Source organism: Desmodus rotundus, chromosome 1 (genome assembly GCF_022682495.2).
Source record: "Desmodus rotundus isolate HL8 chromosome 1, HLdesRot8A.1, whole genome shotgun sequence".
In the NCBI taxonomy this organism is placed as follows: domain Eukaryota; kingdom Metazoa; phylum Chordata; class Mammalia; order Chiroptera; family Phyllostomidae; genus Desmodus; species Desmodus rotundus.
In genome coordinates this window covers 59850040-59994218 of record NC_071387.1, presented here as the reverse complement: position 1 = coordinate 59994218, position 144179 = coordinate 59850040, and positions in this window count along the sequence as shown.

The window sequence follows — 144179 nt, the reverse complement described above, 5'->3', positions numbered from 1 at the left end:
TAGAAATAAATGGAAGTATAATATGTGTTTATGGATAGGAAGAATTAACAACATTAAAATGTGCATACTTCCCAAAGCAATCTATAGATTCAATGCAATTCCTATCAAGATAACAGTAGCATACTTCACAGATTTAGAACAAACATTCCAGAAATTTATATGGAACCAAAAAAGCCTCAACTATCCTGAGAAGGAAGAACAAAGTTAGAAGGATCACATACCTGATATTAAACTGTACTAAAAGGCCACTGTAATCAAAACAGTCTGGTATTGGCATAAGAACAGACACATAGATCAATAGAAGAGAATAGAGAGCTCAGAAATAAACCCATGTCTCTATGGTCAATTAATATTTGACAAAGTGGGCAGGAGCATACAATGGAGTAAAAACAATCTCTTCAATAAATGGTATTGGGAGGACTGGACTGGTATGTGCAAAAAAAATGCAACTAGACCATCAACTTACACAATAAACCAGAATAAACCCAAAATGGATAAAGGACTTATTAAGTCATGATACTATAAAAGTCCTAGTGCAAAACAGGCAGTAAAATTTCAGACATCCCATGTAGCAATATTTTTGCCGCTATATCTCCAAGGCAAGGGAAATAAAGGAAAAAATAAACAAATGGGACTGCATCAAATTAAAAAGTTCTTTATGGTTAAAGAAACTATCATCAAAATGAAAAGGAAACCGACTGTATGGAAGAACATATTTGCCAGTGATAGATCAGACAAGAGTTTAGTTTCCAAAATGTATAAAGAACTCATACAAGTAAACATGAGGAAGACAAATAATCCAATTAAAAAATGGGCAAAGGACCTGAACAGACACTTCTCCAAAGAGGACATACAGAGGGTCCAGAGACATATGAAAGGATGCTCAGCATCACTAGCCATCAGAGAGATGAAAATTAGAACCACAATGAGATATCACCTCACGCCTGTCAGAATGGCTGTCATTAATAAATCAATAAACAACAAGTGCTGGTTTGGATGTGGAGAAAGGGAACCCTAGTGCACTGTTGGTGGGAATGCAAACTGGTGCAGCCACTGCGGAAGACAGTATGGAATTTCCTCAAATGAAAAATGGAACTGCCTTATGACCTAGCAACTCCACAGCTGGGAGTATATCCTAAGAATCCTGAATCACCAATTCAAAAGAACTTATGCACCCCGATGTTCATAGCAGCACTATTTACAATAGCTAAGTGTTGGAAATAGCCTAAGTATCCAACAGTAGATGAGTGGATCAAAAAACTGTGGTACATTTACACAAAGGAATATTACACAGCAGAAATAAAGAAGGAAGCTCTACCTTTTTTGAAGGCATTGGTGGAACTGGAGACTATTATGTTAGGTGAAATAAGCCATTCAGTGACAGACAAATGTCATATGACTTCATTTATAACTAGAATCTAATGAATCAAAAAATAACTAATGAATAAAATAGAACCAGAGACATGGAAATATGGAAAAGACTAATAGTTATAGGAGGAGAGTAGGGAGGGGGGAATGGTGGAAGGAAGGAGAAGGGACTAGTAAAAGAATATGAATGAATGACATATGGACATGGACAATGGAGAAGGGACTGACTGTGGAAGGGGGGAAAATGGGAAAAAATTCGGGACAACTATAATAGAATAAATAATTAAAAAAGAACCCACATCAAAACAAAAGAGACAAAACTCAAATGCATCAAATCCTTTAAAACAACTTTTTATTAAAGTATCTAACCACTACCTTTTTATTACTTATTTAGAAAGTTATTTTTAAACTTTCTAAACTGATAATACAGAAATGAAGATTTAATATCTATAAATTTTATTTTCATGAACTACTTACAGATACAGAAAATTAAGTTGAATACATCTTCATCTGCTAATAAGAATTATCACTGTAAGAGGTTTATTTTATAAAATCTATTGAGTTATCTGTTTGCTTATGTTCTGTCAGCTCTTTGGATACCGCCAGTAGAATGTGCTAGATGTGATGCTGCCTGAGCTCTGAGGCAAGGTCATAAGATGCCTTGTAGCTTTTCACTAGGTCTCATGGAATGAGTGCTCTGGGAGAAGTCAGCCACCAACATGCTGTGAGCAAATGTCCAAGGTAGCCAAGCAGTGAGGCCACATGGAGAGACAGAGATGCATGGATGTTCTCCAGCTATTTTAGCCAACCCAGCTGACATGAAGACAACATGTGTAAATATGTTTTCTTGGATTTCTAGGCCTGTTAAGCCTCAAGTTAGCTCCAGCCTGATTGCTATTTAACTGAATCCAGTGAGAGACCCCAAGTGAAAACCACTGTGTTCAATACTATCAATACATGGAACCATTGAGAGAATACTAAAATGCTGGTTTAAACCACTAAGTTTTGGGGTGTTTCGTTACAGCAATAGGTAACCAAAACAGAGATATAGGCTATTTGCCTTTTGGTTTCCTTTTTAATCATAACATTTCCTTGATTCTTAGTGAAATTTGCACTTCAGTTTTGTGAGTTTATTGATATTCCTGCTGTCTTTGTTTTGTGTATACAATTCTCTGCTTAGAAAACCTGAATGAAGGTGTTTGTGTGTGTTTGACCCTATTATAAAAATTAGTCTTGAAGAGCAACTAGATTCACTTTCTAAAAGAGGGGGGAATACTTCTGAATATTTTAAGTAAATACTTTGATCTGCAAAAAAAAAAAAAAAAAGACTGAGCAAGTAGAGCAATGAATCTGCATCAAGTTTTGTGTTAAGCTTGAACACTCCTCTGTGGAAACCATTCGGATGATTCAGGGGGCTGCAGCTATGGGCAGCTGGTGATTGGCAGCTTCATTGCAAAACACAGCTGCTCACATCTTATGCAGAGTTTCTGGTGAAACATCAAATCACCCAGGTGACTCACTAGAGCCCAGATTTGTTGATCCACAACTTCTGGCTTTTCCCAAAGCTACAGTCACCTTTGAAAGGGAAGAGGTTTCAGATAGTTAATGAGATTCAGAAAAATAGAATGGGGCAGCTGATGGTGATTCCAACAAAGGATTTTGCAGAGTGTTTTGAACAGCGGAAGAGACTCTGGGAGAACTGTGTTAAGTCCCAAGGTGACTACTTTGAAGGGGAATTGTACTGCAATGTATAACATTTCTTGTATTTTCTTTGATAAATGTCTCTATTTTTCATATTACATGGCTGGATACCTTCTGGACAGAACTCATATTTAACAAAAATACTCTTGCTATTGAATTCCACACGATAGCAGAGGGGAATGGGGAGGGGGAACTCATTTAAAGCACCAAGATGAATTTCAGTACACTTCAGGGTTTTTTTTTTTTTTTTTAATCAGCTACTGAAAATAGTTCATTATGTCTGACCTTAGAATATAAGTCTCTATATGAGTTACAAACATATGATATTTCCAGCAAGTATGTAGACCTGTATAACAAGGACAGTTGTAGAAGTTTCTCATGAATGAGAGACTATAAGTAGTACAACTTCTGGCACTTTTAGGTTCATGGATGGCTTTTTGTCCTTTGAACCAAGGCACACAAAGAATGGCTTTACCATGTTGGAACCATTCAGAAAAGTTACAGTCGCCATACTTTGGAACGGGTGCTAATTTCTTTGATAATTTCTTCCTGGCTTTTCTTTTTTTGAGGATATTCCATTGAATCCATTGCGTCAGAACCAACTATGAGTTGCTTGCCATCCAGTCAGTAAGTCAAAAGGGAATGCTCACAGATCTGCTAATTTACTAAAATAGCAACATCAAATTCAAAACAGGAATAGCAGCAATGTAGACAGTGTAATCAACTCAAATGTTTTTGTACTCAAGTATTTTTTATAAAATCCAGTAGCTATGTGTCTGCCATTTGCGCTGAAGTTTTTCAGTGACAACTGGAAATCCCAATCAGAGTCAGCCTTTGCTTTCCTCAGGATCCAGGCCTGTGAGGGATCTATCTCCCTGCCTCAGAAGCCTCTGTTTCAAACTTCTTCATGATTACATGTTTATTTTCTTCACATTTGTTGGTCAGACAGCTGGTTGTGGTAGGCTTTTCACAGTATATCTGCTCAGTCACTCTAAAACTGAACTGGGTCTTTTGCTTTCACATTTTTACATTGGTTTTAATGTTGGGTTTTTTGTTTGTTTGTTTGGTGAAATCTGTGTCTAGTGCTAAATTTGTTGAAAGAAATTTATATCCACTTTGATGTATACATTTTTTTAATTTATTGATCTTTTTAAGAGAGAAGAAGGAAGAGAGAGGGAGAAATGTCGACTTGTTGTTTCAATTATTTATGCGTTCATTGGTAGCTTCCTGTATGTGTCCTGACTGAGGATCAAACCCACAACTTTGGTGTATTGGGACGACGACTCTCTAAAGAACAGAGCTACCCCACCAGGACTCCACTTTGATGTTTTTAGTGCAGGTAATTAAGTCTGTCGTGTTCCATTTGACAAGGCTCTTTGACTTACCTCACTAACCTTACATGCGCAAAACCTGCCTCAGAAATGGTGCCTGTGAAATTCACCTGTGCTACCCTCTGCTGCTTTTCACTTCAAGAGATAAAATACTTAGTTTACCAAATTACGTATTGATTTGCGTTATGAGGCATTGGTTTAGATTTACTTGCATTTATCTGTATTTCCAGAGATGCCATTTTGCTTTCTGAAAACTTATGTTGCCCTTGGTTAGCTATATAGCATTCCCTGTTGCTCATCATCTAATTTCCTACTATATAATTCCTATAAGACTGATCTGCAAGATGACTATAAGGAGATGCTTTTCTGTTTCACTATATCCTTATAAGGTATTTTTTGTCTATTTACCTTTCAATTTCTGTTTTAGGTCCTTAAAGTACTTTAGCAAGTCAAATGCAGTAACAAATAGTCCAGACTGGTTTGCTTCCACCTTAAATACATGATTGTTGGGCTCGCCATATCTTCAGAATCATTTGGCCTCTAGTGATAGAAGATACCTTAATAAAAACATGTGGTGTCCGCAGTCTGACTTTAATACTTTGCTTACTCTGTTTGTATAGGGAAGAGGAAGGAAGAGAACTTTTAAAGAAAGATTTAGACTTCTGTATCTATTAGGCACTTGATGTACATTTCCTCATAAAATTCTCATAATAATCCTAAAAAGAAGTTATCACTCTCTCCACGTTCTAGGTGAGTTAATTAAAAATTGGAGAACTTAAATATCAGCCCCACGGTCTTACAGCTAATAAGAGGATTTAAATATAAGTCTCCAGACTCCACAGTCTGCATCTTCCATAGTAATCAGATTCTTTTCCTTTTATAGTTTTACATTTTACCTTACCTTGTATTTTCATTATTTATAGGGATATTAATTCTCTCTTTTAGATCAGTGATTCTCAAAGCATGGCTTGTGGAGAATGAGTATCAAATTTACCCAGGCTAGCTGTTGGAGCACTGATTCTTGGTTGCTGTCCTAGATCTACTGAATTGTAGAAACAATTCCGCCCTTAGCAGAGGGCAGAATCTGCCTTACCAATATGAGTCGTTGGTAAATCTGATGCACGGCATAATCTGAAACCTCCTTTCCTTCTAAAGAGTCATGTTCAATATATCTATTCATGTTCTACATTTCCCAATTTGGTGTCAGACAGATGGTTGCTCAACAAATGCTTATTATATCAGGTTCTGAAAATAATTTTAGAATCCTGAGAGAGAAGCTCTTCTTTTACCCCTTAAATCAACCAATTAATTGTCTGTGATGTTGACTACCAGAAATCTCCTAAAACTCCTTCGCTGACTAGTCCTTTGCATTCTAGGTGGCAATGCAGAGAACACAAGAGTGGGTCACAGAAATTTAGACAGCATGTAGACCAGTAAAAACATTTGGCAATGCAACACCTCAACTCTCATCAATGAGTTAGTTTGCAAGAATTTATATGTGAGGTAGGCCCCTTCAACAGTTTCTAACTCAGTCATTTTCTGTTGTTTTTTCTTTCACCGTACAAAATTATAATCCATGAGCTATTAATGGAGATGTGAACAGGTGGCATTTTGTTAGAAGAAATGGAAAGGATAAGCCTAAACATGAAACATTTGACTTCAACATAAAAATATTTTTATTCAGGAATCTTGACTGAATATCTTTAAACCTGCAGAATATTTTTTAAAACTGCCAATGGACACTAATAACTTTCTACTAGTTTCTTACTCCCTAGATTTCTTGAGACCACAGAACTCATTTGGATCTCACCTCATTTACTTAATTAGTTAATTAAATGACTGACAAATTGTAGATATCTTAAATATCTGCTTGGAAAACTCTGAAGGTTGAAAGGCATGCTAATTTTTCACTCAGGTTTGGTTTAATAGGTGAGGTTCATAGTGCCTAAACGTAGAGATCAAACATACTATTATGTTAGGCCTTACTCTCAACTCTCCTAAACCTTATACAGAGAATCCAATAAGCTCCTCTAATTCCAAATAATCATTTATTCCATATTAAGGCATTCTCAATATTCGTGTGTGAATAGATGAAGTTATTTTCTGTAATTCTTTGAACAATATAATGAAATCAGTTGTTTTTCCTACACATTCCTTTGCTGTTATATTACATTAGAAAATAGCAAAACCTTCCTATGTCATTACCATATCTTATAGATAGATTCATTTTAGTGCTTACCACAGAGTCTTCTAATAATTTATCATTTCTTCTAAACATTTGAAACATATATTAAATGCTTAGAGAATGTGTTGAATGGTGAATAAATTTATGAAATGAAAGTATGAAACTAAACAATCTTTAAGTTTTCTTCCATTTTTAAATTTTCTGAATATTGTGGAGGTTTTATGTACACAATTCAATTACCATCGTACTCTGAAAACACAGGAGAATTTTCTCGGCTTCTGCTTTCCATTATACGAGGTATATCCAGAAGGTATTCAGCCATGTAATATGAAAAATAGAGACATTTATTGAAGAAGATACAAGATGCAAGAAACATTGTATGTAGGACAATGACACCTCAGTCCTCTTCAAAGTAGTCACCTTGGGACCTCACACAGTTCTACCAATCACCATCATCTGCCCCATTGTATTTTCCTAAATCTCACTGATGATGTGAAATCTCTTCCCTTCCAGAGGTGATTTTAGTTTGGGGAAAAGCCAGAAGCTATAGGACACCAAATCTGGGCTGTAGGGAGGGCTGAGTCCCCTGGGTGATTTGATGTTTTGCCAAAAAGTCTCTGCACAAGGCATGATGCATGAGTGAGCATGTTGTCATCATGAAGCTGCCAATCACCAGTTGCCCATAGCTGCAGAATTCTGAATCATCTGAATAGTTTTGCAGAGGAATGTTCAAGCTTAACACAAAATTTGATGCAGATTTATTGCTGTACTTGCTCAGTCATTTTGACTGGATGGCCACATAGTATACATCCTTGCTCAATGGTGTCTACCGGCCCCACTGACTAGTACAATGAAGTCATCATTGTCCATGTATGTGCGTTCCAGTCCACTGTCCTTGGCTGCCAGGTTACATCGATGTCACATAAACCATTCTTGTTATATTAACTTTTTCCAGACAGACCTCATAAGCTTAGTATGTTACCCACTTTTATTCTTGCTTGAGTTTAGTTATCATGGTGGGATCTTCAGAAACTACCTTGTATGGAAGAGAAGCTCAGGAGAATTCTCCTGGAAGAAATTTGGGCATCTGGAGCAGATATGTATTCAAAGATGAACAATTATGATAAATCAATAAAATGGATGCTTTCTTTCCCACTCAGAGATACCGAGATAAGTGACACAGAAACTGCTTTTCCAATAATAGGCTAGCCACAAAGAGATAGAGACAGCCTGCTCTCAGCCAGTCATCATTACTCATGATGACAGCTAGGCAGGCTCATCTACCTGTTCCATTTTTGTTGGGTGCTTCCTGGCACAACGACACATATGTGCATGAGTGTTTGTGGTGTGATGGAAGAGCCCATGGATTAAAGCCTACTGGCGGGGGTGCCCAACCTTTTGGTGCCTCTGGGCCACACTGGAAGAAGAGTTGTCTTGAACCAGACATTATATACACAAACACTAATGAAAACTGATGAGCAAAAAAACCCAGGTTTTGGGGTTGTTTTTTAAGATTTTATTTATTTATTTTTAGATAGAAGGGAATTGAGGGAGAAGGAAAGGGTGAGAAATGTCAATGTGTGGTTACCTCTTGTGTGCCCCTACTGGGTCCTGGCCTGCATCCCAGGCATGTGCCCTGACTGGATATCAAACCAGCAACCTTTTGTTTTACAGGCCGGCACTCAATCCACTGAGCCACACCAGCCAGGGCAAAAATATAAAACCAAAAAACATTTTAAGTAAACTTATGATTTTGTGCTGGGCCACATTCATAGCCATCCTGGGCCACATGTGGCCCATGGGCCACAGGTTGGACACCCCTGGGCCCTACAAGGTAGTTTTGAGTAGACTGGACTGAATGTATATAATCAATTCGAATTTACTTCAGATGGTCTAGATGATATTTTTTACTATCAGAAAAATTGGGTAAAAATCATTAAAATAGTCAATTATAAAAATATATTTTAAACAATTCTGACGTTGAAGACTGGCAGTATTTCAAATCAATGCCAAATTCATATGTGATTATATGTGAAGTTCCATCTATCTCATCCTGGCTTTTAAGGTTTCTAAAGGTAAAAGCAAATTTATTTAACGTGATTTGGTTATGTTTAGGGAGTATTTGGTCTAGTATATGAACAGATGGATAGTCATGAAAATATCTGAGGAAAGCAAGTCCTGAAAAAAAATCCTTTAGAAATACCTGCTGAAGAATGGTATTGGAGCTCTTTGACCTGGGGTGTATCAATAATATGACGATGACTCCGCTTATCCCAATGTGAGTGACTTTTAAATCTGTTACACTTTTTTTAATTAATGAATTTCTTTATTATGGCTGACAAACTTGGCTAGCTAATCCAATAGTCATTTCCTACAGGGGTTTCTTTGCTTGCCTACACTATGGGAGAAAGAAAAGCACAACACTTTATTTTTTAGTCTCCTCTGCAAGGTAGGGTGGCCAAAAGATCTTTTGATTAACGGGCTGTAAGTGGAACTCTGTTGGCAGCCTGTAGAAAAGTTCCTACTTCCTGATATAAGCAGAGTATATGACCCTCTTCTATTAATTATCATGGTAGGATCTTTAGCAGCTACCTTGTATAAAAGAAGTACAAGAGAAGGAATGGCCAAGAGACATATTAGCCCTAATATTATTGGTGAACTGATGCCAGAGTTCTATAACTATAGACTTGTTTCTGAGGAAGGGAAGGGAGGAGAAAAATTAATTCCTATCTGTATAAGCCACTACACTTGGATATTCTGTTTCCTATAGCCAAATGTGTTACAAGTGATACCTTTAACCCTTACTTGCAGATAGGGGATCTGTTTGGATATCATTATAGATTTTGCTTCTAAAACTTTGAAATTTCATAGGCTTGTGAGACTTTTTCTTATATTCAGAATTTACATAAATTGTGAAGAACATATTCATCCAGGATAGGAAAAGAGAATGACTTAGGAAAAGATTAGCTATTTTGGGTAATTTTGCATTTCATTTTATTTTTTATTTTTTGCAAAAAAATGGAGATACCAATAACTAACAGCAGCAGGAATAGCATATATATTAAAAATATATATATAATGTACCACTTTAAGAGACAACTTGAATGTGGACTTACATGTATTATTATCAAAATAATTATTAAAAAGTATGTATACTAATTGCAATGTGGTATCCAGCACTGGACACTGAAGCAGTAAAATGACTTTTTTATGAAAAATTAGTGAAATTCAAATATTCTTCAGTGTAGTTAATGCTGCTACAGTGATATTAATTTCTTACTCTGACAGATGTATCTTGGTTATGTAAGAAGTTAGCATTAAGGGAAACTGGAGGAAGGACATATACGGAATCTTTGTAAACACTTCTGTAAACTAAATTGTTTTAAAATTAAAAAAGTATTAAATTTATGTACATGTGTAAAAATGTGTACATTTTTTCTTGTGGATAATGCAAAAGTGCAAGCTACTTACAAAACCCCATTACAACTAATGTGTATTTCAGGCACAAAGGTACACAGTAGTCCCTCTTGTCCACAGAAGATAAAGACCCTCACTGGATCCGAAAATCATATCGTGAACAGTACAGAATTCCATGTATACAATGTTTTTTCTTAGGCATTCATTCACTTTACAGTTTTTCTTTGGCATATCCAAATTGCCAGCATCACTACTCTTGTGCTTTAAGGCCATTATTAAGTAAAATAAGAGTTTCAGAACCTAAGCCCTCGATACTGCAATAGTTGACCTGATAACTGCAATGGTAAACTAATGACTGAGTGGGGAATATATACAGTGTGGACATGGACAAAGGGATGACTCGTGTCCCAGGTGGTATGGAGCAGAACACAGAGATTTCATCACATATTCAGAATAGTGCACAATTTAAAACTTATGAATTATTTATTTCTGGAATTTTCAATTTAATATTTTAAGACCATGGTTGACTACAGGCAACTGAAACTGGAAAAGTGAAACCATGGACAAGGGAGAATGACTGTATAAACAATGTTTTAAAATAGACACATCTGTTTTATGGGCAGAAGCCTTGAGTATTCATGTGACCTTTGTCCCTAAACCACAGTTACAGGTCCTGTGGGTGCCACGAGTTAGTCCTCACTGGTGCTTAGGTGTTGGAATAGCAAGACTGTTATGCAATCTCTTTTAACCACAGCTTATTATCCATCTTTAATCTGGCAAGAACAACCTTTAGTTTCCACACAGCCTGCAAATGGAAATGTTCACACGACTACTCTTTGGAAAGTAGAGTTGTTCCCCTGTGCACACTGCCTACCGCTACTTGTATTGAGGGTTATGTGTGGAAGCAGTTTTCAAGAAAATAACCTTCTCAAATATTGAATATACTCAATTTGTGTTCCTGCTGTTAGAAGTCTATTCATTCCCCTTGCTCCTCAGTGACTGCTCTTGATTTAGGTATCATCGGGAGTGGCTTACCGAGGTTTCTCCTCTTAAGTTAGGTTCTCTTCCAGGAAAAACATGTTCCATGGTTTACCACAATCACTCCTTTTTCAGTATTTACATAACTTTTAAATAAACATTATAAAGGAAATTCTAACAATTCACCCCTAATTTTTTTCCTTAACCCTTTAAATATATATATATATATATATATATTTTCACAATTCCTTTCAATCATTTATCACATATAGGCAACTTCCACAATTTTAATAGTAATGCAAAAGTAGTGTTATTTAATTTCATTTTGTGAGACCATCATTTTTACAATTTTAATAGCTAGAGGATACTTTATTAATTTGACATATCAACATTTAAATATATACAGCATTCAGTTTATATACTTTCAAGCAATCTTTAAAAAAAAGATTTCATTTATTTATTTTTAGAAGGATGGGGAGGGAAAGAGAAAGAAGGGAGAGAAACATCAATGTGTGGTTGCCTCTTGTGCGCCCCCATCCAGGGACCTGGCCCACAACCCAGGCATATGCCCTGACTAGGAATTGAACTGGCGACACTTTGGTTCTCAGGCCAGCGCTCAATCAACTGAGCCACACCAGCCAAGGCTCAAGTAATCTTAATATGTAATAAGAACCAGTAGTTCGAGACCTTCTCTGAATTTTCCTGCCCCATGAAGTGGATCATCCCCCTGCTTTCCAGGGAAGAAATCTAGTAGAGAGAGAAACTTGAGCACAAGTTGTATTCATTAGTGTTGTTGGTAAATACTAGTGTTGCTGCAATTGTTGGTACAGTTTTACTAATAAAGATAAAAAATATTTATGTGGTTATTAGGCTCATGTGTATTTTTCTATTTAACAGGTTTCTGAATACTATTTCAGTCTTTCACTTGAAGTGTCATAGGCTATTGAACATTTGATGACATTTAAGGTGAGAGGATAAAGTAGGCAGCTGTGTACAAAATGGATGGTAGAAAATATCCTACAGAGGTGCATCTATTATGATTCTAACATAAGAAAAGGCAATTTATTGAAAAAATCTCAGATTAGTGCACAGAATTGACAGAAAGCCTGACTGAACCATACCCAAGAACTCCCAGAACCACAGGAGCATCATAAAGCAGATGGAAATAACTTCTTGACCATCACAAGCACGTCCCTTTGCTATGGGAAGAGATTCTTCACATGTAATCTTCCTAAAAATGCCCACACAGGGTGCAATAGGGTGCTGAGTAATAGAAGTATTAAAAGGTGGATGGGCACCAAATGTATACCTACTGCAGGGACAAAGAGCCATTTGGGATTATGCAAACAGCCTCCCTGCAAAAGGAACTTTATCAAAGATGAGGATAATGGACAGAGAGGAAAGGTGATGAGCAAAAGAAATCGGAGCTATTTGACTCTACTGGGAACACCTTTAAGAAACTATGAGAAAAAATTACATTCTCAAACATGGTATATTGGACCAAGTTTTTCTTATTTTTCTCCTCTATAAAACTAGGTGATGGATCAGCAAAGACATCACTCTACCATTAATAGAAAAACAGATGATGAAAAGTACATGGTCAAAGTATGTTGTATATTATATTTTATATTATACAATGACTTGAGAGTTATATGCGTGATAACCCTGGGTGATTTTCAGGTGACTGAAAACAGTGCACAGCAGATCGAGGTGGAGTTTTGTGACTGACTTTTATTCTAGTCACATTTAAAATAATGCATTTGGATAAGATTATTAAGAGGGAATGTTCAGTCAGTGAAGGAATAATGATTCTTGTATCTAGTAGGAAGAAAGAGAAAATAGTAAATGTGGGAGAGAAGGATAATACTTTCCCCCTAAGGACAAAAAAAAATCTCTTTAAAAGAGAATCAATACAGTCTCTAATGTTATACTCATAGTACATATCATTTATAGGGACATTAACTTTAAAAAAATTTTATTGTTGTTCAATTACAGTTGTCTGCCTTTTCTCCCCACCCCAGCCAAACCCACCTCCCTCCCTCGATTCCCCCCTCCCCCTTGGTTTTGTCCATGTGTCCTTTATAGTAGCTCCTGAAAACCCCTCTCCCACCATCCCCTCACCACTCCCCTCTGGCTATTGTTAGATTGCTCTTAACTTCAGTGTCTCTGGACATTAACGTTTTAACAGTTTGTGATCTAAGATCAAGAACAAAAGAAATAGGAATGTTCTAGGAAACACGATGATGTATTAAGGCTGTGAAGTTAGTAATTAGAAAGTCCTAGGATGAAACCTGGTTTCATTATTTATGGACTTGAGCTAGTTGCTGATATTTTGTAAGCCTCATTTTTTCTCATCTATAAATTTGGAATACTAAAACTCATGTCCTAGAGTTATTTTCAGATTTGTATAAATCACACATGAGAATCATCTAGTATACTGACACAGTATGCTTTCAGTAATATTTTTTTAAAGAACAGAATAACTTTAAAGAGCAATTTTCTAATGCTTTCTTTTATCTGACATACTGGCTAGATCACCTTAACACCCACATTTATCAGGTAATTTATACTTGGGTATGATAGAAATAGATCTGACTGATATTTCAAAAATTACCTCTAAAGAGTCCTCCTGGTGCAGTTGTTACATAAAGTAGACTGTGTGTTGTCTGATACACAGACATTTTCATTCCCAGTCCTTCCCTTTGAACGTGCAATATTTCCACAGCCCAGACCTGCAGTTTAAAACATGACTAAGGAAGCAACAATCAAACTCTGGGTAGGGATAAAATCCACAGGCCTGAGAACACGGAAATCAACTCCATCATTTACTCATGGCTTTCAAGGAGTGCTGGGGTTATTGGGAACTTGAAATGTCTTTGCTTTCATCAAATGAATGCTTTCTTTAAGTTTAGTGCAATGGGGAAAGGAAGGAAGCAAAAATGACTTGGAGTGCCAGGAAATGAGAGACAATAAAAGTCCATTGTGTGTGTTTGTGTGTATAGGGGCACGCACGTGCTTGCTAGGGGAGACAAGAAGCTGTGGGAAGTAATTTTGAAAAATATTTTAATTTCTTAAAGGAAGCTTTAGTGTTTCCAATTTAAGCTATGCGTTGTACGCAGGGTTTTTCAAGTATCAACCAGTGGGAATAGACTTTTAGAATCAGAATTAGTATGGAAATTGAAGTTTGCCAAATTTTTTCAAAGGTTTGTTTTATAAGTCATAACTTCCTTTTGTGACATCTGTATAAATTGTCATCGCCTCATTCCACCCAGTTTTCAGTCTGCAGTGGACCTCTTTCATTTTGCTAATGCTTCCCAATGTCTCTGTTTCAGAGCTGATGCACATTCTGAAAGACCTCTTTCCCACTCCATCAGGATGCATCATTAATTCCTACATATTCTTTATATCCCAGTTTAAATGTCTCTTCCTTGGGAAAATCTTCCCAACCCATGTAGATTAGATCAGTGCTCTTTGTTATTGATTTTTCTAACTGTGTCCTTTTTACTTATAAATTTATCATGGGGCTTGGGTGCTTTGCACATAGCAAGCACTTAATGATTACTTGCTCAATGAACGAATGAAGACAGACATATATCAGTTGGCCTTGTGACCACAGATGACTTTTGGTTTTGCTGGACCACATGCATCTCATGAAATAATGTTGTTCTCTTCTTACATGAACTTTTGGTTTTTACATTTCACCCTGAATTTATAATGCCACATCCATTCTTTTCTAATTGCTTTCTAATTTTATATTTGCAGTTATAGGAAGTAGGCTTCCTATAATTTTGTTAAATTTATAATTATCAGTGGGTCAGCTCCAAGGTTAGAGACCATCAATATTAAAAGCCAATATTTAACTTCCATGAAAGTGTATAAGAGAATATATCTGGTTTCCAGAATTCAACATGTTTTTTAAAAGAAAGAAAAACTTTTCTGGCTCTACTTTTTTCCTGAAGTGTACAGTCAGCTATTTTCTTCTTTTTCACAGCATCTCATCTATTTTTACAACTACTTGATGAACAAAAAAACATATCACCTTCTTTTCCAATTTACTAAAAATGGCTAAGAATGGAATTATTAACAGTAAAATGATGTAATTTCTTAGTCACTCAATTTGCTTACCTTTTAAAAGAAATGCTACTTTAAGACCTAAGCACCTGTAAGAGGGAAAAATTATATTAGAGACTGCTATTTTTTCCATAGAAAGGGAAAGGTGTTATATGTCTATTCTCTCAAATATTTTAGGATTTACTTTTAATAATATGCATCACAGGAACAAGCTAAATAGAACAAAATAATCAAAACAAGCTAATCTTATAAGCAAGCCACTTATGTGATCATGTAAATTTTAAGGAAAAGAGCTACTCAGATTCAATATACTCTCACGCATAGGCAAAAAGTTAAGGTTATAAAGATGGAAAGACAGATAGTATTCCACTACTTACTATTGACCTTGAACTTATGTGCACTAAGTTTCATGTCAGTTTGAGACTTGAAAAGTCTTGTTTTTATTGTACTTTGAAATTTCCATTGATCCTCACTTAAAGACACAATACCCAAAAACACCCAAGGAAAAATAAAATCTACGCAACATTAAACAAAATTTCAGATTCAATTATGAGCCTCGGATTCAAAGAAAAGTGACAATAAGATATTGTCAAACACCCCCACAAAAACAAAACGAGCACAACAAGAACAGAAACTCCCAAATTAGATCTGAAAAGATGAAGCAAATTGTAAGTGATCTGGCTGAGGTCATACTAGAAATCTCTGTTGTTTTCATGTCTATCCAAAGATTCTTCTATGTTGCTTATTTTCTATTCCTCCCATTCTTTTTCTCCTTTAAAAAATCAAGCTGGAAATTCCTTTTTAATTGAACATTACTGTTTCTATTTTGAAGTATACATTCATAATTTCCTCATCACCTTGAATTAAAGAAAGAGAAGAAAGCACAGAATGTACATAATTTAAACCTCATTTCACATTATGGGCAATGGGCAGTAATTGTTAAATGCTTATATTCCAGAGATATCTCTAAGGAAGTTTTTAACTCTACCATACGTGCATTATATTCTTTGGGGCAGGATGGATGCCAATGTGCTTATTATTCAATGATAGAACAACAGTGATCAACACTATAGAATTGTAAGAAGAAAGGCACTAAGTTTTATTGATTTTATATCTGTGTAACATTTTAATCAATGAAGTGTCTACATTTTTATCTGAAGATGATCTGTACATGATTTTGGCACCAAAAGGTGAAATGTACATGAAGTATAATTATACACTTATGTTGATGATTTAATATACTACATTTAATGTGCAACAACGTCATAGCTTATAGCCTATCACTTCTCACATTGCTCTGAAGTTCCCATTTGCACAGATGGAGAGCAACACCTACTTTAAACTTGCTCCTTCAAAGTCTGATATTTTGCATTGAAACATTTCATGTATTCAAAGTTCATCTCTCCTCTTTTTTCTTTTCTTATGATTGACTCTCCCCTCCTCCCTTAAGATAATGCCCTAGCCCAGAGGAAAGCTTATTTATACTCATGGGATGAGGGAAAAGAGGTGGCAAAAGTAGACTCATAGAAACAGGGACCAAAGGGATGGTTGCCAAAGGGAGGGGCCAGGGGATGGGTGAAAAGAGAAAGGGGGACATAGTCAATAATATTGTGTTAAGTTTCACTGTGACAGATGATTACTAGAATTAGTGGGGTAACTACATTGTATGATATAAAAAAAATGTTGAGTGATTATATTGTACACCTGAAACTAATATAACCAATATAAGGTTATATACCAGTTGTACTTAAATACAATAAATGAATTTTAAAAAAGAGGTGGCTGCTTGCCAGTCCTTTTGCAAGCCCGTGAGGGGCAGTCCCATTTGCTAGGCACCTACCCTACCACTTCCCCTGTCTACTGGTGATAGCAGGTTACGACTGGTCTTTTGGAGTACCAGAATCCACTCCATGGACTGCCAATATTCCCAACTTTGCATCTCCTCAGGTGGGAAAGAACTTTAAGAGTAATTGTTAGTATGTGGACATGACTGAAATCAAATGGATCCTGTGCTTAAAATGTTTTTGAGGAACTTTACTGGAAAAAAAGCCTAGAATATCCTTTGATTGTTTGAGCTATAAAGCAATCCTCGTACCACAAGTACATGAGACACTGTGCTCCATCAAAATTTGTATTGTTATCATTTTATCTTCAATGTTGAGCCTTTTAAAAACTATATTTTATTGATTATGATATTACAGTTGTACCATTTCCCCCCTTTATTCCCCTCCACCTTGTATACCCTCTCCCACCCACATTCCCTACCCCCCTTACTTCATGTCCATGGGTCATACATATAAGTACTTTGGCTTCTCCCATACTATTCTTAACATAACCCTGTCTATTTTGTACCCACCATTTATGCTACTTATTCCCTGTACCTTTTCCCCCATTCCACCCTCCCCCCTGATAACCCTCCATGTGATCTCCATTTCTGTGATTCTGTTCCTGTTCTAGTTTGCTTAGTTCATTTTTTTTTTTTTTTGGTTTGGTTGTTGATAGTTGTGAGCTTTTTGTCATTTTACTCTTCATATTTTCGATCATCTTTTTTTTAGATAAGTCCCTTTAACATTTCATATAATAAGGGCTTGATGATGACAAAAACTCCTTTAACTTGTCCTTATCTGGGAAACACAGAATCTGCCCTTCCATTCTAAATTATAGCTTTGCTGGATACAGTAATCTTGGATGTAGGTCCTTGCCTTTCATGACTTGGAATACTTCTTTCCAGCCCCTTCTTGCCTATAAGGTTTCTTTTGAGAAATCAGCTGATAGTCTTATGGGAACTCCTTTGTAGGTAACTGTCACCTTTTCTCTTGCTGCTTCTAAGATTCTCTCCTTCTGTGTAACCTTAGGTAATGTAATTATGATGTGCCTTGTTGTGTGCTTCCCTGGGTCCAACTCCTTTGGGACTCTCTGAGCTTCCTGGACTTCCTGGAAGTGTATTTCCTTTGCCAGATTTGTGAAGTTCTCCTTCATTATGTTTTCAAATAAGTGTTCAATTTCTTTTTCTTCCTTTTCTCCTTCTGGAACCCCTATGATTTGGATGTCAGAAAATTTAAAGATGTCCTGGAGGTTCCTAAGCCTCTCCTCATTTTTTTGAATTTTTGTTTCTTCATTCTGTTCTGGTTGAATGTTTATTTCTTCCTTCTTCTCCAAACCATTGATTTGAGTCCCAGTTTCCTTTCTGTCACTGTTGGTTTCCTGTACTTTTTCCTTTATTTCACTTTTCATAGCCTTCACCTTTTCCCTCTATTTTGCGACCATACTCAACAATTTCTGTGAGCATCCTGATTGCCAGTGTTTTGAACTGTGCATCTGATAGGTTGGCTCTTTGTCACTTAGTTGTATTTTTTCTGGAGTTTGATGTGTTATTTCATTTGAGCCATATTTTTTTTGTCTTGGCGCACCTGTTACATAGTAAGGGGTGGAGCCTTAAAGGTATTCTCAAGGGCGGGGCAACCCACGCCACTGCATTGTGGTGGGGGAGGGGTCTGAGAGGGAACAATGTTCCTTGCTCAGCTCTCTGATGGCTTTCAGTCATTTCCTCCACTACCCACAAGCAAATTGGGCCCTTCTGGTGCTGATTTCAGTGGGGGGCAGTTTTGTGTATGTTCTAGGACCCTGTGGGTCTCTTCAATGAACTCTCCTGTGAGTCTGGGTGTTTCTACCACCACCACAACCCCCACAAGTTTTTTCAGTCAGAGGTTTTGAGGATTTATTTCTCCGTGTTGGAACCCTAGGCTGCGTGGTTTGTCTTGCTCCCAAGTTGTTCCTCCTGGTTTATCTTCATGCAGTTGTGGGACTGCCCACTCTGCCAGCCACTGCCTCACCCACCCCAGTCCTCCAGCCACTGCCTTGCTGCAAGTACTCTCTGCCCAGCTGCCCATCTCCAGTCCTTCTAACAGTCTGGATGAATGTTTCTTCTTTAACTCATTGGTTGTTGGACTTCCATACAGTTAGATATTCTGTCTGTTCTGGTTGTTTTTTGTTTTTAAATTTGTTGCTGTCCTTCTTTTGTTTGTGTGAGGAGGCACCTATACCTCCATCTTGGCTGGAAGTGCAATGTTGAACTTTTAAATGGAATTTTAAAAGCATTCATGAGGTTTTGGGAAGCTTTACTTTGTTTCCATATTAGATGAAAAAATACCAAATCATTGTTCAGTTAAGTAAACCTACTTCCAGACTTTCCTAAAATCTTTCACACAAGCAGTATCTGAACTTGGTGAGCCATATACCTCTCACTAAGTGGCCCCTGGCTTGGCATCAGTGGTAGCTGGCCTTGGTTTACAGCTTAGCCTCACCTGAGCACCTCCAAGCCCAGTACAAGTAGCAGCCATTTGCAGATCATTTTGTAGTTCATGCTGGGTAGCCCTGGGTAGGGCACAGGTGGTGGCTGACCTTGGCGTGCACCTCCTGGGAGCCTGCACACACCCAGTGGACAGCTTCAGACCATGTCTGAGAACCACCCAAGCACTTCCACAAACAACACACTCAATGGCAGACTCAGCTTGCACCAGAGCCCTGCTGAAGTAAGTCCTGCTCAATAGGATGGGCTCCTGTACAGATGATCCTCCCCGGTGATTGCATCCAGTCCTGATAGCTGATCTGCCTGGGAGTAAATCCCTCCCATTGGCATACCAATAACTATCAAGGCTCAAGTATAACAGGTGTCTGTACATGGGAGGCACACCTGGAGTGCCTAGCTTGGGTGATAGGGGAGGCACTCCACTGGACCCTACAAAACACTAACTACGTAAGGCCATTCTACCAAGCCCAGAAGGCATAGCAGCTTTACCTGGTACGTAGAAACAAGTAGAAGGAGGCTTCCAAAATGAGGAGGCAAAGAAACATGTCTGAAAGGAAAGAACAAAAAACTCCAGAAAAAGAAGTAAACAAAATGGAGACAAGCAATCTACCAGATGCAGAGTTCAAAAAACAGGTTATAAGGATTCTCAATGAACTTAGGGGAAAAGTAGATCAAGTCTGTGAGAACTTCAACAAAGTGATAGGAAACATAAAAATGGACTAGAAAACATAAAAAGAACCAGTCAGAAATGAAGAATACATTAACTAAAATAAATAATACATTACAGGGAATCAATAATAGAGTAGAGCAGCAGATAAGGAATCAGAAAACACCCAGCAGAACATCAAAAAGAGAAAAGAATCCTAAACATTGAGGATAGTAAAAGAGCCTCATGGACAATTTCAAGCATACCAACATTCTCATTATGAGGGATGCCAGAGTGAGAAGAGAGAGAGCAATGAATTGAAAACCTATTTGAAAAAAAAGAATGATGGCAAACTCCCCTAACCTGATGAAGAAACAGACATACAAGTCCAGGAAGCACAGAGAGTCCCAAACAAGATGAACCCAAAGAGGCCCACACCAAGACACATCACATTTAAAATGCAAAAGGTTAAAGGCAAATAGAGAATCTTAAAAGCAGCAAGAGAAAAGCAGTTAATTACCTACAAGGGAGCTCCCATAGACTTTCAGCTGATTTTTCACCAGAAACTTTGCAAGCCAGAGAAGATTGTTAAGAAATATTCCAAGTGATGGAAATCAAGGACCTGTAACAAAGAATCCTCTACCCATCAAAGTTATCATTTAGAATCAAAGGACAGACAAGAAAAAGCTTCACAGACAAGAAAAAGCTAAAGGAATTCACAGACAAGAAAAAGCTAAAGGAATTCATCACTACCAAACCCATATTACATGAAATGTTAAAGGGTCTTCTTTAAGAAGAAAAAGAGGAAAGATTAAAAATATGAATAATAAAATGGCAATAAATACATTTCTTAGCAACTGAATCTAAAAATCAAATGAATTAACCAGTAGAACAGAAACTGAGAAACATTAAAAGAAACTTAAAGTTATATGCACAAAACCTCTGTGAATGATTTGATGGAACCCATCAAGCAACTTTTCTTGCTTAAAATTTGAATAGTAATTTTTAGAAAATACATATAAGTGAAGAGTAGAAAAATCATCAATACTGTTTCATCCATTCATAAGCACTGTTAGTGATTTCATGTTAGTAATTTCATATATGTATTTGTAATAATACACAAATGTATATTATCAAATGGGATATGCAATTATTTGCCTTTCATGCTAAGTGATATATCTTGAACATCTTTCATAACTCATCAACAGAATTGTTTTAAAAGACTGCAACTCTTATGTGTCTGCTATAAATTTATTAACTAACCCTTTGACTTTATCATTTAGATTATTTGCAATTTTCCCCTCATATGCACGGCTATAATAACATCTTGCATTAAACTTTTGTACAAGCCTTGATTTCTTTAGAATGAATTCCTAAAGTGTTTATACATGTATATACATGTATGGGATACATAGTGTATACTGCAAAGTTTGTATCAGGCATCATGTGTCAGTTTCTATGTCCCTGAGTGTTGTATGAGATTGCATTTTTTAATAACCTGGTTAACAATGGGCAGGAATTATCCTTTTTCTCTTTCTTCCCATCTTATATTTTTCTTTCTCCCTCTTTCCCTTTTCCTCCTCTCCCTCTTTCACTTTCTTATTTTCTCTCCACTCTCTTCCTTTTCTACTTTCCTTTATTTTTTCCATTTTTTTCAATTCAATAATGAAAATATTGTACATACCTGTTTTCACTTTCAACTTAAATTACTAGAGAGTTTGAATACCTTCATTTACAATCATTATTTGTATTTTTCTTTTGTGAACTGTTTGACCAATTACTGATAAATCTGTTTTCATAAAAGTCTTTAAAGTTAAAGATGGTAACCCTTTGCCTAACAAGAATTTAAAATGTTTAGACATCTTTAATAATTTTGAATATATTAATGTCTACTCACTCATTAAAATATTTTGGAGGCATTTATCTGTATTCCTTTCAGTATCTTTTGTTTGTGTTACTTTCATTTGTCTATATTTTCCCCAATGATTTGACATGTTACCCTTTCTCAGACTTTTAATTATTACATTATCTGGGTATATTTTCAGGCTCTCCTGCTCTCACTTTCTCCCCTTTTGGTTTATCTGCCTACCTTTGCCTGTACTTATACCACATTTTTAAGTAAAATGTCTTTATAATATGTTTTAATGTTTTTATAGTTAATTATACATTATTATTTTATCTTTTCTATTCATACGCATTTACATAATACAAAATTTAAAAATTATAAGTCAATATCAAGAATGCAAAGGTCAAAATTTAGATGAATTCAAATTGTCACAGAACTGGAATTTTAATACTTTATGTTCATAGACAAATAAGAAAAGGGACTTAAAGATCTTTTGTATTTTCTTATACTTTAAGAATCCTGAAACACCAATTCAAAAGAACCTATGCACCCCAATATTCATAGCCAAATGCAGGAAATAGCCTAAGTACCCATCAGTAAAGGTGTGGATTAAAAAACTAGGGTACATTTACACAATGAAATACTACACAGCAGAAAGAAAGAAGGAGCTCCTTCCCTATGCAACAGCATGGATGGAACTGGAGAGCATTATGCTAAGTGAAATAAGTCAGGTGGTAAAAGTCAAAAACCATATCATCTCACCTATAAGTGGAACCAAATCAACAAAACAAGTGAGCAAAATATAACCTGAGACATGGAAATAAAGAACAAACTGACAGTAACCAGAGGGGAGGAGGAAGGGGGAAAACAGGGTAAAGAAGGGGATGGGTCCATTCAAAGAACGTGTACTCAAGGACAAAAACAATAGGGGAGAGGATTGAATGTGGGAGGTGGTGGTGGGTAGAGCTGGGGAGAGTAATGAGGGGAAAATGGGAACAACTGTAAATGAACAACAATATGTAAAGAAATTTGTAAAAACAATTAAACTGTTAAATATTCTGTGTATTCTAAAGGGCTCTAGAATCTCCTGTATGTTCTAAGCTTACACAGGCATTATGATAATGAAAGCAGACAATTTATACTGGACATTGAAATTTGTCTATTACTAGAATATAGATTACTATGCCAAGGATTATTTGTTACTTATTTTAGGTGGTTTTTAATAATAATTTATGATGTTACTAGAGCATAAAAAGTAAATGAATCGTTACACTCAGTGTATGTCACAAAATGTTGTCAGCTGTAGTGCAACCATTTGAATAAATGGGACTAAATTAAAGTTAGCAGCCAGCATTTTGGTAAATTAAATTATTTATTGCTCTAACTTTCAAAAAAAGGCCATCATTTTTTTGTAGCACAATATCTAACACCGAAAGGAAAGCCCTATGTTAAATATATAAGAAAAAACTCTCTGGAAATTTAAAACAAACACAAAAACGAAAACCCTTCCTATAATAGCAAACAGATTTTTCCTCTAATAATTACCATATTTAAATCAGAAAGTGCCTTTTTAGCACTCTTTATTTTAGTACTTTTCAGTGTTTAAAATAATCATGCTATTTAAATAAATGGTTGAAATCCTTTCAAAACTGAAGATTTAAGAGAAATATTATGGCTACCACAAGAACTAAAAGTTTTTGTGAATTAAAGAATAATATTAAAGCTAATTTCTTTGCATTATATTCCAGTTTGATGACTATAAATAACAATCACTGATGACAATTTATATGTAATATATTGATGTTTTGTATAGACCATAATACTTTTGTTCAATTTGAGGAAATTAGAATCACAAACATTTATAACAAGAAAGAGTAAACAAGAAAAAAAAAACAGTGACAAGTAGAGGAAATAAAAGAAAAAAATGAAAAAATAACAGTGATGCAGATTAGTTTCAAAAGATAAGAAAATGATTGAAAATGAATCTATAACAAAACTATTATGTCATGTTAGATACATTCAGTCCAGGTCCTAGTGCTGACTGAGAAAACACTTCTCTCTGCACACATGCACACACCAATACATATGTTTTATCCCTTTCTAGTTAGATTGGTTAGAAACAGCCGTGGAGGGTTTCAGTCCGGCACTCATTCTGGCACTGTTCATTTGCTATTTGTTTACTCTCAGTTGAATTGGTTTGAAAGGAACTAGATTAATTGCCCTGTAGACATAGTCCTATGCTGTTATGCAGTTAGTTTCGTTTCATTTCGTTTCATTTTCTTTTCTTGAAATAGGCTGTTGTATGGAAGACTTGAATATATGTTACAAATAACGAAACTGTGACCCAATATGGGAATCTCACAATTTTCTAACCAGAGTTCATTAGACAAAAGGGAATTAATGTTTTCTTTTTCTCAACATTGGCTATTACATATAACCAGACACTCTGCGGCAAGCACAGTGACCTTCCCTCAGCCCTCCAGAAAACAATTTTCCGTGCGTCTGCATTGGTGCATGTCGTGTTTCGCTGGGTCCTTTCTTCTTACTGCAGTCTGTCCTTTCTTCTCCTACTTTATTCCAGTTTTTATCCTCAGACCACTTCTAGTTGTTTTATTTTTTAATTTCTAGAAAGTAATATTTACTTATTAAGTCATAGTTTTCCAAGTTCTGAATAATTTTTATTATCAGAACCATTCATCCCACATCATATTAAACACACTAAAATGTACCCATATTCCACACAAAATGTAATTTATATATAACTATATAAGAATTTAGTAATTATACATTTTTATATTTAGTCAGTCTTTCATTATGTTTGATTTTACAGCTTTATTTTTGCACTTGCAGCTAACACTCTTTTGAAATACGCATCAAACATTCCATAGGCATTGAAAAAGCTTACAGAACTTAAGCGCTGTACCTAACAGATAAAGTGGACTGGCTCCGATCTCTCCTGAAATAGTTATCACTTCAGTGTATTTCACTCTGTTCTGATGACGCCCTACTCATCTTATTGGTGAGGGAGGGATCCTCCGCTCTAAACAGCATGAGAAGTCTGAGCATCTGATACCTGGCATTGGACAGCTGACATCAGCAGCAGCTGTTAGTCACATGTACTCACAGCCCAGGGGAGCAGGAGGCTGCAGGCCCTGCAGGGCCACATGGGGTTGCACGCAGGAGTAGGCCGAACCAGCAGGGACTGTGGGAAGAGGCTCCAAAGTGACACAAGGATAAGTAAGGTCAACCTTGCTTTCCTCAGGAGCTTGTTATCGGCTCGTTTGAATGATTTTGTGTCAGAGAGTTTGAACCCAGTAGATTGAGCACCAGGTGGGATGCAGTTGGTCTAGCTTATGGGGGATCAGGTTGGGTGGGGGAATCTGGTGAGAGCAGGGCAACTCCTGGCTAGGCCCAACATGTGAAGGCTGAACACATGGAATTTTAGGTCTTTCACTTCCCCCTCTCCCGCCAGTCCCTGGTGCCCAGGGATTTAATTGTCTAGTCTGAAATTATTGTTCACTGCAGTATGACATCATTTTTCTTTTCTTCTTAAATGATGAAAAATGTGCTGTCTAAAAGAGAAAACTGTAGTTAAGCAAGGGCTATCAAAATAAAGAAATTAGATGTTCTGTTATTTTAATGGGTATGCATTACAAATGGTGGGGTCACCCCCTTGTCATCTCTGAGCCTTCTTTTTTCTGGCTTATGTCTTTATATAATTTTATACCTCAGGTAGAAGACTGTGGATATGTATCTAATATTTAGATGCTACTGATATTTCAAGCACTATCCATTTTTTAAAATTAGTAATACTTTTATTTTCTGCAATAAAATGTTTTCTGTCTATTTTAGGTAAAAAGGGGAAATCATTCTTAGAGACCAGAGGCATATGTTCTATTTATATTTGTTATTATTCCTAGTATTTGAAAGCACTACTTTTGATTCTTTTTCACAATGTTTGAATATATAGAGAAAGCTGGATAAGATCAAGAAGAATAAACCTGATTTTTAGTATTTATCATGAGCAATGGAACTTAGTCTCCTCTTAGAATAGATCACAAACATAAAATGTCTACTCTTAGTCAAACCGAGGAGATGATATTTAAAATGTTCAATGTCCTGCATAGCACGCACACTGACAACGGCTCCACCTGCTCAGACCGAAGGTGCTGGCGGCCCCTGCAGAGCGGGGCTGTGAGGAGGTTATGGGAGAAGGGTGCCGGGGGAGGCACCTCTGTGGCCTCCATTCAGTGTGTGCTCAGGATTTGAGGCTTAGGGTGTTGGCTCTTTATTGCTGTTATGGAAGCATTTTAATATTTTAATAACTAGTGCATAGTGGTTGAATGTCTGTGAGCCCAGCAACAGGGAATAATGGTGAGAATCTACTCTGAATCTTAAGATTTGTATAGGAAGATATTTTCCTTGGAATGAACAGTGGTTCATGCTAAAATTGGACACCTAAATTATGTCATTTTAAGTTCCCATAACTTCCATTCTTTACTCAACTTTTTAAAATTGTTAGAGAAATACTTTTTGGCTAGTTTAATCACTCATTCCTTAGGATTTCAATCCTACAAATGAATAAAACATAGTGTTCTGGTCTTCTATTTCACAAATCTTTTTTATTGATTGCAACAGCTCAAATTTGCTACTCTGGAAGCAACAAGGGAGCACAAAAACTACTTTATATCAAGACTGGAAGACTCTGTTTGAAATGCTTTGCCCCGTCCCCCTTTTTTTGCCATGTGACTTTAGCATTGGAGAGTACGAATGAGTATTTCTCCACCGTTTTAATTTGGAACGTGATAATGTGATCTTCTTTGGCTAGTAGAATGTGGGTGGGAGTGAGAATGTGCCAATTGTGTTCATCTTTCTTGTACTTCTACCATTGGTGTAACCAAATGCAGGTCTGGCTGCCTGCCTCTACGAAAGCCAGTACTCAAGAGGCAGGTGCTGATGTTAAATGTAAGTGGTTTATTCAGGTGTCGGCCATGCAGAAATGGGGGACTCACATCTCAAAGCCCATCTTTCTGGGAAGATGGAGGACTCATGTCTCGAAGCTCATCTCCACCTCTCAGTGGAGAGAGAGGATTTTATAAGGACAGAGAGGGGAACAGAGCAAAGAGATCAAGGGAGAGGGTTGAAAAGTTCTTTGTGTGCAGACGACCACAGTTCATTCCAATAAGGCAATTGATGGTCCAGTGTGCATCGTCCTGTTTAGTCATTTTGGCTTTACATCATCCTGGCTCACAGTTGAAGGTTGATGTGGACCCTGGCCTGTGGTGTCTGTGTGTTGTGGCTGTGGCGAACAAATTCACACGGACTACAGAAGTCCTGTAGAAAAAGGGGCAGCATGGCCACTCTCTGAGTGAGAGAGAGGGCCCCGACCCCTGCCTGGACAGGCTTTTATTGCTTTTATAGGTACCTTACATTGAGAATGGTCCTCATTTACTATGCACAGGTTCACTGTAGGTGGTTACCTTTTACAGACAACAAAGGAAAGAATGTTGCTAATTACTTCAAAGAGAAGGATGTTGCAGAGCAAGGGGAAAAGTGGTTACACTCCATACTTTGGATGTTTAGCACAGACTTTAGGAAGTTACTTTAAATATATGCAGTAAACACTTGCTGCCTCAATTCAGGGTGAGGGAGTTTTAGCAAAAGCAAACCTCATAGCCTACTAGGTACAATGCAGGCCTGATTCCCCATGTGAAAACCTATCCATGGGCATGAGTCCTATGTGCCAACTTGCTCCCCACTGGACTTTCTGAGTTAGGGGCTGGGCTACATTTGCCACACCACACATAATGGTTCCCTATAGAAGGATATACAAATCTGTAACTCAGATACCTAAAAGTCAGAGTCTGTATCTTTTGAAATTATTTCCTAGGATTCTTATACAAACATACTATTCATCTATGTAAAAGCTACATATTAGTCAGAGTCATCACTTACGGAAACAATGTCAAAAGAATGGTGGGGTGGGTTACAGTTTCCCACTGTTACAATTTTTCACTGTTACATTGGCATGAAAAGAATAGTGATGAAAACCTACTCTGAATGCTGCCCATTTAACCCGAGGAAGTTGAGACACACAGAGAGCAGACTGGAACCAACCTACAGCTTGCAGCAGCCCAGCAAACTCAAAGACAGATGAGGCAAAGAAATTGTTGTAGTTTCAGAATTATGGAGTTTGGAAGCATTTTTTTAAAAACAGTATTATTGTGACATTATTTTCCTAATGCAAAATCCTACTAAAACAATAAGGTGATTGAGATGGTATTATGCATATGTGAAATTGTGAACTTCTGCATTTTAACTGCATCAAAAATAAGCCACAGCCAAATGCTCCAGAAATCAAGGGGTCAGCTACTAAAAATATTCATCTTGTAAATAGCATACTGGCAGAGAGATCTTTTCGACTAAATATGTAGAATTCAAAAATAGCCTTCTCCCCCAGAGGATATGCAGGACTTCTTGAACCCTTACCCAAACTACCAAAGTTATAATAAACCAGACTGAATTCTCATAAGACATGATCTCCTTGGGTGTTAATCTACTTAAATCCATCATAATGAAATCACAGATCCGTCACAGTAATTGGCATTGCCTGGGATTGGGTGGTTTTCACTATTCATGTAACCATTACAGCAGGAATTGAATCTTATCAAGAGGATCCCAGAAAACATTATTCTGAATTTTGCAGCATTTACATCTTGTTCCTTTGTCCAAGATCAGTATTAACTGTAGTGATGAAGTGACCTTATTTAGTAATAATAGCTCACCCTGAAATTGCTTAGATGACTGTTGAGAGAAATGTGTGTTTGGAGAAATGACAATGGCAACATGATTTATTTTCCCAGATGTTATTATTGCATGAAAGTATATCATGGGTGCTGCCTTAAGAAAGAATCCAGGTTTTGGAAAAGTTTCCAATGCCTTCATGAATATGAGAAGCAGGATATCAGCCGGACAAGTGGGGATGAAAAAGTGTTATTTTAAATTCTGGAAAAATAAAATTAATCACTTGAAGCAGAATGTTTATTTTTTTAAAGCATCTATTCTTATCAGTGAACCTTGAATCTTTTAGTGATCAAAATTCATGAAGAGGAAAAGTCTGAATAACTTAAAGACTTTTTCTACCAAAGTAGATTGTGTCTTATTATGCAGCTTTAAGTGCATGCAATATTCCTCTACTGAAACCGTGTTGGTTGCAATTCATGGTCTCCCACCTCCTGGATCCTATTTTACTATAGCAGGGATGAGTATAAAAATGCTGGCTAGTTTGACCTTGTGGAGGCAGGTGGGTGAATCCTCACTCCATTCTGAAGGATATTTATTCCCTCCTTCGCTAAACTCCTCAGTGACCCAGGGGATAAAAACAAAAAAAGCAAAACAAAACAAAACAGCTTCATAACAACTCAGGATTTCTTCCCAGGTTGAGAAACGTGCATTTAAAAAGAGTGCTAAGAAACCCATTATAGAGGAAGTCTGAACAAGCTACTTTCCAAGCACTGCGGGTCCGAGCTGCGGAGGTATGACAGGTAGACCTCATCCTGACGGAAAGCCTATGGTTGCGGGTTTACAGGGTCTCTGCTTTGAAAGATTTTGTTTTTGAATCCCGTTTTAAAAAGTCTTTCCAGTTAGATAAAGTATTTACTTGTCTTCTTCTTTTCTTGTTTTTATTCTTCTGTTTCATCTTCTGTATTTGTGTTTCAAAAGTTCTGTAGAGTTTAGTAGCACATAAAAGCTTGTTTTGTTGTTGTATTTTTTTTTTGCAATAAAATGGTTTTCTCGTTATTTTCTGTAAAATTTGAATGTAGGTCAAGGCTAACTCTGCACACCCTGCCGTAGTATTCAAACTGTAGAATTTTCAGAGCTCAGATGACTAATAGCAACTTGGACATTATGAATGACGGGCTGTGAATGGTGAAATCAACCCATTTCTTGCCTTGGGGGAACAGGTTTGCAAGAAGAAAGGTTATCGTGCAGTTCCTGTTGTTTTCTTTCTGGCTGAACACGAAAGCTAAAATTAGCTTTCACTGTAACAATTCAGTATTTAAACAAGTTGGGAAAGAACAATGTTCTCCTAATTGTGTGATCTCTGTGATTTCAAATGTAATTTCATAGTTCTTTGAAAAATACCTGAAGTCCCACTGAAAGTGTAGGGTCTGTGTGTATGTAGATGCACCAATTAGCCTAGGCGGATATTATAATATTCTATATTGATATCATGTATATTAGTTGATGCTCTGTGGACTGATAATGTTGTATAGGATAATTTAAATAAATGTCCATTGTTTTATTTGGCATTAAATCAATGTATGGTATTGGCTTTTGTGACTTATTTGAACTTGTAAGTGACCTACAAAGAGAGAGGGCAGAAAAACTAAGCTTCAAAAAAAATTAAGTTAAAAGTACACAGAAATAGGTTTTTTTTTTTTGTACAGGGGTGGGCAAAAGGAGGTGTACAGTTGTGAGTACTCAAAATACAGTTTATTCTTGTATTATTTATTCATTTTTGTATTATTTATCATTATTTTTAACCTATTTTTGCCCACCCCTATATAGTACATGGAGCACAGGAAATATTACTCTAGACCCAATTAAATGCCATTGATCAAGATGGAATCTGGAGATTTGGGCATCTTATTGGCTTTGTAACTAGCTGCGGGTGGTGAGCGTTCCCCAGACAGAGGATGAGCCGCTGAAAAGTGCGATGTGTGCAGTGAAGGATGGGGGGATGGGCTTAGATGGAGGCATCTGCGTGCTGGTGGAGAAGTGTGGGGTTCGCAGTACCAAGAGTAATAACACTTTAAGGAAATATCTAATACCATGTTTCAATGTTCAGATGCTGATCCAAAAGCTTGATTCAATTTCACTGAACAGAGGCCCAGCACAGCAATCCCCTGGCGACATGAACGCCCTAAACAGTTTGAGGTGTATGGCTTCTCATTCCTAGAAGTAACCATTTAAAAACCTTTTATTTTAATATAGAAAGATATAAATTCTTAATATTATTAACTACAGAAATTATGAGATTCTTATCCATATTAACAACACATTTGTAATGATAAATCTGGTAAGTTATATAAGGGTTTTTGGAATATGAACATAAAAGTAATAACAAAATATTACATGCTGATTATATGTACTTCAGTAGCTGGTGTGCTCCCTGTCAGCCTCCTTAAGATGTGTTTAGAGTTGTTTGAACATAAGAAACACAAAATGGCAACAAAAAGGCCTTAATTATACAAACACACATTCTGATTAAAAATAGAATATCGAAATGTTTGGATTCATTATAGCAATGCAATTTGAATCATAGTGGTGATACACATGTACACCTTGAGGACATTTATGCCATAGAAGTTAAATGCTATACTCATTTCACAATAATGGTAAGTAGTAAAATCAGGATTAAAATTAGTTTTCTCTTAATTAAAGCCAGTGTTTTTCTAACTCTCCTAATAGCCTTAAACATTCTTCCCATTCTCTACTTTCTTTCAACATTTTTTCCTCCAACATAATCTCACACTAAACCATAATGAAGAAAAAAGTTAAAAATCAGAGCTCAGGGTTGCTTGGAAGACAGTGGCATAGACCTAACCCTCCCTGTGCTCCGTCCGTGTCAGCCTGAGGCTCCTCTGTAGAACCCAGCTTGCTGTCTTCCTGGAACGTGTTGAAACTCACTGTGCAAGAGCAGACTGCCTCTCAAAGTGAAGGGAATGGACACTAACCATGACCGTATGTCTATTACTTGCCAGATGTTGTGCATAATTCCAACCATGTACTTCTCAATAGAAATGTATTTTCTGTGATGTTGAGACCTGGCATGACTTGTGTCTCTGCACAATGTTCCTGAAGTAGCTGAATGTCTAAGAAACCATAGGTCACTTGCACTACATGGTACTAAAACACTAGAATAGCATTTAGAATCTAGCAAGTAGTTAGTGAACAAATTTTATTGTATTGTCAATGTCTTATAACCTTCCAAATACAGGATTTGCCGGTAAAATGGTGCAAGTCACCAAAGGATTGTCCTACTTGCTACATCTAGTTCCTGGTCTGTATTCTAGGATTTTCATGCTTATGTCTACTAATGAAGAACTGACTGGGCTTCAGATCACCCAGCCAGAAGTGTGGAAGAGAGGGGAGGTAGAAAGGTTAGCCTTCTCCGAGAAGGAGAATGAAATATTTGGAAAAGTGTTTTCCCCACTGTCCCCAGTAAAATGTGACTCATGTAGGTAGGTGTTCTGGGTTTTGAATCATGAGATCTGTACTTTCTTTTCTCATGGGCCAAGGTCAAGGGGCTTTAAAATAGTTGTGGAATCACCCTGTGTTCCCTACCTGTCACTGTACGAAGCAGTCTTCATTAATCCTCTTTTGTTCCCCTGTCATCTTTCACTGGTACCTCATGAAGAGAAGGGCACAGATCTAGGTCCCGTTTTTCCATTAGAAGACACCCACCCCTCATTTTTAAGACAGCAAAGATTTGCTGAACATATATGCAAGATTACTGATACTGATAACCTGAATATTCTCACGCTGCTAACACAACTTCGAGCTATGAAGGAGTCTCACTAGCTCACCCTCTTTTCCTGTTAGAACTGTTAAGGAAAATTGTTGAAACTTCCTTTCAGGCTCATGCTGTGCTTGGAAATGACCTGATAAAAGGACTCTGAGTATGCAGAGTATTTAGGGGTGATCCCCGAAAGCTGTTTCCAAAATCTCTTACACTTAAAAAAAATCTCATTCCCTTAGATGATTCCTAGACAGCTGTCTTCATGTCAGAGCCTTCGCACAGGACCGGCACAGAGAAGTGCCAGTAATAAAAAATAGAAATTAAAAAAAGGAAAGGAAAGGAAAGGGGAAAAAAGTGAAACACCTGGTTTTGGCAGATTTTTCTCTCACCAGAGGAGGCAGGCTTAGTGCCATCTGGACCACAGCCTTGCTCTGTCCCTCCTTCTCCCTGGTACATTCCCCAGTGGGCTGCAGAGGACCAGGCTGGCAGCAGATTGCAGCCACCCCCAGCACTGCTGCCGTCCTGGGATCTGTAGCCTGCAGCCAGCGGGTGGAGGTTACCCCTCCAATGCATGTCCATCTGCAGGCTCTCCTTTTGACCTTCCCAAATAGTATTTAAGCAGCAATTAGAATGACTCTGCTGAGCCCAGTGGCCAGCCTATTTAACATCTTTTAAGTGTCTGAATAAATTGTTTTAACAAGTTGACCTTTATTTGTACCCAGTGAAACTAGGCCAAACAACCAAACAAACTATTTTGGTTTGTGACTAAAAGAGAAATTGCCATCTTAGCACTTTCTCCAGTGTCCCTGCACAGCCCTGCCTTTAGCTGCCCACAGCGATTACAGGAGGACAGCCAATCAGTCAACTGCACCAGCTGTGTATTCACTCACTCTTCACACAACACTTTGCTTCCTCTGTGTTCAGAGGCATTTCCAATCTATTGAATTATAGTGTTAAGTATTCTGTTTCTTACAAATTGTGTTTTTAGCTTAAGCAATTGCTAATATCCACTTTTTAAAAATGAAATCTCATGTTGTGGAAGAAAAGCCCATTTTAATTACTATTAGAATTTTCTGATATGCAATACCGGCGGAAGCTCTGTTTAACACCCCTCTCTCCCCAGTTCAGATTCTCTTTGTCTAGCTTTTGTTTCTGTAACCTCTATGTGGCAGGCTCTTCTGCCAGCCTCTGGTTTTGTTTTCCAACTTTTTTTCTGTCACATTGATCTTCAGAAAGGACAAGTGCATTGTTGCAGATCCAATCAACAAAGCATAAGTGATTGTTCATATTTTACACAGTTTTGGGAGGGAGATGAAGAAGATAGTTTATATTTCACATTACACAGCAAAGTGCTTAAAAATATCCCCAATAGACATTTCTGCTCTTCCGAAAGCCTTGCATCTCTGAATTTTACTGGGTCTAGTTTCATATTAGATGCCTTTCTTTTTTATGTAAACCTATAATGTACATAAATTACCTACATACTGCCTCACCTCTGCTCCTTAAATCTTGCATCACTTCACCCAGTGTGCTCTCAGGAAATAATAGATGTTCTCCTGAGGAGGCAATGTGTATTATAAACATCTGCTTCCTCCTTCTTATTATTTTTATTTCTTTTTTTTTTCTGTTGTGCTGACATACCTTCTAGCAAATTCAGACAAAAATAAGCCTGTCTAAAAGAGCAAAATTGGTGCAAAGTGTGACAGGATGGTCCCTGAGCTGTACGAAATTCAAACCATCCGGGGATACATTCTAGCTACATCCTTCACATTGGACTGTCTTCTCCCTACACAACGTGTTTAAAGGATCTGTAGCATATTTACGTATTATTTATGAAGCAATTTAAAATGAAGATGAAAACCAACAATAACCTCACATTTATTTTTAGCTTTCTTGTATTATTGTCAATTGGCACTTCTTGCTTACCATGATTTGTTAATATTTTCAATTTCATAGTTTCATATCTCAATATTCATTTATAAATTCATGCTCTAAAAGTAACACTAAGAAAAAATTCTTATAATCTAAATGTGAAGTGAACAATTCAAACTTTCAAAGTAGGAAAAATATATTCAATTTGATTATCTTTAACAAACTAACAATGACTCCAATTCCAATTAACTGATGATTTTTTGAAGAAAATAAGAGCTACATATTTTATTATGCATATAGATCATGTCAGGCATGAGAAAAAAGGAGTTCTGGTCATTCTGAGATTGTTTGGATAGAAAGTGCCGTGTGTAAATAAGATGGTGACATGTCATCTTTCTCCTGGGTCCATCGCCAGGCCTCCTGGTTTAGCCACGCAGACTAAGCACAGCAGGACTCACTGTGTGGTCCTTTTTAGTGCCGCTCCCTACCGTGGGCAATGGGGCTGCCCTCCTGCTATGTTATTGCCTAGATGGTAATCAGTACATTCTGTTATGAAAAATTAATGCTGGAAAGCGACCTTTAAAATTCCCAAAGCTACAGACCTTTGTGTATTGAAAATAAATTGTTAACTAAAGTCAAGATACTCAAAATATGAATAAGTATGTTTCCTTCAGTTCATCTGTTTTAATCCTCTAGTCTGACAGGGTGACTGGTACTAATCTAAGTAGGCTGAGCTTTGTAGGATTGGGGCTGGCAGAGGAATACTTTTTGTTTGTTTTTTGAAATGTATGTGCTAGTAGTTAACATTTACTCTTTATGGTGGGCCAGGCACTGGTTCAAGTATTTTCCATGTGACAAGGTTTTTATTCCTCACAGCAAACTTAGGGGTTGGGTGTCATTAATGGTGAAGTTAAGAAAACTGAAGAACAAACAAATTAAGTATCTTAGTCAAGGTCAAACAACAGAAAATTAGTTAGAATCAGGAGTTTCACCTAGGCTGACTCCAGAATCTGTACATTTATACACCATAATTACAAAAGTACCCGGGGTCCAGAGCGAGTAGACTCAGAGATCACAAATGACGAAGAAGATTTGCAAAAAGTGTTACAAAATAGTTGTGTGCTAAAAATTAGAGTGTGGAGCTTAATTATGAACCCTCTTACTTTCCCTTTTAGAAGATAAACATTTGCCCACATGAAAAACCTAGGAATCAGTTTCCCTAAGCACCCACCTCTAATTGGTAACTAATCTGTTAAATCTTGCTTAGAAATAAGTCTTGAATCCTTTTAGCCCTATTCCTGCCTCAAATATCTCTTTAATAACCCTTTTTGTCTACTAAGCCCTAGGAAGCCATTCCATGGAAGAAGTTGTTGAGCTTGATGTTTGGGAACAATGAGAATAGAAAAGGGATTGTCCATAGCTGGTGGAGGACGTGGAGGTGGGGAATGCTGGTCTAATGGAGTCATATTCCACAGCACGGTTTGGGTTACGTGTGATGACAGTAAATTAAAGAGTAACCTTCCGTGATGTTTCCTTCATTTCTTTACTTAGCCTAGATTGCCTTCAAAGCAGAGCTCAAGAAAAAGAATAATATATAAGTATTTCATGTGAGAATGTGTTTTCAGAGAATAGTAATGAGGTATATGAAGAAGGGAACAGGGAAGGAAAAGAAAAAACTACACAAAGATAGGGTATCAAGTTGGCTGACACTGTGGGTGGCTAGACCTGGATCCAGTGTAACTTTCTGAGGAAACTTAGGAAATCTACTTCAGAACTGTTTCCATGGAGGAAGAAGGGGGACAGCATTTATTCAAGGTTCCTATCTTCATTGGCCAAGGTAGCCGCCGGGGATTAACTTCCACACACTCTGATGTGAACTCTGAGCAGTGAGGCAGGTGTTCTACTAAGCCAGTATTAGGAAATAAGCCCTGGAAAAGATGTAAGTGTAATACACCATTTGAAGAAAACGTACTGACAATTTGCACCTTTGCAAAATTGGTCCACACTTTGGAGCTGTTCCTGCAGCAGTGGCTACAGCAAGAAGTAGAGCAAAGGGATTCAAAGTGTTATATAACAGAAACTTTTAACCCTCATAAGATTGTTTCTGTGAGAATTTCGGTCTTATCTCTGAGCAAGCCCACAGAGCTCTTTTGTTTACTCTTGCTTCCTGTCTTCAATAGGTCAAATTAACAAAGGACTGACCGAATCTCTGCAACACTGCCGCTTAGTTCTCACTTCTGCTGAATGCATCGCAGCTCGAGTCGTATCTTTGGGCTCAGTGCTCGTCTTGTGGTGGTGGGATTAAGTTTTGGTTGTGGAGAAGGTAAACACCCACTTGGTATTTGAACACAAATCACAGCTTCCGGGGGGATCTGCAGTTGGAGTTACCAACAATCAGCTAAAAATAAGATTTTTTATTTTGGCAACTTATTTTCCATTTGCTCCTTGCTATGTAGATCTCCCTTAGGTAGTTAATAGAAAAAGATGCCTGGGTCAAGATAACATATGTTTTTTCTGGCCCCTTGCTTGCAGTGCTATTGAATAGTGCCTCAAAATCTACCATGATTTTTAATTTTTATTTATTTTTGTATCTAAGCCAACCACAATTATTTTTGCAATCTGTCTCAATTCCCCCCCCTCCCCTTTCTCTCTCTTACTCCCTACCCCCTTTCTGTCACACACACGCGTGACACTGTGAACAAGTTTGTACAAATAAATTTGACAGCTAAGGTGAAACGGATAAATTTCTTGAATGACGAAAACTACCCAGGCTCACTTATGAAGAAATAAAAATAATTCATTTTCCTATATCTACTGAAATAATTGAATTAGTAATCAAAAATATTCCTACAAAGAGAAGTCCAGAAGGCTTCAGTGGTGAATTTATCAAATATTTAAGGAATAAATAATTACATAAACTGATGCAGACCTGAGCCCATGGGATCTGTGTGCTGTGGTAACAATAGACAAATACACACAGACTATGGAAGTCCTGTGGAGAAAAAGGGACGGCATGGCCGCTCTCTAGGTCAGAGAGGGGGAGAGGGCTGGAGAGAGCCCAGGAGAGAGCCAACCCCTGCCTGGACAGGCTTTTATTGTTTTTCTAGGCACATTACATCAAGGATGGTCCTATTTACTATGCACAGGTTTGTCTTGGGTGGTTACCTTTTACAGAAAACAAAGGAGAGGATATTCCTAAGTATATCAAAGAAGAAAGATATTTGCAAATATAAAGGGGACAGTGGTTGAACTGGTTACACTCCATACTTGGGTGGTTTAGCACAGACTTTAGGAAGTTGAAGATACTCAGTAAACATTTGCAGCCTCTATTCAGTGTGAGGGAGTTTTAGCAAAAGCAAGTCTCATAGCAGCCTAGGTACAATGCAGGCCTGACTCCCCAAGGGGGAACCTGTCTGTGGGGGTGGGTGCTGCATGCTGAACCTCACACCCACTGGCTTTTCCAAGTGGGAGCTGGGCTACATTTCCCACGTGTGGGAATAGTTCCCTATAATAAACACTTCCAAGAAGTTGAAAAAGAGGGACTATTTCCCAATGTATCCTGAGGCCAGCATTACTCTGATACCAGAACCTAACAAATACATTATGAGAAAAAATAATTACAGATTAAAATCCTCTATGAACATAGATACAAACATTTCTCACAAACTATTAGAATACGGAATAAAGCAATATTGAAAGAGTAATGCAGCCTGACCAGTAAAGGGCAGAAAGGCAAGGTTGGTTTAAAGTTTGAATATCAATAAATGTAGTTTTTCACTTTAATAGAATAGTGGAAAAACATTTAAACCCTAATATCATTCACTATATTAACAAACCATAAATCATTTCAATAAATGTTATGAAAAAGAGAAAACTCGTGTTTCATATGTATCTACATATTTACCATTTCCAGTCCTCTTCACTGCTTGTGGAAGTGGAACAGCAGCCACCTTGCTTTCCCTTAGCTCAGGGACCGGAGCAAGGCAGGAGATGCTGTTGCAGCCCATGCACACGCTTGCTTCTACTATCTCACCTGGATGACAAGGAACAGCAGTTGGGCTCTCAGAAGCTGCAGCACCTGCTGGCTCCTTCTTCAGCTTCTCCCAGACCCTGTGCTGGATGTGGGGTTAGCTCAGGGGTTAGCAATTATGGACGACCGATTTTATAAATAAAGTTTTATCATAGCAGAGCAGCATATTGGCTATGGCTTCATTTACACTATAATTTCAGAGACAGTATGACAGAGACCACGTAGCCCACACAGCCTCAAATATGTATTACATGACTTTTACAAAGTTTACTAGCACCTCGTTCAGCTCCACGATGGGGGTGCCAGCTTCTGAAGTTAGAAGCTGGGAGTGGGTGGGACCCTGATGAGAGTTCTTAATGTCCCAGGTGACCAGGGGCTTGCCAGGGTCTGTCCTCTGCCATGCTTTCTCACATTTCTTGAAGATCTCTGCCAACACCCGGAGCTTCACAAAGTACAGTCATACCTTGGTACTTGTCAGCTTCAGAACTCATCAAACCCGGTATTCGTCCCATTTCAATGAGAAAAAAAATATTTCAGTACTCAGTGCTTGCTTGGGACTTGTTGTGTGTGCTAGAAGTTGTATGAGTCACGAGGTCACCCCGCAAGAATAAATGCTTCACCACTTGTCACTTGCTCGGTACTCATTGGTTTTGGCACTCGTCACGAGTCCTGGAACTAATTAACGACAAGTATCAAGGTACCACTGTATTTTATGAAAATAGTTTTATTAATTTCTAGTTCTCATTTCTCAAACAAAAGGGGCCCAAATGCAGTCCATTGGTGCTGGTCTTCCTATTTCCTATGGATCCCAGAGCCTAACAAATATCTTAGCAATCCAAATGATGTGAAAACGAAACTCTGATATATACAAGTAAATATAAACAATTACTAGGTAGATAAGATGTTGTATATGTTTGAAAAGCCCGAAATTTAGCCAAGCAGGCCTCCAGTGCTCTGGTTAGCATATACAGAGTCCGGCAGAAGTAACGCCTGCTTGAGTGTGGTTGGTGGGTACGTGAATGTCTCACATGAGATGGACAGCAATTTGAACATTTCACCTAAAATGTCATATGGTGTGCTGGAGTGTGATATGGTTATGTGACAGAATTACATGCTTATGATTTTGTAATAAGAGAGTTTGTAATAAAAAAGAGGTGTTATTTGTGCCAGACCCTGTATATCTGTGCATGTGTGTAATCTCTGGTACGTATTCCACATGCATTCACCAACAATTTGATGTTTTGGAATACGGCTTGTTTCCTACCAGAGCCTGTTGGTATTCATCTGGTCGCCAACCCTTTGCACTGAAGTCTTCAGTGCCTGAAAGCTTGAGGGTTTTTTGCAACGTGGGGGAGGACATATTTTTGCCTTTGTGTTACGATCTGTTAGATATGTTCCAAAGCAATAATATTTGTTTTATATAGTTTTAGGTGTGTAGATTCTTTCAGCGTTACTTTTATTTGCATGCTTGCTTGATTTATAAGTCTTGTGACTTGTAGGACTGAAAGAAGAGAGAAATGCTGGTTTGGCCAGAAAACAAATATGACTAATGAAGACCAATCTATAATTAGAACTGTTCCCCCATCTTTCTCTTTTTAATTTTTCTTTACAGCATTGTGTTTGCTGTGTCTGACTTTTGGTTTCTCTTTAAGAGTATGCTGAAAATCTCATACACACATAGGCTTCGGGAGGACCTGTTCCACTGGTGGAACAAGCATGTGCAGATATCTCTGAATCTTAATTTGCCAAGCTGAAAATAAACTAAAATTCTCTTTTAAGCACAACCAACTACAAGAAAGTAAATTAAGAAATAAAAATGCTTGATAAAAAACTCTATACCTAAAAGTAACCAATCAAGAAAACCAGCTCTTAGGGGTTAACACACACACACACACACACATATACACACATTCTTTCTGGTGTATTAATTGCATTACATATAACATATTATTGGATATTTTTGGTGTTTTAGGTGATAATAAACATTTTTTACATCAGTTTATTCCTTAAATTTATTAGTCGTGTTTCCTTTGTTTGGGAAATTTCTGTTCAGGAAGAGACACGTTTAATAGACAGTATCCCTGGACTCATTCTCTGTCTTCATTGCTGAGTCTGCTTTCATTTCCCAAGGGAGGTGCCAAGTGTGTGGTGCAATTTCCCATCTCTTTTGATGAATTGAGATCTTCAAGCACATTTGCAGGAAGAAACCCAACACTGACACTATTAAGATGCTTGAGTGTCTTCTAGTTGTTTTCACAACACTTGACTGGTTGTCCTGAGAGACTATTTCCTACAATAATCAAGGGGGTACTCGTGGAGATTTGTCACAGCAATGCTTTTGGCTCCATGAAAAATAAGCATTAGTTCTTGTTCCTGGTGCCTAAAATCAGCTCAGTAAACAAGAATGGGGATTTTAACACAATAGAGACATAAAGGTAGAGTAAATAAATCAGTTTCTTAATTTTAACTCATTATTTACTGTTTTTTATCATGTGGTTTAAAGCTGAGAGCGGCATGGAGAGAATTGATGGAGACTTAACTCAGGCATGTGGCTTACATATCGACCTGTCTATTTGTCAGTAGAAAACAGGGGAAGAGATAGGGTGAGCTTTGAGTGAGGCAAATATAAATGTTTTACATAAGGAGTAGCTTGTCTGGAATATAGGCAATCTATCAATAGTAGGACATCTCTTAGTATTACTATGTCCTACAACTACCCAATTCAGGGAGCAAAACTAATAAACCAGCTCCATCATTCTACCAGGTAAAGAATTTCACCCAGCTGATGCTTGCAGGAAGCAAAGGATATACAGAGTAGATGGTGGAAGAAAGTAATGAGTACTAGCTACAACTACGTGACTAGTTACAGAAAGAAGAGCTGTAATTGTCATAAGTATTCCTCCTTATTTTGTTGTAGATCTGTTGGAATGTGTGTTTGGCTATGTGAAAAGAGCTGTAAAGAAAACATACATAGCCTATGCCTTCATGTATCTTATGTTCTTGGGGAAGATAGGAAACAAACCAATAAAACTATATTATGTGATAGATGTTGTAATAAGAAATATATGATGTCAGGTGGTGTTTGAGGTGTGGTGAAGGATGCACTGAGAATGGATAGCACTTACTACTTCTCTGGGAAGGCTTTTTTTAATGGTAATATTGGAGAGAGACATTAATGAGGTGGGAGACTGAGGGATGAAAATATTTGTGGGAAATAGTATGCCAGGATGAAGGAGTGGCAATTTCCAAAGTCTAAGACTAGAGTACGCTTGCAATGTTTGAGGAATAACCAGAGAGGCCAAAAGATGGGGGCACGTATGATATTGTAGAAGAATGCTTATTGAAATGAGGAAATGTTGGAAATAAATAACAAAGTAAAAAAACAAAAATGCAACATACTATGTGTAATATATAAATTAATTTCTAAGTATAAAAGAAAATAATGCTATAACAAAATTGTGTTGTAGATAGCTGTAAAAATATATAGAGAGATATAAATTAAAGATTGTAAATACATACAGGAGGACCCCAAAAACCTGGAATTATCTTTTGGAGGGTGGGCTCCTTGTAATTCAGGCTTAACCCACAAGGTGAATGCTCTAGGAAACCATCTGTATCAGTGTAGCAGCTGGTGTTGTTGAGAGAGGTTGCATTTGGCTTCAGTACGTTTTTTTTTAATACTTTGTGCCCATTTCATGATGGGTGATTTACAAGTGCACCTGCCCACATTGCACTGAGTGTTCAGCAGTTTTTGACCAAACACAGCCTGACTCCCATGGCCCACCCTCCCTATTCACCTGATCTCACCCCAAGTAACTTTTTATCCCCCAGGTAAAAAAAGTCCTCAAAGGGAAACATTGGAAGAAGTGGCAGATGTGGAAGAAGTCAAACAAAAATCAGCAGAAGCACTAAAAGGCATAAAAATGAATGCATTCAAACCTGTTTTGAGTAGTGGAAAAAGTGTGTTAATAGATGTATCGCATCAAATAGAGTACTTTGAAGGTGACTGCAGTTTTTAAACAAGAATAAATACACACTTTTTTATAAATAAAGTCTGGTTTTGGGGGAGGTCCCACCTCATATAGTAGACACACTATGTACTAAAAGTGTTGGCAGTTATCACTGGTGTATGTGGCATTTCTCTTCTTGCTTTTCTGTATTGTACTAATTTTGTGCATTATACACACATTACTTTAATAGTCTTAGCTTAAAATTGATCTAGTTAACATACCAGAACCTTAAGAGCTTTGTTCTACTAAATCATTTAACTTCTGATTTTTACAAGTGTCTTTATAAGATATGAAAGAAAAAAAATAAAGTATAGATGATCAAAGATGGCAGTGGAGTAGAGAAAGTTACACTCACATCCTTCCAGGACCAAACTGAAACACAACTAAATTATAGAACAATCATCCTGAAAAACCAACTAAAGACTGGCTGAAGAGAAGTCTTATAACCAAGGACTTAGAAAAGCAGCCACATCAAGACTGCTCCAAACAGGTTGCCAAGGGCTAATTATAGGCAGTATCTTATATTGGCCTGCACCAGAGTCCCTCCCAAGAAGCTCAGATTCACACACCCAGTGACCAGCTTTAGACCACATCAGAGCAGGATCCAATAAGCTTCACAAGCAGCGTATCAAAAGGGAGATCTAGGCAGGTGTCAAATCCTGCTGAGACAAATTCTACTCTGGGTGGTCAGCACCTGCATAGCAGCTTACACACTGTGGTTGGGGTTGAGAATTACAGTCAGGCAGCCTGAGGACTGATCACATTTATAAACAGGCAACAGCATAAAAGCTCAATTACAATGGAAGGGCCCACATACCCCACTAAAAGCACATTTCTAGATCATCCAGTTGAAATGATCCAGGAGACTGCACCATTGGACCCCACAGGACACCTACTATATAAGTCCACCTCATGAAGATGGGGCATCACAGCTCATCTATCTAATACATAGAAACAAAGACAAAGATGCCACCCAAACTGGGAGATGAGGAAACAGCCTGCAAATAAAAGGACGGGAGAAATCTCCAGAAAAAGAGCTAAATGAAATGGAGGCAAACAATTAAGTTTGGACTCAGACATAGAGTCCAAAGTAACAGTAAATAAGGATGCTCACCAACATGAAAAAGACATAGAAACCATAAAAAAAGGACCAGTCAGAAATAAAGAATATAATATCTGAAATGATGAATACACTGGAAGGAAAAAACAGTAGGTTGGATGAAGTAGAGGACTGAATCAACAATTTCAAAGACAAAGTAGGAAAAAAAACACCCAGTCAGAGCAGCAAAGTAAAAAAAATGAGGATATTTTACGGGACTTTTGGGACAACATGAAGTGTGATAACATCTGCATCATGGGAGTACCAGAAGAAGAAGAGAGAGATCAAGGGACAGAGAACTTGTTTGAAGAAATGATTCTAATGATGTCAATTAATATTTGACAAAGGAGGAAAAACATATCAGGTAAAGATCATCTATTCAATAAAAGGCATTGTGTAAATTGGAGAGATGTGTGCAAAAAAAAAAAAAAGAAAAGAAAAAGAAACTAGACCACCTCCATAAACCACACACAAGAATAAATTCAAAATGGATCGAATATTTAAATGTTAAACCTGACACTATAAAAACCCTAGAAGAAAACATAGCCAGTAAAATCCTGGAAACATTTCTCATGGCAATATTTTTTCTGATATATCTTCTCAGGCAAGAGAAACAAAAGAAAAAATAAATAAATGGGAGTACATCAAGCAAAAGTTTTTGCACAACAAAAGAAACCATCAACAAAATGAAAAGACAACTCACTGAATGGGAGACCATATTTGCCAATGATACATCTAATAATGGTTTAATATCCAAAATGATAAAGAACTTATACAATTCAACACCAAAAAACAAACAATCCAATTAAAAATGGCAAAGGACTTGAATAGACACTTCTCCAAAGAGAAAATACAGCTAGCCAACATCATATGAAAAGATGCTCAATGTCAGTAATCAAGAGAGAAATGCAAATTAATTTTAATATCTCAAATTCTTGAGATATTAGCTCACGTCTGTCAGAATGGCTATCAACAATAATCCAACAAACAATGAAGTGTTGGTGATGATGTGAAGAAAGGCAGCCCTCATGCACTGTGGGAGGGAGTGCTTATTGGGGCAGCCACTGTGAAAAGCAGTAGAGAGGTTTCTCAAAAAATTTAAAAAGGAACTGCCTTATTATCCATCAATTTTACTTCTGGGAATTTATCTAAAGAAACCTGAAAGACTAATGTGAGAGAACATAAACACCCTTATGTTCATTGCAAGTGTTGTTTACAATAACCAAGATTTGGAAGCAGCCCAAGTACCTATCGGTAGATGAGTGGGTAGAAAAAACTATAGAACATTTATAGAATGCTACTTGCCTATAAAAAAAGAAGGAAGTCTTACCCTTTGCAGCAGCATGGACGGACCCAGGAGCATTTTGCTAAATGAAATAAACCAGTCAGAGAAAGACAAGGGCAATACCACATGAGTTCACTCATATGTGGAGTCTAATGAACAAAATGAACTAATAAGCAAAATAGAGACAGACTCATAGAAAGGGCTGACAGTTTTTTGGGGAGAGGACTGTATGGTAGGGGGTGGCAGAATTGAACAAAGTAAAAGAAAAAAAATCTCATGAACATGGGCAACAGTGTGGTGATTGCTGGGAGGTGAGCTGGTGGGAGAGGTGGAGGAGGGTGTAGGGGGGATACGTGGTGGTGGATGAAGACTTCATTTGTAGTGGTGAACATACAATACAGTATGCAGATGATGTGTTGTGGAAATGTGTACCTGCAGCCTGAGTGATTTTGTTAACCAGTGTCACCCCAATAAATTTAATAAAAAGGAAAAAATAAGTGTAATACTGAGAAAAATGATAAAAATATAGAAATATAAAGCTAAAGTCAATTGGATGACTGAAAATTACAGAACAAACAAAGCAAGTGAATGTACTGGGTGGTAAATACAAGAAATATATCTAGAAATTAGAGAATTATTTATCAAGTAAAAGCCAAACATGGAATAGAGAAGGGTGTCACAGAATGAACCTAATAAAGAATGATCCCGGGGACTTAGCAGAGTAGAAGTGGTATTTACCATTTTGATGGATAATCAGGCAGAACTTTAACATGATTGCTGACATTAGCTTAATAGCAATACAAAGTTAATGAAACATTTAGCAAAAACTTATCCTCCATTTATCATTATGTATTATCATTAATCAAAGTCATTTTTAAAGAGAACTTTCTGTGAATTCATATGGGAAGTGTTTTCCAAGGGAGAGTTGAAGCTCCAATATTTTAGTATCCATCAAATTAATGCATTTCTTTTTTTCAGACATACACGGCTGGATTAGGGAAACATAAGGGAAACTAGCCCTAACAAAATTGATTTTTATCAATCAAGCCAGAAGAAACAACAGATTATTTTTAGTGTTTATTTACTTGACTTGTCTCTAATCTCTTTTGCATAAAGGAAAGACATCAACGTGTATTTGAAATCTGGATGCCTTTGAGTCAGGATGCTACTCTCAAAAATGGAATTTTATTTTATGGTAGGTATGAACAACTGACGTTAAATTGTCAAGACTCCTTTCTACTTGTGCCATTCGTTTTGTCGATCACCTGAGGCACAACAATTTTATTGTCTGTTAAATGACAAGAGTGGCACTAGCCTCCACCACAGAGTGAACCCAGCGATGACCATTCAATCCTGAAACACACATCAGTAAAAGATTCGTTTTTCATCTTTATACATCATGCAGGTTTATGTGGCTGCTCTGCTTTCCTATCTTCAAATGTAGAAGATATTCTATATTTCTTAGGAATATAGAAATTGTGGCCTTCCTTATAATAAGTACATCCATCCTCATAGCTACTAGAGAGGTACACAAAATAATAAATAAACATTTGTGTGGGTATTTATCTGTGTACCTTAATGACACCATTTGATTTCCCCCTGCTGATGTGGCTTTTCTCTTGTTTGCTTTTTTTGTATGAGTTTTATGCATTATGTATGTATCACAAGAGGCGTTAATAAAGCACGTTAAAGTTAGCACAGGTGTAGGTGTAACTTGCAAAGTGAAAGCAGAATAGAGGCACAGCTGCTGCCCTTCTCTGGCTATGCTATTTTCATCTGCTCACGGGTTGCACACCTGTGCATTTTTGGATGTACTTCATTACAGTGGTGTTGTTACTTACATTTAACCCCAATATTAGAACTATGTAGTTCTTGTGTTTTCCAAAGTAGAGTAGGGAGGTCGCTGCCCTTGGAGTCTTTTGGCTTTGGTTTACCTCTTTCCTTTCTCTTACTGTGTAACACACACTTTCTAGGGTTCTTTTTTTTTTTTATCATTTCCAGTATACGACTGATCATTTAAAGGGTGGTCACACAGACTAAATAAACTAGTCCATGGAAAGTCAGTTTTCAAAATATAAAATATTATCTAAATGTGTTGGTAATTAGAATATCAAAATTTTAAATTTCTAATTTGCTACTTGTGTTCACAGCTCTGCTGTGTTATGCAGGATTAAGAAATAGGAGGTAAGGCCCCTGACGAAATGTAACTTATGACCTGCTTAGTGAAACAATACTTATGATACAGAAAGAGAAGTAATACACACCTGAGAACAATATTTGAAAAAAAGCATAACGTAAGAGTAGAAGGGAAGTCATTCGGTAATCAATGTTCAGTAGACAAATGATATAGGCAATAAGTATGGTGAGAAGTAGTAGAAGGGAAAAATTGGCTTTGGGGTGAGAGGCATCTGCTGGACCTTGTGGAGTTGGGTGGGCAAAGAGCATGTGGTTTGAAGCCGTACATACAAAGGAAGGCTTCGAGCACTAGCCTGGTGGCAGCTACGAAAGAGTATGTTATTTGATTTTTCAATTTTACCTAGATATGCCTAGGCTTAGAAGTGGTAATACATAATTTTTTAAAGAAAAATTATGTAGTTCTAAACTGGAAATCAATCTTCTTAATGATTTTAAAATCTCAGTCTGTATTTTCAGAAGATTATTTATTAACAAACGAGTTTAAATTACCAAAAAAAATAATGAGGGAACATATTTCATGAAGATAAATTCTACTTCTATTTCTCTAATCTTGGAGCTAATCAAGGAAGCCAAGTGGAAAAAAACTAACTAAGAAAAAGAAAAGTGAAGGAACAACAACAACCAAAAAATCCTCTGTTATGTTTCACTAAGGGTATAGTCTCAGACTTGTGGCATTTACATGCAGTTTAAAATAGAATGAAATATGTGTACTGAGTTCCTGAAAAAAGAAAAAGATCTATTGAATAGATCTTTTGAAGATAGATTCTTCTTTCTTGCAGGTGAATGTGCGATATCTAAGGAATGGCAGCATGAAGGCTGGACCGAGACACAAAATGAAATTGTGATTGATCAGGATAAGGAGACACAGAAGATGGTAGTAGAGAAAACATTGTAATGTTGAAATTTCACTTTCCAATAGAGGTAGTTTTAGATGTAGTGACTATATCCCATGGAGAATAAAATTTGGGAAGGAGATGGACCTGGACAAAATATAGGGAAAGGATATTTGCTAATTTTTAAAAAAACTTGAAATGTCTGATTCATTGCTTCTATCAGCTTTTTGCTTTGCAATAGCATCTAGTCTTAGAAGTGTTTGCTTTTTTCAGTTCATTATAAATAGCCAAAGAGTTTTAATCTATCATCTATCTATCTATCTATCTATCTACTATCTATCTATCATCTGTTTATCATCTATCTACCTATCATCTTTTTATCACCATCCAAGTCAAGTCTCCATCCATCATCATTTTCAAAGTAACTATTTTAAACAACCAAGTTCTCTGCTGTCTGCCAACTTCCAGGTCCAGATGATTCAGCAACACGAGTGTTCATAGAATGTGCAGAGTGATCGAGCGCAGTAAATATTGATGGTGGTGATGTGAGACTATGATAAGTTTCCCATTCTACTTCCTCTTTGTTAGTCTTTCTCTGTCCTTCTCATTTCAAGCTTCCTCTTTCTTCCCAGCAAGTTGAATATCTGGTGATTAAATCATCTTCTGTCCTCGTTCCTACAGACTGCTATATGTTACATTTTTATTTGCATTTGATTTAGGAGTATATTGTAGAGATTCATTTGCATACTGCATCAAATTTTAAATAAAACATGCAGTGGAATTCTAAGTTGTATCTCTAATATTCAAGTTATATTATTAATTTATTAGGTTTGTCATTGACAGATGAATTATACAACTAACTTCTCAAGTCATATAGCTGATTTGAATCAATAGTTTAATTTTTGAACATAAATATCTCTTAATAATAGCAGTCTTCTTGTAAGAACTGAGTTTACATGTTAATCTATAGTCTTCCTATTCCTGACTATTTTCTGTCCTCCATTATCACATACAAAAATGACAGAACTGCCCTAGCTGATGTGGCTGAGTGGGCTGAGTGCTGGCCTGTGAACCAAAGGGTCACAGGTTCCATTCCCAGTCAGTGCACATGCTTGGGCTGCAGGCTAGGTCCCCAGTAGGGGGCACTCAAGAAGCAACCACACATTGATGTTTCTCTCTCTCTCTCTCTCTCCCTTCCCCTCTCTAAAAATAACTAAATAAAATCTATTAAAAAATTAAAAAATGACAGAACTGATACAGATTTATATCCTCAGATGTTATTTTGCTTCTGTCATTCATTCATCCATCCATCCATCCAGCATTCATTGGGTGCCCAGTATACGACCTCCTGGACACTGGGCTCATGACTGTACAGAAAACCATCATAGTCCCGGCTGCGATGTAGGCTGCTAATGCTAGAACATAAGAGACACAGATAGTACTGGTTACAGACCAGGGCACCTAGGGCCCTCACTTTAATCCCTGTTATTTAGAGGACTACACTCAGGCCCCTCTTTGGGTTTGTTCCTCTTAGAAAGATGAGGAGAATTTAGGGCCAAGTTTTGAAGCTTCATGACTAATACATAGAAGATCGTGATTTGGATACCTGGGACCCCAGTGTTCCCTGCCCAGATGACACTGAACACTGCTTCAGTGCCTTTTGGAGCCTCTTCCCTGGATCTGGACTCTAAAGGTTCACCAAGCACCTAGCGCTGTTCTCACTTCTAGGCCTGAGGATGTTCACAAGCCATGGATCTGTCTGCTCTGGAGGTTCCTTATGCTACTGGAATGCTTGCAGGTATAAAATAGTGAGTCAGATCACTGACTTGGGGCACTTTTTTGTTTTCTGGTCCCAAGCCCTACAAGTAATGGATAGTAAGATACTGGATGTCAGAAATCACCCTGTGCTTACCCTATGGTTTATGTGTTCTGCTGTGCTCTACACTTTGCCTTCATTAAAGCCTTATATTAGTATATCTTATAGAATCTTGTGACTCCTTTCAGTAATCTTACTATATTCATGCAGATATAAATGCTATAAAAATATTATGAGTTGGAATAGAGGATAATGGAAGGAAGGAACACTAGTTTGGGTGGATATAAGGCCTCTCTGAGGATATAGTACTTAGTCTGAGAATTGATGCTAAAATTGAGCTCCATTCCTATAGACACTGTAAAGACTGTTTGAGAAAATAAGGAAGTACAGAATATTTGGAGGTTATTCCCAATTTAAATGTGTCCAGAAAAGGGATACTTGGTAGCTGTGTAGGTCATCTGAAGTGAGGACAGCTCCTAACACATGCGGATTCTTTGTGGAATCAAAGGGAATGAAACATGAAGCAAGAAACCACTTGAGACTGTAAGACCAGGCCCTGGCCAGGTGGCTCATTCAGTTAGAGCATCGAATGGCGAGGTTTCGGGTTTGGTGCCTGGTCAGGAATCAACCAATGAATGCACAAATAAGTGGTACAAAAAATATTTTCTCTCTCTGTCTAAAGTCAACAACAACAACAAAAGAATCTAAGACCTATCTAACATAGAGCACAGCAATGTCTTTAGAGTTATTTGAGATTTATATAACAGATGCCTATATCTCACATTGCAGGTAGTTTATTAGGTCACTTCTTGTCCTTTCCTGAGATGTGTTGAGGTCTGATGCAAATGATTTCTAGTCTTATAAAACTTTTAGATGTGATTTAATGATGTGACAGGACATTCTAGAAGTATGCTAAATGTTAAATTCATAGACTTCATGTGTGCCTTTTAGCATTCAAAGACTTTGAGTGCTATAATAATAAAAAAGTTTTAAAATGGCTCCAGTTAAATAAATAATCAGAGCATAGATTAGATTTTTTTTGGATATCAGATGGTAGGCACTTTTTTGAATTATTGAAATTTCTTTATTTTAAATATGTTTTATTTTTCAATTATAGTTGACATATAATATTTTATTAGTTTCAGCTGTATATAATAGTGAGTAGACATGTATTTATGTCTACTTAGCATGACACCCTACGGGTACGTCTATGTTGTCACAAATGGCAAGATTTCATACATTTGTATGGCTTTGCAATATTCCATTGTGTATTTGTAACACTTTCTCTTTATCCATTCGATTTATCTATTGATGGACACTCGGGTTGCTTCCATATCTTGACTGTTGTAGACAATGGTGCAGTGAACATGGAGGTGTATATATCATTTCAAATCAGTGTTTTGGTTTCCTTTGGATAAATGACTAGAAGTGGAATTGTTTGGTCCTATGGCAGTTCTATATTTAATTTTTTGAGGAACCTTAATTTTATATTATATAATATAGGGGAATAAGAGAGGAAGACAATGTAAATATCTGATATAAATATTTATATGTGTGTCTATATGTAAATATTTGTGTGTGTGTGTGTTTCCATAGAGACACACATGCCTCTATGGATGGCATGCCTCAGGGATGTTGTGGTTCTGTTCCATCCACCACAATAAAGTGACTTTTGCAATAAATAGCTGTAATCCTTTCTCTGATGGAGGATCTTGCCTTCGACTTGTAAAAAATACAGCATCTGTAAAGCACAATAAAGCATAGTACAATAAAAACAGTATGTGCCTGTATATTTGTGGGTGGGTGTTTGTATATGTTCACACCCCCATACACATACAACCATGTTTACAACAAAATGAGGAGGAATACTCATGATGATTACAGTTCTTGTTTCTGTAACTAGTCATGTGGTTGTAGCTGGTATTTGTAACTTTCTTCCACCATCTGTTCTGTGTACTCTTTGCCTTCTGCAAGCACCTCAGCTGGATGTAGTTCTTTACCTGGCGGAATGACCCAAAGTCTGATGGAGCTGACTTATTAATTTTCCTACCTGAATTGGGTTGTTGCAGTTTTTCATTGACCTTAATTAATCACAGGATAGGGTAATACTAAGAAATGCCTTATTAGCTCTCCTATATTCCAGACATGCTCTTCCTTATCTCAGTTAAGGAGTAGTAAATTTCCCCTTGGTGGTCAGGAGCAATTCTACCAGCCAGCAGAGTAACTCTGTGACTGTTGATTGGGAGGCATGAGGAAACCGAAGTGGGTGCGGGGCAATGTTAACTTTCAGTTCAATGGGATCATTGTTGTCTCCTGGTGGAAGCATTCCTCCCCCTGGAACTGAGGCCTACAGGCCAGCAGAGCATCAAGTCAGAGGAATGGGAAGCTAGTGAGTTCCTAGAGAGATAGTGAGTGATGCCATTCTCATTTTCCCCCTTGATTTCTGGACCTAGCAATCTTGCTGTGGGAGAAATAGCACCATATATTAGGTGCTGATTCAGAGCGTGTGCAGTCTTCTGGAGATCCTAACGCTCCCTGCCAGGTATTCTCACCTAGCTGGTGCTGTAACTGGGCCTTCAAAAGGCCATTCCATCATTCTATAAAACCAGCTTCTTTGGGATGGTGGTGGCACATAGCAACACCTGTAAATTTTATGTGCACGATCCACTGCTGTACTTTTGTTGTAAAGTGAATTTCCTGATTAGAAGGAATGCTGACTGGAATACCATGAGAGTGGATAAGGCATTCTGTAAGTACATGGATGGTAGTTTTGGCAGAAGCACGGCATGCAGAAAAGGCAAATCCATATGCAGAGTATGAATCTATTTTGATAAGAACAAAACACTCTGCCTTCAATGGTAGAAGCAGTTTAATGAAAACAACATGCCACCGGATAGCTGGCTGACCACCTCGGGGATGGTGCTGCATCAGGGACTCACTGGGTATTCTTTTCTGTGGTTGGCAGGTTGATCACGTGGCAGTGGCTGTAGCCAGGGCAGCCTTGCTTAGTGGCAGTCCATGTTGCCAAATCCATGCATAACCACCCCTGCCACTAGAGTCACTTCGTTCTTGAGCCTACTGGGCAATGACAAGGGTAGCTGGCGAAGGAGACTGACTGGTTTCCACAAAACAGGTCGTGCTAGCCACCTGATTATTAACATGTTCCTCTGCTGATGTTACCCTTTGTTGAGCATTCACTTGGGACACAAATATCTTTAAGTTTTTGCCCACCCAGAGAAGTTTATCTGTATGCCTCTTCCCCAAATGTCTTTGTCACCAATTTTCCAATTATGTTTTCTCCATATCTCTGATTATCCAGCCAAACTACTGGCCACAGCCTGTGAATTAGTATATAAGTGCACACATAGCCATTTCTCCCTGTAAGCAAATTGAACAACTAGGGGCACTGCTCAAAATTCTTCCCACCAAGAGGACTTCCCCTCACCTCTTTCTTCAAGCACAGGCCAGAGGGAGCTGTAATGCTGGAACTGTTCACTTTTGGGTGGTGCCTGCATATCATGCAAAATTATCTGTAAACCAGACTCAACTCTTCTTTTTCTCAGTTAACTGATGGTAGGAAGCTCCATATAAGATAACACCCAGTGCATTAGAGTCAGCTCAGGTCACACGGTGACTTAGTGTCCCGTGGTCAAGCATTCAGTCTCTACTAAAGTTCAATAGTAAGCAAAGAGCTGTTTCTCAAAACGAGAATAGTTATCTGTAAAGGATGGCAACGTTCTACTTTAAAATTCTAAAGATCTGAGCTGCAACTCATTTATAGGAGCCCAACAAAGTCCCCAGGGAGCATCCTCCTCTGCCACTGGTATTTCAAGCACTGTTGGGTCTGCTGGATCACGTGGCTCCAGGGGCAGAGCAGCCTGCACAGCAGCCTGGACTCATTGCAGAGCCTTCTCTTGTTCTGGGTCCCATTCAAAACTAGCAAATTTTGGGGTCATTTGGTAAATGATTCAGAGTAACACATCCAAATAAAGAATATTTTGCTTACCAAATTCAAAGAGGCCCACTGGGCCTGTGCCTCTCTTCTGGCTGTGGGAGGGCCAAATGCAACAGCTTTTCCTCCACATTAGAAGGGATACCTCAACATGCCCACTGATCTCTAGAAATTCCACTGAGGTAGAAGGCCCCCATCTTTTCTTGGATTTATTTCCTAACTTCTGGCAAGCAAATATCTTACCAGTAAGTCTAGAGTAGTTGCTACTTCTCTCTCACTAGGTCCAATCAGCATGATATCATCAGTGTAATGGGCCAGTATGATGTCTTGTGGAAGGCAAACCAAGATCCCTTAAAACTAAATTATGACAGGGCTAAAGAGTTGATATAACCCTGAAGTAAGACAGCGAAGGTATATTGCTGTCCTTGCCAGCTGAATACAGATTGAATCTGATGGATCTTATTGGCAAGGATGGAGGAAAAGAAATTTGCCAGATCAAGAGCTGTATACCAGGTACCAGGGGACATGTTACTTTGTTCAAGCAATAAAACCACATTTGATATAGCCACTGCAATTGGAGTCACCACCTGGGTAGGCCTACAATTATCCATCATCATTCTCTAAGATCCATTTGTCTTTCATACAAGACAAATAGGTGAGCTGAATAGGGATGTGGTAGGAATTACTGCCCCTGCATCCTTTAAGTCAGGGGTGTCAAACTCATTTTCATCAGGAGCCACATCAGCCTTGTGGTTGCCTTCAAAGGGCCAAATGTAACTTTAGGACTGTATAATGTAACTACTCCTTAACAGGTTGAGTGAGAGCTTGGAGCTGCCGCCAGGTAGAAACAAGGTGCCAGGCCAGATAAAACAAAGTGGAGGGCCGGATTCGGCCCGCAGGCCTTGTGTTTGCCCCCTGTGCTTTACGTCTTCAGTGACAGCACTGATCTATGAAATTCCTTCAGAAAGGTATTGCTTTTGACTTGCTGTTTTCCTAGGTAGAGGCAGTTGTAGTGGTTTCAATTTGGCCTTTCTCACCCTAACAGCCCTCACTCCACCTGTCAAAGAACCGATGTGGGGATTCTGACAGCTGCTGAGTATATATATCTATTCCTAACGACAGTCATACTTCATTTTATTGCACCTCACTTTATTGTACTTTGCAGATGTTTACAAACTGAACGTAAAGCCCCCGACCAGCAAAAGGATTACTACTCTACTGCAACAATTGCTTTATTGCAGTGGTCTGGAACAGAACCTGAAAAATTTCCGAGGTATGCCTGTGTATATTACCGCAGTGGAGAAATAAGTACAGGATGGGTTCAAGGACCCACCTGGTCATTGTGAGGTGGACCTGAGCTGAAACTGCATTGACCACCTGCTCTTCATTAGCTCCTGCTGACTGACGGACCACAATGACGTTTGAGGCCTCTTGGAATCAGTGTCAGTTCAGAGCCAGTTTCCTGTAGTGCCTGAAAGACATGATTATTTCCCTTTTCCCAGTGCCCAGTTACCTCGGTAGAGGCTGTTGTTGCCTTTGTGGAAGGCTGGGAGAAAGATTAACAGTGTTATTTTTGGTAGTGTATCAAAGTCTTATCTTAAGGAGACTCAACCTCTCCTTCATTCAGGGGTTTATGTGTCTGTAATAACAGGGATTGAATGAGGGACTGTGGCTCTGGTTTTATGATTTAGGTTAGAATTTTGTTCACTTAGAACTTTTCTCCTCATACAGGTCAGGTAAGAATTTAGTAGTCTTCCTAACCATTTCACTTCTAGGAATACCATGATCAATTAACCAACACGGGGGCGCTGTTTGGGCGAGGTGATTTTGATTGCTGCTTTGTCTTTGCTATTCATTATGGTAATCACACCCACCTTGCCTTTGGCAGTTAAGTACCACGTGGCCCCATCTGCACCAGGATCCAATTACTCTCACTGTATCTAAGTTTCCCAAGTGGGTGGCTGTAATTTCTGCTCCAGGGTTTGGGTAGGGAGGCGCCATTGCAGAGTTCTTCCGGGACACTGGGGCTCCCGTCACAAATTCGTTTCTCACAGTTTGGGTGAAAGGGACGTTTTCTGGACCCTCTCAGTGTGGGTGAGTAGATCTTTATCTACTATGGTCACCTTCAAGGAAGCTCTAGCCCCTAAGAAATGGACATATGAATTTCTTAGGCTTGTGCTGTGAATTATGCAAAATGAGCTCTTTTGCTTACAAGACATTGGGGCTCCAGTGACAATTAGGAATTTACTACCCTTGGTTGGTGGTAAAACTTCATTTTATTCAATGATCGGTAGGCCTACTGAGCAAGTGTGGCTGGTTTGCTTTATTTTTTCTTTAGTTATTTTATGTTCATTTTCTGATTCTGTACCAATGTGCCTGCTGAGAAGAATTCTATGCTCACAGAGTTTTGAAACTCTGTGAGTTTTGTTTCTGAGGTGCTAAGGCTGTTCAAATGATCTGCATGTTTTCTCCAATCCCAGGTCTCAGGGATTCTTTGAAATGGTTCAGGTTTCTTTGTTTATACCTAGTGTCTCATTAGAGCATCTCTGTCACATTTACCACACAAGGACATTTATCATTTCCTTCCCTCTGTCTTAAGCTTTCTCTTTAGGCATCAGAAATTGAAGAAGGAGAATATATTCTATTAACTAGCATCCCAATTATTTTTTTTTGGAGGGAAGTTCTCACATATAGGTTACTTAATATGACTATATATGTATTTCGTGTTTATCTTTCTTTTTATTTCTTTCACATTAGCTTTATTAGCCATATAAGAGTACTGTTAATTACACTTTATTTAAAACTAATAGTAAATCAGTTTTGTTGATTTGATATTTTTGTATTTTGACTGGTGGTGATTTCTGAATGTAACATTGAGAGGGTCATTCATAGTATGAGCAAAGATAATTGGTATTTGTTGCTGCCTACCATTTTAATATCTATTTGGTGGGCATTGTCTAACTCCATAAAAATCACCAACACTTTTTTGAATTTCATTATTTCCTTCTTTTAATTCACAAATTATTAAAATGCAAGATTCACAGCTAATTCCATAGGTAACCATTGCCTATTCCAGCTTAGGGTTATGGCTAAAGAATATTGTTCAACTTGTCTTAACTAAGTCACACAAATATCAATGCTGAGACAGTGTCCTCTTACTTAAAAGAATTTTGAAATTCTCAAGGATCTATTCTTGCAACTTAAAAAATTAACACTTTTATAAAATGTGAATCTGAGAATATGGGGAAAGGAAGAGAATGGGAAATGGAGACATGTAAAATAAAGAAAAGTGCTCTAGAACATTAAGGAGATGTCAGTTCCTATAACTCTGATAAATGAAATGCACGTTGGAGGAAATTTAACTAAGATGCCTTACGTGGCTTTTGCACAGGCTGTCCTGAAGAATGATGCTGTTGAGGTCTGTACATCAGAGTGGAAAAGAGCATGGACTCTGAAGCCAGGGTGTTAGATTTTAAATCCTTCCATGAAGTATCAACTGTGTAATGCTTGTGTCTTGGTTTGAACTGTAAAATGAGGGTACTATTAGTACTTGACTCAGGATTGTTGTGAACATTAGGCGGATCAGATTTACTGGTATATGTAAAGTCGATAGAAGAGGCCCTAGGATACGATAAATACTTCTTTGGCTGTTAATGCAGTAGGTTTGCTGGAATTCTTGGGCTGACAATCCTTTATTGCACATGAGTCATCACTCCCACACTACATTTCTGCCCTGTGTATTTTGGGGCCTTCTCTTCTTACTAAAATGTTCATTCTAGCTTGCATCATAATTTTTAGAGGCATACCATACAGTGTGAGTTGAAAGAGGGCAAATCAATTCATCTTTGGGATCTGCTTCTATTTTTTGTGTATTTTTAAATACGAAGAAACAGATTATAGTCTTTTGATAATCTGCTACCATTGCTATGAACTGGGATTCATTCTATGTTTTTTTTTTTTTCATTGTACTGTTCAGTTTTTAAGAGGTCTTCTTATTGGCTTTGTATCAAGGAGACCATATTGTAAAAGCTGATTGTCTTTGGATCCATAAAGTGGGATTATTTCATTTTTAAAAAATATTTATTGGTAATTAATAATCAATAAAATATTTAGTTCAAAATGAATTTTCATGTTATCAGAAAAAGCTAATTAATATTGATAATCTGTGAGATAAGTATTATGATAATGTTTATATATATGATATATGTAAGATTTAAGACAATTTATGGCTGTTTGTTTTCAACAGTCTATTTCATCATATTAATGAAAATAAGTTATTTTGGTATCAATTAACCAATATGGCGAGGCTGTGATATTAAGTTGTGATTTTTTATAGTCATCTTTAAAAATACTATATTTTTCTTGGAGAGAAACACCAAAACTTCTGTAATCATATCAAGATATCTTGAGGTTTGAGTTATGAAACAATAAGTCATGGCCTGTGCATCTAATGGCTCTCATCCCGAGGCCTCCCTCCTAACGATGAATAAAGTGTTCGGCCCATAACTTATATTCTGCTGAGTCTTATTGCTTTGTTTCTCAACATTTTTTTCGATCTGCCTCTAGTTGCCAGAAACATTAGAGACTCCAGGAAAACGTTCTTGTCTGACATTATTTGTATTTGAATCTGCTTTGGCAGGTTCCAATATTGTCCACAAGGCAATTTAGATGGTGTAGACAGTAAAAAAAAAAAAATGGCTTTAGCAAACAGAATATTTTGTCACAAATATCCCTCTTCCTCACTCTGAGAGCAGGCAGTGGTAGCAGTAGTTAGTAAGAAGTGACTTGAGTGAAAAAGGGGGAGATGAAAATAGCTGTTCCAATCAAATTCTGTCATAATTTCTCAGATGTTTGGAATTTATGACACACCATTCAGCAAATCTCCAATGATACATTTCCGTAACAGGAGTTATAAATCCATTGGCAGTTTCATTAATCAGACAAAGAGCTGTGCAGTTATTGAAATAACTCCTCAAATAATTGCCACCTTGCCATGCTCTGACACCACTCCTAAGAGATGTGCTTCAACAATTGCTTTAGCCCTGGTAAATTAGCATTTCTGGCATGAGAAATCTTGGTTGGGCATTCCACGGTTTCTCCTCATAAGCAAGATTTTACAAGTGGTGATGATCAATAAATACCTTGCTTGTTTTACATATAAGGAGAAATGTACGGGCTAAATTATAGCCATCTCTTTTTATATTGCGGTTCCTATTTTAACTATTAAGCTGTTTAAAAAAATTAAAACTCTCAATTTAATTGCTCCAATATTTATTGAGTGCCTTTTTGAGCATGTGGACTTAAGACTTCTAGGGAATTGGGGGACATGTATAAAATAAATAAGCCATGACACATACCCCCAAGTAGTTTATATCCTACTCTTCTGGGAATAATATGGTATAATTGAATAACTGCCATTATAGTTTATTAAACGTGCTAGGAGATCATAGAGTAAGGAGAGACCGAGACTGAGTATGAAAATGATGGAGAGTCATATTAAATGATGGTGGATTCATATTAAATCTCAAAAAGAGAGATGAGGAAGAGTTCAAAAGATAAATATATATTAGTTATTAAGTGGGAAGAGGATTGAAAAGGGAGTTAAAATATACATGTTCTGCCTCAGCATTTCTAATACTTAGAATACATCATCAGTTGTCTGTTGGAACCTTGGTTTTCTCACTTAAAAAATAATACCTACCTAATTTATGGTGAATTCCCAGATTAAATTTAAAAAGTTAAAACAAAAAAATTTTGCACGGGAAAAGAACTAAATGAAAAAATACACTCATAGTAAATTTTATTAATAGCTGTTATATCTTCAAATATACAAAGACAATTTGACATGCTTCTAATAGCTAAAAAACAAATTCATGTGTTAGTCATATTTGTCTGAGATGAAATACTTTTTTACAGTTATTTGTATCAATATATTCCTTTTAATTACCTCAATATTCTCTCTTAGTTCATGATTTGGATTGCAAAGGACCACAGTTAAATCCAATAAAGACATAATTGTGAAATTAAACAACTTCCAAAATACTTTATAAAACTTAACATTTTATCTTCTCTTTTAATTCACCCCCTAAGATTCATATTATTTTTTTAATGCTTTTAGTAGTGGAAACACAAATTAAAGAAAAACTACATTTTACTATGTTACTCATGGGTTTGCTGACTCAGGATGTTGCCTATTTTGAATATATTAGGTCTATAAAAATATATATATATATATATATATATATATATATATATATATATATATATATATAGTTGTATATCTCCTTGTACAGTAACTATAAAATTAATGTAGTCTTTGATTATCCCTTATTTCTGGTGTATAAAATTTTTTCTATAAAATACATATGAAGTTTATATCTGTTTTTATATATACAAAATAGGTGACCCATCAATGATATGATTATTTCTCCAATTTCAGTTTCACTTTAGAACATACCTCATTAATATAAACTAAAGCATTAGATCTTTATATAAAAATTTTTATTTTGAGAGCTAAATACTTAAAAATTATATGTTATGCCAAAATATGGTGGAATAATATAACAGAACATGTTCTTTTTCAACAACACTATTCAGGTGATCAGTGTTGACATCCACTTGTTATTGAACTTTTATTAATAGAACTTTAAAGTTGTACATTTATTTTTAATGTGTAAATAAAATGCTTTCATGTCTGGACAGTGTTTCTTTTCTACTCACCATTACATTTAGTGAACATAGCATATTGTAGTTGCTTAAATATATTACTGTATTACTGGAAGGATTATGTTAAAGTTAGATCAAGTGTAACCAACTTTGTCAATTCAGATTATTGTGTTCAGTGAAAAAATACTTATACTTTCAGAGGGCATAAATGATGATAGAAGAAGACTTGTTTGGGGTGGTGAACACAAAATACAATATACAGATGATGTATTATAGAATTGTATACCTGAAACCCATATAATTTTATTAACCAGTGTCACCCCAAAAATTCAGTAAAAAAGAAAGAAAAAAGAAAATTAGTCATACACTTTCATATCTGCTTTAAAACCTAAAACACTTAAAAACCTAAAATATTTATTTTGCTGAATTCCTTAGTTTCCTGTTTGTTCTCATTGCTAATGGAGACATATAATCTTAGTTAACAAGTTGGCTGGTGTTTTTTAAAAGTTTAATAATGAGGTAAATCAGGAACAAGGTGAACTACTGCTTGGGAAATCACTAAAATGTTGATAGTAGCTTTATTTTTCCTATCACTGTCAAACTCTGACAAAGGTGAACTTTAAAAATGTGTTCCTTAAATAGAATTATCTTTAAAGTTGACTGAGAGCAGGATGTTGAGAGAATTGGGGATTCTTACTGTTTTCTATGAAGCCCACTTAAAAGTGACTGCTCCCCATATTTGGAATCTGTGCTTTTTTCTTCTATTAACTAATCTAGCTTTGAGACATATTTTAAATAACAAAGCAGAACTGTGAATAAATACCTTTTTCTTCCCTAAAAGAGCTTAGGCACATTTAATCTTTAAAGATTTTTTAAAATTAAACTTACTGGGGTGACATTGGTTAATATAACTATATAGATTTCAAGTGTACAATTCTATGATACATTATCAGTATATTACATCGGGTGTTTACCACCCAAAGTCAAATCATCTTCTGACACGTTCAGTCTTTATCAACATTACTTATGCTCCAGAAAGGCTGACAATTTTAAAAAAATATGAGAAAAATATTACAAAATGCTATCATCATCAAAAAATAATATCTGTGTTAAAACCTGATCCACCATGGCAATCTAACTAGGTCATCTGCCACTTAGTTTAAGCAGTTCATTGGGCAGGCAAATATAAGTTATTTATTATTTTGTTCAGAAAAATATACCCCTTATCCCTGTAAGAAGCAGAATCAATCATTTTGCTTATTCTGTCCCTGAACTGAAATCATATGACCTGATGCTGAATTAATATACATTTTATTCTCTTCTGTGAAAATTTGATCTTACAGAAAGTACAAAATAGCCCAATTACAATATCTGGGAGAAGCAAAAGTCTGCAGTGGGTAGCATTGAGCCCACTTTACTTTGTGGAATTATCTCAGCAGCCACACCGCACCGAGTATTTTGTCCTCTTCAGTTTAAGTGCACAAAGCAAGACAAATGCATGCCATCTTCACTGCAAACACAGGCCTGGCCAAGCTGCTGGTCGCTCCACCTGTGCTCTGCGTGGAGGTTCTTGCCATCTAACCTTTGTCCTAGACTTTGGGCTTTAAAAACATAAAGCTTTATACTGCAAAACTGACATTTTGGATAGCTTCACTGATTAATCATTCAAGCTTAGCTCTTCTCTAGGGCTCATGTCTTGAAACGATTATAAACTTGTAATTTTTTCTAAAATGACAGTAATCCTCCTTAGGGTAATGTGATTATGAACATGCCATTTTTAATAGCCCATGGTAAAAAATGGGATGTTAAATCTGACGTCGTTTGGATTTGTTGATGACTACACAAAAATAAGATTTTTATCGATGTTTTAAGTTAATTCTTTATGTCTCCTCATTAAAATTTGTGTGATTTATTTCAGCCCCCAAAATACATATTCCGTTCCATTTCAAAAAGCAAAAGATAAAGGATTTTTTAATTCGGTGCCTTTTTTATGCCATTGAAAGTGAAGAGGAGCGCTGCCCGGCCGTCGCCATGTTCGTGTTTTACAGCGCTAGCCCCCCTGACTTGCGTGCAAAAGACAGCAGATGCTTTGAGTGTTTCCAGCACACCTGGTTCTTATCCAAAGAAAATGTGTAATTTGGACTATCAAGTGAATAATTAACGGAAAATTAATTCAAGACACATTCTACAAAATTGCATGTGAAATCCTTACTTTCTCTAAGAAATGCTGAAGCAGGCATCTTTCAATCTCCACCGCACACCTCCATCCTCACTAGAAAATTTCCCTCAAAGATAAATTGCTTGTGCAGAGTTTTCCTAGGAAGAAAAACATTATATTTGCTCTTTTGTTTTTAAAGAATTCACCCACTGTTGTAAAATGTAGGTTTTGTGAAGTCCTTTAGCTGAAGCAGAGCTTTTAAGGAGAGGGCTATTCACTGTGATAGAATCCCAGGGGTTGAAAGAAATGCCCATGTTAGAGTATGTGCCCATATTTGGAATATTAACAACAATCTCTTAAGAAATAAGCAAAAGGATTTATCTTGTCATACCCTTGACTATTTATAATCCCAAATCTTGAGGAAATGTCTGGGTTTAACCCCTGGCTTTCAGGGAAGGAGTTGGGCTGGGCGTTTAACTAGTTATGCTGCTGAGTAGTTCTGTTTTGCTTTTGTCTGCAAATGTTCTGTTTTTCAGATAAACCACATTTATGTTAAATGCTCCTCTGTTCCAGGCTGTCTGCACCCTCCCCCCATGAAGATAGGAAAATAGTAAGGGCTTTTTTCAAACAAGGAGAATGTGAACAAATAAGAGCTTATAATGAAATTCTGTGGGTTTAAATGCCAGCATTTAAAAGTAAATATTAGAATCTTCCCCCAAATAAAATGGGAATGGAAGAACTTAGTTGTATTTAAATCTTATAAAGAGACATTGTTAGGATAAAATATCTTAACTCCTAGCAAATGATGCTAATTGTAGATGCTTAGTTATGCCAAAATAACTTTTGGAATAATATACATACATACATACATACAATGTGTATATAAGCATATACTAAACTCATATTGTTAGGTCCATCACCTAGCATTTATCAGTGAGAATCTTTCATAACCATTGAGGCAATCAAAATATTTGTTCTTAATGTCTTTAATGCTGATTCTCTGGTAATATTATAAATCATTAGAAAATAGTCTGTATTATAACCCATCCCAAAAGCTAGATTTTTCCCTTTTCACCTGAGACTACATTATTCTATCAAAAAAACTGCAGGATGAGGTAATATCCATTTATAGTACTCCAAGGAATATGTGATCGGTATGGTACAGAGTATACGTATATGCTGTATTTATATCTACAGCTTTAACTCTGACTGCCGTACAATGTCTGCTGTGCTCCATAAGGAACGACACTTAAAGATTACTTTTTTCCCCAGATACAACAGTTTTGGTGGGCTCTTTACACTGCTCTCCCTCCTGTGTTTCCCACGAATACTGCAAATACTACCACCATCACCATGGACTAAACCTTAATTCAAGTCTTTCAATTTTAAATGCCTAGTTACTGCAGAAAAACAGCCTACCCTATTTTCATAGGAGGGGTTTGACTCTAAATATTTCACTCTATTTCTCTCTGCATTCTGAAGTCTAATTTCTGTTCAGGCTGTAGGCCGGTGAGTATCAATGCCAATCTGGGGACAGCTAAGACTGACGATGGCACATCAAGTCCAGGTCAGGCCTCACCCGTGGAGACTGCGGGAAGGCTGATTTCTACTGTTAGGTCGCCCTCTCAGATCAGCACACCTGCAAAAGCTATTTTTATTTTTCCTTAAACACCTACACTAATCTCAAATATTAAAAAGGTATTACTCCAATATTAAAGCTTTGGCTTTGTCCCTTAAAAAATTGAGATAGTCAGGTATTTGAGCAGCAAATAAAGAATCCTGTCCAGGATCTACATGAACAAAACCCAATCCAAATGGCAATCATTCTTTCATAGGATCGCTAAAAGAGTAGTTTGGTATTGATTAAATCCTTTTATGACTCCTAATCTTTCTCTGATATAACCTGGGATAATAAATCAAAGTTAGTAATACTAAGTAAATAAAACATTCAAAATGTTTGTAAATAAATGCAAGAATAAATAAAGTTTCTGAGCATTTGCAAATTTGTCTTTGAGAAGATTTTCTTATCACATTTTAGGTTCCACAGCTATTCTTCATTCTCTCATGATTTTTGTCTTTGAGTTTGATCAACTTATTTCCACTTGTAATTCCAGTTCAAGGGAAACACCAAGGGTGATAACACAACCCTTCAACTTTCTAAGATTTTCATGTTGTTTGTATTCAATGAAGTCAAACAAATAGTTTGAATTTTTTCAAATAGATTTGTATTGGGTTGGCCAGAAAGTTTCTTTAGTTTTTTTTTCCATACACTGGCTCTCGTAGTGATTAGCTGTCTTTAACTTCATTTGAAACAATGTTGTGAGATTGTATTGTGACCGCTGTCATGTCAGTGTGCGTTAAAAAAAAAAAAAAATCAAGTCCTTTGCCCATTTTTAAATTGGATTGTTCGTCTTTCTGGAGTGGAGTTGTGTTCTTTATGTATTTTGGAGATCAAACCCTTGTCTAAGGTATTGGCAAATATATTTTCCTATTACAGTTGGTTCCCTTTTCATTTTGCTGATGTTTTCTTTGGCCGTGCAGAAGTTTTTTAATTTGATGAAGTCCCATTTGTTTATTCTTTCCTTAATTTCCCTTGCTCTAGGGGACATATCGGTGAAAATATTGCTCTGTGGAATATCTGAGATTTTTCTGCCTATGTTCTTCTCTAGGACTTTTATGGCGTTACAACTGATATTTAAGTATTTTATCCATCTTCAATTTATTTTTGTGTATGGTGTTACATTCTCCAAGCATGATATACAGAAGGCTGAGAGACAAATGAAAGGATGCTCAGCATCACTAGCCATCAGAGAGATGCAAATCAAAACCACAATGAGATCCCACTTCCCACTGGTCAGAATGGCCTTCATAAGCAAATCAACAAACAAGTGCTGGCCAGGCTGTGGAGAAAAGGGAACTGTAGTACACTGTTTGTGAGAATGCAGACTGGTGCAGCCAGTGGAAAACAGTGTGTAATTTATGGAAAACAGTATGTAATTTCCTCAGAAAACTTAAAAATGGACTGCCTTTTGACCCAGCAATTACACTGCTGGGGTTATACCCTAATAATCCTGAAACAACACTTCAAAAGAACCTATGCACCCCAATGTTCATAGCAGCACAATTTACAATAGCCAAATGCTGGAAGAAATGTAAGTGCTCATCAGCAAATGAGCTGATCAAAAAATGGTGGTACATTTACACAATGAAATACTATGCAGCAGAAAAGAAGAAGGAACTCCTACCCTTCGCAACAGCATGGATGGATCTGGAGAGCATTATGCTAAGTGAAATAAGCCAGGTGGTGAAAGACAAATACCATATGATCTCATCTATAAGTGGAATCTAATCAACAAAACAAACAAGTGAGCAAAATATAACCAGAGACATGGAAATAAGGAAAAAAAGTGACAGTAACCAAGGGGGAAGGGGGATAATGGGGCAAAGAAGGGGAAGGATCATCAAGGAACATGTATAAAGCGCCCCTGGAGAAAGACAACAGAGGAAAAGATTGAATGTGGGAGGTGGGGTTTGGTAGGGCAGGGCAGAGTAATGGGAAAATGGGGACAACTGTAATTGTACAACAATAGAAAGTCAAAAAATTTTTAAAAATCAAAATTGGTGAATTTTTGTGCAGCCATTTTAATATTGAAGATGGAAGAAGATATGCAATATTTTCAGCATATCATGCTTTATTTCAAGACAGGTAAGAAGGCAACTGAAATGCACAAAAAAATAATCTGTGCAGTGTATGGAGAAGGTGTTGTGACTGATCAAACATGTCAAAAGTGGTATGTGAAGTTTCTTGGTACTATTGACATTTTAGCCAAATAATTCTTTTGTTTTTGGGCTTATACATTGGAAGGTGTTTAGCAGCATCCCTAAACTCTACCCCTTAGAAGCCAATAGTGGGAGATAGCCAACATACTCAAATTATCCAAATCAAAAAAGTTATTGGTGAACATGAAAAATGTATCTTTATTTTATGGAAAAAATGTAACGGGCTTTTTGGCCAACCCGATATATTGCCTTTGTCTTTGTTATTGTTCCTTTTTTCTCCTTTTAAAACTGTTAATTATATATAAATATGCAAAAATATTCAGAGAAACAACAGCAGAATTAATTGTGACATTTTATATATTTGCATCAGATTATTTTTAAGAAATTGTTTTAAGTAGTGAAATACGAGGTCAATACCCTACATAGTATTCAGTTATTTTAATATGTGGCAACTGTTATCCTGAAGGACACACACACACACACAATATCTTGTCCAATGTGTATATATCTTGCCAAAATAAAATAATGCTTATATAAATATGAATGTCTCAAATATACTACAGATTATTGTTTTATGGGTTTCTAAGATATATATATATATATAAATTAGTCATAGTATTTGTATTATATTGCCACTTTCCTTGTAGATCTAATTCAGTGACTTTAAAAACTGCATTATAGTTCCTTGTATATTATCATAGGTGCAGTGACAACTCCCATGACTTCAGAGGCTCAAGTTGCCTAACAAACAGATAAAAGGAAAAGGCTGAAAGTAACTCCAGTTCTCACAGGACCAAGTGTCCTCAACTTTTTTCAAGTTCAGATTTCCTTCTACTTTAGAAAGATCTTTTAAAGATGGATTCTTGTGTAATAATTGATATAGTGTGACATGGATGAATCTCAAAATAATTATTCTGAGTAATCCAATCCAGACTAAAGAAAATATATACTGTGTAGTTATGTTCATATAGGATTCTAGAAAATGCAAATTAAAGTATAGTAGTGAAAGAAGGCTGATCAGTAATTGCCTGGGAATGAAGGTATAGATTGGGAGCTGGGAAGGGATTACAAACGGGGAATGAAAAGACTCTTGTGGGTAATGTTTAAGGTCATTATTTTGATTTTCATGATGTTTTTGGGTGAATATACATATGGAAACTTACCAAATTGTAAATTTAATTATACATGATTTTAATTTTGTATCAATTTTACCTCAGTGAAACTCCTAAAAGAGAGAAAAAAATTTAGGCTCATTACAAAAAAATAAATTTGTATGCATAAGTTTGGCTAGATTATGCCTTGGCATTTCTTTCTCCATCTCTAGATAAGAGAAAGACAGTGGTTATACTTGCATTTGTAGGTTGTTGAAGATCAAATGGCATAATATGTGAAAATGCATTGGAAAATGTGAAGTGCTGTGCAACCATAGTTGTTGTTATGAAGGATCTGGTTGGATTTGAGCATTACCATTCCTGATGGGCTCATTTACATTTTTTGTGTGTGTTTAGAGTAGGGGCGGGGATTTCTTTACTCATATTTTCCAATTCTTGGACTTCTCATTTTTTGTAAACTTAGTGGTGTTTCACACTCCCTCCCTAGCTCTCTTTAGCCCAAGGAAGCAACTCCTGGCTGTCTTGCACAGAAGGTTCTTCTTTGCAAGTGCTCTTGCTTTAGTGGGAAATTCAAAAAGGTAATTAAAGTGGGGGAGGGACCCCAGTTTGCATTTTCTTTGGTACATGGGATAAGGAGGTGAGAGAAACATGATTGGATTGGCAGGCAGGTAAAAAGATTTAAAAGGGTGGCAGCCTTAATGAGGTGGCAGGGCCATCCAGTAGAGGCGGCACAGCACCAGAGGGTTCAGGAACTTGATGTTTTGACCAGTTTCGTTATTTCTATGGCATCACAGTTTCCTTTGGCCTCCACACAAGGGAGGAGCAACTCCAAATTCCCAAATTGGTATTGTGTAAGGACTCAAAAGATCAGTGTCTACTTTATTGGAATTGAGAAAGATGGCTGCAAGAAAAGTGAACTGACAATTTTTCTCACACTATGAGAAAAATACTATATTTAGCTCATACTATGGTCTGCAAACAATAAATAGTTTTGCCTCTATTTGGAATTGAGTTCCAATACTGGCAGGGAAAAAAAATGTTAGTTCACTTTCCTCAGGAGCTTTCCTTTTTAGCTTCTCTAAAGTCAAACTATTTATTTGAGACTGACATACTCTCAAACGCCCAGACACAACAGACACACTCATTTACACAGTCACACACTGCGGTCAGCAGGTGTAAATATCATCAGAGGTATGTTAGAAGTAAGGTAATCTAAGACAATTTGACAGAGGTGGGCAGTAGTCCTTATCAGAGGCATGTCCCTTCGAAAACAGCAAAGTTTCTTGCCTGAGTTGGAGTTGATAGAGCTTTTTAATCTACACATTGGTAGCAGTCAGCTTATCCTTAGAATTTACAATAAGAACTGATATGCTTTTCTAATCTCTAGACTACTGACTGGTATAAGGTTCACCTTGGAGATAGTTCATAACTGAAAATAAAAATGCCCATAAAGCTCCTATTCTGAGGTTAAATAAATATCCTCCTCGTTGCTGGGTAAAGCATCTTGAGGTTTGGGAAGAGGTGGCATTCCTGCAGAACCTGTTCAGCAAATTTCTTGCCTTCTACCTTTCCACTAATAGAATGAGGGCTGAAGGTTGAGGGTAGATATCCCAGAGGAGAGATGAGTTCATAAAGACAAAAACCATTTCTTTTTCCTCTCCTGCATCAAATTGCAGGTATAGAAAAGAAATAACAGTGCATTTAATCTGCTCACTTCAAATTTGGGAACACCTTAAGATAAAACCTTGTGAAATGCACATGTCTACATTGTGTTTCCTGTCTGGTGGTTTGCTGAGTCACCTTGATGCTGTCAGACCCTGGAGAGAGAACTTGAAAAGAAGGGAGAGCAGCATAACAATTTGGGAAAGGGCAAAGATTGTTCAACAGAGTTTTCTGAGGATCCAAATCTATGTGTTCCATGCGATCAGGTAGCAGGGAACCTGCTATTCACCTCCCCATCCCTCCCAGAGATTATCTGGTACAACAAAGATAGATCAATAGCATGAGGATGTACAGGGTCAGCTTGCCATTGGTTAAAGGAAGCAGCCACATTTCTCCTAAGTTAACTCCAATATTAAGCCTGTGGTAAGGATCTGATGGGTCCCCAGTGACCAGAACATGGGCCCTAAATTTGAACAGAGGGATAGCTGCCACTGAAGCAGTAGGTCAGACTCACATTCCTAGTATTTAGAATGAGCAGAGCCATAACCACAAACAATAATACAGCCTTCCACACCTACCCGTGGACCTTTGTGCATTTAAGCAGATCTCCCCACACCTGCATCCTTGGTGGCAGTAAAAAGGAGGGTGGAAAGAAAGGAATAACTTTCTTTTTTTCTAATAATCTTACAAGTATAGGTTTGCTGAGATGGGGAAGCTTGGATTATTCAGAGATAACTGAGACTTGAACTAGGAAATATCTATTAAAAATATTGAAGATGACCAGAAAAAAGTTAGGCATATGAGAAAGCATGAATTGGGAAGTTCAGGTTGCCTACCATCCTTGCTCAGTTCTCACCAGTGTAAAGAAAATGAAAGGGGTGGGCACTGTGTTGGAGTACTTGGAAAGTAAAGTCATCATTCACATTTACAAAATCTATATTTGAATAAACTTCACTAAATTGAAATTATTAAATAAAGCCAATAAAATGTATTTTACACAAATGGCATAGATCTAACATTTCCTCTATTTATTCACTGATCTCCCACTTGTGTTCCTTATTTCAGTAAATTGTGGCACCCTCCACGTGGTTGATCAAGGAAGAAATCTGTTCCTCCTTGACTGCTGTCCTAGTCCATGTGGGCTGCTGTATCCCAGTACCAGAGACTCAATTGCTTTTAAACAATAGACAGTCTCTCATAGTTCTGGCAGTTGGAAATCTGAGGTCAGGTGCCACTGTGGTAAGGTTCTGGTGAGGACCAGCTTTCTGGTTTGCAGGTGTCTGTCTCCGCCTGTATTCTCACACGAGATTCCTTTCTTTAATATAAAGAACACTAATCCCATTCACAAAGGCTCCACCCTAATGACTTAATCACCTTTCAAAACCCTCACCTTCTAATAACATCACATTAGTGATTAGGATCTTAACGTGGGGATTTGGGGTGGACACTAACATTCAGTTCATAGCCACCACTCCCTTCCAACTATCACTACACCTGACAGTTTTCCCCCTAAACTGTCTTAGTACTTATTTTCATTCATTTCCATTGTCATTACCATAGCTCAGGCCAGTCATTTTTCGCCCAGTTGTCTCAAGGGCCTCATAATTGGCTTCCTGCCGCTAGGGTAAGAGTAATATTTTTAAACCGTAATGTGATCACTCAAAAACAATGCTCCCTCACCCCAAGTCATTATTATCTCTTTATTGCTTTCAATATGAGTTTTAAACTCATATGCCACTTCAAAGATAATTTACAAAGTCCATCATGGTCTGTTTACCACTCGATCTCCCTTTGTTTTAGTGCGTGCCATCACCCTCCAGTCTCTAGCTCAGTGGCCTGAAAACCATGTCCCAAAGAATACTAAGGCTTCTACAAAGCACCTTCAGAGACTATTGAATGTGTGTGTTTGCCTTTGTCTCTGTGTGTTGAGAGTATGTCTTTAAGGGTGCAGGAGCAATTAGGCAGAATGTCTCTGCAGGACTGCTTCACGACCTGAGGTCTGATGGGAGCAGCTGCGCAGCTGCGTATGTGGATGAGAGGCAGGGAGTACACACCGGCCTTCCACAGGAGCATTCCTTTACAGGGAAAGTCCCACAACTTACAAACTAATCTAACAAAACCAAGTAATGAAACAAAAACTACCTTAAAGACCAGTACTGTGCCATAATGATCCATTAACAGTTTCTTGGACATATCAGGCATTTTCTTTCTGCGGGTCCTTTTGCTTTCTGACAGTCTCATTCTGGAAGATTCTTACACTTTTCTTTACTCTTTCACCACCTAGTCACCTAGGTGGTTTTTTTAGCTGGCTGTCCAGAAGCTATATTTTTCAGAAGGACTTTATTGAGTTTCCAAGGTTATGGTAACTGTCTTGTTTTTCATCTTTAATAAAGCGTTCACCATGATTATCAGCGTTTATCTGTCCGTGCCCCTTACTGCGTGGTAAGGGTCATGAAGCCAGGGACTACGCCAGGTTCCTCACAGCATTCAAAGGTCCTGAAGGTCCACCTGTATCTTAACATAAGTGAACTCTAAATAGAAAAGCTGTTTTAGTTAAAGTGAGTCTCTGAAACAGGGAGGAGATTATTTTACTCTGTCAATTTGACAGTGCTTTGGAGCAATAAGCAAAACCTGTATTTGCTGCTAAGGTAGCCCTCATCCTTTGCTTTTCCTTTCCAGGACGTTTTCATTTTCTTTATGATGTACTACCCACTCCTATAGACTTTTCTCACATTCCACATTTGATGCTTTAGAATTGCTGGGTGATAGCTTGTGAATAATTTCTGCTAAAGAAAACTTTAATGATTAAATTATAACATTCATCTGCTTGATGGAAATACCTTCAAGCCCTATAAATAAAGAATGCTTATTTATTTTATTATCTCTTTGGCAAAAATATAATTTTAATATGTTTAATAAAGTATCATGCTTTTCCTTCATCTGAATATGTATTTAAATATTTTTCTTATAGCTTTATGACAAATATGTAAGCAAGACCAATGAGCAGAATAGGATAATGTGATTTCAGTGAGGACAGAGTAACACTAAACCAGGATCATTGCAGAAGGCTTTTAAAAAAAGATTGAACTCCATTTACATTGAGATATTAAATTTTAAGCAATTAAAATGCACATGCACTTGAAATAAACATTTATAAGGCAGACAAAGTAAAGGAGTGCCAGATTATCTTTTATATAATCTTGGAAAGAAAAGGAAGGAAAAAAAGGTGGAATCATTATAGAAAGCTCTATCTGGTGAAAAATTATTTTGAATTCTTTTCAAGTAAAGAGAAAATTTACATTTCCAGGTATATTACTAGAATGACCCAGTTTATTAAAATAATTATTTCCATTTTAAAAGGCAAAAAGATTTATATGATCTGAAGAGAAACCAGACTATCTATTTCCATTTTGAGAACAAAGCATTAATTAGAGGTCATGGTATATTGTTTTCATGTCCTGTATTAGGGCTTTCCAATTTGCAGAGCCTGATAAATCAAAACACCTTCAAGTGTGCAACAATCCCAGGCACAGCCTCACTCACAGCCCGGCTTCGTTCTTAGAGATACACGACCTCGTACAGTTTGTATTACCTCTTGACCCCTGTTTCAGTTCACTGTGAAATGGAGGTAAAACTCTCTACCTCAAATATAGTCCCATGAGTTTTGAAAGCAGTAATGTATTCAGCACACCAAACACAGAGCCGGACACATAACCTATGCTCAATAGATACTGACATTTCTCAAGTCGATGTAGCAACTCAAGATGGTGAAATTCCCTGGGTGGTGTTTTCATGTTGGGACAGTTTATGAGTTGTGGTGTGATGGAGCAGTCTTGGGTGAGTGGGAGGAGAAGCAAGAACTGTACAAATGGTTATTTGTATATATAGGATATTCACATTTCATAACTTGGAGAGTGGCTGAGCACTGCAAATGAGCAATAGTAGCTATAAATAGAGATTCCTAGTTGACGGGCTGCTGATCAAAGAGCTTTTACTCTAATATGAGAAGCAAGTTAAGTAAGCACGTGACTGAAGCTGCAGTGTGAAAGAGAATGTGAATCATATGCTCGTGAAGGGGAGAGTGATACAAGTTTGCTTTTAGTAGCCTTAACTGATCTACATATACAAGGTCCAGCACAAATAACATTCCTTTTTTGCTACAAAATCTTTTATTACAAAGTAATAAGCATGTAATTCTGTAACATAACAATATCATACTCAAGCACACCATATGACATTTTAGGTGAAATGTTCAAATTAAAACTATCAGTTATTACACCCATATTATTACCCTACCAACCACACTCAAGCAGCCCTTACTTCTGCCACAACCTGCTATTATATATATGGTGCCTATAGAGTTAACCCTTGAACAACATGGAGCTCAGGGCGCTGACCCTCCATGCAGTTGAAAATATATGTATACTTTTTAAAAAAAAAAATATTAAATTTATTGAGGTCACATTGGTTAATAAAATTATATAGTTGTCAAAGCTACAATTCTATGATACATCATCTGTATATTTCATTGTATGCCCAACACCCAAAGGAAGTTAAATCTCCTTCCATCACCATATACTGGACTCCCTCTACCCCCCTTTTTTCTCTGGTAACCACCATACTGTTGTCTGTGTCTATGAGTTTTTGTTTGTTTATCCTGTTTGTTCATTTGTTGCTTTTAGTTTTATATCCCACGTGTAAGTGAAGTAAACCCACATGTATATGGGCAAATAATTTTTGACAAATGAGCCAAAAACATATAATGGAGAAAAGAAAACCTCTTCAAAAATGGTTCTGTGAAGATCGGAAAGCCACATGCAAAAGGATGAAACTAGAATGCTGTTTGTACATATACAAAAATTAACTCAAAATGGAACAAAAGCCTGAATACAAGACATGAAACAATAAATTACCCAAAAGAAAACATAGGTACTAAACTTATAGGCCTTTGTCTTAGGGAGGATTTTATGAATTTGACCCCAAAGACAAGGGAAATAAAAGCAAAAAATGAACAAAAGGGACTATATCAAACAAAAAACCTGCTCAGCAAAAGAAACTGTCAACAAATTAAAAGGCAGCCAACTGAATAGGAGATATTTGCAAACAACTGCTCCAACAAGGGGTTAATACACAAAATATGTAAAGAACTCATACAACTCAACAAATGCAATGCATATAACTTGGACTTCCCAAAGACTTCATGACTAATAGCTTACTGTTGGCTGGAAGCCTTACCAATAACGTATACAAAGTATGTGTTAAGTAACTGTTTATGTATTATGCTCTATTCATACAATAAAGCTAGAGAAATAAAAGTGTTAGACAAATCAGAAGGAAAATACACTTTCAGTACTGTATGTATTTTTTGAAAAAATATGCACATAAGTGGACACACACATTTCAAACCCATGTTGTTCAAGAATCAACCGCAGCCCTGACTGGTGTAGCTCAGTAGATTGAACATGGGCCTGCAGACCAAAGGGTTGAGGGTTTGATTCCCAGTCAGGCCACATGCCTGGGTTGCAGTCCAGGTCCCCAGTGTGGGGTGCATAAGAGGCAACCACACATTGATGTTTCTCTCCCTCTCTTTCTCCTTCCCTTCCCCTCTCTCTAAAAATAAATAAATACTTAAAAAAATCAACTGCATATGCGTGTGTACATATATACTTATGTACACATGTAAATACCCAAAACTCTTAGAGTTGAAGGAAGAAATTGATTAAATAATTATGTAGTATAACAAAGAATGGGACTTCACAAATGACTATCCCCACAGAACACTGTAGGAATAGTTATGGGAAACATAATAGGGGCTAAGATTTGAAAATTTAAGCATGCACATACACACACTCAACTCATCAAGATGTTTAAAACAAATACTAGGTCAAGAAATATGAAAGAACCAATTAGGAGAATTGCTCAGGTGTCCTACTGTCACTTTTTTATTTCTCATCATTTAGCTGTTTACACCCTCCTTTAAAATTTTCTCTTACCTCTGAGGTTTATTGGCAAATTCATGACAATAAAAAGTCATCTTAGGATGTTTTAGGATTTCATGATATCATAATACAGTCCTGTGGCCCTGGCTGGCAAGAGCTTTGCTCTGACAGGCCGATGTCGTGGACTTAAGTCCCAGGTCAGGACACACACAGGAATCAAGGACTAGATGCATAAGTAAGCGGAACAGCAAATGGATGTTTCTCTCTTTCCCTTTCATTCTCCCTTTCACCCTCCCTTCCTCTTTCTGTCAAATCAATCAATAAAAATTGGAAAAAATAATATAGATATGTGGTTTAAGGTACTTTATATATAATTAATACCCAAATATGTAGGTAAAGCACTTTGACTACAGACACATATTTATAAATACATTTAATATAATTATTGCATCACTATCTATAAATATATAAAGCACTCAATCTAGTTTCTAGTCTAAGAAACAGTATGGAGAGTTCCAGCCAAGATGGAGGTGTAGGTAGAAACCTTTCATTTCCTCGCACAACCAAAAGGAGGATAACATGCAATCTAAAAACAATAAACAACCAGAAGTGCCAGAAAATAAAACTGCATGGGACTCTAACAACCAAAGAATTAAAGAAACTGTCAACCAGACCAACCAGACCCATAAGAACCTGCAGCAAGGCAGGAGACCATGCAGGTGGGGCTGACCGAACCGGAAACTGAGGCTCAGAGCTGACTATGGACTACAGCAGGGGTTGCCACCGAGGGAGAAACTCCCAGTCTCACATGAGAGTTTCTTGGAAAGTGGGGCTAGAGCCCAGGGAGCTGCACTGTTCCCTCTCTGGTCCCGGCCCCCCAGACTGCACCACAATGTAGCAAGGAGGGTGCCCTGCCCTGGTGAATACCTAGGGTTCTGCTCCCTTAAAAACTGACAGGTGCGCTGAGACAAAGAAATATGGCCCAAATGAAAGAACAGAGCAAAACTCCAGAGAAAGAGCTAAGCATGGAGGAAATAGCCAATCTACTGATGGAGAGTTCAAATCCCTGGTAATCAAGATGCTCACAGAACTGATTGAGCTCGGTTGAAAAATGAGAGAACAAATGAAGGCTACCCAACCTGAAATAAAGCAAAATATTCAGGGAACCAACAGTGACAGGAAGGAAACCAGGACTCAAAGCAACAATTTGGAACAAAAGGAAGAAATAAACATCCAGTTGGAACAGAATGAAGAAACAAGAATTCAAAAAAATAAGGAGAGGCTTAGGAACCTCTGGGACAACCTGAAATGTACCAATATCTAAATTATAGGGGATGCCAGAAGGAGAAGAACAAGAGCAAGGAATGGAAAACTTCTTTGAACAAATAATGAAGGAAAACACCCCTAATCTGGTGAAGGAAATAGACTTTCAGGAAGTCCAGGAAGCCCAGAGAGTCCCAAAGAAGTTGTAGCCAAAGAGGAACACACCAAGGCACATAATATTTAAGTTACCCAAGATGAAAGATAAGGAGAGAATCTTAAAAGCAGCAAGAGGAAAGGAAAGAGTTACCTACAAAGGAGTGCCCATAAGACTATCAGCTGATTTCTCAAATAAACCTTGCAGGCAAGAAGGGGCTGGAAAGAAGTATTTGAAGTCATGAAATGCAAGGACCTACATCCAAGATTGCTCTATCCAGCAAAGCTATCATTTAGAATGGGAGGGCAGATAAAGTACTTCCCAGATGAGGTCAAGTTCAAAGAGTTCATCACCATCAAGTCATTATTATATGACATGTTAAAAGGACTTATCTAAGAAAAAGATAAAAAATATGAAGAGTAAAATGACAACAAACTCACAACTATCAACAAATGAACCTAAAAGAAAAGGAAAACAACAAAAACAAAAACTAAGCAAACCACTAGAACAGGAACAGAATCAGAGAAAGGGACATCACATGGAGGGATTTCAGTGAGGAGGGGGACGGGGGGAATAGAGGGGGAAATGTACAGGGAAGACGAAGCATAATTGGTAGGCATTAAACAGAGGGGTAGAGATCAAAAATGGTATAGGAAACATCACCCATGAACATGAACTAAGAGGGGGGAATGCTGGAGGATTGAGGGGTGCAGGGCAGAGGGGGGATAAAGAAGGAAAAATTGGGACAACTGGAATGGCATAATAAAATATACTTAAAAAAGAAACAGTATGTAGGTACTATCATTATTTTAGTAATTATTATCATTACATGAAGTAATTCATGTAAAAGTGCCTATCATAGTATCCAGGTGTTATTTTAAAACCTTCTACCCACATTGGTCATCACTTTCCTTCTTTTGTTATTTTTTAAATATATCACTTTCTTCTCTGATGTCCTGTCTCCTAGCTTTGGCCTTTTCATTGCTTATTAGCAATTATGTCAGAAGGTAAAATGGCAAAGCCAGAGTAGGCAAGCTGAGTCAGCCAGTGTTGATAATTAACAGCTTCTAAAAATGTTTAGTGAGAAAGCGTATCCACTCTAACAAGGAAAGGAAGTAAGGTCTAGAAAAAGGGGTTGAGTTTGTTTTCTTTATGGAACTCCTTTCACAAAGGGCAAAATTGAGAATTGGCTTATAGTATTTGCATGTTTTTTGTCTAGCATAATCATGATATTAAATCCCAATTTTTAGCAAGATGGTAGGAAGTTACTTTTTATATTCTTCATTTTTTCCTTTTTATTGAGTTTATTGGGGTGACATCATTTAATAAAATTATACAGGTTTCAGGTGCACAGTTCTACAACACATCACCTGTATACTGTATTATGTGTTCACTACACCGAGTCAGTCTCCTTCCATCACCATTAATCGCCCCCCTTCCCACCCTTCCTCCAGCGATCATCACACCGTTTTCCCTGTCTGTGAGTTTCTTCCCCATTTCTAATGTAGCTGCATTTCAGTCTCAAATAGAAGAAACCGGCTTAAGGCAAGACTTACCTTACATGTGTGTGACAATTAAACCACATGTACTGGAAAACAAAAACAAAAACAAACCCTCTACAGCTTAATTACATGTTTGGATTGCATTTGGAGAAGAGTGAACAGTAAGATAGTTTTTAAGGAAGAGACAATTATAGTTTTCTTTGCTTTGCTCACCAGTCTCTTAAGGGAGTGAAGAAATTAGGTTTTCTTTGCCTTATAACTTTTAGATGTTAGAAAGCCTGCCAACCTGTCTTTATTCTGCTGCATTAATTCTCCCAAACACTCCTGGGCCCCTGATGATATTAAGCATTAAGGACTTTTTGAGTCCTTTTACATGGTTCTCAGCATCCACCAAGCTTCTGGGAAGCTCTTAAATATTGTTTATAGTCTCTCTTAAAGAGCCACTCAGGATAAAGAAGTGATGAATATTATAATTTAGGTATTACAGGAGTGACAGCCACAAACCTAATGACTTACATGATATTATACCTTTATTTCATTACTTGGACAATGAATATTAATTTTCAACTGAGTGTAAAACTGTTATGATTTATTTTATGCTAGTTGGTTAAAATCCAGGGTGGGTGGGGACCCCTGATCACTATGTTTCATCATTTCAAAGCTGTTAAAGTGCAGTGAAATTAGGCCAAACAGAAATGCTGAGTGTCTAGTGCAAGGACAGACAGGAGAGTCTCCACCAGGTGACATTGAGAGTATAGAGGACAATTTTGCCTTCTGGCTTTGTCTAAATTTACTGGATTTCAACTAGGTTAAGGGGTCACAGTACAAGTGAAATAAATAATATTCCCTTGGTTTTGTGAACATATTTACTTTTTCTCTATGTACAAAAACCTGTTATAATGTGCTTACCACAGTATGTGAAGCAGATTCCTTTACTGCACCATTTCTACCCTGATGTGTTAACGTTTTTTAAGACCTCTGAGAAAAGCCTCTTTAAGATAGCAAATCAGAAAATACCAAAAATCAGAAATGTAATAATTATATATAATCAGCTGGTCAGAGACAACTAATAAAATTAGCTTGTGGAGTCATATTTTTCTCTTTTTATATATTTCAGGATTACATTCTTATAATGGTTTTTAAAATTTTATGAAATTATATTTGTATGTATTCTTCTATAGAATTTTGAAACAGCTACACATTTTTTTCAATATATGTACATATTTATATTTTCTTAATCCTCTTTTGTGCACATATATATTCATTTTTCACTTGAGGCAATTATGAATAATGCTTTGACTAATTTCTACATGTGCAAATAATTAGGGTTACATTTTGTTATGTTATTACATAAATCTCCATGTACATAAATGATTTGGGGCACCAGAAGTGGAGTGAATCAACAACGGGGATATGGATGGTTTAAACCCTCAATACATATTTTCAAATCTCTCCCCGGGAAATTCATGCGGCCATTCCTTCCACCTGTGGTGATTCTGTGAGTCTCCACATTAGCAAACTGGAGGTGTACTGCAGAAAAATCAGTGGATAAAAAAAAAAATAACACATGTAAGGCAAGAATTGGTTTTAAAAGGTTTTTAAAAAATGAAATATATCTCCAAATTTTGGGAATATAAACTTCAAGCTTGAAATTGAGGCAAGTGTAAAAATTACTACAGGGTACTTATATTTGTTTCTCCCCTAAAGGCAAGGAAATTTGGGGATAACTTAGAGCTGTTTCCCTGATTATGGACAGCCCCTATACTCTTGAGATGACGAAACCATCAGGCTCATTATCCGTTTCTATGAGAAGCACAGTTACTCCTTATTTTATGAGAGGCTGTAAAGGGTTCAAGCACAGTACATATGTAACTGCAAATTACAGTGAGAGTCCAGCAAAGCCTTGGGGGGTATTATACTAAAGATGGAGATTTTTAATAAGCTGGGAAAATGAAAAGAGCACATAATTTCATCAAAGGTTTTTTTTTTCTTACAAGTTCTATTTATAAGTGGGAATTGATGGAAGAAAGAGAGCTACACACTCAATTTCTAATCAGATACTTTTTATGAGCAAGCATTTATAGGTGGCATGCAAGCCTGTTACATATAAATTTTAGGGCCCAATATCATTACTGTCTGAACTGTTGTTAAGTATATATTAATTAAATTTTTATACAGGAGCAGATTATCATTTGGAAGAGACAGAAAAGTTGACTTTTCTAATAGGTTTGAGGTAAAGATATGCCAATTTTACCAATGTGTTTCTTTAGGTGGTAAGTCATTAGGAACTTCGACAATCTGTATACACCTGTTCAATAAACAGTTCTTTATTGAGTGTCTAAGTTGGTAGCACAACTAAGCTGATAGTTAAACTGTAGAGTAGGAGGAGAGTTGTAGGAGAGAATGCAGTGTAGCATAACAAAGGGAAGGGACGTCAAGAATGATCATTGCTCCTGACAATATGGCACTGTGTTACAGCGGTCACTTACTGACAGGACAAGATGTGTTCAAAGTGTTAAGCCCATTTCTGGATTCCACTTTAGAGCCCCCCTCAGGTACTGCTCGTTGCGATGCTTCTTTATGTGCTCATTGACAAGGGGATAGATAATGGCTGAATCAACAGAGAAGGCAATGCAGACATCTTAACAAAAAGAGTAACTTACCTGTTTTAAAAGTCTTCTTTGATGTCCTCTACTCTGGCACTGCTTTTCCAGTACTTATTAAACTGTGTGGAACACAGCTTCAATTATCATTTTCAAAAATATACACATATTTCAAATAACATATGTATATATCTTATATACCAGATGTGTTGCTTAGTACTGCACATGCATTATCTGTGTATTTTTAATATCACGTATAAAAAATTAATTGTAGCTACCCTATCATGCTAAGCACGTAACAGACATTCATCCAAAAACTTAATGTATTATGGATCATTTAACCTTCTCAAAAACCCTATAAAATACGCACTACGCTCATCTTTATTTTCTGTGAAGAAATTGAGGTGCAGTTAGGCCAAATGACACAAACCAAGAAAGTCTCATACTCAGAGAGTCCGACTCACGCCAGCCCTTATAGATATACAGCGTTGTTAGTCAAAAACATTTTTTTCACCCTTGCTGGATGGTTCAGTTGACTGGACCATTGTCCTGTACACCAAAAGGTTGCGGGTTCGATCCCAGGTCAGGGCACACACCTAGGTTGTGGGTTTGATCCCCAGTAAGGGCACATACCTAGGTTGTGGGTGCAGTCCCCCATTGGGGCATGGATAGGAGGCAACTGATCAATGTTTCTCTCTCACATAGATGTTTCTCTCTCTCTTCCTCTCTCTCTGAGCATATTCTCAGGTGTGGATTTAAACCAATTATTTTTTTTTATATTATTCTTTCTGTAAAAAAAAACCCTTTATATTGAATCTTTTGGGCAAAATTTATATGCTTATAAAGAACCTTATGTAGCATATTGAGCTCTGATTCCAGCCTTGCTTCACTTTATTTTCCTATCTTTATTTCCTTTTGCCACATTTTTACAATTAAAAAATTATCTACTTATATTTTTAAAAATTCTATATATATCTTTAAGTTGTTTATTAACTTTTGGGAGAAGATAGCATGAATATAGGAAATTATACTGATTTCTTACGGCAGCTCAGTATCTTATTAAGTGGGTGTTTTAAAGCTGTGAACCCTGAAAGACAAAGTGATTTGATCAAAATCACACAGCTTTTAGTTGTATAATCGGGCTATGATTCTTAAATCTATTCTCTTTCATTCAACATCCATTCAACAGATAGTTATTGATCAAAATCTTTAATTCTTTTTCGCTATTCCATGCTGCTGTTTATTAACTAAAGCAACTTTATAACGCTGGTGTCACTCAGGTCTTTGTACTAAAGGTGCATCAGTGAGAACACAGCCCACAGTTTGATGCCAGTCTCGCGAGCTGTGGTGGCCGTGATGGGATTTGGGGTTTTCCGCAGGCTTCACCAGCCTGTGTGCAGAGCGCTGATCACACGGAAGCTCTGCTGAGAATCACTTCTGACCCCATGCAATGGAGAGACTTACTGACCATCGTGGCTACTGAGCACTTGAAATGTGCCTAGTCCTGTTTGAAATGTGCTGTATTTGTAAATTGCACACTAGATTTTGAGGACATAGTAACAAAAAATTTAAATGTATTATAATGTTTATATTGATTAAAAGTTGAAATGATAATATTTTGGTTGAATTAAATGTTATTAAAATTAATTTTAACTATAAAAATAAAATTAAATTTCCCTGTTTATTTTTACCTTTTTAAGTGTACTTACTAGGATTTTTAACATCATGTATGTGGTTCACATACTCAGTAGCGCTGATCTAGTGTGGGGAACTCTGGCCAGCAAAGCTTCCCAGGCCGCCGCAGATGAGAATAAAAAGTCCTCCTGGACACAGTCTTGTTGCTCTGGTGGGAAAAGGGGTGGCGATTCCCTCTAGCGGAGAATGCCCCGAGCCCTTCTCCGTCCCCACTTTTATTACGGTTGGGAAGTGCAGGGGCATACAGCACACATTCATAGCTTATCGATCAATGTCCAACAAGGCTATAGTCCTAAAAAGCTAACACTATCCATACATAACAATTGAAGAGACACAGAAATCTTTTCAGGTTGGGGACCGCGAGACTTGCAGACTCCAGATGGCCGTGAAAGCGTGTATCATGAAGTAGGGAGTTTCACTCCTCATGCCTTGAACTCAAGCATCTGGGTTACACCGACAGGGCTTACCATTGGGCAGAGCCGTCCAATGCCATCTTGTACAAAGGACAAGGATGTACATTTTAGGCTTGATTCCCATGGGGCCCTCCGTGTTAGAATCGAGTCATTCCTGTCACCTGCATTATGACCTGGTTTTCCAGGGAGACTTACCAGCCCCTTTCAGAGCTTGCTCTTGCGAAGCTATAATCTCTAAAGCCATACGGAGTGGTCCCTAACAATCTAAGACATAAAATAACTTATTTTACCTTTTTCTTCCTATTTTTTCTCTTGTATTTCACTATTAAACAAAAGAGATCATAGAATACAGTAATTATAATCTGAACCCTCAATAATTTTACAATACTGTAATGAGTTTCTATTGGAATCTCTTAAGATTACATTTTTTATTACTGATTAGTTGAAACTTTTGATATAGTCTGGATATTCATTAAATATTAAACTGTTAGCAACCATTTATTTTTTAAAAAATTTTATTTATCTTTAGACAGAGGGGAAGGGAGGGAGAAAGAGAAGAAAGACACATCAGTGTGGAGTTGCCTCTCACACACCCCCTACTGGGTACCCAGCCTGCAACCAAATCATGTGCCCTGACTGGGAATCGAACTGGTGACCCTTTGTTTCACAGGCCGGCATTCAATCCATTGAGCCACAGCAGCTAGGGCCTGTTGGCAAATATTTCTACCAATCATAATACACTTCTTAACTCTTTAATACCCTGTATCTTTTATCATCAAAATCAAACTCTTCCTTTGAGATTTATCACAAAAAAGCCTTTTTCAATTTTTAATTTTTTATATTGTTTTACAATTGTCCTAATTATTTTTCCTTTTGCCCACCTCTACCCACTCCACACCCACTATTGTAGTTAATCCCCAGCCCATTCATAGATGTTTCTTGACTAATCCCTTCACCTATAAAGAAGCCTTTTCTTTTTCATTGTCAGTCGTATTTTTATTGTATTTTTTCCATTACCATTTACTCCCCTTATACCCTGCTCCCCCCTGCAATCACCACACTGTTGTCCATGTCCATGAGTCCTTTTTCCTTTTTGCTCAGTCCCTCCACCTCCCCTCCTCCTCCTTAGATGTCATCCTGCCTTTTCAGTGCTCCTAGAATAGGACCAATTCCATTCTACTGTGCCCCTAAAGAATCATTCTGTAGGTAATTCTTACATATAGTTACCGCAATAGTTGCAAATCTATTAGGAGTCACATGGCCAAATATACGTATTGAAGAATTGAAGAGTGATATATGTGTTCTAAGTAAACCTAAGACGACTTTCTTGTAAGACTAGGGCTGTTGAACATTTTATAGCTTCCTTGTTTTCCTGCAGTGCTGTTATACCTACTTGTTAAAGCAAAAAATATTTGTTTGAATAAACATATTTGTAAGCTCTATTATTAATGTGAACAATGAGCTTGAAGTTTACCTTTCCTCTACATTTTTGTGACTTCCCTTATCCACACCTGCACTTACCATACCTCATGCATCTTTGTGCCTTCAGCAGCCAACACAGTCACATGTGAAGTATTAAGTAAAGAATTTCTGAATCCTTGCTATGAGCTTTTTAATTTCGGTTCCTTAATATATTGTCAGAGTTTTATGATAGGTTAGTAGTAGAAACTATATTACTTCCCAGATTATAAATATTAACAACTTAACTATTTATACAAGAAATGACATTTTTATCTGTGTATCAGGTAGTATTTTGTATAACTTCTAAAGTAAAACTGCAAGGAAGTGGAAGAGTTGATATACTGAATAAATGTTTTCATATGGATGAGTACAAAACACATCAAAATATAAGAAACATGGGTCTGGCCAAGATGGAGGTGTAGGTAGAAACCCTTTGCTTCCTTGAACAACCAAAAGGGGGATAACAACCAATCTAAAAACAATAAACAACCAGAAGTGCCAGAAAATCAAACTGCATGGAACTCTAACAACCAAGGAATTACAGAAACAGTCAACCAGACCAACCAGACCAGTAGGAGGGAGACAGGCAGAGAGAGAGAACCCAGGGCAAGGCAGGAGACCATGCAGGTGGGGCTGACTGAATGGGAAACTGAGGCTCAGAGCTGACTGTGGACTATGGCAGGGGTTGCCACAGAAGGAGAAACTCCCAGTCTCACATGAGAGTTTGTTGGAAAGTGGTGCTAGAGCCCAGCGAGCTGCACTGTTCCCTCTCTAGTCCCCGCCCCACAGACTGCACCACAATGCAGCAAGGAGGGTGCCCCACCCTGGTAAATACCTAGGGTTCTGCCCCCTTAAAAATTAACAGGTGCGCTGAGACAAAGAAATATGGCCCAAATGAAAGAACAGAGCAAAACTCCAGAGAAAGAGCTAAGCACTGAGGAGATAGCCAATCTACTGATGGAGAGTTCAAATCCCTGGTAATCAAGGTGCTCACAGAACTGATTGAGCTCGGTTGAAAAATGAGAGAACAAAGGAGGCTACTCAACATGAAATAAAGCAAAATATTCAGGGAACCAACAGTGACAGGAAGGAAACCAGGACTCAAAGCAACAATTTGGAACAAAAGGAAGAAATAAACATCCAGTTGGAACAGAATGAAGAAACAAGAATTCAAAAAAAATAAGGAGAGGCTTAGGAACCTGTGGGACAACCTGAAATGTTCCAATATCTAAATTACAGGGGATGCCAGAAGGAGAAGAACAAGAGCAAGGAATGGAAACCTTCTTTGAACAAATAATGAAGGAAAACACCTCTAATCTGGTGAAGGAAATAGGCTTTCAGGAAGCCCAGAGAGTCCCAAAGAAGTTGTAGCCAAAGAGGAACACACCAAGGCACATCACATTTAAGTTACCCAGGATGAAAGATAAAGGGAGAATCTGAAAAGCAGCAAGAGGAAAGGAGAGGGTTAACTACAAAGGAGTGCCCATAAGACTATCAGCTGATTTCTCAAATAAACCTTGCAGGCAAGAAGGGGCTGGAAAGAAGTATTCCAAGTCATGAAATGCAAGGACCTACATCCAAGATTACTCTATCCAACAAAGCTATCATTTAGAATGGAAGGGCAGATAAAGTGCTCCCCAGATGAGGTCAAGTTCAAAGAGTTCATCATCACCAAGCCCTTATTATTTGAGATGTTAAAGGGACTTATCTAAGAAATTAAAGAAGGTCAAAAACCATGAAGAGTAAAATGACAACAAACTTACAACTATCAACAATTGAGCCTAAAGAAAAAAAAACAATGAAAACAAAAACTAAGCAAACAACTAGAACAGGAACAGAATCAGAGAAAGGGACATCACATGAAGGGTTTTCAGTCAGGAGAGGGAGGGGAAGAATGAGGGGTGAAGTACAGGGAATAAGAAGCATAATTGGTACGCATAAAATATTCAGGGAGAGGTTAAGAATAATATGGGAAACAGAGAAGTCAAAGAACTTATATGTACAATCCATGATCATGAACTAAGGTGGGGGGATGCTAGAGGGTTGCAGCATGCAGGGCAGAGGGGGGATAAAAGGGGAAAATTGGGAAAACTGTAATAGCATAACTAATAAAATATACTTAAAAATAACATGGTATATTTTCTTAAAACCCAGGATACTGTGGACTCATTAAACATGAAAATGGTTTGTGCATCATTCTTTACTTCCTTTTGTTCATTAGTTGGAGAAAATTTTAATAGACTATTTTTAAATAAAATCTTGTTTATTTTGAGACATGAAACTTTCATTTCTCTTCCCACATGTTTTGTGTTAATTGTATCATTAAAAAACTGTTTAAAGAAAGTCTGTGACTCTCATACAACTAAAAATGGTCATAATGTAGAAATTTATAGTTGTAATGGATTTTAGAAGTTATCTAATATATCTCATCTAACACATCTTTTCATATCCTTGCATTTTTTGATAAGGAAGTTTTTATCATAATATAGTGAATTTCATATTACCAATTCATTTTGTTTATTTTTGGTAGCATTTAGAAATTTGTTTTATTTTTATACTATGGAAAATTTTGAACACAAACAAAATAAAACAGGTTAACATATGGTTCTCACACTTAACAACTGTAATTAATGGCTCATTTTATATCAGTGTTTTTACATGTATATTGGTCATTCCCTTGCCTTAATCCATTATTCAAGGCTCATTTTTTTTTCCACTGGCTAATTTTTTTTTTTTTTTAATGCTTTTCTCCTCTAGTCAAAGCCGCAGAGAGTGCTTCATTGTTTTTCTTCTTAATAAATGGTTTTCCTCCCACAGCTGGATTTGTGATTAAATTTCAAGAAATAAATTCTAATTCTTTTTTTTTTTTTTTTTAATTTTTTTTATTGTTATGCAATTACAGTTGTATGCCTTTTCTCCCCATCCCTCTACCCCACCCCAGGTGAACCCACCTCCCTCCCCCCTCTCCACCCTCCCCCTTGGTTTTGTCCATGTGTCCTTTATAGTAGTTCCTGTAATACCCTCTTCCCACTATCCCCGCCCCCACCCCCCACCCCCGCCCTGGCTATTGTTAGATTGTTCTTAACTTCAATGTCTCTGGTTATAATTTGTTTGCTTTTTTCTTCTATTGCTTATGTTCCAGTGAAAGGTGAGATCATATGGTACTTGTCCCTCACTTCCTGGCTTATTTCACTTAGCATAATGCTCTCCAGTTTCATCCATGCTGTTGCAAAGGGTATAAGCTCCTTCTTTCTCTCTGCTGCGTAGAATTCCATTGTGTAAATATACCATAGTTTTTGGATCCACTCGTTTGCTGATGGGCACTCCACTGGCTAATTTTTAAAATCAATATTTATTTTCTCTGCTTCTCATCCAAGACCCCAATCTGTTGCAATATTGTCAAGTTGATCCGTCATTCCCTGGCTTAAATATTCCATGCCTCCAAATTGTCTTAAATATAAAAGGCCCTTCCTGATTTGTCCCTGCTTTCATCTTTTGTTTTGTCTCTTGCCACTCTAACACACGATGCATAGATCAGTTGTCATGAACTAAATTGTATTTTCACCAACTGTCCCCAGCTCTCTCACTGCTCAAACTCTTCCCATGCTCTCTTCTGTCTGCAATGTCTTTAACATTGCCATTCTCTTCACCTGAATAATTCTTACTTGAGCTTCAATTTTTTTTCCAGGTATTTTACTCTGAGGGATGTTTCCAAACCCAAGGTTACATTAATTGCCTTATTTGTGCTTTCACAGGAAGATCCTACCTGAAACTTTGTCCAAGTTCTCATTACTATTCATTGCAATGTAGTGTTAGCTTGTATTCCTCCCCATTAGACTGACACCAGGGGTCCTTCAGCTGATTAACTCCTATTCATTTACATTAATACTAACAGCCAGCACCACACGCCAGCATTCTGTAGTATACATTACCATGATATGTTGCTGTGTGTTTGTCTCTGGGCATTACAAACTTCTTAAAGAGCTCCTCCGATAGCTGTTTCCTCGGTCTTTTCGGTAGTGTGTACTCAGTTGGAACACATGAACTGGACCAATAGTTTGGGCCAGGTGTTAAAACTCAGTGTTGAGCAGAGGAATGAGCAGAGAGAAGTAGGTTCAAATCTGGGATCTGTCAGCTACTAACTGTTTCAATGTGCAGATCTCATTTAAACTCTGAGTTTTAGTTTCTTCATCCATTAATAGGCACAATATCATTTGCTTCACAGAGCTATTGTCAATTTAACTGAGTTAACATTTATTTATAAAGCCTTGAGTGCTTATGAAGGTCACATTTTATCTAATTTGAATTATGTGAGCTTCAAATTGTGGGATATGGATACATTAATATCCCCACTTCACACATTTGGAGCGCGGCGACTTTGCTACAGTCAGTGCATTGTGGACGGTCACTGTGCTCATATGATAATATCACTGTAGCCTGTAACTAGAACTATCTGCTGTTCCTTTTTAGTGTCCCATAAACCTTACTATGGATTATGTACAATAGTGTTTCTTTAAGATATTTAAAAGAACATTCTCATAATTTAAAGCCTTATTTATATTAATTTCATCCAGGTGTTCATAATTAATAAGATAGTATTAGGGCTGATAATAGCATCTAAAATTAGTTAATTGAATCAGAAATTAAAGATATTGCATCAGAAAATGCCAAGCTACCACAAAGTCAAAATGTTAATTTAGGATTTAATACTCCTAAATATTAGAGGTAATGCTACAATTTTTTTAAGGCATAGAAAATGTACCTTTAAATTTACAAAATTCAATTTTTGTCAAGTGAAGGTCATGGAGAAATTTTTTTTAAATATGGCATGAATGTGAAGTTGATGCTACCCTAATATGCCTCAAAGCCATCTTATTTTTTTGCTTTTTAGGGCAAAAATAGTTCTTTGTGTTTGAAACAAATGAAAAGGAAAACTGTGCACAACAGATTTTTATTAAGTAGTAAATACACGTTTAAAAGCAGAAAACACACTTTGCATTTTGAAAATTGATATGCTCCAAGAAGATATTACTGCTACTTTTATATTTATTACTATGAAGGAATTACTTTTAAATTGCATGGGTGTTGATCTTATGCAAGCAACATAACTTTTTCATTCCTGAGCAGTGCCCAGAACACAGTAAACATGTAGTTCAGTATTTCTAGTATAATTTTTCTTAGGTTCCAGGGGGAAAATATCGTACTGGATTACTCATCTTGCTCTAAGTCAAAACTGAAGTCCCCTATGAGAAACTTTTGAACTTCATAACTTGGTATGAATAGTGTCCTTTCTCTGGAACCTTTCTGGATGCTTGTATCATATTTAAGCCCCCTCCTGCTCCTTGCTGCTCCAAGGTAGCCATAGCCCAGTGGTCAGAGCAGCTCGCCAGATGCTAAGACATCCCAGTCCCAGCAGTCAATTGTTCTCTCTGCCGCATCTGTCAGTTCTCTTGTGGGACACAGGGAAGACGTGTGTGGTCAGCTCCCTTAGAATCTCTTGGTTCAGCTCTTTTCTGGAAGAGATAATTGCTTGGGGCTGCAGGTGGAAAGCACATGAAACTTCTCACCCTTGCTTGAAAATTAGGTGCCAACGTATAGTTGTAATCTTGTGAACTAGTTTTGAAGCAATAGTCTCAGTTATCTGCTATCAGATATTAAAAGATATGTCATTCTATGACCCTGTTTTTAATCGTTTAAGTATTTTTGTCTTTTAATACAGGTGTAGTATTCAATGACTAAAGAGACATGATAAGATATATAACATATTTTCATGTTCTTTATGGCTGTGATTTGTACTGTGTGTTGCTTAATGATCTACATGAAAAGAGCATAGCTAAAATCTTGTAGAATGTATTTCTCAAGGAAGCAAACACTCATTATTTAGGATTTATTAATTCAACTAAACCACAGAGAGCATGTCTAAAAATTGCAAAATTGCTTGATGTCAGAGGGCTGACAGTTTTTGAGTAGCAAGTCTCCTCATTTGTGAAATATTTTGTCATCTTTGAAATTGTCAGAACCTCTAGCTAAGAGTGTACCAGAATATAAGGGAATGGGGTGAGTTATTACATTTAATATATAGATGAAGTAAAAATTAGTTACAGAACAAGATGGGGTGTGGTGTATTTTTCAAGTGCTATTAATAGATATGTGCATAAATTCCCAAGACAGTCAAATACCACTACTTACATTTCTTTTAAAAAATATATATATATTGCTAAATTTATTTTAACACATTATCATCATAAGCCTCAAAGTTTCTTCCTTAAAAATATGCTACCCATCTGCTTCTATGTTTCTAAACAGGAATTGCTTCTGAAAGTATAGATATAATTTTCCTATCTCAGGAAAGGTTTGCTCAAGTATATTAAAGTGGAAAAATGCAGCAATCCTTTGGATTTTTGAGTTAAAACAAATTTTTCCTGGAATGTCTGAATGTATGAGTAATGGCCCAATAACTGCTTCAACCAGCCTTACTTCTCTAGATTCACTGTGTTCTAACCCAATTGGTAAATAATCCCATCTGGGTACTCCTCATAAAGTGAATTCCCTGTCGAGAGTCACCACCTAAGTATATGCCATAACCTCGTTGCACAGGGTTGAGTTCTCAATAGGGGAGTTCATTTGACTGCTAACCTGAGATTATTTTTTTCCTAACACCAGATGGCGCTCATATATTTTTAATCAGTTTTGATCTTTCCAGTTCTTTTTTTTTTTTTTTTTTTTTTTTTTTTACCTCTCTCCTTTCCAGGAAGATTTTGCTGAAAATATTAAAGCTCATATATGTTTGTATCTCATGTAATATTTAATTGAAGTCTTTCATATTTTGATGAAAACTCAGCCCATTATTTCCTCTTGGTTTCATTGGGCAATATTGTTAATAATATTGAATGTTGGCAGGAATGACAGCGTATCTGCATTAGTGACCAGAATGAACTGTCCGTACAGTCACTGTCTAATCACCTAGAAATCCAGTTCATTTGGAAACTGCTCTAATTTTTGCAGCAATTTTAGCCTGAATTTAGTGGTCTGTCTTGTTAGTATAAAAAGAAACACACCGGTAGCTAGGAATTACATTTATCCGTCAGTCATAAGAGAGTCCTGTCTGTGTGCATACGAGTTTATGTGAAGCCCCATGGGTGCCTAAAATCGGTCCTCTTACACATACGCTCTTGTTCTCCCTCATTTTCACATTTTCATATCAGTGTCACTTTTTTCTCCTTAAATCATCAAACAGATAATAGCATAAAATTAGGCCCCTTATTGTAGGAGGAGCAACCATTGCTGCTTTGGTTTTTCTTCCTCTTTCTCCTTCCATCCTAATTTTTTTTTCTTATTTTTGTCGTTGACCCTGTTGCTGCTGTCCCCATTTCCCCCACCCTTTGCCCCGACTCTCCCTTTCCTCTGGCCAGCATGACACTATTGCCTGTGACCATTTCTCTTTAATTGGAAAATAGGTGGCCTATTATTCAATGTAAAGAATCTGTTGTACATACTGTGGTTTTATTTTAATATAACCTTTTTCCCATGGGTTTTAAGCACTTATAATGGTCTCCTCTTTGCTGGAAATTACAGTTTATCAGCCACCTCTGAGACTTCACTAAGTTCCCCACCACCCATAGTAAGAGAGAAATGAATGCCTCTGCAATGTGTATAATAAACAACTGACAAAATTTAAAACTGAAGAAAACTTTTGCTCGCTTTCAGCAATTTTGATTCTTTATCTCTGCCTTTTAGTGGAAAGTGGTGGGGAAAATGCAAAATTACTAAATAAATTTACAGAAAGCAGGCAATAATCACATCCTTTACAATCAGGTTGAATATGAGACTGAAGACATAGCTGTGAGTTTTTAAAACCCTACTGCATTTCCCTTTGCTAAAATGCAAATTGCTGCTCTCATTATAATAAGCATCTTCTCTAGCTCAAGATATTTCATTTAGAAGCTCTCATTTTTTTTCCTGTTAATAGTTGAGAGGGTTATTGACCATAATGCATTGATTGAGTTTTTTATGTTAATGGTAGAACATAGAGTGAGATAATGGGCTTAGCACCCTAGGGTCCTGGAGAATTTTGATTCTGTCTTTTCCAGAAGGGTCTACATTACCTTTTTGTAATATTCTCACATAAACCACCAAAGAGTGTTTTTGGAACAGTTTCTTTCTTGGCAGCTCTTTTCTGATGCCTATAAACTTTCATCAGAATCAAGCTTTAAAAAAATTATGAACAGTAGAGTGACAACAAACATACAACTATCAACAAGTGAACCTAAAAACAAAAAGCAAACTAAGCAAACAGCTAGAAGAGGAATGGAATCACAGAAATGGAGATCGCATGGAGGGAGATCAGTGGGTGGGAGAAGAGGGAGAATGGGGAAAAGGTACAGGGAATAAGAAGCATAATTGGCAGGTACAAAATAGAGAGGGGGAGGTTAAGAATAGTATGGGAACTGGAGGAGGCAAAGAACTTATATGTATGCTCCATGGACATGAACTAAGGGGGAATGCTCATGGGAGGGGGGATGCAGGGTGGAGGGGGAAAAGGGAGATAAAAGAATGGGACAACTGTAATAGCATAATCAATAAAATACACTTAAAAACATTAAAAGCTTGTTGGAAATTTAGCAAGGTTAGGGATACATATCAGAGAAGGCATTGAACCATTTTTTCAACCGTCATAATTTAGGCCTTCACATTGGCCAGTCCTCCACTGATTTGAGGAACTGGTTCTCTTCTAACTCTAGATAGATTTTCCAGAAAGCAGAAAGTTTAAAATTTTTTTTTCAATTGTGGTTTATATTCAACATTATTTTATGTCGGTTTCTGGTGTATGGCATAGTGGTCAGGCAATCATACACTTTATGAAGTGTTCCCCCTGATATTTCCAGTACCCAACTGATCCCATATGTAGTTACTACAATACTGTCGACTATATTCCCTATGCTGAACTTTACATCCCTGTGATTGTTTTGTATCTATCCATCCGTTCTACTCAATCCCTTCACCTTTTCTGCCCAGTCCCCAAACTCACCCCTCTGGCAACCATCTCTGGTCTCTGTATCTATGAGTCTGTTTCCGTTTTGTTTATTTTGTTCTCTAGATTCTACATGTAAGTAAAATCATATGATATTTGTCTTTCTCTGGCTGACTTATTTCCTGTAGCATGATATCCTCTAGGTCTAGAAATGCTTGTTGGCAAATGGTAAAATTCTGTTCTTTTTCCTGGCCAAGTATTATTCCATTGTATATGTGTACCACTGCTTTTTTATCCACCTGTCTATTGATGTGCCCTTGGGTTGCTTCCGTAGCTTGACTATTTTAAATAACATTGCAATGAACATAGAGGTGCATATATTCTTTCAAACTGGCATTTTGAATTTCTTTGGGTATGTACCCAGAAGTGGAATTCCTGAATCATAAGGTAGTTTCATTTTTAATTTTTTTGAGGAATCTCCATAATGTTTTCTGCAGAGGTTTTTTAGTGATCATGGGGAAATAGAAGATTATCTAGCCCAACCTTTCCCGAAAAAGAAACTGTGGTCATGTCTGGGTAAAGGAATTTTTCTAAATTTATGGCTGAACCTGCATTCAAGATAAGGGCAGGTCCTATGTGGAACTCCATTATCGTATCATCAAATTTAGGTTCTTGAAAAGGAATGACACATTCTATGTACACTGAATCCAGTCAGAAATTGGTGTCTGGTTTATGGTGTCTGATGGCGACTATTGTAACGCTTTCATATGGTCTGGGAACAAATACTTTATTCTGGCCACTATTACTACTCTATAATAGTAAATAATTGTGCAGTAGCTACAAAATATATGTAAGTAAATATGTTGTCTTATAAGTAATTTTTTAATCAAAATAGATGTATTGGGGTTGAACCAAACACATACCAAGCATATACTAGCTTTAATCTTTCTAAATCTCCCTAAGCATATGATTTTGTAGTTGAGGGTCTCAGTGGTGACAGCCTGTTTTTCTAGTATATTATCACTTACTGGTTATAGTATCTTGATACAAGTATAGTTTAATTTCTCTGCATCTTAGTTTCTTCATCTATTAAATAGCAATAATATACAGATATTATTGTGTTTCATGTTGTCCTGCATTTCCCTTAACCCCTCTTCATTCTTTCTGAGCCTCTTTTCCTTTTCTTGCTCATTCTGGGTGTTTTTTTCTACCTTGTCCCCCAGTTCACCAATCATCTCACTTTTAACTGGAACATAATCAACAAAAGAAAAAAAACAAACAAAATATAACCAGAGACATTGAAATTAAGAACATGGTAACAATAGCCAGAGGGGAGTGGGGAGGGGATAGTGGGGAGAGGGTTCTATAGGAGCTACTGTAAAGGACACAAGGACAAAATCAAGGGGGAGGGTAGAGGTGGGGGAGGGAGGTGGGACTGGCTGGGGTGGGGTGGAGGGATGGGGAGAAAATGCAGACAATTGTAACTGAATAAAAATAAATAAATTTTAAAAAATAGCAATAATAATACCTACTGAGAGTAGATGCCTATTATTTGCATACACAGTAACCTTTTATTCATTCTGATGCTGTCATATATATGTGACAAATATATATATGACATACATATGACAAATTCACAAAAACATATATGTGTATCTTCTGTTCTCAGGTATGTTATTTGGGTAAAGTGGACTGTTTTTAGTCGTGGCTAGATCGGGTTACTTTACACCAATCGGTCCACACAGGTGCTGGAAGTGTTCGTGATTGTATTTTAGCCAATGACACCTGAGCAGACAGTGTCTGGGGCATCTGGAAAGACATTTCTTTCTTTCTCCTTCTCATTTCCCCATAGCAGTTGTTAAAAAAAGATATTCACTGGTTCTCCAGATGATGGGGCTGAAGGTGAGTCGCCTGGGCCAAAGGTCTAAGGCCACAGGGGTGTTTGTGAAGCTGCGTGGAGTCCGTGTGTGAATGGACACAGCACAGGACAGAGTGAGAGAACCGCAGAACTTCCGCTGGAACCCTGACGACAAAGTCTCCGGGGCAAAACTGAAGTCACATACTTCTGAACTTTGTTTACATAAACCCACTATTGATCTAAACATTTTTTGTTTGTTTACTCAAAGATGGGAGGGTAAGAATAGTATGGAAATGTAAAAGCCAAAGAGCTTATGTGTATAGACCCATGGGCATGAACTACGGGGTGGGGGATGCAGGTGGGAGGGGGTGTGCAGGGCTGAGGGGAATAAAGGGGTGGAAATGGGACAACTTGAATAGCATAGTCAATAAAATATATTTAAAAAGACGTATAACATTTAAGTTATTGTTGCTCGTAATCAAAGTGCCTAAACTAATAGGATTATTTTAAAGACTAAAGATAAATCCACCAAGCCTAATATGAAATAAGCACCTTCCACATGGGAGCTATAATTCCTTCTGTGGTAGAATCCCTCTGTAATTTTAATGTCAAAGGAAAAAATAAGATATATTCTCATTAATCTATCAAGTGTTTATGTAATATAGTTTGAAGGGCACATACTTCCAACAAGTTTATTTGATCCTACAAAAAATGAGCTAGAAGGCTTGACCTCATTTTCCCATTGACTTAGAGAGCACAGTCCAGAAAATATGTTGAATGAAATATTAAGAAAAAGTTTGTGTAACTGAGAAGTGAGGAAAGTATATATAGTTTTTGCTTTATACATTTAAATCAGGATAAATTTTAACCAACAGGTTGAGAAAAATGACCCTATTATTAATTAAAATTGACAGCAGCCTATATTGAATTCTCTACTACTTTCCTATCAAAATAATATTCAGTGTACTCACACTTTTAACACCCAAAAATGTGTTATCAGCATTCTCAGGTTATCACCCAAATTGAAAGTCAAAACTCTAACTCATGTGTTAACATGCTCATCACTCACATCTCTAACAGTCATTCTCTGCCTTTGATCTTTATACAATCTGCATGAAGCAGGTGCAAATGTAGAGTGATGGCTTCTTTTTATTAAACTGAATTTCTAAGCAGGCTTCACATTTAAAAGTGTATATGCATTAGATTTGCATGATTTCATGACATTCGAATAATTAGTTGGTTTAAATAAGTCAGTGAGAAAGCATGGTGAAACTATTGGCTCTTCCTCAGTTGGTTCAAACAAATGGTTGATGAAAGTAAAAAGTAATAGTTGATAATTTTTTTTTCATGTCTTGTATAGAAAAGATCTCTGAGTACTCATTAAGTTTTTAGCTGTTAGAGTCAGAAGTTCCATTTTGGCCCTATTGAATGTTTTTGTATAACAATTCTAGGTCTGTCTCATCACAGTAAATGAATATTGTTTTGTCTGTTGGATAGGCAGTTAATTTTAAAAAATGAAATCACCTGATACAAGCACTAGAATTAAAAAGAAGTTCAGGGATGCCTTGGTAAGTCCTATGATTTGTTGAGCTGCCCTATGATGGTCTGTTTTAGAGTATAGAGTTCCCATAAAGGAACCTACAATTGAATGTATAAAGCTACTATAGCTTTTAGGAATTTTCTAAGATTATAAAGCTAAACACTAAAAATAGTGGAGATTGAACTTTATGCTTCTAGATCTCAAGTTTCAATCTACTATTTTTTCCTTCTCATTGATGAGTATTTTTTTTTGTTCTCACCTGAGAGCATTTTTTTTCATTGTTTTTATAGAGAGTAGGAGGAAGAGAGGAACATCGATGCAAGAGAGAAACATTGATCAGTTGCTGCCCATTTGCACCTGGACCAAGGAACATACTCACAACCTAGGTATGTGCCCTGACTGGAAATCGAACCTGCAACCTTTTGGTTATGGGACAATGTCTCAACCACCTGAACCACACCAGCTGGAGCCATTGATGAGTATTTTAAAAGCTCTATTTGACTTTAACATAACTGTTAAGAGTTCAATTGTATCACCTAAAACTTGAATGTTGCAGTCCTGACCACTAGTACCTTAGAATGCAACCCTACTTGAAAGTGGGATCATTCAAGATGTAATTTGTTAAGACAGAAGTAGGTTGGGCTCCTAATCCAATATGACTGGTATCCTCATAACAAGAAGATATTTGAATACCGGGACAGACACACAGAGAGAGAAGATGTTGAAACACATCTACAAGAAGAAGACAGCCATCTATAAGCCAAGGAGGATTCCGCACAGAACTCAGAAGTTATCAACTCTGCTGACACTTGAGTTTTTGAGCTTCTAGCCTCCGGAACTGTGAGACAATGAAGTTCTGTTTTTAAAGGTGCCTAATTTGGGGTACTTTGTTAAGGCATCATTGGAAACCTAACACAGCCACCAAAAAGGAAGCCTTCAAGGAGAAAGTCAATCAGAAATTGACTCCTCAGCCCTGGAAGAACACTGATGTAAGGATGATGATGGTTTCCATCTTGTACTTCCCAGAAAGGGAATAAACAGGAAATGGTGCAAATAATAAAGTGTAATTCAAAAGAATTTATTTCCTCAATCCCCAGTGATATATTCCCAGGGGTTCTTTTTCAACATACACACAATGGATAAATACATGTAAAATGTTTCAAGCTCTTTAGAGGAGCAAGGCCAGGTGACTATAGCTATAGTCTATCACAATTAATGACTCTGATTAGAAGTTAATAAATACACTTCTGGGTGATTCAGATTGCTCTACCACAGGAAATGTGTCATTTTTCCCTCCCGATTTTATCTTTATGTTTAATATCACTGTACAAGAAAGTCAAAATGCCTTTTTACAACTAGATTTACTGTGAGGGAAAGAATTAACAACTGACAGCCGAGTGGGCAGCAAAGTTCGAGGATAACTGTGCCGCCCAGTGAGAGAGGGAAAAGCGGGAGTAGAGTGACTGCAGGCACAACTTTGTCGATGCCTAGACCAGAAACTGGAGGAGAGGCCCGGGGGCAAGGCTCTCTGCTGAGGTTAAGACTTTCTGACCTAGTCGGAGTAAACAGATGAACGTCTTGGGGACTCATTGCCCTCCTCAACGGCCAGAGTTGGAGAATGGCCTCAGGGCCTGCTTCTAGGGGTTGGCAGCTAGTGGTTACTTGGCCCTTACATTTCTACACATTTTCCTTCTATTATAGTGAAATATGGAGGCAGCACAAATAAGTTTCTGAAATGTGAACACATCCTCCAAGTGGGCAGGTGGCAAAGGTTAAAACTGGTGGTCTTTAGAGTATTCCTGTTTTGAGTTTTCAGTTACCTTTGCTCACCTTTGTTTTAACAGTTTCCAAAACTTGCCTCAGATACCGAGCCTTTTCTCTGACACATGCCCCCGTTTTCTGTGAGTGAACATTTGAGCAATAGCATTCTTTGTTCCTGTACTAACACTATAACTTTTATACTAAACATAGGATTTACTGAGCCTCTGTAAAATGTTCATGGTGATAATATTATCCTGATTCATAGGCAAGGTCACTGAGACCCAGAAAAATACAGTTATTTGGCAAGGGTGACATTTGGTCCAGTTTCTGAACTTCCTATTAGACACTGCTTAGCCTTCAGTTGTCAGTAAAGGCCAGCAAAATTGGGGAAAAAAAGATTGACATAGTTTGTCTCCAAAAACACCATTTTCCTCCTTTTTGAATTTCTGCTCTATTTTCCTTCTTGAGAGTATTATCTTCTTCTCAGTTGGTGACATGCCAATCACTCCTAAGCTTTTGCTATTAAACCTGGTGCTTGCTGACTGGGATTTACTGAAGATGGCACGCCACTCGAAGACACTGCATTGGAAAAGACAACTGGCTACTGATAGTATTAAAGACCTACTATTGGAATGGCAGGAATGGAATTGCTACTTTGTCCGAAACACTCTCAAAAATACCCTCCAACATGCTTTCAATATGACTTGCTTAAAAAGTCGCCCTTAAATATTATTCACCACAGATGCCCCATCCATGTTTAAGGGTTCATTTGTTTCCCGCCAAGGTACTGAACTGGACTTAACAAACCTGACTAGATTGGGAATGAGACCATACTTTGAGCTTTGTTATTGCTGTGATTAAGTTGTGGGCTCAAACCTCAGTTTTCTTTGCCCTCTAGCTGTAGGAGGTATGATTTATATGCTGCCACGCAGGCCCATATTCAGCCATTAATTGCTAGTTAATCATTTTCAGTTCTACAGTATCTCTTTGGAAAGCATAAGTTGTCACCAGCAGCAGTTATTCATTTCCATTATCTTTATTTTTCCAAACGACTGATTTATAAATGTCTAGTATATTTTCTTCAACAAGCATACCTTCTAGTTCACCAGCACCTAGTTTTCGGCCATCGTGTGCCTGCAGCCGACTTTGCCTACAAGCTCTGACAGAGCACATCTGGCCAGCTGCAGTGCGGCCTCCGAAGATCCCCGTCCCTATATTCACACATGTATAATCTCCTCCCCTCGAGCTGGAATAATTTTACTGACTGCCTCTAAAAAATGGATTACAGCAAGATAATCGGGTGTCACTTCCATGATTCAGTTACAGAAGACTGACTTTTGTCTTGCTGGCGTTCTCCCCCGACTTCTTTTTTGCTTGTTCTGATGCCAGCTGTATTTCATAGGTATCCTCTAAAGAGGCTGCCACGGCAGAAGAATGGGCACCAATTCCAGCCAACAGTTTATGAGGAACTGAGACCTTAGTCCAACAGGCCATGAGGAACTAAATCCTGCCAATAACCCATAGGAGTGAGCTAGAAAGCAAATCCTTTCCAGCTGAGCCTTGAGATGACCGCAGCCTTGTAAAAGACTCAGCCACTACAGACTTACAGAAACAGCGATGTAATAAATGTCACTAAGTTTTGGAGCAATTTGTTGCACAACAACATAAAACTAATGTATACACTCTGTGATTAGTGATTATCATCATCAGCCTCCAAGAGGGCCCCAAATGATCCCTGACTCCTACAATGTACTTATATCCTTGTGTAGTCTTCAATACTGTACCTGGATTACTCTCTGAGACCCATGGTATATGGCAGAAATTTTTAGTGTGCTGTGTCTGAGATTAGATTCTTAAGAGTATGGCTTTGGTCATGTGCTAGCATTCTCTCTCTCTCTCTCTCTCTCTCTCTCTCTCATATCATTTGTTCTGGTGGGGAGCCAGGTGCCATTGCATGGGGCACCTCTGTGGAGATGTCCATGTAGTGAGGAACTAACACCTGCTGACAACCACATGAGAAATCTTAAAAGAGGATCCTTCAGTTGTAGTGCAGCCTTGAGATAAATGGAGTTGTATCTGATGGCTAGACTCCAACCTCGAAAGAGACCCTAGTCTCTAGTGCCACAGAGCTGAGATGCTTCTGGATTCCTAAAGCTCAGAATTTCTGTGAGATGATAAATGTTTGTTGTTATAAACTGCCAAGTTTTGAGGTAATTTGTCATGCAACAATTGATAACTTAAACAGTGATCCATAATACAATTTTAATGTCTGCTTATTTTGGCCACTCCTAAACCGGGCTTTTCATGAAGATTAGAGTTCAGGAAGTTTATTGGATACTGCTATCAGGATATCTACTTGTGGAGAGAAGAAAAAAACAATTGAAAAATGGAAAAATTTGTCCTGTAGTGCAATCATAAGAAAGCTTCAGATGAATTAGTAGGGCATGCAGACTGGAGGAGCAGCAATTCGAGCGGGGGACTGTGCCTTCATGCACCTGTAGGTAGGCTATCCAGGAGGCAGGCTGCATAGCGAAGGGTGTATGAATCTTGGGTAAAAGAGCTCTTTTCAGCTGAGCAGACTCCCAGAGAAGATTAACGGCTGAGATCTATCAACCACCAAATTTCCTGAGAGGCAGCATGCTACGGCGAATGCTACATTTAACACAGGCATAATTGATCCCATCAGAGGAGAATACTGTAATAGTCACTCGCATAAAGCAAAACTTAAGTAACAAAATGAAGTAAAATTCAGTGCAACTTTTCTGAACTAGGAGACTTGAAGCTACATTTTAAAGGGCAAAAAATGGGAAAATTAATCCAGGATATTAAAACCAAGAAAGAGGCTAGTAAATTAAAAACATAATGGGAACTTACTTAGTCATTTCTCTTTATATAAATTTGTATATTTTGTTAAAAATTTTACTTAGGGATATATAATTTTTAAGTATATTTTAGTGATTATGCTATTATAGTTGTCCCATTTTCTTTCTCCCCTTTATACCCTTCTGACCTACACCACTTTCCTCCAACACTCACCCCCATCCCTTAGTTCATGTCATGGGTTGTACATATAAGTTCTTTGGCTTCTCTATTTCCTATACTATTCTTAACCTCCTTTGTCTATTTTATGCCTAGCATTTATGCTGCTTATTCCCTGTACCTTTTTCCACCCATTCTACCCCTCCTCCTCCCTACTGATAACCTTCCATGCAATCTCCATTTCTATGATTCTGTTCTTGTTTTAGTTGTTTGCTTAGTTTGTTTTGTTTTTTTAGGTTCAGATGTTGATAGTTGTGAGTTTTTTGTCATTTTACTGTTCAGAGTTTTGATCTTCTTCTTTTTCTTAGAGAAGTCCCTTTAACATTTCATATAATAAGGGCTTGGTGATGATGAACTCCTTTAACTTGACCTTATCTGGGGAGCACTCTTTCTGCCCTTCCATTCTAAATGAAAGCTTTGCTCGACAGAGTAATCTTGGATGTAGGTCCTTACCTTTCATGACTTGGAATACTTCTTTCCAGCCCTTTCTTGCCTGCAAGGTTTCTTTTGAGAAATCAGCTGATAGTCTATGGGAACTCCTTTGCAGGTTACTGTCTCCTTTTCTCTTGCTGCTTTTAAGATTCTTTCCTTCTCTTTAATCTTGGGTAACTTAATTATGATGTTTCTTGGTGTGTTTCTCCTTGGATCCCACTTGCTTGGGGCTCTCTGAGAGTTCTGGACTTGCATGTCTATTTCCTTTGTTGGATTGGGGAAGTTCTCCTTCATTATTTTTTCAAATAAGTTTTCAATTTCTTGCTCTTCCTCTTCTCTTTCTGGCACCCCTATGGTTTGGATGTTGGAACATTTAAAGTTGTCCCAGAGGTTCCTAAGCCTCTCCTCATTTTGTTTGAATTCTTGTTTCTTCATTGTGTTCTGATTGAATGTTTATTTCTTCCTTTTGTTTCAGATCTTTGATTTGAGTCCTGGTTCTCTTTTCTTCACTGTTGGTTCCCTGTATATGTTTCTTGATTTCAATTTGTATAGCCTTCATGTCTTCCTTTGTTTTGCATCTGTACTCAATTGTTTCTGTGAGCATCCTGACTACCAGTGTTTTGAACTATGCTTCTGATAGGTTGACTGTCTCTTTGACTCTTAGTTCTTTTTCTGGAGTTTTGATCTGTTATTTTATTTAGGCCATATTTCTTTGTCTTGGAGCACTTTTTATGCTGTAAGGGGTGGAGCCTTAGATTTTTGCCAGGGCAGGGCAACCCACCTCACTGCGTTGTGGCGCCATGTATGGGGGAGGGGTCAGAGGGGGGAAAAGTGCTGCTTGCTTGGTCAGCTCTTGCTATGGTTTCAGTCCCTTCCCTCATTTCCCACAAGCAGATTGTGCCCTTTCAGGCGCTGATTCCTGGGTGGGTGGGCTTGTGCATGTTCTAGGATCCCATGGGCCCCTCCAACAGAGTCTCCTGTGAGACTGGGAGTTTCTCCTCCTGCCACAACCCCCACAGGTTTCTACATTCAGAGGTTTTGAGGCTTCAGTTTCATGTGCTGGAACCCTGGGTTGTGCAGTCTGTCTTGCTCCCCAGTTGTTCCCCCTGGCTTATCCACATGTGAGTGTGGGACATCCTGGTCCACCAGCTGCCACCTTGCCTTGACAATTGTCCTCTCCACCCTTGCTGCCCATCCCCACCCTTCCTACCAGTCTGGATGAATATTTCTTCTTTAATTCTTTGTTGTCAGACTTCCATACAGTTCAATTTTCTGGTAGTTCTTGTTATTTTTTTCATTTTTAAATTGGTTATTATCCTTCCTTTGGCTATGCGACAAAGTGAAGCATATCTATCTATGTCTCTATCTTGGCCAGAAATCCCTGTTGCAACCAGAATATATAATTTTTTAAAACTGACTAGATGAAATACAACACCCAAATTGAAAAACTTGAAAGAGAAAAGTTTCAGAACTCTTTTACTTCAACCAAACCATAATATTTGAAGAGTGCTATAGAGAAATTATATCAACATTTAAGGAACAAATAATTCTAATGGTTTTTTTTTCTTTTTTATAGGTTTTAGGTGTACAATTCTGTAATACATCATCTGTATATTGTATTGTGTTTCCACCACCCCAGGTCAAGTCTCTATCCATCATCATTTATCCCCTCACACCCGTTTCATACCCTCTTCCACCTCTCCACACCGCCTTTCACTACAGCAGTCCAGTTGTCTGTATTTGAGGGTTTTTCTTTTCCTTAATCCCTTTACCATTTTTATCTAGTCCCACAACCCTCTGCCCCTCTGAAAGCTGTCAGTCTGTTCTCTATCTGTGAGTCTGTTTCTATTTTGTTTATCAGTTTATTTTGTTCATAGATTCCCCATATGAGTAAAATCATATGGTACTTGTCATTCTCTGACTGGCTTATTCCAGTCAGCACAATGCTCTTCAGGTGCATCCATGTTGTTGCAAAGGGTAAGATTTCTCTCTTTTTTACAGCTGAGTAGTGTTCCATTCTTTTAAAACGTTCCCAGAGTATCAAAAAAGAAGGAAAGATCCTAATTCTTTTTATTACATGAGTATAAAATCAATATAAAACATGTTTACACAAAAGTTAAAGCTGTAGTTTATTTATGAATATTAAAACAAAAATATTAAATTAAATATTATTGGTCTGCCAAAACAGATTAAGAATGATATAGTTTTAAAGAAATGGGTATTATTTCAGAAATGCAAAGGTAACACAAAATTAGGAAATATCTTAATATAGTTTATATTAATATATCTAAGGAAAATCATGTTTAACTATTAAATAGTTTTTAAAAAATCAGTCATTTTGCCAACATAGTAGACAAGATGCTCTGTTTTTATAATTTGAATATAAATATACTTTTGTTTTAATCATACCAAAAATTAAACTAACATTTATTAGTAATTTCTATATATTTTGTACAATATTAAGATAATTTAAAAAATATATCATACTTAATATTTAAAAGAAAAATTTTAACCTGTACTTTTTGTACATCTTTGGTAGTAAAAGATATTATTCACATTCTTATAAGTGGTATACCAAAAATTAATAAGAAAAATGCAGAAGTCACATCAAATGTGGGAGTTATTTTTCTCTACAAAGCACATGGCCCATGATTTTTATAGGGAAATATTGCAATTTGAAAATTACTGCTAACATTGCCTGGCCATTCTTTTCTCTATTGGATTTTGAGGAATGTCCTTAGTCCTAGACTTGCATGAACTGGTATGGAGGTGGTGTGAGATGTGGAAGAATGCTCATGGGATATTTTTTCTTAACAAGCTCCTCTAACTGAGCTCCATTTTAAAATCTCCACTGTCAGCCAGATACCCACACACAGAGTAACAACTTGAAATGATGTTACAGAGCTGCAGAGCTGTTGAGAGTCCCTTAAGGTGTTTCATCTGCACTAACCTGTCAAATAGCACAGGTTTAACATTTCTTTTACCAATGTGTACATTTTTTAAATTTATTTTACTTTTCTTCCAGTGATACATATGGACAAACTTATTCTTTTAGCAATAAACAGTAATGGCAAAGGTTGTAGAAGAAAGTGTCACTTCCACAGACTCACAGAGAGAGAGCAGGCTGACAGCTCTGGGGTGGGGTGGGGGGACATGTTGGGGAGTGGAGGGGTTGGGCAAAAAAGAAAAAGGACTCATAGACACAGACAACAGTGTGGTGCTTGCAGATGGGGGTGTGGAGGTGGAAGAGGGTGTAAGGGGGATAAATGGTAGTGGGGAAAAATGCAATAACAAAATAAATTAAATAATAAAAAGTCACTTCCCAAAGCTATAGACAATAATATAACCTGTTGTATTAATTCGTAGTATCCATTTCATTTGGATGTGTTAACATATACAAGGATAAGAGATTTTATTTTTTATAATACTTCTCCACTTTCAAGATAAATTAATTAAAATTTTGATAAGTTTAACTTGAAATTATTTACAAATTATAGTAAAAATGTGAAATGTATTTTGTTTTCTTTTATTGAAAGAAGCCATAAAACAATGTAGTAACCAAAGGAAAAATCTCCTAAAATTTTGATTGCTTACAGCTTACCATTCTGCTGGAGTTTTGTTAGTAAAACTGAATGGAAAATACACAGAAATTAAACACGTTTATCAACTTAAAATATATGTAGGAATTTTTTGTTTGAATAATGACTAGAAGTCAAAAATTATAATCATTACTAGCTAAAAATAATGGATTCTAGTTCAGTCTGTGTCCTTTTCCCTCAGTCTTTTCTCTACCTTATCTTTCATTCCTTTTCTATGAACATCCATTTCTAAAACACTTCTTTTACTTTTTTGTGGGCAATACATAAACCTACGTACACATGATATAGAAGGTAAGCTCCCTGAGGAAAAGGAAGCACTTGGTCTGCTTTGCTTACTCCACCATCACTGGTGCCTAGAGCAGAGCATGACACTTACTTGGACTGAAGACACACTTGCTGAATGAATGAACAAAAAAACTACTGGAAGGAAATAGCAAATTGTCTTCAATTTTATTTAAAATAGTCCCTCTAAAATTAGGAAAATTGAGTTCCTTTCATAAGATGTAATTGATTGTGTACTGCTATTTAACAAAATAATAAACAGATACATTTTTATAGTACTTCAAGCTATAATCCTCTGCTGGACAAAGACATTATGATAAAGGAGGTTTAGTCAGTAATCAAAAACTTTCCAACAAAGCAAAGCCCAGGAACAGATGGCTTCACAGGTGAATTCTACCAAACCTTAAAGAATTAATATCAACCCTTCTCAAACTTTCAAAAAATAGAAAAAAGAACAATTCCAGATATTTTCTCTGAGGCAAGCATCACAATGATATCAAGGGCAGATAAAGACACCACAAGAAAACTATAGGCAAACATACCTGAAGAATATAGATTCAAAATCCTCAATAAAATATTAGGAGACAAAATTTAATAGTACATTAAATGGATATGACCCAGTGGGATTTATCCCTGCGATGCAAGGGTGTTTCAACATGTGCAAATCACGTAATCTGGTGTACCACATTAACAGAATGAAGGACCAAAACCACACCATCATCTCCATAGGTACATAAAAAGAATTTGACAGAATTCAACGTGATTTTATGATAAAAGTTCTCAACAAATTAGGTATAGAAGGAACTTGCCTCAGCACAATAAATGCCATGTATGTAAAGCTCACACCTAATATCATACTCGAGGGTGAAAGCGAAAGCTTTTCTTCTGAGGTCTGAAACAAGGCAAGAACGTTTATTCTTTCCACTTCTATTTAAATATTTTATTGGAAATCCTAGACAGAGAAATTAGGGAAGAAAAAGAATTAAACACCATCCACATTGGAAAGCAGAAGTAAAATTATATTTGTCTGCAGATGACATGAATATATGTATAAAACCCTTAAAGATTTCACTAAAAACTGTTAGAATAAATATATGAATTTAGCAAGGTTGCAGGACACAAAATCAATGTTGGTGAATTTCTGTACACCAACAATTTATTTGAAAAATTAAGTGATTCCATTTACAATCACATCAAAAATAATAAAATACTTAGGACCATGCGTAACCAATACTTGTAGGCTGAAAAGTATAACACACTGACAAAAAGAATTAAAGAAGACACAAATGTATGGAAAAACATCCTGTGTTCATGGATTAGAAGAATTAATATTCTTAAAATGTCCATACTACCCAAAATGAACTACAGATTAAATGAAAACTCTATCAAAAATCCCAATGGCATGTTTTTACAGAAATAGTAAACACAATCCTAAAATTTGTGTGAAAACATTAAAAAATCCCAAAGAATCAAAGCAATTTTAAGCAAGAAGATCAAAGCTGGAGGCATCACAGCTTTGTAATACTTTGTATTACAAAATATATTACAAAGCTACAATAATCAAAACAGTATGAATTTGGCATAAAAATAGACACATAGATCAATGGAACAGAATAGAGAGGCCAGAATCAACACATGCAAATATAATTGATAATTTATGACAAAGCAGCCATGAATGTACAATGGGAAAAAAAATGGTCTCTTTAATAAGTGGTTTTGGGAACACTGGATATTCACATGCAAAAGAATGAAATTAGACCCTTATCTCATCATAAATAAAAAATCAAGTCAAAATAGATTAAAGACTTAAGACCTGAAATCATGAAAATAAGAAGAAAAGAGAGAAAAATACTTGTTGACATTGTTCCTGGCAATGATTGTTTTTGGATATGACACCAAAAGCCCAGATAACAAAAGTAAACAAGTGAGACTACTTCATGCTAAAAGCCTTCTGCCTATCAAAGAAAAAAGTCAATGAAGTAGTAAGATAGACTGCAGAGTGGGAGAAAATATTTGCAAACCATATAGCTGACAAAGGAATAATATAAAATGTATAAGGAACTTACACAATTGAATATAAAAATAGAAGAACTCATTTAAAAAATGGACAAAGGAACTGAATATACATTTCTCAAAAAAAAAGATACAAATATCCAAGAAATACATTTTAAAAACTCTCAACATCACTAATCAGAGAAATTCAAATCAAAACCATGATGAGATATCACCTCACACCTGTTAGAATGGCTTTTATTTCAAAAAAATATATATGGTGTCTCACAAAGAGGGTGTGGGGAACCCTTGTGCACAATTGGTGCAATGTAAATTGGTTCAACCACTATGGGAAGCAGTATGGAGATTCCTCAAAAAACTAAAAACAGAACTACTATATGATTCTGTAATTCCACTTTGGGGTATATAGGTAAAGGAATTTAAATCAGTACCTTGAAGAGATAGCTATACTCTTATATTCATTACAGCATTATTCATAATATCCAAAACATGGAAGCAGCCTGACTATCCATTAACAGATGAATGGGTAAAGAAAATGTGTTATGTACATACAGTGAAATATCACTTAGCCTTGAAAACAGAATATTCTGTCATTTGATACAGTATGGATGTCCCTGGAGGATGTGCTAAGTGAAATAAACCACATAGAAGGACACGTATGATATGGTACCTCTTACATGAGAAATCTACAATAGTAAAACTCACCCTGGCTGGGTGGCTCAGTGGGTTGGAGTATTGTCCTCTGCACCAAAAGGTCGCAGGTTCAACCCTGGTCAGGGCACATACCTAGATTGCAGGTTTCATCCCCAGTCTAGGAGTGAGGAGAAGAGAACCATTCGGTATTTCTCTCTCTCTCTCCCCCCACTCCTCTCTCTCCCTCTTTCCTTCTTTCCCTCTCTCCCTTCCTTTCTCTCTGAATCAATAAACATATCCTTGGGTGGGGATTAAAAAATAATAATAATGAAATAAAATAAAATAGTAAAACTCATAGAAGCAGAGAATGTAGTGGCAGTTGACAGGGGCTGGAGGGAGGGAAAAATAGGAAGGCATTATTGAAAGGATACAAAGTTTTCGTTATACAAGGGAAGTCCTAGAGATCTAGTGTACAGCATAGTCCTATAGTTACCAATACTGTACTGTATACTAAAATATTTGCTATGAGGACAGATCTTATATCAAGTGTTTTTATCACAGCAATAATAAAAAGGTAGGATGAAACTTTTGGAGGTAATGAGTAAACCGTTTGGAGGTTTATAACAGATTACGGTGATGTTTGCGCATACATATATTTGAACTCATTGAGCTGTATACATTAATTATTTGTAGCTCTTCGTATGTGAAGAAGAACAGAAAGTCAGCACACTAGCAAGGAAGTAGTATGGGACTTTGAGCTAAGTAAAGCCACTTGCAAATCTCCATTAGTTGTGTGATCATAGGCAAATTACTAGCTTTATGTAGCTTCTTTCTTTTGCAAAAATAAAATTTTTGCTTATGGTGGTTGTGATAGAATTAGATTGTTATACATATATATTAAATTATTGCAACCCCCCCCCCCCACAAAAAACAGAACCTGGCACTAATTAATGTACATGTCTTCTTTCTATCTTCTTTGAATAGGGTTAATGTAGGACACTGGAGTGCTGCTTCTGTCTGTGGACATATGTAGACGGGTTGTCAGAAGGGGCACAGAGAGTCTATTTTCTTTGGAGTAGGCCTAAATTCAAGCTAAGCTGTGGGAAACTAATGCATGAAGGTCACCTTTTCTTAAGGTGGTTCATATTTTAGAGAACACTGGGTGTCTTCCTCAGCCGTAGCTAAATCAGGGTATTAGAGGTGTGGCTATAATAGATAGTAAGAAGATAACTATCAGTTCTGGGGCCTGTATTATGTTTAAATCACAGGCAGGATTGTCAGACGTCAGCACTTCCACACCCAGTCCTGCACGTGGTTCCCGTGAGTGTTATGACTTTTGTTGAGGAGTTTATTTCTCTCACTAGACCATGAGCATCATTTTGTCCTTGTTTATTAAAAAGAAAATTTTAGCATGGAAGGCCCCTTTCCTGGATAAACATGAAAAGGACGTCAGTGTGTTGATTCACTGATTGAAATTTATTGACTGAAATATGACATTAAGTCAGATTTCTTTTTGGAATTTTATTCATGTAAAAGAGTTTGGCTCTCTGTTGATTAGTCATTATAATTTGATAACTCGAAAAATATAAGGATCGGTTGTTGTGGTGTTAGTTCAGTGCTCTCATTCAAGAAGGACACTCGCTCCTCCCTCTGTGTGACTCTGGTCGCAGCTGCCCTGGAGCGGCTACGTTTCCATCTGCAGAGTTGGAGGGTTGTGACGTCTGTCAGCGGCTTCAGTCTTAGATCTGGTCGGAGACAGACAACTTATTTTTTACTCAGTTTTCCAAGTTGGACTGCTTCACAGCAAGACAGAAAGATGTAAGTAGAAGAATATGGGGATAGAAGGCAAAATTGGTTTTATATTACCTAAAGCAGGACAGGGTGAAAGAATGATAGAAAAGTGTCAGGGATGATTCTGGAACAACAGGGCACAGGGAAGATTCTGAGCTGTGTATCAGTGGTTTTTGTTTGATTTCATTTCCGTCTCTCTCCCCCCATTCTCTTCCTTTCTTTCCACAGTTATGTATTGAGTGTCTGCTTTGAGCTAGGAGATTGCTAGGCAAAAAAAAAAGAAAGTTAGGAACTTGCTTTAATTGAGAAAACTTCATGCTTGAGATAGTATATCATTATATTTATAGATGCTTAATTTTTCATTCCTTTTCTTTACACCCAGATATCATCATTTTATTTCATGATAAGTTCTATAATATCAAATATTTTCAGATATTCATCTCCTAAAATAAGAGACTAACTTCCCCAATGTTCAAAGACGTTCTTTAAAGTCCATCCATCCTGAACAGTTCCTATACTTGGCATTGATAGCACTGGAGAAATAAACAAAACAGTAGAATTCATGTAGTTAATGACATGTTTAATTTAAGAAATAAAACATTTCATCTTCCACTAAAAAGGAGAAAACCAACACATGCTAGTAGAATAGGTGAAATGTTTCTATGTAATTAAATCATTCATTAAAATTATATTTCCATAACATTTATAAAATCTGGGACAGAAAGGCAATAGTGATTCCTATGTTGGAGAAAATATACAGGAAAACGTCAAGGATAAGGCCTAAGGAGGAAAAATTGTGTATTTATATTTACTCTTTTTTTTTTTTCCGAAATACAACACAGAGTTCCCACCGAGCTTTTGAAGCCCTTTTGAGCATTGAAGGGAACTGTAATCCTTTACACTTCCCCCTTCGGAGAGGTCATTTCTCTTATGTGACTACACAATAAATGAAGGTGCATATTCTGGACATCTGTGGCTAGTTTGATTTTTTTCCCCCCTTTTGCTCACCTAAGAGGCTTCTAGACAGCATTAGCTATTGTGGATAAAAATGGAATTCTTTACCTCCGTAATAGAGAGATATTTTCTTTTGTGACCCCGACCCCTCGGATTTTTCCTTTATTGTTCCACACCAGGGCTGTAGATTTCATCCTAAGGTGACCTGCCTTTCCTGGTATTAGTACCTATAGGATGGATGACAGTGTTGCTGTGACTTTTTATGTCAGCAGGCCACTATCTTTATACATTTTTGTACATTTTTCTTTGCAGAGTGCAGCTCTGAAGACTTCTGAAGATTCTGGCAAGATTTTCCATCACCTGCATCAACCAATAAGCATTGCTACCTCAGGGAAGTAAAGTATACATATAAAGGTAAATTTCCTTATATTTTATTGGCAAATGCATAACGGGAATTCTCTTGATTGAGTTAAAACACCTGTGGTTTCTGGGTATTTAAGTATGAGATTTCTTGGTCTCCTAATACATGCTTCTTCCACTGGTAGGAAGAAAACCTTAAAATCTAGAATCCTCCAGGTGGCTTTTGCTTTGCTTACATGCATGCCTCTTTGGCATATCATCTTCACCATTCGCTACCCCTGGACGAGCCACAGAAACTGAGAGCTTCAGATATTCAGTGTAGGGTGATAATAGTGTTGGTTTCATATGAAAACAAGATGATGATCAGACGATAATTCTTTATGTGAAAGTTATAATGAGCTGTAATACTCAATGCAACTTTTTATTAATCCTATCAGATGTGCTCAAACTTTCAATTTTCTCTACTGAGAGTAGTTCCCTGAGATAGGGCTCAATCAAGTTTAGTTAGCAATAGTTGTTTCATGCTGAAATGTGTTCCTCTTCTTCTGAAAAAAATGAATAAGCCTCTATTTACAACTTTCTTCCGCATTTTTTTGAAGCTGATCCAATTCGCTCATAAATACACCTACTAAAACCTGAACGAAACTTTATGGAGGAATAGAAACGGCTAAAGGACTTTTTGTTTCTCAAAAGCAGCTCCTACAATAGTAACTGCAGAAATATGCATTAATTATACAAACTCTAATCAATCTTGTATATTCCTTCTACGCTGTTACAAAACGCACTGCATAGAAGGGTAGAGCAAGCTCACAGCAGGCAAAATATGGTAGCGGAAGTCAAGCATAGCTAATTTGCCGTTTAGGACAGATGTGATGTGCAGAACTTGCCATCTATCCTGATCATCTCTGATATGGAGGACTGGTTCCCAGTGTGCACTATTTCTATGCATTTTACATCGATACAGGCCTTATGGATCCTTGGAAGCATCTTCCTCCTCTTTGGGTTTGGTAACTTTTCCACTCATAGATCTCAGCTTGGTTTGCAAGGTGGGCCCAGGACACAGAAGTCCTCGCCTACGGGGCGGACTTGGGAGAGTCCTCAGGGTGGCAGTTCGAGACCTTGAGCTCCCCTCAGTTTGGCTCAGGGAAGAATCCACTTTCCCTCACCACTGCCACTGTCCTCCCTTGGCTGCCTTTCTGGGATTGGCTTTTTCCACAAGCATACTTTCTTGGGGACTTATCCAAGTTGTTGCGTGTTTCAATAGTTTATTGCTTTTTATTGCTGAGTAACAGTATTCCATGGTATGGATGTGGGACAATCTGCTTAACTGTTCACAAGTCGAAGGACATTGTGGCTGATTCCAGTTTTTGCAACAACTTCCAGTTTTACTAGAATTCTTTACTAGTTCCAGTTGTACTAGAACTCTCCCCCTGCTCTTCAAGGAGCTTCAATTTTTGAACACGATTGACCATTATGATATTTTCTTCTTTTCTGTGAAGCTTTCCTTGATGGCTCCAGGCAGAATTAATTTCCCCTTCTTTATGCTCCATTATTCCTGGCACCCACCTTTATAAAGAATTTTTATGAGCTCATTTGAGCCAAACTGACCTCATATACCTTCCGGGAAGTGGGGGGATGGAGGGATGGAGAGTGGGGGTGGAGGAAGGTCTTAAATACCCTTCCTACTTTTTTTTTTAAATGATAACTAAACCTGGGGATAAATGACACAGTACATAAGAAAAGAATAAATAAAGATAAAACAAATCCCCTGAAGTCTCAAATGATTAGAATCATATGATTTCAATATTCCTGCCCTTATTGGTGCAGGAGGGGTAAGACAATAGCGAGAATAACAATGATAAAATCAATGACAATAAAAACAAACTGACATTGTCATATATTCATTCATTGAAAGGCACATCTGAGAAAGCTATATGCCACTTTCTTGGGAGATTTCAATCACTTATAAACACTTCACATCAAATGAAAACAAAAATCTCTGTTTCTAGAAAAACTTTTAAGTTATTTAGAAAGAGGGGGCAATAGTAAGTCCATTAAAAGAAAAAAAATGTGTGTGTGCGTCTAAAAAGAGCAATACAGTATCGAAGTGGAAAGAAGGAAGGAGAAGAAAATAGACATTACGTTCAAAACTTGGTGAAAGTCCTTTCACTTTGTTCACCATGTGAATACAATCATTTCTTCTCCTTCACAACATTTACAACTTATAATTATCCAGTTACTTGTAATTAATTGAAGCAATCTGTCCTTTGGCTTCCCTACCGAAGGTCAGACTTCATTCGAGTAGGAACTGTTTGCTTACACACTGTCCCATCGCTTGCCAACTGCCTATTGTGAAACGTGCCGTTGGAGGACATCCAGTGAGTATTTGCTGCCTGAATCTCTGTCCCACTGAGAGGGTCGTTGGGGATGTCAAAGGGGATACGTATAGGGAAGTCCTTTGGAAACAATGACAATATAATTTGAATACTTTTTTGCACTGTATATGTGACTGGGGACAAAGAAAGAAATGAACTAGTGCTAATGCTTTAAGGAAATGTTATAAATAATATGTGCAAAACCCTAGCTTAAACATGAGCATATATTTCAAGATTTAGAAGTATGGTATGATTTCAAGTTTAACAGCACTTTTCTCTTTAAGAGAACACATTCAAACGCATGTTGCTCAGGGATGTTGTTTAATTACCTAGATGTTTTTGCCTCATCCTCTCATACCTTGATAGATTTTATTTGGCTGCCTTTTTTGTTTTTTTTTTCTTTTTTACTTAGTCATGACACACTTAGCTAAAGTGAACGAAACACTTACTGCACACCTGGAGAGACCAGGATGACTTTTAATGGATTGCTCCTTTTGAAATGGGAAATAAAGAAACATGAAGTAAAACCTGAAAAGATACAATTTAGGGCAAACTTAGAATAGGCTTATCTCTCTGATTCAGATACCTACATACACATACCTAATGTGTGTACTCATCAGAGAAGAAAAACGAGTTGCTTGTCTTGCAGTGTGTCTTAGGTCTACAATATTGGTTCAAAAATATTAACAGCATAGGTTTTTTTCATGGTGAAAAACTTTTTACCTGGCTGAATATCATAGGCTGTTTGCTTATTTTATCAAAACTGTCATCAAAACACCTGGGGACATATTATGAGAGGGGGATTTTGTAATGTATTTTTTTAAATCTCGACTTTAATAATATTAAACCATTTTATACTGGTAATATTTATAGCAATATTTCCCCCTTTTTCTCAGACCAAATGAGATATTTAGACATCAAATATTAGAATAGAGACTCACCCTTATATGGGAAACTTGGTGAAACCATATATTTGGGTTGCCAACCAAATCAGCTTTGCTATTTGCCCTCCAGAGCACAGAGACCTATTTCAAACTCTGTTTCTAGGCTTATGTTTCATGGTGTTCATTCTTGCCCATAAGTTATACAAAAAGCCAGCTGGCAGAACAAGCCCTAGAATATGGCCCTTATCCTCAAAGGATAAAAGAAAGGGGAGAAGGCTATTTGAGTTGTGCAGGACAGCTAGTATGTAGAAATAAACTATACTCTCGTTTGGAAGAAGAATGTAGAATGAAAAAAGAACAGCGTCTTCTTACCCAGTTGCCTAGGGCAACCACAGTCTTTTTTTCAATACTGAGCTTGCATGTACAGAGTTGTTCTATGAATAAATAACATGTATTAACTAATTAGTCTTCCTAATTTTTACACGTGTAACAAGATGGGTGAATCACAAAAACATAACAAGGGGGAAAAACAGGCAAAAAAAGTCACAAAGAGATTAAATCAATACTTTTTAAGTTCAAATAGAGAAAAATAAATAGTTAACAATGCATACCTAAGTTATCAAACTACAAGGAAGGCAAACGGTTGCTGCAGACTCCATGATGGCGGTGACTTCGAGTTGGGAGTCAGGGACTGGATGGAAAAGGAGCACGTACAGGGCTCCAAGGATGCAGCCAGTCTTTGACTTACTGACCTGCGTGTCAGGTACGTGGACCTTTGTTATCCAATCTCTAATTACAATATACACTCATGCTGTATGAATTGTTCTGTGTTTGTGACTTCACATTAGGATGTTTAGTGATCAATTATTACATCAATTTAGAATTGTTGCTTAAACTAATGATTGTAAAAATTCAATCTGAAAACTAAATGTCAGTAAACGAAATTCATCTGACCTAGATAACTAGCTGCATCTCTGTGACTTCACTTCTACAGAGCTACAGTGTAAGGTTTAGGGGCTGCAGGAAGAGTATACTCAGATGTTTAAGTGGGGCTCACTCCTCTGGTTCGAGTGTCAATATGAGAACATTAATTTTCCAGGTGGTTTTTGGTTCTGTTTTTCCAGTTTCACTGTGATATAATAGGTATATAATAACACTGTATGTTTATGGTGTATAACATAGTTGGATTTATCTAAATCCATTGCTGGTTACTGAGAAGCGGCTAGATAAGCCTTGCACCTTTGCGTCAGTGGTCGGACTCAGACTTTCACAGATACGTAGAATGTACTGAGGCTTAACAGTGACAGAGAGAGCGGGGGAGAGAGAGAAAGAGAGAGGCTCTTTTTAAAATCAGTTTATCATCACTCTTCGGGCCTGCAACCTAAGAATCAAATCTGCTACCTTACATAGAAGTGCAGTATTTGTATTCCACTGGCTGGGCTTCATTCGACTATTGATGAAGTCTAACATGCATACTTATAATGTATGTAATTAGGTTAAATATCATGTTTATTTATAGGAAACCCACTGGAAAAGGAAAGACAGGCAATCTTGATGTAAGTGATGCCTGTGAGGGGCTAAAACTGAATTGATTTCCAGTGAAGGGTCCTGATTTGTATAATTTAGAACTATAACTATTCATGGTTTGCAGGTACCAATTCATGTATAAAAGTTTTATCGAGGATAAACAACACTTTTCTATACATCCCAAAGCAGAACCGGCGTTACCCATCGACCGTCAGAGCAAACGAGCTAAAGCAAGCAGGTGATTGTTTCCTCCCAGGGGCAAACTGGGGCTCGTCACCACCCAGGAACATTGCTAAGCAAAATGTCAAATGAATCAAACCTGACGATTCACATCTTTCTAGTTCCCCTCTGCCCCACCATTATACACACCCATTAAATATCCAAATTTCTTGGTTATATTCCGTTACTCATAGTTTTCTTCAAAATACTCCCAACAATTTGTCTCAGAACTCCCATTTCTCATACTTTATCCACGTTTGTTGCTGTTGGACCTGCCATCTGCACTGCTCTTACCCCAGGTCTCTCACTTCTTATCCCACTTACCTCAGAAAAATTGCAGACGTGAGAAAAGGATTACAAAATGTGTTTCACAGACCATTAATATTCCCTGATATATCAATAGATATTCTCCAAACTGAAAAAAGTGTTTGAAATAAAATTAATCATATGCATAGTGACCTAGTAAAATGTAAATAGGTAAATATTTTCCAGAAGCACCTACTAACACCGCTCAGGAGTCCAGAGTTAGGGTAGACTATAGCTGGAAAGATACTGGACATTTTTGATTTATCTTCCCTCTTATCACCGTGTGTACGCCGTCCTCTTCCTGGTCATTGGGTTCGTGGCGGGGGGTGTTAGCTGTCCTTGCTGCAGCCCTGGCTGGTGGGGAGTGCTGGCGCTGTGCTCCTTATTGGGCTGGGGTCATGCTTCGGTGACCTCGCAGACCTTCTGCTCCTTTCGTGTGTGATCCGTGACTGGTATTGTCAAGCTCAATACTGAGTTTGTATTGAGCTGAGACAGATACCTAATACTCAATGCTGAGCTTGTGTCTGAGATAAGACAGATACCTAAGTTTCCTTTGGCACCCTTATTCAATTTTCAGTGATTTTTGTATCCAATTTTAGTATCTACATAATACACAAACACTTGCAAGTATGAAATCCAAATGACATTCTGGACACATCTTTTAAATTTTCCAAAACTGTTGTGAAAGAGTTACTGACTTGATGTTATTTTTTTAAATTATTTTATTGTTGTTCAATTACAGTTGTCTGCATTTTCACCCCCCCCCACCCCCATCCAAACCCACCTCCCACCCTCCCCCTTGGTTTTGTCCATGTGTCCTTTATAGCAGTTCCTGAAGACTTGATGTTATGGAAAAGTGCCATAAGAATCATTTAAGTAATATTTGAATATATGTTCTCTGGGAGGTTCATAACAGGTCTTCATTTTGGCTTTTAGACTTTTTTTCAGTTATAAGTTCAATGTTCTAAATAACTGGGCTCTTATACTTGATAGTACATACATTTTGCCTCACAGACCATATTCAAGACAGGTTTTTAAATAGATATAAGACGTTTTCTTTAGATACAATATAAAATTACTAAAAGGTCAAGTTTTCTTTTCAAACTGTCTGAAGTATTCACAACTTTGGGCCAAGATACATTCCCTAGAAGGGCCCCATGGAGGCTGGGACAACCGCTAATGTGCAGAACTTAACAACTCCTATCCCTTTAGCATTTGCAGACGAGGAATCCGAGACAAGTGCACTTAAGTAACTCAGCTAAGATCACTCTGATGTCCCCACCAGGACTTGAAAACATCCTCCAACCAAGGCTGGGCACGTTCCACAAGCCTGGGATTCTCTAAGCTGGAAGTGAGAAAGTCAGTTTTTTTCAAGGGATGATTTCTGTCAGTATGAGGCTCAGGGGCAGTTGGTGACCACTGTTCCTCACTTTGTGGAAAAAAAATTAGGTTTGCAATGAGGTAATATGCCATTGAGGGAAGATAGTCCAAACCTGTAGACACTGTAATTTTTACAAAAATTCATTTGAGTCAAACAGAGGAGATGCCTGGAGGCAAAATTTCAACAGACTGAGATAAATGCTTCTTAGAATGGCAGTTTGCAGCTGCTTTTACACCTTTTGAATTAAAGAGGGAACACGAAGATTACATGAAGGTGGGAGGAAACAAGGTAGGGATTGCATTACAGAATAGTAATAATTAATAGTAAGAGTTAGCAGGATTATGTTCTCTTTTGAGGGTGAACATGCTTTAGGGAGGAGGAGTCTGAACAGAGATATTTTAAAGGTGTGTTAACATAGATTCATAGAAAGAATGTACAGGGCTTGCTTAGGACAAAGATAAGCCTTTTACTAAAGAGGTTATGTGCTTCGGACATGACCACCCAGCTAGGAATTTATGATCAGATGCCCCTGTGAGGTTACTTTACATGGGACCCCCTTTTCCATCCACAATGTCAAGAGTAGACAGGGGTAGAGGGACCTGATAGCGCTGAAAATGCTTGTTTCATGTACATCTGAAGCTGAGCTGCATGTTTGCACTTTTCCTGTTAACCTTCCTCATATCATAAGAGCCAATGTATTTCTCCTTTTCCATGAGATGGGCTTCTGTCCCTTTTGGCAACATTTCTTGGCTAATTCATATAGCTAGCCTAAAAAGTTCCAGAATTTTGGTACCATTCTTTTCTGTTGTTCAAATCAATTATCTGTATTCCCTTTACTGAAAAATAAAAAACATATTCTTGACTTTTCTTTTTTTTTTTTTTTGACCTACATGACTTAGTGATTAGTTCAGCTCTACCCCAGAGTTATTCAAATGATGCATTTCCTCATTTTCTGGCAGTTTTTATCTATTGATACTACTTTTCATAGAGTGTTTCAAGTGTCCAGGTTTCAACTTAAACACTATATGATGCTGATATTTCAAAAAGAGTGCTTATCACAAGAAATAAAGATCTTTGAATTAAATGCTAGGTCATTTGGGAGGCTAATTTCACTCTGCTGATCTAAGAAATGTTCAAACCTGTAGAGAATATTTGTAAGAGTTTATTTGAGCCAAAACTGACGACACAGGCCAGGGAGCAAGATCTCAAATGCTCCAGAGAAGAGCGGTTTGCAGTTTCTCTTATGCATTTGAGATGAAGGAGGGAATAGTACATGAAGGCAGATTCCACGAAGGCAAGCGAAGCAAAGTGGGGGATGGATTACAGGACAGTTAAGAATAGGTGCTCTCTTGAGGTTGGTCACAGGTTAGACAGAGGGGTTTGAAAGGCATTTCAAAGACCCGTTAACCTAGATGCACAGAAGCAATGGACAGGGCTTGCTTAAGGCAAAGATAAACCATTTACTAAAGAATTTAAATGCCTGGGGTGTGAGTACCCACAATGATCTACCTGCCCAGTTGGGAATTTATGAATTTATAATTAGCACACCCTTTGAGGTTAGTTTCCATAGAATCCCCTTTTCATCCACAATGCAATATATTTATCCAAACTCTAACATATTTAGATTATGAGTTGGGAGTGGAGGCTGTTGAAAATGGAAGAGGAATGTCACACAAAGGAAGTGGAATTTATCTCCTTTTATCATGAGCCTATCCCACGGTGTTTACCTAGTAGTAGGTATGACCATTCCCCACCCCCGACTTTTGACTCACGACACTAATTTTAAAAAGGGTTTAAGATTCTGTGATTCAAACTGGCTTGCTATGTTTCCAATTATCCCAGGAATTCAAAGAGCTATTTTGGAAAGGGGTTCTGGACTGTGGCCGAGGCCCGTGTAGATTATTGTCTGGTTAGGCGAACTGAGCGTGCACTTTCGAAGTCTTAGTCTTTCAGAGAGTGTGCCCATTGTATCTGCCCAAAGGAGCTGTGACTTCTTTCCCTCTGCCACTTCTAGTGAGTAAATCTATAACTTCTGGTAGATCTTGAAAATGCACCTCGGGTCAGGATCTGCATCTTCTGGGACCACTTGCGTAGCTCCCTTTGCCCCTGCATCCTGCCTGCGTTAGATGCCCCGCCTGTGCTGCCTTCGCATTCAGTGAGACCTGCATCAGGACACTAAGTCCTTTTTCACCTCCGTGTTTCTAGTTACCTAGAACATTGTTGACTTTATAAGTGTTTGCTAGATAAAGTAAATAAGGTGAAAATTCACATGCCATAAGCATTTCTTTAACCTCTTGTGTTCATGTTCAGTAGAAAATCTCCTTTATTCCTGGATATGTCTAACTTTACTATAAAAGTCTGTGAAATATTACATACCAAATTTATCAACCTATCACAAAATATGAAAAATAACAAAATATGTTGCTGAATTGCCTCTTGTACTATATAACCTTTTGTGCAAAATTAAAATATATATATATACATTTTAAATTATGAAAATGTAACTCATACTTAGAAAAATAACACCATTAAACCATAAGCATGGTTACCACTTGGGCTTTATTCTTTCAGTTATAACTCTCTCTTCTTGAGTGTATGGGAGTTCTATACCTATGTAATGATTTAATGATATATGAAATATATATTGTTCAGACTTCCTGTTTTGTTAGAGAAAATGGATTTATGACATTTTTATATGCCGTCCTCATTTCGGTCTGCATACAATTAAATGTAGCTGCCCACAGGATGGCATCATAGCTCTCTTTAAAAATCCAAAGGTTAGAGCTTTTCTTTGACATTTACGTGCTAGACTCTTAAAGTAGAAAGTTTCAGATCTGAAGATCTGAGTATCCATAACATCTTTATTATGGTTTGTCCTCATATCTACATCTTGCTGTTAATTCTCTGTGTAGTTACATGGGTGAATAATCAGCTCAGCAGCACTAAAATGAAATATAAAACTTGGCTTGAGCAAGCTTGAATAAATGTGAGATTTTAACGCACATACTAAACGTAAGGAGAGGGAAATACAGTTTTCTAATGGCAAGGGTAGCAGTAGCTGTCTTGATGATTGGATGTTTAACAGATCCTATAAATTCAGCTACCGATAGTTGCCAGGAGCAGTTGCATAACTCACATGTAGCAAGTTTGCATCAAAGTACTGAGTCAGTTGCATTCATTGCTTGTTTCAAACTATACTTGTTCTCAAAAAGGCAATATCTAGTTTCCTCCATAGAGTAGCTCCCCCACCCCTATTCACAGGGAGTATGTTTGCAGGCACCCAGGGGATGTCTGAAACTGCAGAGAGTACTGAATCCTATACAGTCTATGTTTTTCCTGTACATACATACCTTACTCCTCAATCAACTTCAGCTCTACTGGATACGTGGGAGCAGCTTGTTTATCATCAGGCATGGCTTCTTCCGTTATTTTTTTTATTTTTCAGTCCAAAATTATTCCTGAATCTGTGTAGCTAGCCCTTACTTGCATTAGATGGTTTGGAGTCACTCCTTTCAGGGGGATCCCTTGCTGAAGGCTTCATACAGGCTCCATGCTCTCTGGGGCATCACACTGCCATCCATCAGAAACATGGTTTCCGTTCATGTCTTTCACCTGCAAATTTAGTGCCTTTCCTATCGTAACTAAGCTCTTAAAATGCACGGTGGCTGTAACTTCTGCAGTTTGAGGTGTGATAGCAAAACTACTAGCATGAATTTTTTTTTCTTCTTCACAATTTCATGGATAGAGGGTTTCTTCTTACTGTGGGACTTAGCAGCCTCAGCGTATGATACTTTCTCTTTATTTATTTGCTAAAAGAAAGCACTTGAGATTTCTCATTGGCACATCCGAATTGCCAGCACCGCTGCTCTCGTACTTTAGGGCCGTTTTTAAGGAAAATAAGGGTTGTGCAAGCACTGTGATGTTGTGACAGTTTGATAACTGAGATGGCTTCTAAGTGACTCATGCACAGATGCTGGACAAAGGGGTGTCACCTCCTGGCAGGATGGATCAGGGGGCCTGGAGATTTCATCATGCTACTCAGAACTGCACACGATTCCAATCTTATGAATGATTTATTTCTAAAACTTTTCATACTTTCAAACCACAGTTGAGTGTGGGTAACTGAAATCGGGGAAAGTGAAACCTCGAATGAGGGGGAACTACAGTATTTAGGGCTATACAAGCATCAATGTGATTGGACACTTGTGGACTCAGAGCAATTAAAGCAAACATAATCCCAGCTCCCAAAATGTACTCCAGATGTGAGAAATAGGGGCAAATAGACTTTTTCCCCAATTTCAGATGGCAACAAAGGATCTAAATGGCTGGTTCACAGGCCTCTTGTAGCTACAGCCACAGCAGAGCAGGTCCCTGACCAGACATCCTGGTAGCTACTTCTGTCTTTCCAGAAAGGCCATGTGATGCCGAATGAAGCCCCCAGCTGGGATTCTGTGAGAGTAGAGCTGTCATTATGGATCTTTTGCTAACTACATATATAATTTGAACCAAACATTTAAACTAATCTCTTTGTTCTTCTTAATTTTATTTTTAATCTTAATAGGTAGAAACATATGGTCTCTAAGACATCTTAAGCTTCTCATGTTTTGTGAATATATTTCTATTTTTGCTAATGCTTTCAAAACAATATTTTAATTAAAAAACACATTCTTAATTACAAGTCTGCATGTAAGTTACTTCTTTAGACCTCAGAATTATCTTTTTGCATAGGTATGTAATAATACACTTAGAGGGTATTTGTTCAGGTTAAACAATAATCACTAATCAATTTCATAATGAGCAGAACTATAATTTAGAAGGTGCTATAAAAAATATTATTTAATATTATCTACAGTGTGGGGCAAAAGTAAGTTTACAGTTGTAAGTATGTGAAACACAGTTTATTCTTGTGTTATTACTTATTAATTGTTATATTATTTTTCATAAAAGCAACTGTAAACATACTTTTGCCATACTCTGTATTTGCAATTATAATGAAGACATAAAGAATAAAGGCAGGGGCTCAATAGTAGGAAACTGAAAACAGCATCTGACAAGGAGTTCACAAAGGATAAATTCTGGAGGAGGGCTTCAGGAGAGAAGGGTAGAAATGAGATGAGGTTTGGCGAAATTCCATTGATAAAGGCTCTAGAGCATAAGCAGCATTTTCTGAGCAGGAATAGCTCTTGGAGCTTTGGGTTTTTAGAGAAAAAAAGAAGAAATTACTGATTTACACAAATTAGATGTTACCATTGTATAGATAGTTGAATTTCTAAACCATGTTGCTTAGAAGTACTACACTATTATATGACATATAGCATATATTCATAAAATACTTATCCCATAGGTAAATAATATAAATCTGCTAAGTCAAATCAAATTCAATTCCTTTCACCCTGCATTGCATATATGCTATGTATGGAATATTTCTCAAGATGTGGAATGCAAAGATGGTTTAGACCACCTGTGCTTTTAAGAAGCTCATTTAAAAAACCTTAAGATATATAGTACAGTGATAATTAAAATAATGGCAATGAATACTTTTAGTATAGATGAGAGTTAATGGATTAATCTACAACATTAGAGAATCATAGAATCTCATTTTATGCAAGAATCAGATGGTGGGAGGAGGGGTGTGTAGGAGGAGGAGGAGGGATGATACAAAAACACAGAGATGTGGTGAATTACTGTGTTTTTTGGACCATAAGACACACCTGGGTTTTAGAGGAGGAAAATAGGAAAAAAATTTGAAGCAAAAGTGTGATAAAATATTTAATAACATAAATAACATAATATTTCACCAATGTAAATGTGAGCTATATTTGGACTATAAGATGCACCCCCATTTTCCTCCCAAATTTGGGGGGTGGTACACCTTATAGTCCAAAAAATACGGAACCCAGTGTACTGGGGACTACAAGTTTTAAAGAGTGGTGGTAAGAACAGGAGCTGGAAAGATCTGACCAAGAAGTGTCTTGTCTGCTAAGATGCATAGACTATTGTGATTGACGTGGAATCTTTGGAGGACGTTAAATATAAAGTTACATTATGACATTTTCTTTAGCAAATATCTATCTGAAACAGTGTGGTTTGAGAAAGAGGAGAGAGTCAGGATGCTCTGGTAATTATCTAGGAAAAGTTTATGAGTGCTTGGATTAAGGTATTGATGATGTTTATAAAAGAAAGGGGATTCCAGAAATATTTAGTTATAGGATTTAGTGAAATGAATTCAAGAAGTCTTATTTCTGAAAAAATGTATGCTTTTTGGGTGAACTCAGATAGTTAATGCATGCAGTTTACATACAAATTAGGGCAAATTATGACTTGTGCAGGGTTAAAGTTTGCATTAATTCAGCAGCTAAACCAACAAACAAGCAATACAAAGAATACTCTTGAGCTCAAAGACAACAATAAATGCAACCTTCCCCTGTTCCTTATATAAGTCTCCCTAAAGTGTGGCAATCTTAATCCATGGATTTAAAAATTTTAACAACCTCAAATGGCCTTAAAAATTAAATATTGAGAAAACCCCAGAACCCCATGCTGGGTGACTTTTGTGTGAGTGAGTGGAAGGAGAGAACAAGTGGGTGTTAGTGATGCAAGTCCTTGGCATATAAGGACGTTTTTGCTGAGCGATGATTAACTACTTCTGTGTTTGGTGTCTCAGGGTCATAAAGCCCATGGCAGGCCTAAGTGGAGGAAAATATGATGCCATGTAGGACAGCCACAGACATTTCTCCATTATTAGTCTGACATAAAGAGAAACACAAAGCTCCTCTATTTACTTTGTCTATAATCTCACATTCTCCATATTAGATAGAACACATGTAGTAATAGTGAGTTGGTAAAAAAGTTTTTGTTTTTTTTCTGTAAGATGGCTCTAGTAGTGGTTAGTTGTCTTTAACTTCATTTGAAACAATTTTGTTAGATTGTATAGTGGCAGCTGTTAATATCAGCATGCATTTAAGCAAACTTATCAAAATTGATGAAGTTTTGAGTAGCTATTTTGATATTGATGATAGAAGAAAATATGCACCATTTTTGGCATATTATGTGTTGTTATTTTAAGAAATGTAAAAATGCAACTAAAATGCAAAATAAAGAAAAAGATTTGTGCAGTGTGTGGAGAAGGTGCTGTGACTGATTGAACATATCAAAAGTGGTTTGCAAAGTTTTGTGCTGGAGATTTTCACTGGACAATGATGCTCCAAGGTTGGGCAGACCAGTTGAAGTAGATAGCAATCCAATCGACACATTAATTGAGAACAATCAATATTCTACCACATGGGAGTTAGCCAACATACTCAAAATATCCAAATGCACTAAAATTATTAGTGAAAATGAGAAATGTGTCTTTTTTTTTATGGAAAAAACCATGGACTTTTGGTCAACCCAATAGTATGTTTGTTATGTACAGACAGTCAGTCCCCTACTTAGGAAGGTCTAACTTAAGATGTTTCAGTTTTACAGTGGTGACTAAGCAATATGCATCCTGTGGAGACTGTATTTCAAATTTTGATTTTTTTTTCCAATATGATAACTCTCTTGTGATGCTGGGCAGTGACAGTAAGCTGCAGCTCCCAGTCAGCCACATGATCCCAAGAGTAAACAATTGATACTCTACAGTGTACTGCAGTGATTTTCCACCTTTTTCATTATATTGCACATATAATATAATTACTAAAAATCTGCAGCACACCAAAAATAGATTTCTTGCTGATCTGAACAAAAAATAGGTATAATTTTTATTTACAAAAATAATAATAGTAATTACCTACCCCTTTTGCTTCAAAATGTATTTTAAAAAAAACAACAGGTGCTTATACTTGTATATATAAGGATTTTTGATACCAAGAATTAACCAATCAGGTGCAACCTTGTTATGCAACATGACCAATAAGATGCAACTCTATTGTGTGACCTATATATTAATGGTTCAGGACAGGGCATCCACATCTGATGGCTATTGTTGTGTTGGCTGTTGTCATTTTTTTAGTTGACAATCTAAGGGGAAAGAGGTCAGTGCCCCTGACTAAGTAGTCAGGTATTGCATGTTTTAAAGATTTTTTCAGCATACCAGTTGAAAATTGCTGGTATACTGTTTTACCAGTATCTGTCTGTCTTTTTCTTTCCTTCCCTTCCCTTCCCTTCCTTCCTTCCTTCCTTCCTTCCTTCCTTCCTTCCTTCCTTCCTTCCTTCTTTTCTTTCTTTCTTTCTTTCTTTCTTTCTTTCCTTTCTTTCTGTTTCTTTCCTTTCTTTCTTTCTTTCTTTCTTTCTTTCTTTCTTTTCTTTTCTTTTCTTTTCTTTTCTTTTCTTTTCTTTTCTTTTCTTTTCTTTCTTTCTTTCTTTCTTTCTTTCTTTCTTTCTTTCTTTCTTTCTTTCTTTCTTTCTTTCTTTCTTTATTTCTTTCTCTTTCCTTCCTTCCTTCCTTCCTTCCTTCCTTCCTTCCTTTCCTTCCTTTTTCTCCTTCCTCCCTCCCTCCCTCCCTCCCTCCCTCCCTCCCTCCCTCCCTCCCTCCCTCCCTCCCTCCCTTCCTTCCTTCTTTCCTTTTTTCCCTCTTTCATAGTGTATTCCAAGCACATTAAGTTAAGCTAGGCTAGGCTATGATGTTTGGAAAGTTAGGTGTATTGAATGTATTTTTAACTTATGACATTTTAAATTTATAATGGGTTTATTGGGATGTAACCTCATCATAAATCAAGTAGCATCTGTATTAAATTTCCATGCCTCCTATGAAATATTTTGTGGCAGCATTGCTGAATATCTATGCTTCTCATATTACACACAACTGAATTAGAATATTCAAAGTGTACATAAATTACCAGAAGAAGTAATTGTATAGTGAGATGAGATAGAAAAGTATCACAGGAAAGAATTCAAGTCACACCAGGGGTGGGTGATGATAACACGGAATTCCAATTACTCCTACATCCATGGTAATAAGCATTAACAAGTGACTTAGGAAGACCAAATATTATGGAGATAGTAAAGGCTATTTTTCTACCTAGTTTAATAGAAAATCAACAAGATCAGTTCTGCTAGCAAAGTCAGAGCAAACATGTTAACTGAGTAGTAAGAATGTGTGAAGATAAATGCAGATGTGAAATTGTCTTAATTACAACAAGAAACAGAACCACCCGACATGCTCTTATGGGGAATGGCTTGAAAATGATCACATTGAAAAAACTCAGGTCTTATACTTATTCTCCATGTGTCATATATCATTTTAACAGCAATTAAATAAGATGATGAGAATACAGTGTGATAATTTTATTAAAATCCAAGTGTCAAAAATGACAACTGCAAGTTTTTTATCCGTCAAGTGAAGAACAGCATCAAGAACATGAAGTATGTATATTTTTTGTGGATTTTTAAAATCAGGACAGGAAAGGTGTAAAATACTTTCAATTTGAAAAGGAATAAAATATCACAACCTATTCTTAGTATTTTTATATTGAGTTTTTATTTTCAACAAATGGCACAACAGCACAAAACACTTTATTTTCTTATAAAAGTAGAAAAGAGCATTGACTTTCACATTCTTCACACTATGGAGCTTTTTGAGAATATGTTTGTATTACACATTTTAGATGGAATGCACAACAATTCTGTGGTTATTTCACAGACAGTTACCCCAAACACCTTTTCAAAAAAAGATACCAACAAAGGATATCTATTGTTAAAGGCTTCAAGATAAACTACTTATGCCTGCCTGCAAAGAAAAAAATATATGGTAGTATTTATGTGATCTGTGAAGTAGAAGAGAGTCCAAAGAACTGGAATCCAGTTCTATGAGAGCCCAGAGGAAGGTCTCGCATCCATCTGCAAGGAGGGGAGGGGTATACATGGATTGAACAATGGATGAGGAAAATTGTGATAGGTTAATGGAGGATCAAAGGAGATTTTATTAGAAGAAACTCCATTTAAAAAGGCAAAAGAGATTATATATTAGTAGAATAATGTTTAAGAAATTAAGTTTGATTAAAGTATAGATTATATGTAAAGTGGGAGGTGAGCTCATGAAAAACAAATTTGAAAAGGTTGTATGTACCAGTTAAGGATTTAGCAAAGTTAGATTTTATTTATGACAAGGAAATAAAGGAAATGAAAGTGAAACTGACTCTTGAATAGGTACAAGATGTTTTATGTTTTCATCCTCACAACAACTGTAAAGTGGGGTTATTGAAAGTAAGGCTTGTGTTAGTTGCCCAATGTAGTATACTTTGCAAGGAGAAGAACTGGCATCAGAACCACTCACAAAACTTTCAATGACAAGTTCTTTCCATTGTTATTATACCCTAACATCCTTAGGGTATAATAAGAGATGGGCCTAAAATATTTTAGAGCAATGGAAATGAGATTGCATTTTGTGTACAGTTTCCAAAGTGAACCTATGAAAGGGAACAATAGCCACTTGGATTTTTCTGTCCCTTTAAAAAATAATAATCGTATCTCTTTATACCCACATCATGTATTTAGTAAAAAGGGTTGCTAAATGGATTGACCAAACAAAATTTGTGCACAAACCATGGACATGGACAACAATATAGGGATTGGCTTGGGGTGGGGAGAGGCTGGAGGCTGGGTGGATATAGGGAAAGGGATAAAAAGCAGAAACAGATATAACAGCATAAGTAATAAAATAAAACTAAAAAAATTAAAGTGTTGCTAAAAAAATCTTGCTGCCAATATTCTCATTTTATCACCTGCGTACCATCTCTGCATATTTCATTTGATGACTAAATTTCTTCTTAGTCTTGGGCAAAGCCCCTTTCCAGTAGTGTGAGCTTCTTCGGATCATATTCTCTTTCTATGGGTGTGAGAGGGAAGAGTTAAAATATACCATGTAATTGTGATGGCAGATTTCTTCTTTCTGAAAAGAAGGAGATAACTTCTGACTGTTCTATTTAAAAAGAGAACTTTCCTCTTTTTTTCATTTTTCTTGTGAGTAGAAAATAAATTTGTTCAGAGTCTAGCATTTCCCAAGAAATAGCTGCCACTTCATTACTTTTATAACCTGCCTGCTTTAAAGATCACACTCAGTATCCGAAGAACAACAATCATATATTGACTACAGTGTAAACTATGGTTTTACAAGATTTCTATATCTCCATATAAAGTATTAAAACTATCCTAAGGGAAACAGTTAATTCACTTAAAATTTCACTTTCACTAAAAATAATGATTGTTCATATATGCTTAGTGTTAATGCAAAAAATGAAAGTACAAGTTCAGAGTTTCCAGCGTAATTTTGAATGGAATGTCAATTTAGTTAACACAGACCCAGCAAATACTTGCACTGCTACATTGCTGACTTAAAACACAATGAATTATTTGATAGTCATGAATTTCCATCTTTTTTCCAGCTTTATTGATACATAATTAACATGTAACATGGTGTAAGTTTAAGGTGTACAATATGATGATAACCTACACATGTATAGGTTATGAAATGTTTACTGCAGTCAAGTTAATACAGCTATTACCTCACACAATTGCCATTTTTTTGTTCTTATGGTAGAAATATTAAAGCTTTACTCTCAGAGCAACTTTCAACTGCAAATACAATGTAGTCACCATGCGGTACATTAGATCACCAGAACTTATTCCTCTTACAACTGAAAGCATGTGTTTTTTGAGCAGTGTCTTCCTGTTGCTCCCGCCTTTCGGCCCCTGGCAACCACCATTCTACCTGTTTCTGAGTTTGAAGATCATACACTAAGTCTCTGAAGAAATGGATCTGAGAGTTCTGCTTATTTTTCATTGATCTTTTGAGTTGTATGAGTTCCTTCTAAGTTTTGGATATTGATCTCTTATTAGATAATTTGCAAATATTTTCTCCCATTCTGCAGGCTCTCTTTTCATTTTGTTGATCGTTTCTTTTGCAAGGCAGAAACTTCTTTTTGTTTGATGTAGTCCTCCATTTTGATTTTTGCTTTTGTTGCTTGTACTTTTAATTAATATTCAAAAAAATCATTGCCAACACCAATATTAAGGAGTTTTATCCTTTTTTTTCTCTTCTAGGATTTTTATGATTTCAGGTCTTACATTTCAGTTGTTTATCCACCTCTAGTTCATTTCTGTGAGTGATGGAAGATAGGGAGCCAAATTCATTCTGTTGCTTGTAGATATCCAATTTTTCCAATGTGACTTCTTGAAAAGACTATGATTTCCCTATTGAATGTTTTTGGTGTCCTTGTCAAATATTAGCTGGTCATATACGTGTGTGTTTTAGTTCTGGACTTGTGATTCTCTTCCATTGGTCTATGTGTTTGTTTTTATGCCATTACCATACTATTTTAATTGCTATAGCTTTGTAATATAATTAGAACTCAGTAAATGTGAGGTCTCCAGCTTTGTTCTTTCTCAAGATTGCTTTGACTATTCAGAGTCTTTTATGGTTTTATACAAATTTTAGGATTTTTTTTTCTATTTCTGTGAAAAATGCCTTGGGGATTTTGATAAAGATTACATGGAATCTGAAGGTGGCTTTGGGTAGTATGGACATTTTAACAACATTAACCATTTAGGTCACGGACATGGGCTATGTCCCTATTTATTTATGTCTTCTTAAATTTGTTTCATCAATGTCTATAGACTTTCAGGTCCTTAGTTAAATTTATTCATAAGTATTTTTATTGTTTGTTTTTTATGATATCATAAATGAGAATGTTTTCTTTTTTCAGAAAGTTTATTGTTAGTGCATCAAAATGATTTTTGTATGTTGATTTTGTATCTTCTGACTTTATTGAGTTTATTAGTTCCGTTTTTTGGTGGACTCTTTTGTTTTCTATATACAAGATTATATTATCAACAAACAGATAATTTTACTTTTTCTTCTTAGATTTGGATGCCTTTTATTTTTTTTTCTTTCCTATTTTCTTTCTCTGGCTTTTATTTAACAATTTTTATTGTATTTTTTTCATTATCATTTAGTCCCTTATACACACCCCCTACAATCACCACACTGTAATCTATGTCCATGAGTAAGAGATTGTCCTCCCTTTTTGCTCAATCCCTCCATTCCCACCCCTCCCCCCTTAGCTGTCATCCTGCTATCTATGAGTCTATCTCTATTTTGCCTATTACTTCAATTTGTTCATTAGATTCCACATATGAGTGAAATCACATGGTATTTGTCTTTCTCTGACTGGCTTATTTCACTTAGCATAATGTTCTCTAGGTCCACCATACTTTTGCAAAGGGTAAAACTTTCTTCTTTTTCATAGCTAAGTAGAATTCCATTGTGTAAATGTCCCATAGTTGTTTTACCCACTCATCTACTGATGGACACTTGGGCTGCTCCCATATCTTGGTGATTGTAAATAACACTGTAATGAACATAGCAGTTGTTTCTGCTCTTTTGAATTAGTGCCTTGGGTTCCTTTGGATACATTCCCAGAAGTGGGATCACTGGGTAAAGAGGCAAGATCCATTTTTAATTTTTTAGGTACTGCATACTATGTTGAAAAGGAGGTATAATAACGGGCACCTTTGTTTTGTTCCTAATCTAAAAAGGAAAGTTTTCAACATTTTACTGTTGTGTATGATATTAGCTATAGGATTTTCATATATGGCCTTACTATGTTTAGGTATAAATGCCCATGATTTTTAAAGAAATGCATTTCATTTGCTAATACCGAATACCTCTGTTGAGATCCTGATGCATTCTTAATCATCTGATACTTCTTGTTAGATGTTTTCTCTGAAGACCAGGGCGTGATGATACAATGGATAGTATGAGATCCCACACAGTGATAAATTGCCTAAACATTTAAATTATAAGCAAGTTTCTAAAGTTTCTCTGGAGAAAAGAAAAATTTCTTATACTTGGTAATTAAAATTTTGAAAATTTCAGGGTACATGTTATTTGTTAACAAAAGATGGAATTTTCATAGAACACCAAAAGCTCATATTTCAGCCAGCCCAAGGTAGGTAGTGAATGTTAGCAATAGAAAAGGGGAGTGCAGAATAGACAGAGGAGAAGTTTGAAAGGCTAACCAAGCTCAAAGTGCTCTGTTGACTGCTGGTCTGAAGGCATAGATGCGCCGACTTGGCCTTCTCAGACGGTCAGGTGTGATAGGCATGCCATGGTGCCCAATTTTCTGTGTGGTGGCACGCCTTAAAATATATAAAGTGTTGAATGCTAAATGTGTTGAATGTCTTTTCCTGGAGATACCATTTTAATTTATTTTGAATTCTCCTGCCTAGCTCAAAAAAATATTACATTTGACATGAAAGAACACAATTATAAAGTGAGCACACGGACACATGTTCTGTAACCCACGAGTTATTTTTCCTTCACATAATGATATAGCAGACTTCCAGTTTTCCGATTTAATTAGAATCTAGTATTTTAAAGTATGGTTCAAGCTCATCCAGCTTTTCTACCATGTCATTCCTGTTATTTTTATGATCATCTTTGGAAATCTTTATCATGTATAAGATAAAAATGCTATTTTTATTCTAAATACTTATAAATCCATGTGGTGAAGAAATGATAATATTTTAAACACATAATTCAACAATGCAGAACTTCACTTGAAAAATCATGTATACATTGAATTATATTCTATATCTAAGTCATAGTTTACATACTGAATCACTTGAAAAGTTACAAAGTGTTTTACATCATTGTCTCATTAAAGATTAATAGAAAACTATTGCAGTGAGCATGGTAGAATTTCTTGATCTTCAGAAAGGCTGTTATTCTGCTGTTTGTAGTTTTAGTGAAACCCTATTTCTCATACTCAGGTATCTTACGACAGTGTACTATACTGTAACACTTTAGAAATGCTAAAGTATTATATTAAGTACATCTTGGTAGGATATGTACATGTAACCAGCATTGAAAATAAATACCAGCAGATGTCAAATATAGGTAGCTACTGACTTAAATATCTTTAGTAATTTCTTCCCTTCATCAATAGCATTGTTCAGGATAATTTGTTAAATTAAAGCATCGTTCAAAATTTTGAAGTGAGATGAACATCAAAACTAAAGCAGTGGAATGACAGGTCAGACTGGAGACTGGATACCACCCAAAATCACAGGCTAGGCAAGTAAGCAGGGGTTCCAATAGCAAGGATTAGGGGCCCATCCAGGTGTCTCCCTGAGTGGAGCAGCTATTAAGAGCAGTTGGCAGGGTGATAGGAATGGAAGTACCAATAGGAAGTGTAGGGAAAACATTTGAATCTATTCTTAAAGGTGATTCAGGTACTGGGAAATCAGGACAGCCAGGTGCCAGCATGAAAGCTGATATTGCTAATGTACAAGTTTAAGTCATATTATGTACTGAAAGTGTTGTCCTTGTAATAAAATATGGAGTTAACCTAGAGGAGATTGCTAAATGTGCCTGGCTCTGAAGGTTACAGAAATGCAGGTATTAAAAATAATCAGAAAATTTATTCAAGCTGCCCTGCTCCTGGGGCATTCTAGGCAGAGATAGTTCCTCCTTCTCAACTGTGTTAGCAGTGTGATGGCTCAGGGTTTATAGAATAATTTGTGTCATAGAATAAGGTGGTTAAAAAGTCCTTGGAAAACATGTGTATAAAACCAGACTTATTTCATAATGTTTAATATAGCACCTTTAATGAAATGGTCATTAGAATACACCCCTCCCTCCCTCCCTCCCTCCCTCCCTCCCTCCCTCCCTCCCTCCCTTCCTTCCTTCCTTTCTTCCTTCCTTCCTTGTTCCTTGTTTTTAAAATTGAATTTATACAGTGTTCCAGACACTCTTTTCTGCTCTGGAGATATTGCAGTGAACAAGGCAAATTAAGTTTTTTTCTCTCGAGGAATCTGTTTTAGTGAGAGTAAGGCAATCATAAAAATTCTAGATACATAAGTAAATAAATACTATATAGTTATATAACACATACTGTGAAGAAAAATCAAGCAGACTAAGGAGTAATCATGCAGAAAGTGGTGATGGTGGAGTGTTTGTGTTATTTTCTACTACTTGGCCTGGAACGGTCAGGGAATGCATTTCCGAGAAGGCCACATTTCAGCTGAGACTTAAATTAAGAGGAGGAGTAAGACCTGTACATGTGCGGTGAAGCAGGAATAGTAAAATACAAGGGCCCTGGACTGAGAATGTTTGCCAGTATTTTATATTTTAGGAAATAGCAGGGTTTGTGCGGCTGAGTCAGTGTTGGGAGCAGGTGAATGATGTGACATAAAGTCCCATAGTTTGTGAGGTCAGGTCATGGACAACCTTGTAAACTACAAAGAAAACTTTGAATTATGTTTTGTGTGGAGTGGGAAGCAGTTTAGGTTTTAGACAAAGTACTGGCATGACTTGACTTACATTTTATTTGGATCGTTTTAGCTGATAGATGGAAATAAACAGTAGGAGAGTGGAAGGGAAGCAAGAAGATCAGTTCAGAAGCTATCAATGTGTTCAATAAACGTTATTGTTATTGGAGAACCAGATAATTTCTCCATTTAGCTGTGGCTTCAGGAAAACAGAAGAAATACATTAACTAGCCTATGGTGTTTCCTGATGATGTCATACTAGTCACGTTTAAAAATATGAGTGATTGAAATCTATACAGCACCACTAAGCGAGGTAGGCACTTTAGGCTCCACCTGACACCTGGAACAATGGAGTCTAAGCGAGATCCCTAAAACTCATGATTAAATGAGAAGGGCTGCAGAAAGAGACCGTGATTACAACATGCATGTGCTTTGAAGTCATACAGGCACAGGTTCAAGGCTCATGTCTGACACATAGCAGCAGGGTCAAGACACATTAAGTTTCTTTCCTTCAGTTTTCTTTACCATTTTCTGTAAAGTGCACTTAAGTAAAATATTTACTCCAGTGGGTGATTTTCAGGTTAAACAAGATGATTTGTATTAAATATTCACTACCATGCCTGGATCATAGTAAGTGCTTAATCAAATTTAGCTGCAATACTTCAAAAGTCTTCTTCCACATAAAATTCAAGGTTTTCAACAGTCAGTTGACTCAAGCTGCTCCATCAAATCATATTTCTCATTTGATAATCATGACCATAATCCTTCAGAATCTAGCCTTACCTTGACATAGAGACATCTCTCTCTTTAAGTGGGCTACATGTTGTCCTCTGGACCCCTAAGTCCCTCTTTATATACTTATTGGCATCATCCAATTTTTTTGAACTAGAACATTTCTTCCTTCTGGATTCCAAAAGCCTCTGCCTTACAAAGTAAAGACTCAGTTAGAAATGTGACATAAAAGTAAGAAACCGTGTTTTACAATCTCCCTGGAAAGACTAACACTATTGCTGTAGTCAATTTAAAAGTATACCTTACATCCAGAGCCCCGTTCTACAGGCAGGACACCCACAACAAAACAATATATATTTAACACCCGTATATTCTCTTATACTTGGATTCAGCAAGACAGGCACTATAATCCAATTAGAAAGTAAAATGGGCTTATTACTTAGCTCAGATCAAAGAATATAAGGCAACAAAGAATCTAATTAAAATTAATAATATAACAGGCTGCTTTATTCCAGTACCTAATCCAGGGCATTTCATTTTAATTTAAGCTCAGCTCTCAAATTTGCAACATGATCCCATCATTATCACTGATTGTTATGAAATCTGATAACCTTGTAGCAAATCCTTCTTGTGTTGTTGCCCAATTCTAAGTAATAGATTTCACTCTGTTCAATAGAGGTCAGAGAGTTCACTCTGCTACATGTTTATATTGAATTTCTTTGCCCTATTGCTTATTTCAGCCTGATTAATACGCTTCAGATGTTACTGAGTAGTGCAAATGATCTATGAAACGTACACAGCCACCGGCCATAGATATATTGAGTGAGAGCAGTGTCTAAGTAAATCAAGAACTCCCATAGATGCCCCTAAACCTCACTTAGAGTGTGTTTACAAAGTACTATTTATTTTAATGTTCAGACTAAATTGATCCCCCAGTATAGTCCATGGAATGCATTATAAAGTCATTTTGTTGGCAACATGTAAATTAAAAAATCTAGTTAATTTATGAGTGTACATTCTCCACTTCTATGTGTGTGCATTTGTGTGCACATGCACAAGTGCACAACATAGGTGTGTTACACATCCAAATCCAAGCAGAACAAACTATGACCTTGGTTGGTGCGGCAAGCCTGAGTTAATCTTTTAGCTCCCAGGCAGAAATGACGTATTCCATCAACTGTTAGAATTGCCTAAAAGTCTTTCCAGAAAATAATCAAAACATTATACAATTAAGCATACATATTGATTATAAACCTCATCATTATTTTTAAAAATTTTCAAGGCATTTTGATGCCTGAACACCAGCAACTGGGTCTGCAGCGCAAATACAAAAGAACTCAGTAGTATTATAAAGGCCCTTAGAATGGCAAGGGCGTCTTATATAATCATGATCAGTTACAGTTATCCAGGTAAGAACAAAGTGGTGACAAACAACGAGTAAGAGCCACAATGAGTGACTTAGGTCAGGATCAAAGTGGGAAGAAGCTCAAAAAGGAAAAAATGGGTTTAGGAAAAGTTTGCAAGCATGGGGAGCTGGAGATCTTTTTCTACATGGAATGTGCGCAGTGGCCTTCTTTTGGAAGCTCTGCGATTATGTTCTCATGGGCTTCCCATCATGCATCTTAAAGCCAAGGATATTAAACCTTAGCCTCTCAGTGTATAGAAGCCTGCTTCAAGAGGTCAGATCTCCAACATATGCCAGAAAAGAAAAAAGTTGTAGAACTATTATTTGGTGAATTTTTTTTTTGCCTAAAAATATTTTCTGTAAGAGTCTGATTAAGCTCCATTATGAAAACTAGACTTGCTTGAACTAATTAGCTAATACCTCAAAATGATTGAAATGTGCGGTTATACACAGCAGGGTAATTCTACTGCAGAGAAAATTCACATAGTCAATATCCCTCTTGTTGTGACGCTTAAACTTAAGCACTCCCCGGCTGTTCTACCTGGTTCATACAACTCCCTGAGAATGTACATAGTCAAAAGCTCCCCACTCCTGTTGGGGGAGAGGGGTGAGCCACAACACTTTCTTGCCTGTGGAATGTTTCTCTTGATGCTAAAGCAACTGGTTTCTGTGTCACCTAGTGGCTCTGTATCAATACGGCAGGGGACCTTTTTGTACCTGTTAAGTTAGGAACTTTTTTTTACCCATGGCAAATTAAACCAGATACATTGAAAGTTTTTATTTAATTGAGTTATGGATGAACATTTTAATTGTAAAATCCATCAGTTTAGAGAGAGAGAAAGAGCAATAATAGGGCATATGGGGCAGATTGAACAGGATGGTCTGATAAATCCCTCACATACAAAAAGGGGAGGGGGGATGAAGTCCAAGACCAATGACCACTAAGAAAATTAAGGAAAAGTCTGTACTTCTGTGGAATTAAGTGTTAGGAAAAATCAAGTACCAGGAAAATGTCATTGTTGCCTTCGCACATCTACCAGAGATGAATTAGTCTGCATTGTTGAGTACACAGAATGCAAATGTGTTACCAGGAAGATGAACATTTATTATGTTATTTTTAGAGGATAGTCTGTGACATCTTCATTTTGAAAAAAAGAACTGTTTGTTTGCATGTCGTTAATTATGAAGAATCAAGAAAAATAACTGAATAATCTTAAGGTACAAAACACAGTCTTACCTTCCTGATTAGATTATCAAGTCTGAATGTCAAGATTACTTTAGATTAATCAAATAACATTGTAACCTTGAGTTTTCTGACTCCCTCAACTTGGCCTTGAGTCATCTTTGATAATATATTTGGATAATAGGAAACACTTTTTCATTCATATTTTATCACATAAACTAATTTTAGAGGTCAGCTACTTTATGTATCTTAGATGCTACATACCTAGAACATCAAAACATGTTAATACAAAAGATTACTTATCAGGTTTCTATGAACAGTAATTCTTCACAACTGCTTAGAATGTTTGCTATGTTGTAGAGAGCTACAGAATGATCAACTTAATTCAAATGAAACCAGAATTTTATTCAAGGCTTTATAGCTGTCATTTTGGGGAAACAAAAAAAGAAGACACAACAATTACTACTCTTAGAAATTTAGGATATAACCTATTAAATGAATATCTGAGATATAATAAAGATGTTTCCTGAGGAAAGAGAAAGTAGGGACTCCTTTCTGCTTCATAATTAGGGTTAGTTCAGTTAAATCTCCATGGAGAAGACACCACTTAACTGAACTGACAATAATTGTTAGATTTTTGACAAACTAAAAAGAAGAAAAGGATACCAGATGTGAGAGTTTAAAATTTTTTATTGTATTTGTTGGAGTGACACTGGTTAATCTCATTACACAGGTTTCATGTGTATAATTCTACAATACATCATCTGTATATTGTATTGTGTGTCACCACCCAAAGTCAAATCTCCTTCTGTCTCCTTTTATTGCCCTTTACCCTCTCTAACTTCCCCCAACCCACCTTTCTCTCTGGTAATCACCATACTGTTGTCTATTTCTATGAGGTTTTTTTTTTTTTTTTTTCCCTAATCCCTTTGCCTCTTTCACCCAGCTCCAAAAGGATACCAAATGTAAGAGTTAAAAAAAGACAGTAGGATAGAAAAATACAAAGTGTCTGAGGGAAATGGTTACTTTTCTAGGTTAGTTGAGCCTAGATGCCATAGGGAGGAAATGAGGGAAGGTTCAGATGGGCAACAAGAACTGGGGCCACATCATGAAGGGTCATGACTGCCGATGCTCAAGGGTTTGGACTTGGCACTGCAAATCCCAGCGGCCCATGAAATGGCAAAGTGACTCCAAGCAGCATTTTGGAGCAGACAGTGGTCATTAAACCCAGTCCCCAACAAGTACATGCTTAGGTAGGTACAAAGTACCTAGGTAGGTATAAATAATGTCTTTAATTTTTCTGCAACTGTTTATCCATATAAAAATTTGAGGTGATAATAGTACCACTGTGTTCTTTTGAGAATTAATGCAATTAAATCAGCTAAATAGCACAGAACTGTGCCTGGCACATAGTGAATGTCCCATAATGTGAGTCATTATTAGCCTTGAACCAGGAGGTTGTACACATGACTCCATCTGACAAGGTGAAATATGGGGAGTTTCACATACATAATTCTTGCCGGATCACTCTTCTGGAAGATTCATTGTGCTATTAATAATCACTTTCAACATGTCAACTCTGCCAGACCACTCACGGTCACTTGCGTGGATTATTCCTACTGAGGACACTGATTTAAAGATGTAGTTATGTATTTTTAAATTTATAATTTTTAATTCTTAATAATAAGCATACATGTCTTTTGAGACAAATATTTCAGGTTAGTGAATAAAACATGAAGCAAATATTACAACCCTGGTGCATTTAAAAACAAACAAAACTTAAATGAGTGCTTAACCCTTCTAAATTAGAGGTAAATATGGTTTTGCTTTTATACATGTCCAATTTTTACTTCCTTTATAAAAGGACATTCTCTTTTTCTAAACAAATTTTTTCAAAAATTAAATTTTCCTCAAATTATTATCTCCTTCTTGCCTCAGCTTCAGGTTTTCTTTGGTTATTTTATAAGAGAGTGGTCTGACTTTAAAGAGATGCTCATGATTTATATTTAAAATACCCAGTGCATTCTCATTCTTTTTATTAATTCTACATTAATTATATATACTAAAGAAGGAAAAAGTAAATATTGCTGCATATAAGACAATTCTGCAAAATTATAATATGCCATTGCTTTTAACTATAGCCTAAAAACCTACTTAGGTCAAAGAAATAAAATGTTGCTTGGAAAAAAGTGATGGTATGAAGCAGTGGGAATAGAATGCTGGGAAGAATGTATCAGATAAGAAGATAATAGAATAATGGCTACAATGCTAGGAAACCCCAAAGCTTCAGAGTTAAAATAAAAATACAACATTTATTTAGCATTTATTATGTTCCAGGTGCTGTAATAAATGCTTAACAGGAATTAGGTCATTTAATCCTTATAATAATATCATGAGATATTTAGCATTATTTCCCAATATTACTAATGAATAAAAAGTAATATTTTATTCTTTTAAAGATATATTTTATTGATTGTGCTATTGTAGTAGTCCCTTCTTTTACTCCCTTTTATTCCCCATTATCCTGAACCCACCCTTCTCACCAGCATTCCTCCACCTCAGTTCATGTCCATGGGTCATACATATAAGTTCTTTGGCTTCTCCATTTCCATACTATCCTTAACCTCCCCCTGTCTATTTTGTACCTACCACTTATGCTTCTTATTCCCTGTACCTTTTCCCCCATTTCCCCCCTCCATGTGATCTCCAGTTCTGTGATTCTGTTCCTGTTGTAGTTGCTTGCTTAGATTTTTTGTTTTTGTTCTTGTTCTTTTTAGGTTCAGTTGTTGATAGTGGTGAATTTGTTGTCATTTTACTGTTCATATTTTTTATCTTCTTTTTCTTAGGTAAGTCCCTTTAACATTTCATATAATAAGGGCTTGGTGATGATGGACCCCTTTAACTTGACCTTATCTGGGAAGCATTCTTTCTGCCGTTCCATTCTAAATGATAGCTTTTCTGGATAGACTAATCTTAGATGTAGGTCCTTACCTCTCATGACTTGGAATATTTCTGTTCAAGTATTTCCCCTTCTGGCCTGCAAGGTTTCTTTTGAGAAATCAGCTGAGAGCCTTATGGGAACTCCTTTGTAGGTAACTGCCTCCTTTTCTCTTGCTGCTTTTAAGAATCTCTCCTTACCTTTCATCTTGGGTAATGTAATTATGATGTGACTTGGTGTGTGCTTCCTTGGGTCCAATTTTTGGGGGACTCTCTGAGCTTCCTGGAATTCCTGGAAGTCTATTTCCTTTTCCAAATTGGGGAAGTTCTCCTTCATTATTTTTTCAAATAAGTTCAATTTCTTGCTCTTCCTCTTCTCCTTCTGGCATCCCCCTAGGATTAAGATGTTGGAACAATTAAAATTGTCCCAGAGGTTCCTTAGCCTGTTCTCATTTTTTTAATTCTTGTTTCTTCACTCTGCCCTGATTGAATGTTTATTTCTTCCTTCTGGTCCAAATCATTGATTTGAGTCCCGTTTTCCTACCTGTCATTGTTGGTTCCCTGTACATTTTCCTTTATTTTACTTTTCATAGCCTTCACTTCTTCCTCTATTTTGTGACCATATTCAATCATTTCTGTGAGCATCCTGATTACCAGTGTTTTGAACTGTGCATCTGATAAGTTGACTATCTCTTTGTCATTTAGTTGTATTTTTTTTTGGAGCTTGGATCTGTTCTTTCATTTGGGCCATATATATTTTTTTGTCTCTGCCTGTCTATTACATAATAAGGGCTGGGGACTTAGGTATTCGCCAGGGTGGGGCAAGCCACATCTCTGTGGTGTGGCGCATGCATGTTGGGGAGTGGTCTGAGAGGGAGCAATGCTGCTTGCTTATCTTTCAGCTGCCTTTCAGCCACTCCCCCCTCTACCCACAAGCAAATTGGGCTCTTCTGGTGCTGATTCCCAGGTGGCTGGGTTTATATATGCTCTAGGACCCCATGGATCTTTCCAGTGAACTCTCCTGTGATACAAGAAGTCTCTTCCAGTGCCACAATCCTCACAGGTTTTTATAGCCAGAGGTTTTGAAGCTTATATCCCCTCACTGGAATCCTGGGTTGCATGGTCTGTCTTGCTCCCCAGTTGTTCCTTCCGGTTATCCACATGCAAATGTGGGACCACCTAGTATGCTAGCTGCTGCCTCACCAGCCCCAGTCCTCCAGTCACCACCTTGCAGTGAGTCCTCTCCACCCCATCCCATCCAGCATCCCATCTCCACCCCTCCTACCAATCTAGATGAATGTTTCTTCAACTCCTTGGTTGCCAGACTTCCATACATTTTGATTTTCTGGTAGTTCTGGTTATTTTTTGTTTTTAAATTTGCTGTTGTCCTTCTTTTGGTTGTGTGAGAAGATAAAGTGTATCTACCTACACCTCCATCTTGTCCAGAAGTCAAAAGTAATATTTTAAACCAAGGAAGGTTAATTTGGAAAAACACAGTTTACTACACTATTATCCTAAAGAAAATTACTTATAAAAAAGAAGTAATCTGAATATTTATTCTGATCAACTATTGCCAAATAACAAACTGCTACTACAAAATTTAGAAGAAGAAAGCAATGACATTTATTAGGCTCCTAAATGCATAATTTGGATAGGGATTGGCAGGGATAGCTTGTCTTTGTCTCACTCATCATCAACTAAGGCAACTAGAAATCTGGAGGCTGGAATCATCTGTAGGCTTGCTCAACTCCCATATCTGGAGGTTGATGGTGTCAGTTGGCTGTGACTTTAGCTTGAGCTTTTGGCTGGAACACCTACATGTGACTTCTCCATATAGTCTTGGCTTCATCACAACATAATATCTGGATGCTAGGGTGATGGTCTCAAGAGAGAGTGAGATGGAAGTTATGTTATCTTTTATGAGCTAGCCTTGGAGGTGAAGTAGCATTACCTTTGATACATTCTTCTTGTTGAGATAGCCAGACAGGTCACCTCATTTCAAGGAAAGAAGAAATAGACATCTTCTTGATGGGGTAGTGGCAAGGTTCTAGAAGAACATGAAGTGGAATTATTGCTGTGACAATGTTTGGAAAATGCAGTCTTCCATGATGTTACAAAGGAATGAAGAGTATAAAGCACTGAACTTTCCAATGGAAGAGGAATTAAAATAAGGAGGAATTATGCAGTAGTAATGAAAATCAGCAGTGACAACTTATAGGTGATATTGAGAAAGACAGTTTTCTGCATATGTGGGAAGCCAGATTGCAGTGACTTACAAAGTTAGTGGGAAAGAAGACTATGGCCAGTGGTGTCTTGCATATTCTGGCTCCCATCAATTTCTTTGACCTCACCTTATTTCCCAAAGCTGGCTTGTTCTGGACACAATGTTCTTCTACCAAGTCCTCCCTCCATCTATGGGATCCTTCCACACAGTGTTTCTACTGCTTGGAATGCAATAACTACTTAAAAATAACACATAAACCTGATTTAATCTGATTTCTCCTACTGACATCACTCATTCATTTTATCAGAGAATTGTCCCACCTCCATACCAAGGCCGGTGTTTCTTCCTTTCAATATTGTTATTTCCGTTGGTGAATATTCATTTATTTTCAGTCATTATTTGATTAATGTCTGCCTCCTTCACCAGGCATCAAGTTCTGTGAGACAAGAAATATACTTGTTTTTGCTCATCCCAAGAACCTGAGAATGTATGGATCTTATTGGACTTTCTTTAAGTAGTTAATAAATGTATTATAAAACAGGCTTATTTTTTGAAAACCACCATGTAAAAGGAAAGAAACATGTAGTATTTAGAGAAAAAATATAGGTTCAAGGAAATTGACTACATCACTGATAAACCACTTTAAACCATCAATGAGAAAGAATTAATTTGGTCATATTGTTTGTGTTAACGTACGCTAAGCTTTATAACATATAGGCCCCAAATTTTGGGGGTTTGAGGTTTTCCTAAGCTGGATTTAAAAGTGACATCCATCATCGGAGTGAGCTCAAATCCTGTCAAACCTAACTGATCACAAGAGCATGAGAAATGTGGGCTAGTGGTAATATGCAGGAAGAAGGAAAACCAGGATTGGAAAAGAGCCACTAGCCTTTGCTATGACACTTAACCGACAGTATCATGGGATATTATGGATTAGAAAATCTAACAGAGTACCTTCCAAGAAAGATGGAAGAGTTTAATAATGTGTAATTACTAAAGCTAATGTTATTGATTGGTCTTATAAATTGTATGATAAAGCAAAAACAGAAATATCTCTAAAGCTGAATTTTGGGTTGGATTGTAGGAAAAGAATTCTCTAGGTGATCATTGCAATATTCAGGGAAAAAATCCACTCTGGCAGATTACCCAGGTGAAGGCTAGAATATCTGCTGTAAAGCCTCACATGCTCACTCTCCTGATTATTCAGAAACTCCATAGGCTGTGCATCAGCTATGTTCTTTAAAAAAGGTGTACAAATGATGATTTAATGATGCGACCTCCAGTGGGACAACAGGGAAAGGAAAACCTAAAATTGTTAGACTCCCAAGGTCATGCTTATAGACCTGATTTTCCAGACTTAAAAGAGATTTTTAAAAATCTAAGTGTGAAAGAAGTTGAATAAGAAAAAAAAAAAAATCACTCATTCCATTTTTACCTCAGATATTCTTTTATAAAATTGCCTTAAACATTAAAGTATATAAAATATTCTATTAAATTTGATTACCTTATATATGACTATCTTAAATGAGAAATTACATTTTAAAAATTTGACAGAAAGATTGTAAACTATTTCTACCAGTCGCTTCTTCCCTTTCTGTTCAGGGACCAATTATTTCTGAAAAGTGGGCTGAGCACTTGCAGTAG